Here is a 140,304-nt window from a genome sequence, read left to right as displayed (position 1 = left end):
CAGTAGTGGTAATCCCTTTTGTACATGATTTGTATGTAATATTTTTAATGATGTTATATGATGAACTAAGCTTGATATATGAGATGTTGACCCAACTGGAGCATTTGATGAGGGTTTCAGTAAAGGGTTTTATGTATACAGTTTTAGTGCATGCACAGGTCAAGTTTAGTATATGAAAAGTTTAAAATTTTTATAAAAATGTATGATCATGTATGAAATTTACCAGTTATACAGGATGTATGTTAGGCTTGCTACAGGTTCGGCGACCTTAAGTCAGATCTGAATACTAGCGCCGGTAGCGTTCCAGTTCACGGGTCGTTACAGTATTCATATTTATTTGACATATTTTCATATTAAATAAAATTTAATAAAGTAGTTAATTAAAATATATATCAACAAAATTTTATAACGTAATTCTGAAATTAAATGTATAAATCTTTATATTTTTTAAAAAATAAATATATAAACATATTTCAATATGAGCCGATCATAAAAATTTAGAATTATTTCAATAATTATACTAAAAATATAGAGTTATTTCGCTCTCAATAAAATTAGCAATATTTATTAGATGACTTTTGAAATTAGTTTTAATTTAACAAAACAGTTGATTAAAAATATAACATGAATAAATTTTTTAAGAATAATTATTATTATGCTCGATAATATATTTTAATTAATGAAAATATTCTTACAATTTAAAAATATATTAAAATACATTTATATTTTTATTCTGTGGATTAAAAAATATATTTATTAATTTTTTCATTAATTTATTAGTTAAAATCACTAATTAAATAATTTTTTTAATTTTAAAATTACATTAAAATATTATTATATTTTTAATTTATTAACTAAAAAATATATTTTATTAATTTCTATCTATTTTTGTTATTAATTTATTAGTCAACAATATAAAAAAATTTACACCTAAATTGACTTTCTATTAAATAATTCACCCACTATTCATCAGTCTCATTAATCAGATTGTGATTATCTGTATTATTAATATTTTATTATTAATTGTAAATCTTTATTTTTGAGAGAAATATAAGAAGGAATGGAAAAGAATATAAAAACATATTAAAAAGGATAGATGTCAAATTTTATTTGATGAATAGAGTAATTGGAGTAAAAAAATTTTAAAAATAAGTCCAATTAAGACTCTATATTTTTATTTTAGAGTCATCTAAATTTAATTTATTTTTTTTTATCAATTTAGTCCATGTATTTTTATTTAAAAGCCAAATAAGTTATGACTTTGATATAATATTTTTTTAATAATAAAATGTTATTTTTTAATTTAAACTTACTATTTTAATTAATATGAAAATATTTCAAAAATGCATAGTGATAGTAAATAATTTTAAAAATTATAAAAATGAAATTCTATTAATAAAAATAATATTTTAATATCAAAAATCGTATTTTATTATTAAAAAATATTATTATTTTATGACTGAATTTATTTTATCTTTTAAGTAAAAATATATAGACTTAATTGGCAAATAAATAATAATAAATCGGATTTATACATATTTTTTTAAGAGTATAAGAATTTAATTTAATTTATATATAAAAAAATTATTTTTAATTAATAAATTAAAAATACAATAATAAAAACTAATAAATATCTTTCTTAATTAAGACAATACAAATATAATGGCATTTTAATGTAATTTTAAAATTATATGATATTTTAATTATTTAAAATAAATTTAATAGTTAAAATAAATAGAAATTATTAAGTATTTTTTAGTTAGCGGAATGAAAGTATAAGAGTATTTTTAATATAATTTTAAAATTACAGTAATTATTTGATTTTTGTAATATGATTTTAAAATACAATATATAAAAATATATTAATTATATTATTAAAATAAAATAATAAATAATTCAGATAAAAAGCAAGTACTATTCATAAATTATTATTTGTAATATATAATTCTCTAAATTTTAATTTAGGTAACATAATAGTTTTTTTCACATATTCTTTTTTACTCTCTTTTTATGTGCTATCGTTTATAACGCTTTTTACTCTTTATTTAAATGCAAGGAGAAATTAAAGAGGATAAATAAAGAAAAAATAATAATTTTATTTAAAATTTATTTATTAAATAAAGGTATGAGAAATAATTATTATGTCCTCACAAACTAAGAAATAGAGGCATTAAAAAAAATCAAAATAATACTATTAGTTCTATTTTTATCATTTTTCTCCTTATTTCTCTAATTTACTCTCTTTTATTTGATATCTAAATAATAGAATACAGAAAAATAACAAAAATAAATTTCTCTCAATCCAAAAAATACATTAAAATAAGGGCACTTTCTTTCTCCCAACGCTATCACACTTTGTTTTTTTGTTTTTAAAATCTCTTTCTCAATCACTCTCTTTACACACTCTACTTTTTTTTTTTATCCCTTACGCAATAGTGAAAAAAAACAAAAAAGTACAAGGAAAAGAAGAGGGTTGCAAACAATTACAACAAATCTTCTTTATAATATGTGGTCTTGAATCCATTAAATCTTAAAAGGAGAATCATTTAATCTAGGAAATAAAGAATTTCATGACCGCCAATTACAAGCTCTGATTCGTGGTGAGGTTTGGGAGCGGGAGAGGGATGGATTGATAAGATGACGCTACTCCAATAATAGATTAGTTTTGGAAAGCAGTTTCTTCCATCATTAAGTTTTGAGTCCTGAAATGTCTGAAAATTGGCAGTGCAAGAATTTGGAAAATCACAAGCAGTTCTCAAGACTGAATAACAAGCAAATTTTACTACTGAATATGAAGAGGAAATTACATCTTAAAACCCTAGTAAAAACCAACCACCAACAGGAAGTTGAGGTCCAAAGGGATCTACTCGTATTCTTCCGGGTACTCTGCCTCCTCATCCTCATACCCTTCTTCATCCGCTGTTGCATCTTGGTATTGCTGATACTCTGAAACCAAATCATTCATGTTGCTCTCAGCTTCTGTGAACTCCATCTCATCCATTCCTTCCCCTGTGTACCAATGCAAGAAAGCCTTCCTCCGGAACATGGCTGTGAATTGCTCACTCACACGCCTAAACATCTCCTGTATGGATGTCGAATTCCCAATAAATGTGGCTGCCATCTTAAGTCCTGTCGGTGGAATATCACAAACAGTTGATTTCACATTGTTCGGAATCCACTCCACAAAGTAGGAAGAGTTCTTGTTCTGCACATTCAGCATCTGCTCATCAACTTCCTTTGTACTCATCTTGCCCCGGAACATGGCTGAGGCCGTCAGATATCGACCATGTCTTGGGTCAGCTGCGCACATCATGTTCTTTGCATCCCACATTTGCTGAGTGAGCTCAGGAACAGTTAGAGCCCGGTACTGCTGTGACCCACGCGATGTAAGAGGGGAAAAACCCACCATGAAGAAGTGAAGACGAGGGAATGGAATGAGGTTCACCGCAAGCTTTCTCAGATCTGAGTTCAACTGTCCAGGGAACCTCAAGCAGCATGTGACTCCAGACATGGTTGCAGAGATCAGGTGATTCAAGTCACCGACTGCCCAAAACAATCAAAAGTATGATGAGATTTGGAAACTTGAAAGAGGAAACAATTGCCCAAAAAGAACCCCCAAAAAAAGTTAGAGATGAGCTTACAGCTGGGAGTGGTGAGCTTCAGTGTCCGGAAGCAAATGTCATACAAGGCCTCATTGTCAAGAACCATGCACTCATCTGCATTTTCCACAAGCTGATGGACAGATAAAGTGGCATTGTAAGGCTCCACAACTGTGTCAGAGACCTTTGGAGATGGGAATACGGAGAAAGTCATCATCATCCTATCTGGGTACTCTTCCCTAATCTTGGAAATCAAGAGCGTTCCCATTCCAGATCCAGTACCACCTCCCAGAGAATGGCACACCTGGAACCCTGTTCATAATCAAACAAAAAAAAAACCATTATAAAGCCATCAAATCACAAACTGATGACAGAAAATCACTAAGCCATAGGAGTCGTACCTTGCAAGCAATCACAGTTCTCAGCCTCCTTTCGAACCACATCAAGAACAGAATCAATAAGCTCGGCACCTTCAGTGTAATGGCCTTTCGCCCAGTTATTACCAGCACCAGACTGGCCGAAGACAAAGTTATCAGGCCTGAAAATCTGACCATAAGTCCCAGATCTGATGCTGTCCATGGTACCAGGTTCCAAATCCATGAGAACAGCACGAGGGACAAAACGGCCGCAACTAGCCTCATTGTAGTAGACGTTGATTCTCTCAAGTTGAAGATCTGAGTCGCCTTGGTAGCGACCAGTGGAGTCTATGCCGTGCTCCGCGCAGACAACTTCCCAGAACTTGGCTCCGATTTGGTTGCCGCATTGGCCCCCTTGGACGTGAAGGATCTCACGCATTTTTGCTGGGATAGTTGATAAAGGGGAGAGCTTTGAATTTTAGCGAGAGTAATAGAGAGTGAGAAAGCGATAGGGTTGAAATGAAATGGGGGAGGAGGGACGAGAGAAGCGGAAGGGAAGTTTTATAGAGTTGTTAAATAAACAAACCCCCATAATATATCATAATAATTTGTGTTTTGTTTTTTCCTATTTAATATATTATAATTATAATTTGAATGTAAGGGGCAAATCGCAACGGTTAAAAAGTAAAGGTGTTAAAAATTTTTAAAATTCAAATTCTGTGATACAGCTGGAAGCAACCAAGCAGCCGGTTGTTTTCCAGTACTTTTGACTGTTTGAGAATTGAGCACGGCGTCGTTATACACTATTTCCCATGACAGCCTGACTCATTACTGACACGTCTACCTGTCCGAAATTATATTTTAAATATTTTCTATTTAAAAAAAAAAAATTATTATTATTAAACTTAGGCTCTATATTTTCCAAATCTTATTAATCGCTAAATAAAATAAAACTGTAATAAACGGAGGGAGTATATTATTATTATTATTATTATTATAGATGCTTAACAAAAACAAATAGGACCTTTCGGAGCTAACATACATAAAATTATTATTTGAAATGAAAACCATAAGAACCATCTAAGCATTGCAAACCTCGATAGAACCTTCAATTCGATTCATAGCCACCTCAACATTCCAACTGTCGCATAATTGGAATGCATCACAGCCAATTCGAACTACAGGGAAGACCACAACTATGCCCGCTGTCGTTGTAGAGGAAAAGACCCACACCACTCTTCACTTCACAGGACAATCAAATCAATGTTGAAACTGGACTTGAATAGGAATAAGAGAGAACCTTTTTCGGGGAATTTGATACTTGGAATATAAGAAGAAAACCAGATTCAAAGATATATCAAGTAATTGATTCACCTTCCTCAAGAACAGCGGAAGATTGAGCAACATCAGTAGAAGATGCTTTGCTGTTTCTTTCGGAACACTTCAAAAGCAATAAAAGTTCAAATGCAATAAGAGCTACTAGAACAAAGATATTTTCTTAACAAAACTAATCCGATTACGGAAGTTCTTTTATTTGCGCGCTTCTACAAAAATCCTCTTTCTCTTTCTTTTTATTTTTGTTTTTGAGTGAGTTCAAGTTCTAATTCTTCCACATACGATTGCATCTACACGTTCCCATGCTTTAGTTTTACAATAAAAGTAAGCAAGACACTTTCAAAGACTACAAGGTTTTCGTCCCTAACAAATATTGTTTACTAAGAAAAAGCACCCAAGAGGATGAGGATGAGGCATATGCAACTTCAACAGATTCTACAAGCACACTAAATAATCATTCATTCAAATGCCTAAATCTTGTCATAATTATTTTTAACTATAATCAAATAATCAGAGCTCAAACGAGCAGATATATGCCAGGCCATGATGCATCGAAAAGGTAAACTTTTTAAAATGACCTTAAAAAATGATAAAAGAGTTGCCAGTGGCATATCCATAACACAATTCTGCCTACAAGATATCACAAAAGAGCATATGTACCTCACTTTACAGGATAAATAAAGAAAATTCAAATTCTCTCCCACTCCCACCCTTTTAATCTTGTCATATTTTAGCCTGTTTAGAGAAAATAATAGCAACTTTTTTCCATTGTCAGTGGATTATTTTCAAATTTCTGTGAGCCTGTTTACGGCACAAAATGGTCTATTGGTTCTTTGCATCTACTGAGATTTCTACAACATGGCCATCTTTCACACAGCCATTGGTTCAACCAAAACTAGATAAGACCAGACAGATCCACTTAAAACGGAAAACAAAAAGTTAAATTGTTGCTGAAGATTATTCAAGGGGAAAAGGGAGTGGAGAGTTTTAGACGTGGGAGAACTTGCACAAACGTTTGAACCTTTTATTGCTAGGCCAAAAAAAGCCCAAACGGGTTTTTTATACAAAAAAAGTGGAGAAAAAAATTGTTATTGGGGTTGGGATTTGAAAAGTTTTTGTGAAAGTAGGGTGTTTTATGCCAGGTGGCAAAATAATACCCCACCTGCGGAAGACCCTGCCGTTAGTTACTCCTGCGTAAGGGAAATCTATTTTTGCCAGCCATCAATCAAGCCCATCTGACGCTGTTAGGTTTGTTTTTATTTTTTTATTTTTTACATTTCATTATTATTATTATTATTATAATATACATTTTATAATAAAAATTGTAAGATTTCTTAATTATATTGTTTATAATTTTAATATTTTTTATTGTAAAATCATTATTTAAAATACAAATTATGATAATAATATAATATAAACATTATGATGACTAATTGAACTACTGTTTTGAATTTACTCGAGAATTTAATCAAGCAAAATGACCTGCAAATTAAACATTATCAAATGAGGAAAAGTTAAAAATAAAGAACATAAAATTAACCCAATTTTAAAATTCAGTCATTATTCAAATATTGATATAGTTTGGTAATAAACATATAATTTTGTTATATCTTTGTTTGCAATTTAATAATGTATATAATAATATAGTCCATTGAATTTCAAGTGAAAAATTCACAGCATAACAGCAGGGCCACAATACCAAGTGGTTTGCATTTTCTGAATAATTTTTATATAGCATCATCAAAAGTAGGATGTGAACGTCAATTATCTGAATCTCTAAATATTTTGAAATATTGGTAGTGAATGTTTAGAATCTAACTATCTGCGTCTAATATCAATTATTATTTGAACTATATATTATTTACAGAGTTATTACTTAAAATTAAAATAACTAAATAATATTATTTAGAATATTACAAAACTATTGTATTAATAAATATGAGAAAGACTACTGCATTAAGCTTACTCAATTTTCTGTATAATAATAAGGCTAGTGTACTGACTACCAAATTATGCAAAACTTTCTTGTATAATAAAAAAATAAATACTATTTTAATTATTTTCTTATAAATACATAATAAAAATAAAACCTTCCGCGATAATTGTTTTTTCCCTCCACTTTTTTTATCTAACAGGCCAGAACCACCACAGAAAACATTAAGAATTTATTATATACATTGATAGAGTCGGATAAAATTGAAATTGAAGTTCCTAATATATAATATATTTCACAAAAATAAAACTAATTTTGCATTCAGAACATAATAAATTGTTATTTTGAAATAGATGCAAAAAATTAACCACCAAAAAATCCAAAACATCTCAAAACTACCTTAGAAGGAATAGAAAACATGGGAAAAAATATATATATATTATAGGGTAAAATACCGAGAAAACCCCTATCTAGGGTTTTCAATAATGTACATTTTGACATATTGTTTCAAATTTGACAATCTAATCCCTATTAGCATGATAAAATTTTTTATTTGTCTTGTATAATACAGTTATTTAGATAAAAAAAAGTACAATTAAATTTTTAAAATTTTTAGTCTAATTTAGTATAAAATAGCTCAGCTCTTTTTGAGATTATAAAGTGTTTTACATTTAAAATTTCATGTGGTTTATTGTAAACCATAATACACTAAAATACAATGTCTAATCCTATAATCCATTATCCTTCATTATGAACTGAAGTACTTGATTCAGAAACTGCAGCAAAAAGAGTACACTACTTACAATTTCATGGGGAGTTCTAATAATTTATCCTAAATTGTACTGCATATGGAACTGTTGCTTAGGTGACCAAAAGATAATTATAGGCACACAAACACAACATGGACCCAACAAAGCCTATTCACAAGAGTTTGAAGAGAAGATTTATGTGTGCATGTTATTCTCCTCATGCATCTTCTTGAACATGAGGCGAACAATTCTTAGTTGAAAGACATTCTCTATTCTCAGGTTATCAACCACATTATTCCAGTTTTTTATATGTCATATGCTTAATGCAGCTAATTTGCAGATTACATCCATGTGTATAATGAAAACCAATAAACAAATAATCACTGTTCATTACCGATTCATATACACTCATCCCTTATAGAGGGAGCATGACTACTTTCCTCGTAATAGTATTATCCTTACCTAGAAAAATATCAAATCATCTTCATTGACAAGTAAGATTTCAACCAAAAACATAAACCACTTGCACCAATAACCAGGGGACTACGAAATGAAATATTTCCCAACATGTCCTTGATTTGAACCAAAAAATACAAATACTAACTATTATATATAATGTAGTTCTTCTCCTCTGCAGTTCTGAATTCTGTTCGAATTGATAAGATTCCTACTCGAGGGAGAGTGCATTGGAAGTTGACTAAATATATATTTGCATTCCTACTCAGAGAGCATAATTATGAAAACATAATAAAGGATTACTCAGGATGAGTTTTTAGGGGATGTTTGCATATAGATATCTTACCTTTCTATAGAATATAGAATTGAAAAATTAAAATGTAGCCATATTTTAGTCCTTTTCCTTTTTCTTCCCCCCATTTTCTTTCTCCTACATATAATTCTTAATCTTAATATGGTAGCACAGATAGGTTAAAATTGGTGCTAGAAAATTTGTTTTTTTTTTATTTTTTTTATTTATGTAGGAAATTACAAGATTCCATGCTCCAATTAAGGGGTGCCATAAAAAGTTATTCCTATTTAGCATAGAACATGCTTTCCTAAATAGATAGTATAATTTATTTTCACATTTCTAGTTTCATTTTTGTTGGAGAATCTCTTAAATTAAGATATCATGCTTTGGGTCTTCAATTATAAAAAGGAAAGCTTATATATTTGAATATAGAACATAATTAAAATAAAGATGCAGCTTTTTGAGGTTTTAATTTTTATATCCACAAATGAAGGCTATTGTAACCAAATCACGCAAGTATTCTCATGTTATTTTCTTCTTTCTCCTTTGTTCTTCTTGTTTTAACATGGTGTTAGAGTCTTAGATTCCTTAGGGCTTCAGGCACTGCTCACTAGTAATGTTCATTAGTATGTACATGTATATTGCTTATTGGTACTATCGCAGGCACATTTCACATGCATTGTTCACATCTAAGTTTGTTTGTTTGATTGATTGGTGCATTTTATGCAATGTTATAGTTGTTTTGCATTGTTATTTTCTTGTCGGCATTGCTTTTGGTGAGCTACTTTGAGTTGATGTTTCCTTGCCAATATTGCATTTGCATAGAAACTTTGCATTGATGTTGCCTTGCAAGCAATGTCTTTGGAAAGGACTTTGTGTTGATGTTTTCTCATCGCTTCTTGAGAAGGTAGTTTTCTGAAGTTGTTTTGCAGTGCTTTGGGTGAGTGCCTTTGTACAAATGCTTTTAAATAGTTGCAAGCTATTGCAAGGAAGTTTTCTGGCTTTACACAAAATCTCATTGAGGAGTTTTGAAATTACAGTGTTACGGAAATTTGTTCCTGTTTAGTATAGAATTTGCATTCCTAAATAGATTGAATCATTTATATTTATAACTTTATGTTAGGGAGAATTGATAATATTCCTAGTTAGTAAGAGAATCCCTTAATTTAGTATCATGTAGTTAGTCATCCATTATAAATAGGGAACTTTTTGTATTATGCGTATATAACATTTTCTTTTATAAAAAAGAAGATACCCTTTGAGGTTGTGTGTCCATAGATAAAGGCTCTCGAGCTGAACAATATAAATAACCTCACATTATTTTCTACCAATTTTTATCCTCACTTTAACAATTTCTTCCCCCATTTCCAGTTCTTTGTTTCAATTGTAGAATGCTTCAGTTGCTACTTATTCGAGTCTCTTTTTTGTGCTTGGTTTTAATCATTGGTTGAACGCTCTATATGCTGAAATGCCTACTGTCATAAGTCACTTTTTTAGAGTGATTTTTTTGTCCCAATGCCTCTTCTATGAGAAAGCCTAGCTAACGGTAACCCTCCCTCCAAAATAGGTCATTGGAAGACCAGCACATAAGCCTCCACGCTAGTTCTATGCTTTGGTTGCAGTCCCACCCTTCAGTGTGGGTTGACTTCATCATCTCCAACTTTTCTGGAATCACCGCCTCTAATAATGTTTGAAGTCATTTTCAAGGTGTATAGTGAAACAGCCCTTGTTTGACTGACTTCTATAGTTTAGTGGTACTCTTGTTATTATCGTGTGTTTCAACTTGGGACAGGCGTTATTGGTGATTTTGTGACCTCCCGTTTGCCTTAGTGAAGGTGTTCTGGAAGTGAAGTATTGTAAATAACCTCACATTTGTGCAATCAATCGAGTTGCTTTCTGGTTTAGTGCCTCTTTGAAGGTGTTCTTGAAGTTGGAGATTATGTGCTGGAAGGGGTGGCTTAAATAAAAATCTCAGGAAAGGAAAGTGTTAGAATTGATGAGATTCCAGCTTTAAGGAGGAGTGCGACAAAAAGTTGAGTAGTTGCTTGTCTTCCTAATCACTATAGAATAATTTTAGGGATTAATTAGAGTAAAATTTGAAGTAATAGGGTGAGTCCTAGAGGATATTTTCCAAAGCCACATGACAACTAAAACTAACAAAACTGCACCCGTATACCTCTGAGGGAAAAAAAACATAAAACAATATCCAGACAGGAGAGTCGCTGTCTCAACAGATGATTCCAACAGAGAATGTTCAGGAATAAAAACAACAAACCTGGACAACATAATGAACAAGCAGGGTTTGAAGTCCAGAATTTGCATCCACCGTTCAAATAGGCTGGCCATAGCTTCAAGTAAAGCCCCAGTTTTGCAATATGTATAGATGACAAAGAAGATGATGAAGCATAAGAAACATTAACAATCATAATAGCAAACTGCAACCAAAAGTCCATTTTAAAAGCAAGCAATAACCATTCTCTTGTGCTGAACTACTCGATGTTTTTTAAAGTAGAACCTCTACGAATATATCCAGCATGCATTTGCTACTTGTGTAGGTTTACATCAAGTCAAGCTGTGCCAACAATATATATGGGTTTTGTTAGGCTATAAGAGTAGAAGTTCGGTTAGTTCACCTCATAGTAATGTAGTTGGTCCTTAGGTTTGAAGCACCTTAAGTTTCATCCTAGTCCAAGTGATGTTCACTGCATATCATTCCTGTAAAAGTGATGCTCCTTTCTTTTATTTTCCAAAATTTGTCATTTCTATTTATTTCAAATAGGAAAAATTATTATTTAGCCCCTATATTATGAGAAAAATTATTAGTTGATCACTCAATTTTAAAAAATACATTAAAGCGTCCCTTATATTTTAAAAAGTCTACTAATTAGTTAGTAACATTAATTTTAGCTATTAAGTATTTTACTATTTAGTCCTTATGGTTTGAAAAACACATAAATTAGTACTCAGTTAATTAAAAAATTTATTAATTAGCCCCTCCCGTGGTTACCTAAATCGTGGTACTTTCAAGTTATGGTACCATTCCGACAATAAAGAAATATAGGATATGTAGGGGATAGGCTTAATATGTACACATTAATTCAGCTAGTAGTATTTTTAGTTAGTGAAGCAATTTAATTTAGGTTATGTAAATTTCGTTAATGCAATATAATATAATGTTTACATAATTAAATAGTTGATAACATTTATAGTTTCTGAAAATATTTTAAAATTTAACTAACAAAATAGTAATTTACACTCCCAAATTAACATTGCTACCTATTCCACTAACATTTAAATCTACTATGTGTCTTGTCTCACTTAAAGTATTTTTAAAAAATGTATTTTATTCATTTTACTTTTCCTTTTTTATAGCCCTTCATCTTTTTATTTCTTGTTGGAACCTCTATTTTATTGACTCAAATCGTGTCTCCCAATGACTTGGGACCAAAAGTATCGCATTTCAGCACTAAGTACTCAGAATGCTGTTCGAAGGAAGGTTGAGAGAATCCAATAACTATGATCTCTCCATATTGAGGGTATTTTAGACTTTTTTTGCAATATTTAACAACTAAAACTAATCGAAAGACTAATTTATAAACTTTTTAAGATATCAAATGACGTTTTAATATATTTTTCAAAATTAAGGAACCAACTAATGATTTCTTTATAATATAGAGACTGAATAGTAAATTTTCCTTTCAAATACTAGTTGATTATTTATAATTATTTATGCATAGGTATTATCACTGTTTATATTATATTTTATTTAAAACTAATAATGTAATTAATATCATTATTATAAAGAATAAAATATAACTATTACAATAAATTATTCCTCCATTTCATAATTTTTACCCACCTTACTTTTTCACACATATTAAGAATTACTAGTTATTTTAGTTAGAAAACAAATAATTCTATTAACTTTCCACCCATCTTTTATAAAAAAAAAAAATCATACATTAAGATTTAATTAAAACAATAAAATCATTATTAATATTATTAAGTGGAAAATATATTTGAGTATAATTAGAGCATAATTTTTTATGGACATCAATAAATTTACCATATATGCATATACATGGTCTTTTTTTTACACCTTTATAACAATGTAAACTCTACATTTCTCAATAGATTTTCACCTTCTTAAAATATACTTTATGTCCAACTTCTACATTTTATTAGTTAAAGTTCTTTAAGAAAAATGTAAAATTATTTTATTGACAATTGAAGTAATAATTTCCAATGTGCATGATGGTATACATTAAAAAACAGCATGCATCAGAATTAAAAATTATAATTGTTGCATCAGTTATGGTTAATAGGACTCAAATTCCACTAAATAATAAAAAAGCATTAAGATCCGATCAAAAATTCAGTTAACATTATACAAGCATCCCATTCAGTAACCCAAATATTATTGCAATTACTGATTTTGACAGCCAATTCAATTTCACAGAAAAGAATATTTTGGAATACAACATTTGATGTCCTTGTATATGAAATGTTTTCCAACGTTTATGTTTATATATTGTGCACGTTTGAGTATACCTATCTAAATGGGCTTCACAGGATCCTGTATTGCCTATTTTCAGGTTTACATATTGAAAAATCATGATTACATATCTCACTATATCAATTTAAACCAACTATAGAGTAGCAGTCATTATCAGACAGCTCTTAAAGGATTCAGATGGACTTGATTCTTTTAGACGCAATATTACATTTGTGCCTGAAATTGTCAGGAAGTCATCTGAGCACTGGAATAGAAAATGAAAGTAGCTTCAGAAAGTTTACGGTCATTTGTAAGGCTCTAATGATTTATCATTGAAAACTTTTCTTCTAACTAGTAGCCAACCAATTTTTACTAAATGAGTTTATATTTCTTCATGTAACACAGTGGAGACAGCAGATCCCAATTGTCCTACAAAACCATAATCCTAATTGACTAAATATCTTTTCTTGCAGGCTACGATGATCTTTGTTTGATGTCAGCCGAACCAAATTTGTAGGGATATCTGATGAATCTCAAAAATTAGGCCCCATAATAACACAATGCCCATACTCTCTTTCACAATACCCACAACCACAATCTAGTGCTCAATGGTTAAAGCTTTATCTGGAGGAACTAATTCTTCCTATTCTCGAGTATCCAACTGGAAAAATAAAAAATTACAGGCACATAAAAACCTAAAGGCCCTGAAGTTGTATGCAAGTTAATTGTTCATGTTTAACTCAACAATGTTTTTTAGCAGAATAACACTTACATTTGAACCAAATGTTATAACGTAGACCTCCCCTTCAGTAATTTCATTAGACTAGTAATCTAGTGCCTCGCTTCATGTTTGGCAAATTATTTGTATTTCTCAAATGATAAGGCAGTTAAAACATTGCAAAATTAATCTGAAATAAAAACATCCTAAGAACTCTAATTGCTAATTAAGAGATGAGAAGAAGAGCAAAAGTATGCTAAACAAATATTTGTTATGTACAAATTGGCAAGTTGGAACTTTTCTAAAAGGAATGTTTCAAGTGCTCTAAGCCTCTCAAAGTTTCCAGCAATCACAAAAGGCCATCGCAGTATAATTTCAGCTATAGAATACTTGGATCACAAAAGCAGCAACATATTCAAAAAAATTCCAACAATGACAAAGCAAAATTCAAGAACATCAATGGCAATGATCAAAAAAATCACTACTTACATCTGCATATTGAACTCAACATTACCATATCTAAAAAAGATGACCGTGTAAACCTTTCCGCTGAACTTTCAGTCTTTTTGTTGTCTGCTTCGTCGTAAAAAGACAGGTCGAATTGAAAAAATCTATTATGAAAAAATTTCACCAAAAATGGGGAAAAAAAGAAGAAATCAACACTAACAGATTTAATGAGAACTAACAGCACTATCTAATACCTCATATTAATATATTATGAAAAAATCAACAGAATTATAGCTTTAGCAATGATGCTACGGAAAATCAATATAACAAGAGACCAGATAAGAATTTCCAGGAGTCATGGACGTATGGAAAATTCCGATAGCATAGACAACCAATTTTATTCCTCTACTCGACTTATGAACTACATCAGATGTTCAAGAGTTGGTAGCTGATACGCAACTAGCACAGAAAGTCAGTGCTAGCCACCTGATATTTTTTATAGCCTTCTACAACATCCAACCTAGAAACTGGACCTTAAAGCTCAACTTTCAACAGCTACAACTTTCAAAATGCAGCCAAAAGCATAACTCTTTAGAGCAGGCATAACATGAATGAGAAATATCACATATGCTTCAAAAGCCTGTCAATGATATCTACTTCAAATTCTCTCATCAGTTTGCAGAACTGGCATATACATCTCCTCAAATAATAGAAGCTATCTAATATAATCTTATCTAGCATCTGCCTATAAACCCTAAACCTCAAATCAAATTCCTATTAATTTATAAGTACAAAGCCATCATTAAGCCCCTCAATTGGGTTAATATCACTCATCATCCCTAACTTAGATCTTGTATCACTAATATCACTTAACTTTAATTTGTATTATAAAACTCCCTATACTTTAATTTCAGTATCATTAAAGTCCTTATGACCTGCTACCGGTTTACAGATCAACTGATGTCTAGATTTCCATCACTATTCCTAAACTTGAAAAAATTTATCACAATAGTACCTCACATTTAATTTGCATAACAAAAATTTTCAAATTTCTATTTAACTTCTTTATTTAGATTTTTATAAAAATATTCATTATAGATTATAATTAATGTAATTTTTTTTTTCAAAATATTATAGTTAGATTAAAATTAAAATTTATATTTATTTATTTTTATGATGGTATTATATATTTTTGTATCTTTTAATTGTATACATATTATTTTAATATAAAAATTCAATTTTATTTTATTTTAATTACATATAAATACTACTTAATGGTTGATTTTCTTTTTTTCTTTTTTATTTATGTAACATAATATGGTTAATAAAAATCTACATTAGTGTCTATCTATATAATATCAACCTATATAAATGTAATTAAAATAAAGTAAAATTAGATTTTTTTTAACATTAAAATCACATCTATAAAATTAAAAAATAAAAATATATAATAACATCCTAAAAATAAATTATAAAATTTTTGGTTATAAACTCGAATGAATAGAAAATAAATAAATATAAATTTTGATTTTCAAATAACATCCATAAAATTAAAAAATAAGAAATAAATAATGGCATCCAAAAATCAAACTATGAAATTTTTAGTTATAAACTCAAGTGAATAGAAAATAAATAAATAAAAATTTTAATTTTAATCTAACCAGACATTTTTAAACAAAATTACATGATTATAATTTAAATTTTATTTTATGATTATTTTTACAAAAATTTCAAAGAAAATTGAGCTGAATTGAAATTTAGAAAATTTTTATTATACAAATTAAAGTTGAGGGATGACTGTGATCCATTCCTCTAAATTTAGGGACAACGAGTGAAATTTATACATAAATTGACCTATAAACCCATGATAACCCATGATAGGGACTTTAATAATGCTCAAATTAAAATTATGCAGTTTTATGATATAAATTAAAGTTAAGGGACATTACTAATACCACCTCCTAAAATAAGGGACAATGAGTGAAATTAGCTACCCTCAATTTATTAAGAATTAAAATGGAAAATCTCATGTAAAAACATTTGGCAGCAACAACTGCAAAGCATTAAAGACCATTATTCTCCTTAAAATGTATCAAAAATCTCTATTATTTTTTCCTCATATGAGAAATCAATTAGAAACTTTAACATTGTCGAAGGAAACAAATTAACAATTGGATCAAACATGTAAATTCAAGTGTCATTAAATCTGACAACAGATATTATGAAGCACTCTATTGTAGTTCCATTCTCACTGCCAAGAATGAATCTTCCTAGACAACTTAATAAAAATAACAAAGACAAACATGTAAAGAAGGGCTTAAGTTATCTTCAAATTTCCATTTGAAATACATTGAAGGGAGCATGAAGTTTGGTTGGACAAAACCACCTTCAAATTTGATACAAATATATCACTATCTATGGAAAAGAAGTGAAAAGGCGTTCTGTATACTACTTTCAAAGATTAAAAGTTGTCTAACACTTCAATATTTGGAGGTTCAATTAGGTGCAACACAAAAAACTATCTAATTCCTAAAAATTTTTAGTACCAAAAAAATTCCTCATCTTCAGACAAGGAGATAAAACATGGCATGCATGTTGCAATGTCTTTGTAAAAGCGCTAAAAACAAGCAACCAGTGCACTTTCGATGCTAGAAGTCACAACTTTTGAAGTTGACATGAATACTTGGTACAAATGCTTGTTTAATAGAGTTAAGTTGTTATAACAACACAATTAACTTAACAATTTATGACATCACAAGGATTAAGGCACTATATAAAATATCAATAACAAAATGCAATATAAAAACTAAGGTAAGCACCACATGCACAATGAAACAAAACCTGGCTAGCCAACACTAACATCATCAATAAATATCCCAGTTCGATATAAAAACTTCAAAATGAAAAACCAACAAACTTAACTGCCACTGAAATTCAGGTCGGAAAACCACCTCCTTTAACAGGGCAACAACCTGAAAGGACAGGACTAGCAAAACCACCCAGAAAGCAGACAAATGGAGGGTCCAGTCACCTACGCCCCAAGTTCAAAACTATACCAAAGCGAAAAAAAATCAACCCTGAGAGTAGCAGTCCACTCAGGTGATTCACATTGCAAGATGACACCCCAACTTAATTCTTATTTCCACGGCCCTCAAAACTGGCATTCCTTGACTTGCTTGCATCATCAAGTGAGGAATGATCACTGGGGGCTCTACAAAAAAAAAAAAAAAAAAAAAAAAGCAAACAGTAGTGTAACAGAATATTCTTCCAAATCTCAAAATCTGAATAAATGGCCTATAACAATGCAACAATAAGTCCCATGATCACTTACAATTTCTGCTTTTTGGCGTTCTGCTTGATTGTCAAAACCATATCCATAGCCATCTTTTGATGCTCCCTCGTTTGTGAATGTGTGTCTAAGCCTTCAACTGTTTCACAGTCAAATTTACAAATGCGACACCATCCCATGCTAGATGCCTTCCTCCTCCTCGAACTATCAAAAGATTCTAAGTCACCCTGCAAGTACATAGAATGACAAGAGGAGCATTCAAGGAAAAGAACAAGAATAAAAAAGAAAATAAAAAATATTAACAATAAAATTCACTTCATATATGAAGATTTTATGCAGAACATGAACTATCAAATATTGTAACAAATTAAAATTAGGAACATAGTACTTAACTGGATAGTTTCCACCATCCCCAGGAATTCCTTTGAGGGAAAAGCTGCTCCTAAATCCAGGCTCACCAAGTCGGGGATGAAAGAAATTCCCTGATCCAGGCAATTCTCCCATCCTTGCAGGACCAGGGAACGCACCAAAACCAAAACGCTCTCCCATACGCATATGACCAGGCAAGTTATTAGGATCTAAATGTTCACCCCTCCTAGAATGGTTAGGAAATCCATCTTGACCAGGACCCTCAAACTCACCCCTGTGTAAATGGCCAGGAAAAACTGGAAACCTATTAACATGAAATGAATCACCAAACCGATGTGATTCCCTGCCAGCAATATCATCAAATCCAGGAAAGGCCCCAAATCCATGTGAGGTTACACCAGGGTAATCCCTACCTGGACTTCTAGGGGCCAAACCATCCATATAACGACGACCATATCTAGGAACTGGTCCAAAAAGATCTTGTGGAGTTGGAGCAGCATCTGGCTGTCTGCCCGCTGTATTGTCATGAAAACCAATTGGTCTTTCTCCCATATCATTGGGATGCATTACACCATCGTGATGATAAGGAGGAAAAAACCTTGAAGGGGCAGAGCCACCAAGAGGTTTCAATTTCATCCCAGAATCATAATTCATAGCATGCAGTCCCTTCTCGGGGGTTTTCAGTGGGAAATCCATGCCAAAACTATGAGGTAGCCTATCAAGAGGTCTTGAAGGGGGCAAGTGATTCCCATATTCTTTAATTGAATCAGCATCCAAATGAGAAGACCTAGGGAAATGCTTGGCATCTTTTTCAAACTCAGCACGATCAACAATTCGCGATGGATCTTGTGGAAATGAATTCATATGATCATCTGGCAAAGGCTTGATTCGATCATCCCGCAATCCAAGCACCGAGGAGTCTGGCCCTGGGGCACCATTCATTCTCAATGCACCAGCTTGTTGCCCAAGTGGATCTATTCTTCTGCCATCCATATAATTGGGCCTCTGATTTGGAAACATGTCAGACTCATGGCCATACGATGCAGTTCGTTCACCTGGCAAAGTGTGTCCATGTCCTTGCGTACCATAATGACTAGGACCCCTCCCAAAGATTGAAGTAGAACCGAGGCCTGAAATGCCAGCAGGAGAGATTTCAGCACTGAGAGACTGATTGTAAAGAGGTTGCTGAGGATGTTCAGGGAGTGGATTCAAAGGTTGTCCAGGATGAGGCATATGTCCAGAATCCAAAGGCCTAGATGGAGCAGATGGATGCCCAGGTAATTGCATGTGGTGTGGGGGTCCAGGAGGAGGTACTTGTAACAATGGGGACCCAACAGGCCGTTGTTGGAGGACAGAAGGTCCATGAGAAATGGGAACCAAATGAGAGGGCTGCACCAAGCCCTCACCTTGCAACTGACTGTGCAAAGCAAAGCCTCCAGAACGTTGAGGAGTCACATTCCTGTCCTTTTGTGATTTCATACCACGGTCTTCAAAGTGTTCACCTTCATGCAGTGGAGGAGTTTTCAACTGAGGCCTGCCCTTCATTTCGTTGTCCTCCAACACAGAATGTTCAAATCTTCTGTGGTCAGTATTAGAAACATCTTTCTGTTCATCAATGGCCTCTTTAGGTTCTTTCTTCACCTGCTTAATCGATAACTCTCCATTCTCCCCTCCAAGATCCTGGATTTCCTCCCTGGACTTCCTTTCATCAACCGCTAACTTCAAAATGCTTTCAGATTTTACAGTTTTTACCTCACCTGCATCAGCCCCAACTCTAGAAGCAACAGCCAAATCATTTGGATCCCTTTTAACACTTTCATGAGTAGATTCAGCTTCTGAACTTTTCTCAATAATATGATCCCCTGGTCGCTCAGACATTGGTCTTGTAGTAGCCCCAGACTGTTGTTCAGAAAACAATTGATCTTGGTTGTTGGTCCTCAAGGTGTTTCCAGACTGTCCTGCATCAACCTGCATTGGCCTGACCGGCATGCTGGAAGACAAGTGTGGATGTGGCTGAGTTGGCACTCCATGAGGTGGCACCATAGGTCTTCCCAGATTTTGGCCTTGATAAGGTTGCGTGCCATGTGGTAATGAAACATTGTGATGTGGCTGTGGGTAGGCATGAGAAGGCTGCTGGAATGATGGCAATGGCCCCAGGGGACGTAATTGAGACTGCAGTTGTTGCTGTATGTAAGCACCTTGCTGAGGCACTTGATTCTGAACTGGCCCCAGTGCTTGTCCAGAAGACGGCTGTTGCTGCATATACTGCTGATGAACTGGTTGCTGAACTGACTGCATAACAGGGCGTTGATGAGGAAGTCCAGGATGGTGAACCTGGGGATGCACTGGTGGCTGTTGTGCAGGAGCAACATTAGGGACCTGACCAGGTGAAGGTAATAATCCTGGTTGCTGAGGGTTTTGAATTGGACCATGAGCTTGTGGTGGCCGCAACACAGGAGGTTGTTGAGGAAACTGACTCTGCATTTGGGCAAGATGTGATTGTGGTTGAGGCCCACCTTGAGGATACAAATGAGCAGGATGTTGCGGACCTCCCAGCTGCATTTGCTGTTGAGGCTGTGGTTGCGGATAAGAGTTATGGCCTGTAACTGCATTGGCAGATGAATATTGTGGCTGAGGCTGCAGATAAGGAGGATTCACTGGCAGGTTTGGTTGAGAAGTGAAGGGCTGTGGATGAGGCTGTACATGTTGAGCTTGAGCATGTGTTTGTGGCATACCTTGAGGTTGAGGTTGAGGTTGAGGTTGAGGTTGAGGTTGTGCTTGTGCTTGTGCTTGTGCTTGTGCTTGTGCCTGTGGTTGAGGAACAGGATACTGGGGATGGAGTTGAGGATGAGCCTGTGCTTGAACTTGTGGCGGTGGATGCTGCACCTGTGAATGGGGCTGCGGATATTGAGGCATTTGTATGTGCTGTGGATGATGGTGAACAGGATGGGTTTGTGGGTGCAGCTGAGACTGAGGTTGCTGTTGGCCATGGGGTGGTGGGTGTATCTGTGATTGTGTTTGAGACTGTGGCTGAGCTGTAGTGTGAGTTTGTTGCTGCGGATTGACTTGTGGCTGGTTCGCAGGTGGTGCAGTAGCAGGCAGCTGAACATGTGGATATGGCTGCGGTTGTGTTTGCAATTGCGCCTGAGGTTGAACTTGGGTTTGGGGGAGTTGAGGCTGCTGCATATAAACCTGAGGTTGTTGGTATTGTGGAACTGCTTGCTGTTGATAAGGGTAGTATTGCTGATAAGGATCATATCCCAGGTATTGCTGGTAGTATTGTTGATATTGTTGTTGCTGTTGATACCACTGTTCTGCTGAGGGCACAGTACCCTGTGCGACAGACTGGGGCTGTGCAGTTTGGTTGGCCTGCTGATTGGGATCTTGTCCAGGCAATGTGGATGCTGCGGTTTGAGAAGCCTGGGCTTGAGTGGCAGTATTTCCTGTCTGATCACCAACAGGAGCTGTCCCTGTGGTTGTGGCATCCTGAGCAGCATCAGATTGAGCTTGAGTTTGCACACCCTGTCATCGAAAGTACAAGTTAAACCAACCAACCAACCAAGAATACAAGCACAAATGAAAATTCCAGTTCAAGAAATTATATTCTTAGACTCACAGGACAATTTTGTGCATGTTCCTGCACCTGACGATGCACAATTTGAATTCCACACCTGTTACACACAACAGGAGAATTACCGAAGGCACATCCAGAACAATGAGAAGTACAATCAGACAAAGGACCCTGCCACGTGCATCCACTCCTATGGTATAGACAATGAACTGTTATTTTGCCGATGGTTTCAGCAAGACCTTTGTTTGATTCAGTAAGAAGCTGCAATTAACAGTTATCCAAAAAAATTGTATCAGCAAGTTAGCAAAAATAATCATATAAGCACATTCAACACCATCATATCATAGTGGTTGGGACTACATAACCTTGGAATCTTCTTCTCTCACCAAGTAGCCATCATAAGGGCAAGCACGGGTAGTGCTCACAATATATGTTAAGCATGGCTTACAGTAAAGGTGAGTGCATTGAGACTGTAAAGCTTCATTTGGATAGACTAACAGACGACAAACAGGACAGAAGTACTCTCCAGCCAGGGATTGAATGTTCAGTATGCACTCATTATCAAAACCCATGGTTCAGTAGAATCTCCCTGCAAGTCACAGTGAGAATCAGTGTCCAACCTAACAATATGGATAATGTAAATTTGCAAAAAGTCCACTAACCCATACATTGCATTCTCACAAAAACATCAATTAGGTCCCGCATATTCACAAATAAATTGCAAAATAAAGAATCAAGTAATGGTTCCAATAAAATTGATATTAAAAATAAAAATATAAGAATAAAAACCGCACTCGTATCTATACATACTTGAACCTCTGCAATTTATAGTAAGAAAGTCGAGCTGGGGCTGTTAAGATTAATTAATACACACATTTAAAAATGCAAAAATGAACAACTAAATCTCATCAACCACAGAACATGAACATGTTTAAACTATTCATCATAAAATCTGCATCCACTGTATGTAAAATAACCTAATTAAGCTATGACCCACAGTAAGTTCCAATTCAACATCCGCCTTTCCGGGCATCCAAACGAGTCCCTTCAAATAGTAACGGAAAATTTTGCCTCGCCCTACAAAACACATGTAAATTATTTTATTTTAAAAAAAAAAAGGAGCTTTAGGGTTTAAAATTCAAGGATGACACAGCAGTTGCTGTTTGTGTGAGAAATCGTGTGTGTTTATTGAGCGCACATCGAATACATTGATCGAAGAGAGAAAGAGATAAAAAGAAAGGTTTTAAAGAGCAAAGATATAATAGAAAACCCAAAAAAAACTGCAATTCCCCATCCATCTTTCCCCGCAGCCAGACGAATCCCTTAAAATAATAACTCAGGGAAGGGGAAAAAAAGACGCTGTGCAATCGCATACCTGAAACCCCAGAACTCGCTAAACCTACAAGTAATTTTTCTTTTTCTGAAGAAAGAAAAAGGAGATAGGTGTTTAAATTTTAAAGATCAACGCAGCAAAAGCTATTATGGGTGTGAGTGAGTGGCCATATGTAAATCGAAGACATTGATCGGCAAGAGAGAGAAGCAGAACAAAAGATTCTATATAAAGTGAAGAAAAGATTCTAAGATTGCTACAGAAAGAAACGACCAACCTGAGAGAGATGAGGAGGAAGAGAGAGGTCCAAACAGGACTATGGAGGGAGGAAAAGGTGAAGTGGAGGGTTTTATAGATGGAGGGCAGTGGAATAGAAATGCTAAAAATCTGCGTTTAGGCCCTCGTGTGATTCTTTTCTTGCATGTTAACCCCACCCCCCCCCCCCCCCTCCCCCACACACACTCTCTCCCTCTCCGAGGCAAAGAAGAGAATACAAAATTCCTCTAGACAAGCAATTACATCTGAATAAATCGTCTGAAAGAAAATATAAAATGTCTTAAACAAGTAATTATATCTAAATGAACTGTCTAAAAAAAATATAAAGTTAGGTCTCAAAAATTCTAAATAATTTAATATAATGGCCATTAGAATGAAATTTTTATAAATATAAAAATTAAAAGAAAAAGCTACAGAATCATGAAATAAAAAGATTTTTCAAATCTAGTAATATTATTTCCTTAAATTGATAATTTCAAAAAATTGTTCATACTATACTCATGGTATGCCGGTGGTCGAGCAAACACGCCCTCATCGTTCAATCGTTCAGGATATCTCTCTTTTTAAGGAGGCAGCGGGATTCGACTTTCTCTAGAAGTAGATATTACGAAATGAAGTTGATCATGGATTATTAATAAGTCTGTGCTCTCCCATCATCTAGTGATTCAGGACATCTCTTTTCAAGAAAGGTGTGGGGATTCAATTTTCTTTAGGGGTAGGTATTATAAGATGAAGTCGTTCAGGACATCTCTCTTTTTAAGGAGAAGCGAGATCCGACTTCCTCTAGGGATAGATATTACGAAATGAAGTTGATCGTAGATTATTAATAAGTCTGCGCCCCCATCGTCTGGTGGTTCAGGACATTTCTCTTCTCAAGGAGGCGGTGGGGATTCGACTTCCTCTAGGGTAAGTATTAAGAAAGGAAGTTGATAATGAATTATTAATAAGTCTGAAATTGATTCCTTTTGGGTCGATGCCCAAGCAAGCAATGGGGATGGACTGTAAATTCGTTGGCAATATGTTTATGTTGGTTCAAATCCAGCTCGGCCCAATAATTCACTGATCCGCCCTGAAATGATATAATTTTTTTTCTCTCGAAATATTTGATAAAAAATTTAAAATTTAAATTTGGAATGTAGATAATTATATTTGAATAAATTAGAATATAGAGTTCTTTTCGAACAATCAATTATATACGAAATTCATATATTACATGTAAATTTCGTCTCAAACAAGTAGTTATATCTAAGTAAACTATTTAAAAAGATAATATCAAGATAGTCTGAAATATAAGATTACATTTGAATAAATTGTCTAATATATCTAAGTAAACTATCTAAAAAAATAATATAAAGATATTCTCAGATATACAATTACATTTGAATAAATTGTCTTAAGAGATAATAAGAAATTTATCTCAAGAATAAGCAATTACTTAATTAAAGTAAGCCAAATAAAAATTATGAACTAAAAAAGACATATCATTTATGATTCCTTGTATATTAAGGGGCCATAGAACCCTTGCAACATGCAATAAGTATAGATAAGTTGCTTTCTATTATAATTGGGAGATTTACAATTTAATATCTGGATATTATCATTATTAACAAGTCAGTTGTAACGCCCCGGAAATCCGGACCGCTACCGGCGCTAGGATCCGGGTCGACTTAAGGCCGCCGGGACCCGTAGCAAGCCTGACATATAACCTGTAAACCTGTATAATCCCATACATGATCAACAACATGCATAAAAATTAAAACTTTCCTTTATACATACTGTCATCAACTAACTCAACCTGTGCAACCTATTCTAAGGATAAGGGATGAAGACGTACCGAAGACAGCTTTCAGGACCAGATATGGGCATTTTGAGTTCCTTGTGATGCCGTTTGGGCTGACCAACGCCCCTGCAACATTCATGGATCTCATGAACAGAGTATTCAGTCAGTATCTGGATCCTAGCGCCGGTAACGGGTCGGATTTCCGGGTCGTTACATCAGTTCCTGCAATTTTAAAAATTTATTAAAACATTATTATTTTTTCTTTTCGTCAACGAAATAGCCCTTTCGTTCTCTTTTCCATTTAAAATAGATAAAAGATAAGGGATAAAATTTTTAAAATTCAATTTTACCCTCAAATAAAATTTCTAATTTAGTCATTGGATATTGCTATTATTAACAAGTCAGTCCCCATATTTTCAGAAATCTATTAAAATGTTCTTATCGTTTCTCATATCAATTAAAATATCCTTATCTTTTTTATATCTATTAAAATATCCTTATTTTGTTTATATATATATATTAAAATGTCTTTATCTTTTTTTATATCTATTAAAATGTCATTATCTTTTTTTATATCTATTAAAATGTTATTATCGTTTTTTTTCATCAACGAAATAGTCCTCCTCCTCCTTAAAGAAAGAAGAAAAAGAAGAAGAAGATGATGATGATGAAGGAGAAGAAAAAGGAGGAGAAGAAGGAGAAGAAGAAGATGATGATGATAAGAAGAAGAAAAAGAAAAAGATGAAGAAGAATCTCCTCTTCCTTCGAGAAGAATAATAAAAAGAAAAATCAAAAAAGAATCAAAGAAGAAGAAGAGAAAGAAGAACCAAAGAAGAAGAAGAGGAGGAAGAAGAAGAAGAAGGAGGAGGAGGAAAAAAATTGGGTAATTTGGTCTTTTATTATATTTTTAACGCTAAAAATAGACGGAAGGTCTATTTTATTGATGGAGAGAAAAGACAAAAATATTTTAATAGGTTTTTAAAAGTGCAGGGACTGACTTGTTAATAATAATAATATTCAGAGACTAAATTATAAATCTCCCATTATAATTTTGAAAAAATAACTAAATTATAAATCTCCCATTATAATTTTGAAAAAATAACTCTATTCTTTGTTGGTAATAAGGTTTTCATGCAAGCAATGCTTTTTAAGAGTGAGGGGTTCAGTCTGTTAGCTTGACTATGGAATATAGTGAGGTAATAGGTATAGTTTGAGTAATTTTCTTTTTCAATTTTAATTAATCCAAAAAAGTGTATAATATACTCTACTTGAAAGTGAGATCTTCTTTTAAATATTAGCGTTTTATTTATCATGCACATACTCACGGGAATAATAATTTTTTCCCTTAATAAGTTTTTTTTTTTTTTTGTCAGAAAGGTAAATGTTTAATTGTATTCTAAAAAGCCATTAACATGGCGAACCTGGAACAAAGTGGTGCTGAAAGGCACGGTTACATCTGAAATTTAAGTCCTTTAAGAACTTTTTGCTAAGATTGTGAGCTAGCTGATTAGCAGATCTTTTAACAAAAAGAAACAACAGTTTCTAAAAAAGAGAGCCAAAAAAGCAATATCATTAACAGTTGCATGAATGGAGAGGGGTGGTTTCTGCCCAAGCAAGCATTAATGACAGTAACAGAATTTCCTTTAAACTGACAGTTCATCCAACCTCTATTCTTGCCAAGAATTAAAACTTCCCTACAAGCAAGTCCTTCCAGCGTAAGGGGATCAGAGCAAGAATCCCAAAGACGACAAGACCAGTCTAAAATATGCCCAAGGTGGTTTCTAGCAACAACACAATAGAGCCTCTTCTACCAGCAATATCAGTAGCAGCATCAAAATTAATTTTCACTAAGTTGAGAGGAGGTGGATTCCAAGTAGGCACTGAAGAAGATAGATCAGAAATTTGCAGATTGGAACTTGAATTTAACTCGGCAGAATTAGCCTCGTTAAAGTCCTCTTGATGTTTAGTAGCCGCGGAGATTACATCATAAAAAGGTAGGCTGGTTTTGTTGAAGACCGCAAAGTTTCTGTCTTTTCATAGGTGCCAAAGAATAAAACAAGCTGTTTGAGGAAGATGCTCCCTGTCCTGACTGCTTGAAACATGATGCTGTAAGGCCAACCAACAGTCTTTAAAATTTGAACTGTGTAGCAGGGATGAACAAAGTCTAAGAGGCAAGTGCACCCAAATGGATACAGCAATATGCTGACACTGAAGTGACACATTGAAGGATCCAACTGATCCATTTAGGATGGAAACCAAGACAATCCATCATGCGTTTAAGGAAATCCCATTCCACACATTCATAGACCTTGCTGACATCTAACTTGACAGTCTTACCATTATTAGAACCTCTCTTCCGAAGCTTTAAACTATGCATAACCTCATGACTGATCTTGGATGAAGGCATTCTGTTCTACGTCCACAATTAAGTCCATAAACGGTCGCAACCTATTAACCAAAACCTTTGCAATTATTTTGTAAAAAACATTACAAAGGCCGATAGGCCAGAGATCACCTATACAAGACACTTGCTTACCTTGCGGAATGAGGGAGAAAATTGTATGGTTGGCATTAGGTAGCATTCTTCCTCCTTCAAAAAAATGTCAAATAGCAGAACTGGTCTCATGGCCAATAACATCCCAGTATTTTTGGAAAAAGAGGGCTGTTAAACTGTCCTCACCAGGAGCCTTCAAAGGATACATGCTAAAGACAGCTTGTTTGATTTCTGCTGCACAAAAAGGAAGTGTCAACTTTGCATTCATGTCATTTGTAACCTTGCAAGGGAGTCCCTCTGTAAGGGATTGTAGGTCAGATGGACCATACGAAGTGTAGATATTGGAGAAGTATTGTTCAACAATCACTTAAATATCTTTTAGCTCTGATTTCCATTCTCCCTGTGCATTATAAAGCCCCCATATGCTATTTGTTACTGACCCAAGGAGCTCACCCAAGTCCAACTGGCCACCATCAGGGGCGATATATGCTGGAAATTGGCTAGTGAAGCCTTGACGGGCTGAGTTGCCAAAATCAGATGTGGGTTGCCTAACTCGGATTGGCCAGTAGGCCTACGGACGGATTGGCTGGCAGGGTGGAAGGCCTGCCAGGCGGAACGGATAGGCGGGAGAAATTTGCTGGGCAAAATCAGCCAGCAGTAGCTGACCTGGCAACAGACAGCTCGGGAGTCCCATGGGCCTACCAAGGATATGCTTGGATGTCCCGTAGGCCAACCAGGAATGAGCTGGGAAGTCTCGTAGGCCAACCACGGATAAACCTAGATGCGCCGTAGGCCAACCAAGGAGGGAGACTGCATGACCCGTAGGCCTGCCAAAGGGAAACTTGGATACCTGGCAGAGCTGGTTGTCGCAGGGAGGCACACTCAGCGGAGTTGGCTTGGGCAGTAGGATTGCTGGCCCACGGAACCTCGGCAAGGCAGACACCCCGATTGGCCAATAGGCGAGATAGCGCCAGACTCCATGGCTGGCCAGCGAATTGACAGAATTGGCAGCCCACAGGCCTGTGACCTCGCCGAGCGCCCAAGGCACAGGGGAAAGATGTGCAGATCATGCCCCAACACGTCCCAGACCCGTGGCAGGCCAACCAGGCGAAAATGGCAGAAGCTTGGAGAGTTCTCCAGAGAATTCTGGAACCTCCTGGATCAGTCCAGCAACTCCCAGTTTCAAGGCAGAAGGGACAAGTGGCAGCCTCTGATTGGTCCAATTAATCCAATGGCTAGGAATTTTTCTTATTTTCTCAAATTTTCCGAACCATTAGATGAGGAGGTGGGGGAACACTATAAATACCCCCTCCCCCTGTTGGATTTGTACAAATTGTGCAAGTGAATTGTGAGTGAGTGTGTGCTATAAAGAGTGCCCTTGTAATTCTGTTCTTATAGCAATACAAAGCAAGCTTCCCTTTTCAATCTTCTGCAATCACTCTACTTCCTTCTTTGCTTGTTACTTGTGTTCATTAGCCAAATACTTCCAAGGGTGCTGTGCACTCTGCTGAGTTCAACCTACTATAGGTGAACTGCTGCTGGTAAGAAGGCTGACTTAGCCCAGAGGAGTGGTCTAAGTGCCGCACGTGGCCTTGGAGAGACGAAATCATTGAGTCTTTTGGCAAGGAACGTGACAAGTGGTATCAGAGCAGTTGGAAGTGAGCATGGCAGATCCAGTTGAGCAATCTGTCCATGGTGGCCAAGCTGGTGGCGAGGAGCAGCCCGCTGTGGTCTCTCAACCTGCTGGACGCAAGAAGGGGACCAGGGGTAAGTCTCGTGAACCCTCTCGCACTGTTAGTGAGTTGGGAGATGTGGAGACTAGGCTGGCCAAGGTAGAGCTGAAGCTCGTGGATGGCGAGGAGAAGTTCGAGGAAATAGACTTGCACTTGGAAGAACTCACAACGGCTGCTAATGAGTTCCGGGAGGAGGTGCAAACTGCCTTGAACGGTGCCATCGATAGGCTGGCTAGTGATAATGAGACAACCCGCCACAGCCTGGGGGAGGAAATTGCCACGCTGAAGGAAGAAAATCAGTTCTTGCGGGAAGAACTGGATAGAGTGCTAGGCAGAGTAAGGGAAGTAGTGGATGAGCTAGCATTGTTGAAGAGAGCCGTGGCACAAGGCAACGTTGCTAGCCTGTCCATGTCCGTAGGGATGGCAGCCACTCCACAGCGGATGGAGGTGCCAAAACCTGCCCCTTTCAAAGGCTCCAGAAATGCTAAGGAGATAGACAACTTCTTGTGGAGCATGGAGCAATTCTTTAGAGCCATGGGGATCACTGATGAAGGTGTCAAGGTGGACAGTGCATCCCTATATTTGGCCGACACTGCCATGGTGTGGTGGAGGAGGCACTATGCTGACATAGAAAAAGGCCTCTGCACGGTGGCTACTTGGAGTGATTTCAAGAAAGAGTTGAAGAAGCAATTTTACCCTGAAAATGCTGCTTCGGAGGCAAGAGCCAAGCTGCGTAGGTTGACCCAACGGGGGAGTATTCGAGACTATGTCAAGGAATTCTCTGAGGTAATTCTTGAGATCCCTGACTACCCTGATAATGAAGCCTTGTTTGCTTTCTTGGATGGCTTGCAGCATTGGGCAAAGCTGGAAGTCCAAAGAAGGGGAGCTCAAGACTTGGCCATAGCAATTGCCATTGCTGAGTCTTTGGTGGAATTTAGAAAGCAGCCCGACAAAGGCAAGGCCAAGATTATCAAGGGCAAGGGACCTACTGAAGCTAGCCCCAGGCCAAGTGACAGCCAAAAGAGTGGCAAGAAGAAGGAGAATACTTTCAGATTCAAGAAGCCTGAGTATTCCTCCAACAAGAATCCAGCAGCCCGGTTGCCCATGAAATGCTTCCTTTGTGAAGGCCCTCACCGTGCTAGAGACTGTCCAAAGAGAAATAAGCTCTCTGCCATGGTTGAGGACAAGGAAGGCAGCAGCAAAAAGACTGATGAGGCAAGCATGGGATCACTCCAATTGGCAACTATAAGCAAGCAGGAGCCACCCAAGGAGAGGAAAGGTCAGCTCTATGTTAACATAAAAATGGGGGACAACAAGGTGTGTGCCTTGGTCGACACTAGTGCTTCCAACAATTTTCTTAGGCTGGAGGATGCAAATCGGATGGGAGTGAGTTATGAACCCACTCTGGCATGGTTGAAGGCAGTCAACTCCAAGCCCAATATGGTCCATGGTGTGGCAAGGGATGTCAAGGTACAAATAGGTGAGTAGCTTGGGACTCTTGACTTCACTATTGTAATTATGGATGATTATCCTTGTGTTTTGGGGATGGAATTTATGGACAAGGTAAAAGCAATCCCCATTCCCTTTGCTGACTCCATGTGCATTGTGGAGAATGGGAACATTTGCACCATTCCTCTAGCACGGGGAAAGTCTAGCCATAGTCAGTCACTCTTGGCTATGCAACTAAACAAGGGAGTCAGGAGAAAGGAGCCAACCTACCTTGTCTCCTTGAAGGAGAAGGACGAAGTGAAGACTGGTGCCATACCCGTGGAGGTGCTGGATGTCTTAGAGGAGTCCAAGGAGCTGATGCCACTCGAATTGCCTAAGAAACTGCCACCAAGGAGGGAGGTGGATCATGCTATAGAGTTGGAGCCTGGTGCCAAACCACCTTCGGGTGTGCCATATAGGCTTGCACCCCCAGAATTGGAGGAGCTGAGGAGGCAGCTTAATGAGCTCCTGGATGCTGGTTTTATCCAACCGTCCAAATCGCCCTATGGAGCTCCTGTCCTATTTCAAAAGAAGAAAGACGGCTCGTTGTGAATGTGTGTGGACTATCGGGCTCTAAATAAAATCACTGTGAAAAACAAGTACCCAATCCCATTGCCTGCGGACCTCTTCGACAGGCTTGGCGGTGCACACTGGTTCACCAAGCTGGATTTGAGATCGGGCTATTGGCAGGTCCGCATTGCTGAGGGAGATGAACACAAGACGGCTTGTGTAACGAGGTATGGATCCTATGAGTTTCTTGTGATGCCTTTTGGCCTCACTAATGTACCTGCCACATTCTGCACTCTCATGAATAAAGTGCTCTACCCCTTCCTTGATAAATTTGTAGTAGTGTACTTGGATGATATTGTTATCTATAGCAATACACTACAAGAGCATGATGAGCATTTGAGGCAAGTCTTCAAGGTGCTAAAAGAAAATGAATTGTATGTCAAGAAGGAGAAGTGCCTCTTTGCACAAAGGGAGGTACCCTTCCTTGGTCACATAGTGGGAGAAGGCAAGGTAAGGATGGATCGAAGCAAAATCAAAGCCATTAATGAATGGCAGCCTCCAAAGAAAGTGACGGAGTTACGATCTTTCCTCGGACTAGCTAACTATTATCGGAGATTCATTAAAGGCTACTTTTCCATTGCTGCCCCACTAACTGATCTACTGAAGAAGAACAACCAGTGGGATTGGGACGATAGGTGTCAAAGGGCCTTTGACGGCCTGAAGCAAGCCATGACTAAAGAACCAGTGCTTGCCCTGCCCGATTTCTCCAAACCATTCGAAGTCCAAACTGATGCCTCTGACTATGCCATAGGTGGGGTGCTGATACAAGAAGGCCACCCAGTTGCTTATGAAAGCCGAAAGCTAAACGACACCGAGAGGCGCTATACGGTCTAAGAGAAAGAAATGACTATTGTAGTGCACTGCTTGAGGATGTGGAGGCATTATCTTTTGGGATCTAAATTTTTGGTGAGGACAGACAATGTAGCTACCAGCTATTTTCTGACCCAGAAAAAGCTGACACCAAAGCAAGCTCGGTGGCAAGCCTTCCTGGGAGAGTTTTATTTTATGATGGAATACAAGCCCAGCCGTGCGAATCTTATGGCTGATGCTCTATCCAGGAAAGCGGAATTGGCAGCCACAAGCGTGCCCACATTACAGCTGGACGAGCGGACAAAAGAAGGCATGAAGCATGATAAGCACTCGCAGGAGTTGCTGGATTGGGCCCGGCTTGGCAGAGTGCGCAAATATGTCGTCGATGGGGAGCTGCTGAAGACAGAATCAGGCTGTCTATATGTTCCTGACTGGGGAGACTTGCACAAGGATATCATTAGAGAGTGTCATGACTCTCTATGGGCTGGACACCCTGGTATAAACCGCACCAGGGCATTGGTGGAGCGAGCCTACTCCTGGCCTCGACTGAAGCATGACGTGGAGGCCTATATGAGAACTTGCCTGGTGTGCCAGCAAGACAAGGGCGAGCAGAGGAAGCCCGCTGGCCTGTTGGAGCCCCTGCCCATTCCAGAAAAGCCGTGGGAGTCGATTTCCATGGACTTCATTGTAGGGCTCCCAAAGGTGGATGGATGTGGAAATATTATGGTGGTTGTGGACAGGTTTAGCAAGTATGCCACCTTTATCCCTGTCCCTGATAAGTTTAATGCTGAAGATGCTGCCCGGTTGTTCTTTCGATATGTTGTAAAGTATTGGGGCATACCTCGGTCAATTATGAGTGACCGTGACATACGGTTCACGGGGAAATTTTGGACCGAGTTGTTCAAACTGCTGGGCACGGAGCTGAACTTTTCCACCTCTTTCTATCCACAAACCGACGGGCAGACAGAAAGAGTCAATGCCTTGCTGGAGATGTATTTGAGGCACTTTGTTAGTGCCAATCAGAAAGATTGGGTGCAGCTCCTTGATGTAGCTCAATTCTCCTATAATCTGCAAAAATCTGAAGCCATTGGAGCTAGCCCGTTTGAAATTGCCACGGAGAGACAACCTCTCACCCCTCACACAGTTGCCACAAGCTATGGAGGGAGGAGCCCAGGTGCATACAAGCTGGCTAAGGGATGGCAGGAGAAAAGAGAAATTGCTAAAGAATACCTTAGCAAGGCATCGAAGAAGATGAAAAAGTGGGTTGATGCTTCAAGGAGGCATGTGGAGTTTAAGGAGGGAGACTTAGTGATGGTCAAACTCCTTCCACATTTGCTGAGGAATTATGAAAAAGTCCATAAAGTGCTTCTTCGAAGGTATGAGGGCCCCTTCCCGATTGAGAAACAGGTTGGAAATGTGGCATATCGAGTAAAATTGCTTGAGCATATTGAAGCTCATCCTGTGTTCCAAGTGAGCATGCTGAAACCTTTCCATAAGGATAAAGGTGAGCCGAGTAGAGGGGTATCTCACCGGGCACCAGCTGCTATTGGCAAGAGCTATGCCAAACAAGTGAAGGAAATTGTGTCTCATCGGGTAGTGCCAAGGAGAGCCAACCATCCAAGTTACAAGGAGTACTTGGTACGATGGAAGGGCCTGTCCGATGCTAAAGCAACTTGGGAGCATGAGCTCAACTTATGGGAAAGAGAGGATGAGGTGCTAGCCTACTAGCAAGGGGCGACGAGGGCGTCGCCACATTAGCTAGAGGAGAATGTTACTGACCCAAGGAGCTCCCCCAAGTCCAACTGGCTGAATGGGCCAACTGGCCACCATCAGGGGCGATATATGCTGGAAATTGGCTGGTGAAGCCTTGACGGGCTGAGTTGCCAAAATCAGATGTGGGTTGCCTAACTCGGATTGGCCAGTAGGCCTACGGACGGATTGGCTGGCAGGGTGGAAGGCCTGCCAGGCGGAATGTAACACCCATTCATGCATGAAGAAATGAGATGATGCTATTTCCTACTCATTTCTAAGCTCACCTTTGATTTTCAAGCTTGGTGCATATGGAACCCTAAACTTTTCTTCTTCAATTCTTTCACTATATGGCTGTTCCTTTAGCTCTTAATCTTAGGATGAATTTTGGTTAAAGGAAGAAGTTGTTTTGGTAAGGTTTTGGCTTGGCTTTGGTGGTGGAAGGAAGACAAAACAAAGCTTTGGTCTTCTATGGTGTGAGCTACGGCAATTGTGTGATGGAGAAGATGAAAATCCCTTTTTCACTTTGCTTTATCATTTCTCCTTTCCTTAGTTAGGTGACACATGGAAAGTAAATCTAAATTTTTATGTTTTAACTTTCCATATTTATACTTTGACCTACTAAACTCTTTCCAATGTTTCAATTTAGTTTTTAAACTTTCAATAATCATAGATTGACCTACTAAACTATACATATAGCCTTTAGAAGCCCTTTTCACTTAAACAAGCATGACGGATATAAACAAGCACCTCAAGCAAGCACGTCGGGAAACCCTAAGCACCTCCCGAAAGTGACTCGTTCCCGACTCGCTAATCACACTGTCTGCTTTATTTCTGGATATGTCCGTTTCTTTATTTAAGTTTTCTATGATTCAGTTATTAGCAGATTAGAGTTAAGCTAGCACCTCCCCTAATGCCCCTTACTCTAGGAATGAAATAGCCTCACGATGGCACTACTCTACCTATGGGTTTGAGGATGTTACAACTCTTCCCCTCTTAAGAAATTTCGACCTCGAAATTTTACCTGCTGTGAATAGCTGGGGATATTGTTGCTTCATCACTTCTTCACTTTCCCATGTAGCTTCTTCTGCCTTATGATCTCTCCACAACACTTTCACTAAGGGAATCTTCTTATTTCTTAACTCTTTCATTTCCCTTGCTAAAATTTTCACTGGTTCCTCTTCATAAGTTAGGTCAGATTGTACATCAATGGTTTCAGCTGGAATGACATGTGAAGGATCAGATCTGTATCGTCTTAACATGGATACATGGAAGACATTGTGTATTCTGTCTAACTCTGGAGGTAAAGCTATTCTGTCTAACTCTGGAGGTAAAGCTAGCCTATAGGCTACTGGACCCACACGCTCAACTATTTCATATGGACCAATAAACCGAGGGCTTAGCTTACCTTTCTTGCCAAATCTTAGCACTTTCTTCCACGGAGAAACTTTCAAAAACACTTTATCCCCAATAGCAAATTCTATATCTTTTCTTTTCAAATCTGCATATGATTTTTGCCTATCTGTTGCAGCTTTCAATCTTTCTTTGATAATCGTCACTTTCTCCTCAGTCTGTCTTATCAACTCTGGACCTACAAGTTTAGCTTCACTGAGTTCTGTCCAGCACAATGGGGTTCTACATTTTCTGCCGTACAATGCTTCATAAGGGGCCATCTTAATACTAGCCTGATAACTGTTGTTGTAAGCAAATTCCACTAGTGGGAGATATCTTTCCCAGCTTCCTTCAAATTCAAGTACACAACTTCTGAGCATATCTTCCAAAACTTGAATTACTCTCTCTGACTGGCCATCTGTTTGAGGATGAAAAGCTGTACTAAAATTCAATCTTGTCCCTAAAGCTTCATGTAGTTTTGTCCAAAATCTGGATGTGAATCTTGGGTCTCTGTCTGATATGATAGAGATAGGGACACCATGTAGTCTCACAATTTCATCAATGTACACTTCTGCATACTTTTCCAATGTATAATCCATTCTGATTGGCAAGAAATGCGCTGATTTAGTTAACTTATCAACTATTACCCATATGGCATCTTTCTTCCTTGGTGTGAGTGGCAATCCTGTCACAAAATCCATGGTAATTCTATCCCATTTCCATTCTGGTATAGCGATAGGCTGCAATAACCCTGATGGAACCTGATGCTCTGCTTTTACCCGTTGACATGTCAAACATTTTGTTACAAATTCAGCTATATCTCTTTTCATACCTGGCCACCAATAGTGCATCTTCAGATCTTGATACATCTTAGTGCTACCTGGATGCATAACATATGGACTATTGTGTGCCTCTGTAAGAATACTCTGTTTCAACTCTCCAATGTTAGGTACACATACTCTGTTACCATAGTACAAGTAACCATCATCACTTATCACATGCTTCTGCTTCTTCCCCTCTTGTACTTGTCTAGTCCATAAGGCTATCTCTGTATCTTCTTTCTGTGCTTCTTTAATTTGTTGCAGTAAGTTGGGTCTAACTTTCAATTCTGCTACGATAGCTCCATCCTCTGCTATAGTCAACTGCGCATTCATTGCTCTTAATGCAAATAAGGATTTCCTGCTGAGTGCATCTGCTACCAGATTAGCTTTGCCTGGGTGATAATCTATAATGCAATCATAATCTTTCAGTAACTCCATCCATCTTCTCTGTCTCAGGTTTAGCTCCTTTTGTGTGGGCAAGTATTTCAGGCTTTTATGATCTGTATAGATGTAACATTTCTCACCATATAAGTAATGTCTCCATATCTTTAGTGCAAAAACTATGGCCGCCAACTCTAGATCATGGGTAGGATAGTTCTTCTCGTGTGGCTTCAATTGTCTGGAAGCATAGGCAATCACTTTACCTTCTTGCATCAAAACACATCCAAGTCCATTGTGAGAAGCATCACTGTATATCACAAATTCCTTGCCAGAAACAGGTTGTGTAAGTATAGGTGCTTCAGTGAGCATAGTCTTCAATCTATCAAAGCTTGCTTGACATCTATCATCCCAAACATACTTAACATCCTTATGTAGCAATTTAGTCAATGGAGCTGCTATAAGTGAAAACCCTTTCACAAACCGTCTGTAGTACCCAGCTAGACCCAAGAAACTTCTGACCTCTGCAACATTCTTTGGTGGCTTCCATTCCAGAACAGCATTTATCTTCTGAGGATCTACCCTGATTCCCTCTGCTGATACAACATGTCCCAAAAATGCTATTTCATTGAGCCAAAAATCACATTTACTGAACTTGGCATAAAGTTGCTTTTCTCTCAGAGTCTGCAATACTACCCTTAGATGTCTGTCATGGTCTTCCCTAGTTTTAGAGTATACCAGAATATCATCAATAAATACCACAACAAATTGGTCTAAATATGGATGGAAGATACTGTTCATTAGATCCATGAATGATGCAGGTGCATTTGTTAACCCAAATGGCATAACTAAAAACTCATAATGTCCATATCGTGTCCGGAATGCAGTCTTAGGCACATCTGCCCCTTTAACTCTCAACTGATGGTAACCCGATCTCAAATCTATTTTAGAGAAAATGCTGGCCCCTTTCAACTGATCAAACAAATCATCTATTCTGGGCAGTGGATATTTATTCTTTATAGTTACCTTATTCAACTGTCTGTAATCAATGCACAATCGAAGAGATCCATCTTTCTTTTTTACAAACAACACTGGTGCACCCCATGGTGAAACACTAGGTCGAATAAAACCCTTATCAAGTAACTCTTGTAACTGTATTTTCAACTCTTTCAATTCTGTAGGAGTCATTCTGTAAGGAGCAATTGAAATAGGTGCGGTGCCTGGCACAACTTCTATAGCAAAATCCACTTCCCTTTCCGGAGGTAACCCTGGCAACTCTTCAGGAAATACATCTGGAAAATGACATACTGTGGGTAGGTTTGACACATTAGGCCCTTCCTTCTTAGTTTCAGTTACACTAGCCAGATAGGCTGTACAGCCTTTTCTAATCAACCTCCTAGCTGTAGTGGCAGATATGACATTAGAGAGGTAATCTGACCTCTCGCCCACAACTATAACCTCAGAACCCTCTAATGTTTTGAGTGTAACTCGTTTTAACTTACAGTCAACTATGACATGATGTCTAGACAACCAATCCATACCCAAAATCACATCAAACTCTCTAAAAGGTAACTCTATCAAGTCACCTAAAAAGGTATGACCTTGCACACATATAGGACAATCTCTATAAACTCTATTCACAATCACAAGATGTCCTAAGGGATTGGTCACTGCTATGTCATGTTCTAAGTGTTCTACTTGCATTCCCTTCTCATTACTGATGGGTATGCTGATGTATGAATGTGTGGAACCAGGATCAATTAATGCATAAACATATTTGCCAAAGATAGAAAATTTACCAGCAATAACATCTGGTTTGTCCTGGTCTTCCTTTGCACGAATGGCATATGCTCTGGCAGGTGCTCTAGTGTCTGGTCTATCTACTGTCTCTGATACTCTGTGACTCTGAGCACTGCTAGATTCACCTCTACCTCTACCTCTGCCTCTAGACCCTGTCGGCAAAGATCTCTCTGTCTGTATAGGCTGCACTGACTGGCCTCTAGGACAATCCCTCATAAAGTGGTCTGAGCTTCCACATAAGTAGCAAGCCCCAGTCAATCTCCGACATACTCCACCATGTCTCCTGCCACAATGCTCACATACTGGTGGCAACCCTCTGCCTGGTCCTCATGTACTGGATACTGAGGTAGTCTGCTGTCCAGACCTTACTACTGAACTCTGCCCAGGTCTCTGAATCTGCCTAGGTGGTCCTCTCTGCCTTGTCTGCTGAAATTCCCTCTGTCTTTTACTACTTGTCTGAGATGCAGAGGATTGTCCCTAATACTGGTTCTGACTCCTCTTCTGCTGCCCTTTCTGCCTTCTACTTTGCTCTTCTTCTTTAATTCGCTCCAGGCTGTGGGCCGTCTCTACTAAAACTGAAAGTTCCCTGAGATGCATAGCTGTGAGGTACATCCTGATATCAGCATGTAATCCTTGCTCAAAGCGTTTACATCTTTCTTCCTCTGTAGGAACTATCTCTGTGGCATACTTACTAAGTCTGACAAATTCTCGCTCGTACTCAGTTACTGTAAGCCTGCCCTGTCTGAGGTATAAGAACTCCCTCCTTCTCTCCTCTATATATAAGGCCCCAACATACTTCTTCTTAAACTCTGACAAAAAGAATTCCCAAGTCTGGCGCTCTGGTCGAACCATCTGTGTTAAAGTTGTCCACCATCGATACGCTTCATCTTTTAGCAATGATACTGCACACATCAAGCTATCTACTGGTGAACACTGTAGCTGCTGTAAAACCCTTTCTGTACTTTCTAACCAGAATTCTGCAGCTGAAGGATCATCTTCCTTTTTACCTCTAAAATCTGTTGCACCATACTTTCTGAGTTTTTCTATTGGAGGCCTAGCTACCACAGGTGGGGGAACCTGGACTGCTACAGGTGGTGGTGGTGGTACCTCTGGTACATTTTGTGTAACCCTCCTAAGCAACTCAGCTATTTGCTGAAATAATGCATCCTGCCCTAGTCCGCCAGCAGCAGCAGGTGGAGGAGTAGCAGCAGGTGCAGCTGCCTCAGAGGGAGCATGACTCTCTACCTCCTCATCTATTGCTCTCTGTGAGTCAGATGACATCTTATAGACGACCTAAACCCAAAAAGAAGAGATTGACATCAGAACCATATCATAGCTGTAACTCATTTTGGCATGTACATATACTATGCATATACACATATATACTATGACCTAGAACCGCCTAAACCATGCTCTGATACCACTAATTGTAACACCCCTTACCCTATCAAAGAGTAGACAGAGCAAGGAATGTCACAAACTATACCTTTTTAGATATATCACAACTAATCAATTACCTTTATCTGTAAATATTAAGTTTTAAGGTAATGCATGAAAATTTCATCAAATAAATGTGAGATTTGAAACCAAAAAGTTAACAGAGTCTCATCTGTTTCATTACTATTTCAAACTGTAGCACATGAAAAACACATGAAAAATTATCAACTGATATTTGACATCTTACTATTCTTTGATTACATAACCTGTACAACTCACTCTATTAAATCTGTACATGCCAAATTATAACTGCACTATGACTCAGAGACTCAAAACAACCAGCTATGATAATGGCCTTGGTATCTGATGTAGACCTCTGATGAACTTCACGTGCCTACGTTATCTACAACCTGCGTGAGGTAAAAACCAACACGCTGAGCTAATGCTCAGTGGGTGATAACAACAAATAACAGAATAAAACAAACAAGCTCACATAAATAGATAATCAAGTAAACAATTACAAGCTAGTAGATGTAAACATGTTAACATTCACCAATAAGTTCACAAAATCAAGTATCAATCTTAATTAAGATCTTAGCCCTTATAACCACATAGTAGGATCGACTAGGTAGATAAGGAGTTATAACGGTAGGCACAGGGTGCCGAACGGTAGGCTCAGAGGCCAAAACTGTGATAGCAGGGCTCTGTGGCCATGCTTATGAGGTACCAGATATGTAACCTCTAATATAGATCATGTATCGGTAGCAGTACTGCGAACTCTGTATGTTTATATGGCATGCCATACCCTTAAGCTAACCTCGACTCCTATTACGTTTACCAGGGCCAAGTATCATTAACTCAATGTATCAATGTAAATCCATGTCATTTGAAGCTATTTGATTTCTTTTTCCAAAGTACATATATCATATGCCAAGGTTTACAATATGGAAAACTCATGGCAAATAGTGCAAAACTTTATTGACTTAGCATTTCAATATAGAAAACTACATTCTGCCATATATTGCATAAACTTTTCAAGCAGTTTAGAGTTACAATTTGACTTCAGTTTCTTCATAAGAAATGTATATTTATGTCTTATCTTTCCAACAAGGTATGGTTCATGAAAATCTGATCATCCTAGCTTAAGTTATGAATTTTTCTTTACAAGCTGCTCAATAAGGTCTTAATCAGTTCAGTATTGGTACTTGTTAATAGTATCACAAAACTTATCAGATTCATACATTTCCATACAAATTCAAGCTTAAATGTCTTCTACAAAGTTTTAGGTATACTTCTTAAGATTCATTTGGCACTGGTCTTAACAAATTTCACTAAGTATGTAATTAGTTATGGTATAATCAATAGACTCTGTTCCGGATGCACTACCACTGTGTCCATTTTAGGTTCACTTGCAATTTTCAGCATTTTAACTACAGATTCAGAATGTTGTCAATTCATGAAAGTTTTAGATATTTGTCTTAGATTTCATTTGGTATATCTTAGGCCTAATTTCAATATATACACAATAAGTTATGAAGTTAGTAACACAAGCTGTCCTGTTACAACCTATTCTGCCAGATTTACACTTTTAGCTCCCATGTTAAAGTTCTTTACTCTAAGCCTTTCAAACATCATTTTAACATTCATATAACATATTTATACAATCAAAGCAACATTTTCAGCAAGTAAAATCAACCTCTAATTTCACTTATTCATGGCAGAATCAAAGGAAAACAGAAAATCATTAAAACACCAAACCTTTCTTGAATTCTTCTTTTCTTTTCCTCTTCTAATCTCTAGCTATCTCCTTTCCCTTTGATGTTCCTTCACCTATGCCAATTTATATCTTAGGGAAGGATTGAATAAATTGTAAATTAAAGCTGTATACTTCAAATTCATGCATGAAGAAATGAGATGATGCTATTTCCTACTCATTTCTAAGCTCACCTTTGATTTTCAAGCTTGGTGCATATGGAACCCTAAACTTTTCTTCTTCAATTCTTTCACTATATGGCTGTTACTTTAGCTCTTAATCTTAGGATGAATTTTGGTTAAAGGAAGAAGTTGTTTTGGTAAGGTTTTGGCTTGGCTTTGGTGGAAGGAAGACAAAACAAAGCTTTGGTCTTCTATGGTGTGAGCTACGGCAATTGTGTGATGGAGAAGATGAAAATCCCTTTTTCACTTTGCTTTATCATTTCTCCTTTCCTTAGTTAGGTGACACATGGAAAGTAAATCTAAATTTTTATGTTTTAACTTTCCATATTTATACTTTGACCTACTAAACTCTTTCCAATGTTTCAATTTAGTTTTTAAACTTTCAATAATCATAGATTGACCTACTAAACTATACATATAGCCTTTAGAAGCCCTTTTCACTTAAACAAGCATGACGGATATAAACAAGCACCTCAAGCAAGCACATTAGGAAACCCTAAGCACCTCTCGAAAGTGACTCGTTCCCGACTCGCTAATCACACTGTCTGCTTTATTTCTGGATATGTCCGTTTCTTTATTTAAGTTTTCTATGATTCAGTTATTAGCAGATTAGAGTTAAGCTAGCACCTCCCCTAATGCCCCTTACTCTAGGAATGAAATAGCCTCACGATGGCACTACTCTACCTATGGGTTTGAGGATGTTACACGGAATGGATAAGCGGGAGAAATCTACAGGGCAAAATCAGCCAGCAGTAGCTGGCCTGGCAACAGGCAGCTCGGGAGTCCCATGGGCCTACCAAGGATATGCTTGGATGTCCCGTAGGCCAACCAGGAATGAGCTGGGAAGTCTCGTAGGCCAACCACAGATAAACCTAGATGCGACGTAGGCCAACCAAGGAGGGAGACTGCATGACCCGTAGGCCTGCCAAAGGGGAACTAGAATACCTGGCAGAGCTGGTTGCCGCAGGGAGGCACACTCGGCGGAGTTGGCTTGGGCAGTAGAATTGCTGGCCCACGGAACCTCGGCAAGGCAGACACCCCGATTGGCCAACAGGCGAGATAGCGCCAGACTCCATGGCTGGCCAGCGAACTGACAGAATTGGCAGCCCACAGGCCTGTGACCTCGCCAAGCGCCCAAGGCACGGGGGAAAGATGTGCAGATCATGCCCCAACACGTCCCAGACCCGTGGCAGGCCAACCAGGCGAAAAATGGCAGAAGCTTGGAGAGTTCTTCAGAGAATTCTGGAACCTCCTGGATCAGTCCAGCAACTCCCAGTTTCAAGGAAGAAGGGACAAGTGGCAGCCTCTGATTGGTCCAATTAATCCAATGGCTAGGAATTTTTTTTATTTTCTCAAATTTTCCCAACCATTAGATGAGGAGGTGGGGGAACACTATAAATACCCCCTCCCCCTGCTGGATTTGTACAGATTGTGCAAGTGAATTGTGAGTGAGTGTGCTGTAAAGAGTGCTCTTGTAATTTTGTTCTTATAGCAATACAAAGCAAGCTTCCCTTTTCAATCTTCTGCAATCACTCTACTTCCTTCTTTGCTTGTTACTTGTGTTCATTGGCCAAATACTTCCAAGGGTGCTGTGCACTCTGCTGAGTTCAACTTACTATAGGTGAACTGCTGCTGGTAAGAAGGCTGACTTAGCCCAGTGGAGTGGTCTAAATACCGCACGTGGCCTTGGAGAGACGAAATCATTGAGTCTTCTGGCAAGGAACGTGACATATTTCTCTTTCGCCTTTGTAAAACATTTGCGTGGAAAAAGGCATAATTGCGATTACCAGATTTCAACCATGCCATCCTTGCTTTTTGCTCCCAAAACACTTTAATTCCTCGTTGCGTGTTTCCACCGCCAATTCTTTTTCTAGCATCCTAATGACATGAAAGCTTTCAACAGGACTTCTTGCTTTAGCTTGAGATAGTGCACATTGTATCTGATTCATATGAAGTTAAGAATTATGATTCCGCTGTCTGCTCCACGCATTCAAGGCATGTCTATACGTCTTGAGTTTAGAGAAGATTTTAAAGAGTGGCGAACCAATGCAATCCTTATTCCAGGCCTCTGATATTACTGAGTGTACATCAGGAGTTGCAACCCATCTAGCATCAAAGTGAAAAAACTTCTTAGCTTTCATCATAGAAGGATTCAGATCCATGAGAATAGGTCGGTGGTCAGAACCAAGATCATCCAAATGCATGATCTGAGTGCCTAGATAAGCAGAAAGCCAGGTATAAGAGGCCATTGAACGATCAAGTCATTCACGTATGTTTTGACTTCCATCCCTACGATTATCCCAAGTGAATATAGAGCCAGAAAAGCCCATGTCCATCAACTTGCACAAGTAAAGAAAACCTCGAAAAGAAGAGGTTTGAGAGTCAGATAAGAGATGTCCACCTGATTTCTCCCAGTTCCATAGACAATAATTAAAGTCAGTGCTATAAGTTTTTAATTAAAGAATTAAAAAAATGTTAAATTACACATTAATTTAATTAAGAAACTAAAGATATGATTTAAAATTATATAACTAAAGATACATTCATATATTTTCCCTTTTCCTTTTCCGAGAAGGTGAATTTCATTGAAGGCACGTAAAGCCGAGATGAATGATACAAAGCCAAAACTGTTGTCACCACAGAAAGGGAATTTCCTTCCATCATCACCTAATTATAATCTCTAGCTTTGGCTAAGGGGATAGCTTCTCAATATGCAAGAGCCTCTAATGTCAATGGGTCCATAATTACATGGAATCTCTTGCAACTCCAGTTCAATAACTGTCCATGAGCATCTCTTGCTATCACTCTAATTAACCTCTTGCTCTTAGATATACTTACAGCATCACCGTAGTTAATTTTAAGGAAACCCTATTACGATGGTGCCAAAGCCTCTTGGATATATTAGGGTTCAATCTATGTGGCAGGGGATTGTCTTATTATGAACAAAATTCTTCCAGATTGAAGAGCGCTAATTTAATATTTCAGCAATGTCCTACTGCTTAATTTATGAACTCAAGTTGGTTCTAAGCCTACTACAAAACCATCAAAATTTGGGGATCTTATTCCTGCTTTGAGTTCTTTAATACTTCTGATAGGTTTATCCAGCAATTCATCGGATTGCTTGCACTGCTGAGAGGGAATCTCCTTCAATTATCACCTGACTATAACCTCTTGCTTTGGCCAAGGAGATATCTTTTCGACATGCAACAGCCTATAATGTCAACTATAATTTCAAGGAATCTCTTACCACCCTAGCTGAGTAACTATCCATGAACATCTCTTGCTATCCGTCCAATTGACCCCTACCTAAGCGTCTTGCAGCTTTTGTTTGAAATGCTTAATTTTGAAAGAATTCTATTTACTAATTTTGAAAGAATTCAAAATAAATAGATTTAATGGCAAAAAAAATCCATACTTTTGATTTTGTTGCGATTATACTCTATATTTTTTTTGCCAATTAAAATTTAATTTTTTAGAATTATTATAATTGTATCTTACATTATTCATGCCGTTCAAAATTAATGGAATTATCACATCATTCATCATATAAATACTGTATCAATAAATTTCAGGATAAAATTTATAATAATTTAAAATTTTAAAATAAAATTACAATAAAACTAAAAATATAGAGTTTTTTTAGTAATTATTTATTTTATTAATAATTTTTTTAAGAAATAGAAAATTGAAACTTAAATTTATAATTTCATATGAATTACATTTTTTTTAACATTTAACTAAGTCATAAACAATCAAATATTTAATTTATATATTATTAATTTTTTTAAAATTCACTCTAAATATTAATATAATTTAAAAAAAAGTGATGGATTAGTATTATAATAGAGAGTTAAAAAATATTTTATTATTTTTAATATTTTTAAACTGAATCATATTAAATATTATTTTTAATTATTTTTTAATAGTTTATAACTATTGTATTTAATAAAGTTATTTTTTTAAATGATTTTTTTTATAAATAGAAATGAATTGAATTCCATTAATAAAATTGAGTTATTTTTTTATAAAAAATGCAAAACAAACAAAGATTTAATGTCAACTGGTTTATAGTTCGAGAATCTCTTACTATGATAAGTATCTATTGCTATCACTCCAATTAACCCTATGATCCTAGATATATTTACCGCATTGTAGTAGTTAATTTTAAGAAAACCCTATTATGATGGTGCCTAAACCTCCTGGCTACATTGAAATTCAGTAGCAGAGAGTTGTCTTGTTATGAACGGAATTCCTCTAAATTGGTTACTATTTTGATTTTATTTTTTTATGTAGATCATATTACCTTTTATAATTTATTAATTATAATTTTTAAAATTAAAATTTTACATCAATAAATTATTTAAGTTTACAATGCATAGTGCATAAATTAGAGATACTTAAATAATAATTAAAATACTTATAATATTCATTATTATACGATAAAAATTATGCACATACATAAAAAATAATAATATTTAAAATTTTATTTTTAATTATTATATATATTATATAATAAATTAATGTGATAATATTTATTTTATATATATTTTATTAGTCATTTACATGCTTTTAATAATAAATAAATATAATTTATCAAATATTTAAAATATAACTATTTAAAATGAAAATTGAAAATTGAAATAATAAAATCTAAAATCTCTTAAATTTATTTAAATACACTTATTATCAAATTAAAACTGTGAGTGCACCTAAGATATAACCATTAAAATTATTAAAATCAGTTATAATTAACTATCTATTATTAATAACAACTATCAATTATATTTAATAGTGAAATCAAATAGATTCCAAGTTAAATGAAAATATTAAATATTGAAAAATTATTGAAAACTCTTAATATAGCATGCTGAGATGATACACAAATTACAATAAATCATTAAAAATTTTAAATCTACATTGAAATTAAAATCAAATCAAATTTATTAAATTTTTAATTTTTAATACTTTATAGTAACATTCTTTATTTGGTATACCAACTCAGCGCATTAAATTAGTATCCAGTAATGTATAATAAGTTGCCTAATTTACTTCCTTATCTTGTAATCCAGATAATTCGCAACTTCTACTCCCAATAATAACCCACTTTGGTTTTTAATTTGATTCAGATATGTGAGGCTTTAATTTAATTTTTAAAAATAAAATTAGGCTAAAAAATTTAGTTATAGATAAGTGAGCAATATTTAATTTAAATTTAAATAATCAATCAAATGAAATTAATTTAAAACTTTATTTCAATTTAATAATATTTTTAATACTATTCGATTTTAAATTTTAAAAAATTTAGTTCAATTTAATAATATTTTTAATACGATTTTAAATTTTAAAAAATTTAATTATTTTACCTCGATTTGATTTTAATTAAAAAAATTAACAAAATTATATCAAACTAATTTGTTAAAATATTATGTCATTTAAAAAAAATAAAATTTTAAATAAAATCAAAATATTTTTAAAATATTAAAAATAACATGTGAAAAATAAAAATTTTATTAAAAAACTAATTGATTAATTAAATTTTATCGATTTGATTCAAATTAATTTTTATATTCAATTCAATAAAAATTAAAATTTCAATTTTCAAAATTTTTATATACAATTCGATTTTGAACTAGTAGTGGCCAACTCCTTGCTGCCTACGATTTTTAGCAAGCACATGGCTATCAAATTTCAACAGATGATTTTAGCTCTTCAATCCTCTTTGACAAAAATAGCAATGGTAATGTGCTTTCGGCCAGCAATATCCGTAACTTGAGGCCCATTTGCAGCTAATAACTGATTAAAATGGACTTGAGCACTCTACCTTCGGCTTTGTTTAGGTCATTAATTACATAAACTCTTGACAAAATTTTATAATCAAATAACCTTCTAATTTAAAAAAAAAATAATAATTAATTTAAAATAAGTGTAAAAATTAAAGTATTATAAAAAAAATTATTGAAGTAACTTTAATAAATAAAATATTATTATATTTTAAATAATTAAAATATATTACATGCTGGTACAATATCCTCAATTGCAATAAATTTTCACCTAATCTCCTCCGATCAAGTCTCTTGCCCACCAAACTTTAGGGGAAGAAGGATATGACCAAATGCTTCCAATTTATGATTCCGCTGCCCCCACAGAAGCCGGTGATCCCTGCAACCCAATCTCCCCGTTACCTTAAGAAACACTGCCTACTCAACTGTAGACTCTGTACATTTGTAGACGTAAAACTCGTCACAAAACTGTGGAGCAAAGATTTACAGGTGTCCATCAAGGAACTAAATGATAGAATCCTATCATAACAACCAGATATCAAGATGATAAGATTAGAGAATAACAGCAATTTACACTGACCAGTTTAATCAAAATCCACACTTTCTCCAGTAGAAAAGATGATGTAAAACAGGGCGGACAGAAAATATAAGAGCGATGTGAGCCACAGAAATCCTTGGAATGAACCCACCAGTTCAACAAAGAAACCTGCCCCAACTGTTCCCACAATGGCTGCTAAAGTCCCAGCAGTATTTGAAATTCCTAAAACAAAGTAGAGAGTTGTTAACCACACTAAACTAAACTTTTTGAGACACCTTCCCATCAGTAGGACTAACCATAAATTGGTGTTAACTGAAAAATTGGATCAGTCTTATTTGGTTGTTTGTCAAATCAATAGGTTACTATTATTCAAAATTTTCAATTTTCGATTTCAGGTAGTTCAGTAACTAACTGAATCGTTCTCAATTTTTTGTTATTTTATAGATTTTACAAAATTTTCCAAATAATAAGAAACATTAGAAAGGCCCAACACATACCCAAATCTGAAAAATTGAACCAAAAACTTCTGTTTTGGCTCGGTTGTGTATCCTATTACAGTTTAGCTTTCATAATTAATGAATTCAGTTTTTTTATTAGTACAGCTTGATATGAAACAACCGAACACTCAGGCCCTATTCACCAATTTTCATAAATCTTTTTCTCCCTCAGTTATCTTGTTTACTGCATCCCCCTTCTCTTTCCACAGAAAAGAAGGGCCCATGAGTTGTTTTCTAAAGTCATCTCATCCCAAAATATTAGATATAGCAAAGCAGATCAGCTCAAAACATATTGCAGTAAATCAAGTGAGATCATTATTTCAAATATGAATTTAGTTGTACCATGTAAAACACCAGTATAATGTGGAGCAATCTCCTGCAAAAAGAGGTAAAGTGCAAAAGATCAGGGAAACATTCAAAATGGAAAAATTATCGCAGCTATAATTCAAAATTCAAAGTTCAAAGCTCTTTAGCACAACTAACCTGAAAGTTCACAAGAAAACCCGAGTGACTAAAAGCTTTCAGTGCAACACCTAAAGTAAGCCATGCAGATGCAGTAGATGGACTTTTTGCAGTAGTCAAAGCAATAAGAGCAATCGCAGGACCAACAAAACCGATTGTCTGCAGAGATAGAAATCCAAGACCTACTGAGCAATTCAAGAAACCAGACATTGATGCATTTAACAACAATAATGATAATAATATTATATAATTTTTTCAAGCTGAAAATAGAAGCAAAAGTCACAATTTTCATGGTGAGCAGAAAATAAAAGATTCAGAAACAATCTTAGTGTGAAAAGTTCCTAAATTTATGACACATTTTTAAAGAGATACGAGTTTGATACCAAAACTTTGCTAAATTACAGCAATAAAATAAGCTATAACTTTTAAGAATCAATTTGCGCTTTGGCTATAACTTTTTAAGAAAACTAATAGAAGTTGATTTTCCCTTTCTTCCAATTTCTTTATATTTAGAATACATATCATGCACATTTACTCCCATGTATCATAAGCAAATAGCACGCTTGCACAAACTAGACCATTACATGTGATCAGAACAGATAGTATTCATATTGATGATATTAAAAGAAAAATACACCTGCATGATCTTGCGAGTCAAAGTGACACTTGTACCACTCCGTATTAACATGTCTGACCACATGCCGCCCAGGAATCCCATGAATGCCATCAAACACCATGGAACAGCACTAAACCAGGCTGCTTGTTTAAGGTCAACATGAAATATCTGCAGTTAATCTCACCATCTTAGCTAATGTATTGTGAAATCGATTTGTGTCAAACCAATGCTGAATGGTGAACCACAATGTTATCCAACTATTGGGTTTTACCGTGTTAAAGTATATAGGCATCCAGGAAAGAATAACAAAAAATCCCTGCAGAAAGTTTCAAATATAATCAGCAACAAACTACAAGGTCAAAATATAGTGTAGTACACTGGACCACACAATGCCTACAACATACCACATAGCACACTCAGGAAATTAGGAGCAAAGATTTCAAATTTAAGTGATGATGCAAATATAGTACCCAGCTATGCATCGAATTTGCGACAATTAGGGACCATGTTGGCATTTTAGACAACAATCGTCTGAATGGTGGGATAACTCTGGCTGGCTTGGGATTATTCTCCACTGGAAAAGATTTCTGCTTCTTGCTCATAATGTACTCCAATTCACATTTTGAAATCTGGGAACTTCGATAAGGAGTACTTGATATTGCAGACAACCAAACCAAAACCCAAAGGAATCCAGAGAGTCCAAAAATTACAAATGGCCCAAAAATGCCACCTTGTGACATGAGAATTGGCGATAGCGTCAGTCCTATTGCACATCCAAGCTGAAAACCAGCCATTGCAATTCCAACGGCCCTGGCACGCTCTGTCTGTGGAAACCATCTAAAAGAAAAAGTTTACAGTTCCTTCAACATTTTATCCTGACCACTTCCTAACTACAAAAGAGAAGTTGTAGAGAGGTGCACGATTTACGTCATCACTATGTCAGCCATTATCAAACAAGATTTAAATCTCATCAATACCTTGCTACCATGTTGTTCATGCAAGGAAGAGCCACACCTTCTGCTACACCAAGCATAGCTCGCATGGCCATTAAAGCCCATAAGGAAGTTTCAGCAGCAAAGGGAGTAAGAAAGGTAGCTAATGACCACAGTGCCACACCCCATCCCATGACTATTTTACCACCATAATAATCAACCAAAGTCCCTCCAGCTATCGGAGAAATTAGATATCCCCAAAGGAAAGAGGACTGCCAAAAATTTCCACCAATCAAACAGGAGTGACAATGATTAAGAGTAGGTAAATCACTACATCACAAGCAAATAGAATCTATAAAATTACTGCACTAGTACGGGAATTAGCATGGCTAACCGAATAGTTCCTTCCAAAGAGGCAGTAATTGTTCCAAAATTCAAAATTGTGTTCTGAGATTGTTTTTTTTTTTTTTTATTTGGAAAAAAGTCAACCCATTTGTTATTCTTATCTAATGACATGAAAATTTTGAAGTTAAAAAATAAAATAAAATAAAAAGTGATAAATAAAATACCACCTGAACAATACCGGAGAAGGATCGGCTCCATCCGTGACTAAGCGACAAGGGAACAATCGCCACAGACATCACTACACGATCCGCATTACAAAGCGCGAGTGCCAAAGCAAGCATAGCAACCACTTTGACCCTCTCCGATGTTATGAACTCCACAAAGCGCGGCGCTTGCGACTCGCTATCATCCCCTAATGAACCGAACGGAGAGTCATCCGAAGAAACCCTAACTCGCGAGAATGATTTTGTACGGAATTCAACTGAGTCATGCCGTAGTTGAACTCCCAGAGAGCTTCGTGGAAAGGAAACTTTTCTGTAGTATTTATTATTCTTAGGTAATTCAGCAAAAGGAGAGGGAAATTGAACCTTTAAAAGATTGAATTTGAGGCTTGCGTGGTTTTGGAACAGAAAAAAGGATTGAATGTTGTTTGGCCGATTAAGAAACATGGAAGAGTTCATCTTTTGAGTACCTCTTGGCTCTTTCTGACTGAATATGGAGCCACCGGATCTTTGTATAAACTAATACTAATATATGCAAATTATTTTTATTAAATGACCCGACTGCCTTGCCAGCTGATGCACAAACGTCAAACGAGGAACTGCACAGAAAACATGAGAAGAGAATCAAACAAAGATTCCATGGCAAAGTGAAGAAAATATTCTAAGATTGCTAGAGAAGGAAACAATCAAACCTGAGAGAGATGAGGAGGAGGAGAGAGGTCCAAACTTCTATGGAGGGAGGAAAAAGTGAGGTGGAGGGTTTTAGAAATGGAGGGCAGTGAGACAGAAACGCCAAAATTCTGCGTTTCCGCACTCGTGTGATTCTCTTCTTGCAGGTTCAGCCCGTTGGCTTTTTCCCTTTTTCTCTTTTTTTCTCTTTTTTTCGTCTCAAAGACGATATTACCATTCAATAAAATGGCTTAGACCTGTACGAGATAAACCCAACCCAGCTATGGCAACGGATGAATATGTTCCACCGAATTTTAATATAAAGGAGGTGATTAATTATAATTGAATTTGGAATAGATTTAAATTTTAAAAAATATTTATTGTGGGTTTGGATGAAATTTTGTTTAATTAAAAAATTTATAAAATATATTTTTTTATTTGAGTATAAAATATACTTTGCTCAAAAATAAAAGTGAGATTTTTTTTTCATATTAGCATTTCGTTTGATATGCATATGCTTACGGGAGTAGCATTTCTTTTCTTATAAATTTCCATATACTATAAATTATTATCATAACAAATTAATTAAAGAATAAAGAAAATATTAAAGTACATACTAATTTAATTAAAAAATTAAAGCTATAATTTAAAATTATATTACTAAAAATATGTTGATTTGTTCATCGAAAAAAAAACGTTGATAACTTGAAAACTTCTCGACTAAGACTCTTCAATTTGTGCGACACTGGTATTATTCTTTAAGAATATAAATAATTAAAAGTAAAATTCAATTCCACGAAAAAAACAATTTAAAAACTTATCTTGTTGAATGAGAATACGCTCTTAAAAATGTAAATTTAAAATGTATTGGGCGTCAAGCTTATTCTCAACAATATGTACAAGAGTACATATTTAAAAAATAAAATAAAAGGCTTAGTTTGCTTTTTTCTTTTTTCTATTCCTTTTTTTTCTTTCTCGCAATCATTCAAACTTATCATTTTAAAGCGATGGTGTAAAAAACATTGTCATTAAAACTGATAAAGACCTCCGTCACTAAAAAATAAAATAAAAAAATACTACTGATCTTTATATTATAAAAAAATTTATCAATTACTTAATTTTTAAAAAATATTAAAATATTATTAAAATTTTAAAAACATATTATAGTTAACAGTAAATACTGAAAAACTATTTAATAAAACCGAAACATTAATTAACAAATTTTTCTAAAATACAAAGATAAAACTGTAAAAATATTTACCGGATAAACATAAGATACAAATATTAATGTCAATTTTAAAATCGATAAACTAAATAATAAATTTTTTAATAACATATAAATTAAATGATAAAATTTCCTTGATTTTAAGTTTAAATTTATTTTCAAAACTTTATTTATTTTATTATTATTATTATTATTATTATTATTATTATTATTATTATATGTAATTTAGATTTCATATACAACTATAAAATTTAAATATTATTGTTAATTTTATTTAATACTAAGAAAATTTTAACAACAAAAAAATTAATTTGAAATCATAAACATATTTAACAAAATATAAAACTACTAAATTCAATTAACTTAATTTTATTTTTAGTATTCTTAAGAAAATGTCAACAATAAGAAAATTAATCATAAACATATTTAACAAAATATAAAACTAATAAATTCAATTAACTTAATTTTATTTTTAGTATTTTAAAGAAAATTTTAACATTAAGAAAATAAGTTTGAAATCATATACATATTTAACAAAATATGAAACTACTAAATTCAGTTAACCTTTTTTTAACAAAATTCACCTAACTTAATTATTTAAAAACCTTTGTGAAATAACGTGGAAGCTTTTATTGACTAAATTAATTCATCGTGTCATAATGAATTAACAAACACTTAGGCATTTGCATATTTTTAATGATTTTTTAGCACATAAATAATTACTAATTCAGACCGATTCAGTGTTAAATCACAGACACGTCAACCAGCCACTGGTTGAAGTAGCTGAACCAAATCGATTTTAAGAGAGTAATCAAATTGAATTAAAGAAATCAATTTAGCTCAATTGTTTAATTCTGAATGCTAATTACAACTCATAGTGACAGAAATTCAAATAAGGGATTTTTTTTAAAGTGTTTGGATAAAAAAAAAATTGTTCAATATATGTTAAAAGAAAAATATTTGTCAAACCAAAATATTTATCTCTCGTGAATCAACTAAGCAATTTAGAAAAAAAAAAAAAAACTAAACAGAAAATTAGAAAATCTAACTGAAAGAAATCAAATCATTCAATTCAGTTTAGTTTTAAGTTATAATGAAAAAAACACACCCCTACTGTCCAAGTTTAACAGCAATGATACAAGGTGACCAATTTATTTCATTTTAGGATAACAGTAAGGGACATCATGACCATTCCCAGATAATATAACATTTACTATTAGGCAAGACGCACAGTTAATGGTGGCAACTGTTTTTATAAAACTTAAAAGAGACCCAAGTTCAATCTCGGTTCTCCTACCCCTTGTAACCAATAGATGTGCAGTTACTAAAAGTGTATTAACCACTATGCTAATTCTACAATGAGGATATAATATTATATTAGCATATGACATAGTATGACAAGCCACTAAAAAGTAGACACGTAGTTCAAATATAACTATTGTTTTAAAAAAATGAATAGTGATTATAACTTTTTGAGGCTCTCCATATATACGTATTTGTCTATAGTTGGATTGTTATTTTTTCATCCTATAGTGAAATAGCTCAAGTATAAGCTAGTTTCTCCATTTATTCAGCTTTTATCCACTTTAAGCTCTAAGCAAACTTGAAATTATATTTTGAACTGGGGCAACAAAGTAAGAAAGTATATTGCAATCAACATTCAACACGCTTATCTCTCTTTTTCTTTTTCTCCATTTAATTCTGTGAAATAAAAAATAAATAAATAAAGCAGTAATGTATACCAAAACAACCAAAGGCCTGATTAGATAATATGTATTTTGCTCTGATATTTCTGGACCTAATCCAATCATTTTTATTTGATCAAGTCAATAATCCATTCTTTCAAAAGCAAATGCAAAAATCAAATCCATCATTCCTAAAATTTGGAACTTCATACCCTGGATAATGTTTCAACAGAACAAATGGATAAAATCCTAGCTGTCGAGAAACAGCAAAGACAGCCATTTTACAGTTCAACGAAATTTAAACAGAAAACAAGTAAATAGATTCCCAACTCTTTCAATTTATGTATCTCATTGTCCAGGCCTCTCCTTTCCAATCTTCTTAAATCTAAACCCAGACCTCTTGGTTATTACATCAATGGTTGATCAACATCTGTTCCGTAAAAGAAAAAGGCTTTCCCTTCCTTTTTTTTTTCTACCAGAAATGGTAAAAATAAATAAATATATTCATTAACTAGACTGTGGCAATAGCACCACCCATACACAAAAGGATTGATATATCTTTTGGTGAGAAGTAGAGAAGCAAACTTTAAGCACAAAACAAAACTACGTAACTCCAGCAAAGTAACCAATCCAGAAGACAAGAAAGGAATTGAAGCAAAGGAGATTAGCTCCAGCAAAGTAACCAATCCAGAAGACAAGAAAGGAATTGAAGCAAAGGAGATTAGCTTGAACTCGAGGAAACAGATGAAGGTTCAACAAAAATTCAAGACCATGATAGACCGAAGGTAAAAGAACGAATGAACCAATCTGTTAACCAGAAAGATAATCCAACAAAAATCTGAAAATATATAACCACAAAATAAGCCAGATTATTTTTCTTCAGCACCAAAAATATGAAAATATTTCTAGAATTACCAGCAAACAAATTCATTCTTTCAGCAACAATTAGAATTTGACATTAACACATCCATCAACAAGAGTCTAAATAATCATTCCTAATGTTATGCTATTCGTTTAAGTGAAATGTGAATTATCTTTTACAAACAGGAAACTCACACTAAGGTACAAGTTATTGTCATGCAACAAGTAATGTTGACGCTATTCCCAAGTAGAAGAATCGAAAGTATTGAGCTGACAAAATCAGCAAGAGTGAAATTATTGGAAAGTTCAGTACAATGTAAAATCTAACAAAAATCCCTCTCACCATGCCGACACAAAAGTTGTAAAACATAAAAAAAAAAAAAAAAAAAAAAAAAAAAAAAAAAGCATAAAGAAAAAGTTAGGGTGTATAGGCAACTCACAAAATCTTGATATTTCCATGACAAGATGTAGTAATGACAACTTAATCAGACCATCCCTTCAGCAACCTTCCAATGTTCAAAGAGTTTAATAATGTGACCAGAGTTGAATGAGTAAATGTAAGTCCATCATATGCTTCCCTCATATTATCCGCCAACACTTGTGTCACTTTTCCTATTTCCATTCTCATATTATCCATCAAAACCTTCCTCAGCTGTAGCAATTATATCATTGTCACTTCCACTGTCTAAACTCTCAAGAATTGGGATAATCCAATTTCCACTTGCTGTACCTCCATCATGTGCTAAAGAAACCAAAGTGTTACTTTCCTTCTTCACTTCCTCTTGAGGTTGCAACTCTCTTGTATTTCGAGAACCAAGTAAGACAAGGTCTAACATTTTCCTCCGAACAATAGAAATAGAGTTTGGTGATATCAAACACCCTTTGACATATGCTTCTCTAAGAAACAAAGTATGTGCACCTCCCTTTGTTGATATGTAGAAAATCCCAGGATGTTTCAAAAGCAATTCTCTCACATTTACTAACATACCAAAATCCTTTCTAAAATGTGCCAATCGTTCAACCTCAACCATCTTCTCCACAGTTAAGCTCAAGAACTCATGAATTATTGCAATTGCCTGCTTCTCATACCGCTCTACCCCTCCACAAGAACGCACCTTAACAGCCTCCTTTGTCTCATAGGGTTTCAAATAAGGAAGCCTTTGCCAATTCTTCATTTTCTCTCTCAACCCTCCCTCAATCTTAAACCCAGTGGGAAAATTAATGGGAAAGGCAAATTTAATCTCAAACTCACTCAACCACTTCTCCTTATATTCCTTCTCTCTCCATTTTTCAATTTCAGCTATTCCCAAATCCTCAGCTCGGTTCACTAGTTCCACAGTTTCCAAATCAACTAACCTAAAATGATCTTTATACTTGCGTAAAATTGAGTCCCTAAAATCTTCTGGCAAACCCAATTCTCTCCTAATCAACCCCAAAGCATGAACGTGAAGAATCCCACTTCTGGACATCAACAACAACTTCTTTACTCTCCTCACGGATTCCAATTCACAGTCCTTAATAATATTCTCTTCTTCACTAATCAAATCACTCAGTTTCTTTGCGATTCTACAACATAGATTTCTCCTAACAGGGTGCTTAAATACCTCAAACACGTGAGGGTATTTCTGGACAAATGCACCCACACTCAAGTTCAATCCGATAATGTTTTTCCATCGGGACATCAATTGTATGGAGACATAAGGGCCGCGTTTTCTGCTGGACATTAGTGCGTGTATTTTGATTATGTTTTTGAGTTTCTTGAGGTCAGTAGTGAGTTTGTCTAGTTTAGAGTCTCTTGTTCGGTTCTCCAAGCGGGTTTGGGCGGTATCTGCAGGTTTTCTCCATCTTTTTTGGACAAATGAATTGAATGGACCAAATGGGATTTCGGGTAAGCTTCTAGTCAATGGAATAGAATGGATTTTGACTTGAAGTATTATTTGAAGGCGAAAAGGTTCAAACAGCATCATATTATTTGATTAAACCCTCACAAAAAGAGATAGTAGTTTATTGATTTGAGTCATCGTATCTACTTGACACCAGCAAATCAACAAAAATACAAATTAGAACGGAAATTAAAGAAATGACAGCAAATAACTTACTTTGGCCAGTTGCCTCCCATCATCACCACCAGCTCTCTCCCTTGCATATCCATTCACTGATCGACTCCCGAAATAGAAACGAAAGGATTAAACTACATGAAGAATTAGACCAAGAAGCGACGCAAGCGAAACCATAGAGAATAATTGCTTTTAAAAACCTTTACATCATCACAGTGAAAGGAGGTTGAGCGATCTAAGCCATGAAAATGGCTTCTTTAACGAATGAGAGGGATTATAATCTGGGCTTTAAGTTAGCCGATTCTGAGCTTAGGTTTTGGATTTGCAGACTCGGAAGTTTAAAATTGGGCACCGCGGTGGAGTTGGGTTAGCTGCAAGCAACGGTGAAACTGAAAATGCCTTGCTTTATGTTTACTCTATTTGCTTCCACGAAAACCGGTTACACCGCGATTAAATTTATATTTTTCTTAGGAATTATTAAAATAAAAAATAAAATAATAATCGTATAATTATTTTAACCTTTTTAATGAAACTATATTCAATTTAGTTGAAAACCAATTTTAATATTTTATAATTATTGTGGTTAAATTTTTAAAAATATAATAATATTTTTTTGAAACTAACTATAATAATAGTTTTAATAAATCTTGGATGTGTTTGTTAATTTTTAAAGATAACATACATAATAATATAAAATTTAAATTAATTTCTTTTATAATATTAATTTCAGTCTATTTAAAAAAATTATTTATAAATTTATTCATAAATTAAAAAATAAGCTGAATTCACAAATTTTAATGAGCTAAACTCATAAATTTTCACAAGTTAAATATTATAAAATTTAAATTTGGCTCATTTATTAAATAAATTTAAAAATTAAAATTAAATTTAACTTATTTAAAAATTAAATCGAACTTATTAATTTTTTATCAAATTGAATTTCGAATAAATCATAAATAATTTAGTTTATTTATATTTTTATTTATATTATTAGATCGCATAAAGAATATTTATAAATTTATAAATTGAGTTATTTGTGATTCATTTAAATTTAGTTTTAAAGATATTTAAAATTCATTTTAAAAAAATATTTGAAATTAACATTGTTTCAGTTTTGGTCGTTAATATTTTATTTGGTGCTAAAAATCGTCAATGTATGTTTATAATGTGTATCAACGCCATTAACAAGAAATCACAAAGACTAGGGTAAGTAATTTCAAAATTGGCCATGCCAAATGTGATTATTGTTTTCCGTTAACAATAGCACTCAATATTTTATTATTTTGTAAATTAAAAACAGATAATAAATTTAAGAAATGTGAATGTGCATCACCTGAAATAATTTAATAATGATTATTTATTGAATTTCCATAATTAATCATAGCTGCAAAGTCTAATTAATTGTTCGGATCGGATGAAGCAGATTAGATGATCTGCAATCATCAGATTCCAAACACTCCGAACTCGGACCGATTCAATCAAAGTGCGGATCCAAAGGCACAGAATTTTCATCCACCTATTCAATAATATTAGAAACTTTCACTTGATGGAAGCTTCCAACTACAAGTCAGAACCGTGGCGCCGTCGTCTCTTCTCTGCAAACCAAGCCAATTTCACACTCTCGCTTTGACCCCATTAAGAACCTTAGGTGGGTCCTCCCACAAATTTCCAGTTCTCCTTCTCTCTCTTTATAATATTCACCAGTTCAAGGCTTAGCAGAAACTCATTTGGGTTCGTGGAAACTGATAAGGTGCAGATTTCTTATAATTTTTTGTAATTCTAATTTCGTGTTTGCTTTTGTTATCTACAGTGTTTAATTGGGTATGCTCCTGTTTTTGATTCAGAGAAATGATACGAAAGAATTGAGCTTCCTTTTCTTGTTTCTTTTTGGTGGAGTCAAGATGGAGTTGTTTTCGCCATTTGGTCTTCGTGTTTGGTCGTGGGCGTCTCTAGTTCTCTTGCTTCTGAATAGTGGATTAGTATTCTCGGATTCCGAATATCTGATTGGGCTTGGAAGCTATGATATTACAGGACCTGCTGCTGATGTTAATATGATGGGTTATGCTAATACTGAGCAGATTGCTTCCGGGATTCACTTTAGGTTGCGGGCTCGGGCTTTTATTGTGGCAGAGCCACAAGGGAACCGAATAGTATTCGTCAATTTGGATGCCTGTATGGCCTCACAGCTTGTGACAATTAAAGTGATTGAGCGATTGAAGGCGAGGTAATTCTCATTTCTGCATATTAGTGTCTTAAGTTCTGTTCTAATCTTCTTTTAGTGCATGATGAGGGTAGAGCTTGTTTGAAAGAATAAATGACTTCATGTCTGAGGTAAATTTAAGAACATGTGAAATCTGAAAGATTGGTTTGGCAGGGGGAAAAAGAAGTGTATAGCTTAGAATGAGCAGGAGTGTGTTTTATTTCCTGCTTTTTGAAACCATCTTGTGAAATGATATTATTTGAAAAAATGGCAGGTATGGGGATCTCTATACTGAAAAGAATGTTGCTATCAGTGGCATTCATACCCATGCTGGTCCAGGGGGCTATCTCCAATACGTCGTGTATATTGTAACATCGTTTGGATTTGTGCGTCAATCATTTGATGTTATTGTAGACGGCATTGAGAAGAGCATAGTACAAGCTCATGAAAATCTCCAGCCAGGATCGATTTTTGTGAATAAGGGTAAGTCAGATTTCCTTTTAACTGTTGGTGCATTATTCTGCTGCTTGTAAAGAGGTCAAGTTTGGTTGTGTGCGGGAATTTAGTCTCTTGTTGAATGTCAGGTCTATGAACTTATTGAAAATTAGAGATCTATTTTGTTGGATGTTTAATTTTTTTTCAAGGATCTTTGTCCTCCAACTTTTATCCTCACATATGGCATAGTGTTCTGTGGAGTTGGGATCAGTGTTGCAATTTATGTTGCATAATGTGCTTGAGTTTTCTTGATTGAGTATGCTTTTTGATTGAAACAACTTTTACTTTAGCAATTTTTTGAAGAGAGGACTTTCTTTGTTAAATCAATATCTCTTGGTCCATGATGTGATGCCAGTGATCCAAAACTTACTTACCATTAATTATCACCTCCTTTATCTTTGAATAGCAGTGAATTGCCACAACTGATACCGATGCACATATTTTATACTCTATATGCCTGACCTTTCTTTTTAAGGTTTGACCATAATCCAGTTATATGGCAAGATAAAGGCTTTCATCTGTGTGCACGTCCAGCACTAAGAAAACGATAACCTTCCACATTTAGAAAATTTAGTCAATTATATATTTAGTTATTTATATTTTTCTCATGACCTTTCTTTTTAAGGTTTGACCATAATATGGTTATATGGCAAGATAAAGGCTTTCATCTGTGCGCACTTCTAGCCTAGGAAAACACTGTCCTTCAACATTTAGGGAATTTAATCAATCATATATTTACTGTTATGTTAATGTTATTTTTTCCCCTTAACAACAGGATGTCAACCGAGAGTTACTCCTCTCATTGTTGTCTTTATTATTCTACATTGTGCCCAATTTTGTATCTGGAATCTATGCTCTTATCGAGACACTTGTTGTTACTTCCTTTTGCTTGTGTTTTGTTTTCCTTCTATTCTTTTCTTTTTCATTCCTCTTGTTATTCAGGGGTCTGGTTTAGATTGTATGGTTTCACATAATCTCATGAAGGCTTTGGCTTGCTACTGTATACTGATAGGAGAGCTGTTAGATGCTGGAGTGAATCGCAGTCCTAGTGCATATCTTAATAACCCTGCAGAAGAGCGTAACAAGTACATGTATGATGTTGACAAAGAAATGACTCTTCTGAAATTTGTTGACGATGAATGGGGTCCAGTTGGTAGCTTCAATTGGTTTACTACTCATGGAACTTCAATGAGTCGTACAAACTCTTTGATAAGTGGGGATAACAAGGGTGCAGCTGCACGATTTATGGAGGACTGGTTTGAAAAGAAAGGTGTTGGCAACTCATATTCCAATGAAAGTGTAGCTGATGGAATCCCTCGAAGAGTCTCAAACATAATTCCACACCTGCCTAGTAATCGTAAGTTGCTCATTTTGCACTTTTATCAAGAAACTGCAATTCAAGTGAGAATTTATGCCCTTGAATCAAGTGTAAGTAACCGAGTTGAGAACATAAGGATAGTTACTTGTGACAAATCGTAGCTTCTGAAAATATTTACCAAAATAAACTTGGATCTGATATCTTATTATCATGTTTTGGTGCTGTTAAACAACTTTAGGATGGAAATTGAACCTGAATGATGTGATATAGCTCCAATTTTGCATCTGGTGCCTATTGAAATATATAGTAGGAGAGAGAAATGTCATCCTTGTTCATTTGTTGGTATTTGTGAATTTGCAGACCATGAGCTCCTAGAGCTTGCTGCATCCTTCCAGTCTTCTCCTGGTAGACCAGCAACCAAGATTCTTAGTGTTGCAAGACGTGTGAGAAGTTCTCTTAGGCAGGCTGAGAAACCTGCATTTGTATCTGCATTTTGTCAATCCAACTGTGGTGATGTTAGTCCTAATGTGCTTGGAGCCTTCTGCATAGACACTGGACTACCTTGTGATTTCAATCACAGTACCTGCAGTGGAAAGAATGAGTTGTGCTATGGCCGAGGACCAGGGTATTTAACCCTCTTCCTTCTAGTGCTTTTGATGGTATAAGATGCCTTTAACCTGCTAATAGCTTGAACTTAACCTGACAGTTATCCTGACGAGTTTGAAAGTACACGCATTATTGGGGAGAGGCAATTCCGAAAAGCTGTGGAACTTTTCAATAAAGCATCTGAGCGAGTAAATGGAAAGGTTGATTATCGTCATACTTTCCTAGATTTCTCCCAGCTTGAAGTGACACTTCCTAAACAAGAGGGAAGTTTTGAAGTAGTAAAAACTTGTCCTGCTGCAATGGGGTTTGCATTTGCTGCAGGAACAACAGATGGACCTGGAGCTTTTGATTTTAAGCAAGGAGATGACAAGGTAATCAGTTATTGTTATCTTAATACATCTCAATCTCAAATTTTATATCTCACAAAGCTTGTAATATTTAATGCTGAATATTCTGCATGATTGTTTTTGTTGTGATATTAATTTTAGGGAAATGCCTTCTGGAGACTGGTCCGTAACTTTCTGAAAGCACCAAATAAGGAACAAATTGATTGTCAGCATCCAAAACCTATCTTACTTGATACAGGTGAAATGAAGCAACCGTATGATTGGGCGGTGAGTTGCATTAATTTTATATATTTGTTGTGTGGCTAGAATGTAGTCAGTAATAAAAATTTCTAAACCAGATGATACTGTAATATGGGTAGATTTACTAGTGACGGTAATTTGATAACTAGTAAGATATTTTTTTTGGTCCAACAAATGTCTTTGTTGGCCTTAAAAGGATTATTTTTTTTCTCAAACAATTTTATTTGTTCATGAATTATTCAGCCTTCAATACTTCCAATCCAGATCCTCAGAGTGGGCCAGCTAGTCATTCTTAGTGTACCTGGAGGTATAAACTTGCATTGTTCCTTTTTCTTTCTTTCCTTACAAGATTGACCATCTGTTGGTTGTCTCTTTGTTACAAATAGACTAAGGTCTGAATTTGGAAGGGATGAAAATTTGCTAATGTTTGATAGCCATAGATTGGAAAACGTGCCAAATTCTGGTTTTACTAACTAGAATTGTTGGCTGGGATGGACTAAACTGGGTCAACCTGAGCACAGTTCATTTTGTGCGATGGAGAAATATGTGAAGTCTTTTGGTGTGAATGCATTTATTTGTTTGTGGTGGGCTGAGCACGAGACATTTTTGTCGGAAAACCAAATCTGACTGTTTTATTATCAATTGTGAACATAAGCATTATATTCTGAACAATATGCTATTAATTGCTTCAAAATAGCCCAGGTTCCTTGCTGAGACCAACCCTGCCTTGGCCAGGCAAACTGACATGCACAGCCATACAAATTGGCAGAACAGTGAAGAGGCAGGTCCCTCCAAATTCTTATCTGCGGATTCTGCACTCCAATGAGTGGACCTGTGTTCACAATAACAATTTTACTAACATTAAACCTCGTAGGAGAAACATGGTTTTTCTGTTTCGACTCTGATTGCAATCAAGTGGTGGATGATATCATTATGTTCTAATTATTATCAACACTTCCTTTGCATCATTATTTGTTTGTTTCACTGATATGCTTCTCAAAGTTCATGAGTTTTACATTTCTTTCAAACAGAATTTACAACAATGGCTGGGAGGCGACTTCGAGATGCTGTGAGGACAGTGCTTACAAGTGGAAATGCAGAATTCAGTAGCAATGTTCATGTTGTTATAGCTGGATTGACTAATACTTATTCACAGTATGTGACCACCTTTGAAGAATACGAAGTGCAGAGATATGAAGTAAGTATATATTTTAGCTAATGAATTTTTTTTTTTTAAAAAAAAAAAAGTCGTATTCAAAACTGAAAAAAATCCCCAAATTTCGTTGTCTTAAAACATGAGTCACATTCAGAAAATTATGGTAGGTTAGGTTGCTTTACTTCCTTGGGAAAACTAGTTTACCAGCTGGTTTCTATAATGGGAGTCCTAGGAGACTGTCAAGTGTCTATACTTAGATACTTAGATTGGCACTGCATGATTTTAAGCAGCATTTAAGTGGATTATGATGGACAATAATTGAGCGACCTAATAAGTGGTCATAATTTTTTGTTTTGGGGCTTCTGCGATATGGTACTTGTTAGCACCATAGTTCATTTTTCTCAGAAAGTGAATTTGACAGGGCGCCTCCACTCTATTCGGTCCACATACTCTCAGTGCGTATATCCAGGAGTTCAAGAAACTTGCTAGTGCCCTTCTTAGTGGACAGACTGTGGAGCCTGGTCCGCAACCACCTGATCTCTTAAATAAGCAAATAAGCTTGCTTCCCCCAGTTGTATTTGATGCAACCCCTCCTGGTGCAAATTTTGGTGATTGCAGTTCTGATGTTCCCGAGAATTCTACCTTCAATAGAGGTGATACAGTAACAGTTGAATTCTGGTCAGCATGCCCTAGGAATGACCTCATGACTGAAGGTACATTTGCCCTCGTGGAGATCCTTGAGGGAAAGGATACTTGGGCTCCAGCTTATGATGATGATGATTTTTGCCTTCGCTTTAAGTGGTCAAGACCTTTCAAACTAAGTGCGCGTAGTCACGCTACCATCGAATGGAGGATCCCACAGTCTGCCACACCTGGTGTCTATAGAATAAGACATTTTGGTGCTGCAAAGAGCCTTCTGGGTTCTGTTCGCCATTTCACTGGCTCATCTAGTGCTTTTGTTGTAGAGTGATAATTTATTCTTATAATATTGGCACGTCTTCTATGGAAGCTATCCTTGTATTTGTCTTGAACATGATATTATTACAGGTGATTAATGGCTAGCGTAGCATGATGTAACACTCGTTTTCAAATTTCAATATTCTATAGTTTCTATGTATTTATCACCTTTAACTAAGCAAGCCCTAAATTCTGCCCTGAGCAACATAAACCGGGATAAATTTGAATTCATCTCCATATCTGGTGTACCGAGGGCATCACCGCTCCCTAGTGTGCAGCCAACTCTCAATCTTTTTTTTGGTTAGATTCACTCATTCAGCGTTTATCTGGTACATGGCTAATTAATGTGAAACATACAGAAAAATGCAATTCGCATCTGGTACGTTCTCTATCTTTGTGCATATTGCCCTACTTACTCTCCAAAAAGATGGCGTGAAATTAGCAATGTGGGAAGCCAGACCCTAACTTTTATCTTCTAGAACGTACAGTGGAACATGCTTAAGTTTGCAATATACATTATTGAGTACGTTTGAAATTGTCTAGGACAAAAATTCAGTAGTGATATTAATTAAAATGCTTCTTTTATCCAGGAAAGAAAATAGTTTAGATAGAAGCAAGAACTGAAAGAAGATACAGTTTATAGTTCTGCACAGGTAGCAGTTTTGTGCTTCCAATTAAACTGAATCATCAACTTCATTAGTGTGAAAACTATATCACCAATCATCATATTTCAGCCTATTAGGGAGTTAAGGGTGATTAATTTTCTCTTTACCGGTGAAAGAAGTGACAAACCTGAAGAAAGCCACAAAGAAGAGTGGACTAATGAACATGCTTAGAAATAGGTTGAATTTCTCACGTATTAAAATGTTAAGATCTTTGCAGTAAAGAAATTCAAGCATTCCACGAACTACAAATTGATTAGGTGTCTACACAGCCAAAGATGACACGTCCTAAGCCTTGAGAACTTTCGGTGTGAATACACTGAACAAGACAAGACTAGCACTGCAAGTAACATCTAAACTTAGGGCTTAGTCTCATCCTCATCTTCTTCTATCTTTGGCGCCAAGTAGAACCTGATGTAACCCATTTCAGCAATCTTGTACTCAACCACAACAGGCAGCTCTGAAGACAAGCTAATTGTAACTGTGTTTGACAATGGGGTCGCCTTAGTGAACGAGTTCATGTACCTCAATGCAAATGTCAATGAAACTGGCTCATTCATTTCTACTATTGTTGCTTCTTCCGGCTGTAAAGATTAGGTTGCCCATATATCAGCATATCCATCTCATGATATCATTGTTTGCAATCAAACAGAACTAGCTATTTCAAAATATCCACTATCAAGAAACTGTGATAAATTATGGCCAGCTCCTTCGACTAATTTACATTTGTAATGATAACAGGATAAAGGTGAATACCTTATCTACTGTTGTATTCTGCCTAACAACAATATTTGCAGTGCCAATATCACCTCTTGTGGAGAACTTTACTCCTTCCTTCGTCACAGAGATCACAACTATGTGCACAAATCAACCAAAAGCTCTAGCAAGTTAGAAGGTACATAATGAAACAAAGAAGCAACACTTAGAGAACCTATAATAAATATGCTTCGACGTACCAGTATCACCAATGCTTGCAAGATCTTTACATATTTTTGCAAACTCAGCTGAAGGCATCCTGACAATAGCATGATATTCTGCTTCAGGAATTCCCAGGTGCTCGCTATCAATGTCCATCAGTTTCATCTCAAAGTCTGAAATCTTGTCTTGTGCTTCAATACATTATCAAAAGAGAAAACAAACAACACAAATATCAGTTTCTTGTCTTGTATAGGAATTACACGCAATAGGCAAGTCAAAAGTATTATTGATCGAGTACAGTGGTAATACTCTGTACCAAAATGCATTCCCAAACATATGGTTTAATACTCTGCATTCCCATACAGTGGTAATACTCTCAAAATTCTGAGCGTTACCATAAGAAACAGTTGCAGGCTGAATTATCATATGGACGTACTAGGGAAACCTCACTGAAATTCTTGATTTTAAAATTCAAAATGTTGACCTCTTCTTGCATTCATAGCATTTAATCTATTCCAAATTTTCTTTTTCTTAGCAGGATCAAGAAGAGCATAAATTCCTTAATTAGCAAAAAACCATGCTAAATCAAACAATTAGAACCTCAATCATGTAGAACTATAATTCAAGAAGACAATAAAAGCAAACTTCTCCCACTTAAAAACATGCGTGCAAAGAAAATGCAGTTTTTTTGCATCCTACACAATCTAACTCTTAAAAACAAACAAGATTGAGAGTAAACTAAAACTGCACACGCACTTGCAACTTCTTTACTATACTTTATTGCTGCTTTTTGGTTCTCTTTTGTGACTGTCTTCAAGAGTGGTTTTTCCTTTTCTCGTAAATCTTCAGTAACAGGGGAAATAATTCTTACACTTTTTTCCTTTATTTTTCAGTAAATGTGTCCACCTTTGGAATTGACCATTATAATTTTGCATGGCACATAATGCAGTTACATGCCGTTAAGATTTTTTTTCCCCAAAAGTAATGAATCCCATTGGACCCACATGAGTGATCCAGACCTAAATTCTTTCATCTCCAATGAAATCACTAAATTCCTCAAAGAAACACATATAACCATCCAAACAAACGACAGTAGACAATACCACAGATCAAACTAAAAGCCAAATAAAACAGCAAAGCCCTGATCCTCATAAACCCTAACTAATCCACCAAAAAGGAGAAAGATAAAAGAACATATAAAGTTGAAATACAACATACTGGGACTTTCAAACATGAAAGTGACGGTGTCGCTGCCATCGTCAGCCTTGATGGTGATGATGTCATCATTTCCAGAGCACTTCAACATCTTGGACATGTTATTGAGATTCATGCCCATGGAAATGTTACGGTCACAGCGATAGTGCTCAAAGCCCTCCGACCTGAGGAGGAGAGCGACCAGAGCGACATGGCTTGAATCCATGGCCTGGAGAGAGAAGCCCGTGGAAGAACAATCGAAGTTGGCATCGTTTACCAAGTCCTTGATTGCCTCAAGCACCTTCTTCAGAAGGGATCCTTGAACCAGCCTCAGCTCTAGCATCCTCTCTCCTCTTACAGGTGTGAGATTAGGGTTAGGTACGGACGGGGTTTGTCTACAGAGAAGCAAAAGAACGACGGAGATAGAGTGTGTGGGCTTTGAGAATTGCCTGAAATGGTTTAAAAAGCAGCGCGTCTTGGATTGGGCGGGATTCCGGAGGAACTGCTCTGGGTTCCCGCCACCACACAGGACACTATTAATGAAGGGAAAAGGATTGTGTAGGGCGATCTGCAATATTTTTATCATGTACCCGTTTTCCAGATGGTAATGGGCCTAATGGATTTTTTTGGGCTAAACGTCCATCAGCTCCAATTCAAACCAGGTTTCTCGAGAGTCATGAACACATGAATTAATAGGACAAATTACAAAATTGTCCATGAATAATGCTATTATTAATAAAGTTAACCTTGTATTTTAAAAAATTAATTCAAAGCCTGTAAGTTTTGATTCAATTAAATAATCTATCCCTTTATTAACTTTTTTTTGGTACAATGATCCCTCTGCTGTATTCAAGAAAAAATATTAAAAGTAGTTTCTGTATAATAATTATCGGATTTTAAATCTAATACAATTTAAATAAAAAAATTAAATTAAATAAACGCGAGCTCTACATAAAAAAATTTCATATAAATTTTGGTCTATCCTTGCAAAGTAAATAAAACTTAAATTAAGTGGGAGTATTCTAAATCAAAAGTCTATTATTTCGTAATATTTAGAATTATGTTCGAGTTGTATATATAAAATTAAATAGTCGTTTAATAACATAAAAATATATAATATATTTATATAAATCAAGAATATAATAACGATCTATAAATGTAAAACGATAGTTACACGCTCAATAAAGAAAACAGAAATAAAAAGAGAAAAAAAAATAAAATCAAACTTATTAAAATTTTTCTGAACTTAAATTTATTTTTAGATCTAAACATCCATGTATAAATAGATTTTTTTAATAGAAAAAAGTGTTTTAATATAGTTTTTAAAAAATAAATGGATGAAATTATTAATAATTATAAATTATTAATTTCATTGCTAAATAGCTAAATTAATAAGCGTATGTATTAATTTTATGATATATTTACATAATTTCAAACAACCATAATTATTGTTTTTTATTTAATAATAAATGAAAAATGAAATTCTTTTAGCAAAAATAAAAAATATATTTTTTTTTATATGCAATAAGTTAAAAATATTAGTCCTCGAAAAAGGTTAAAAATATTAGTGTAGCCTAATTTGACACGGTGTCTGTATGCAACTCACCAACTAAATTTGGATTTCAGTCTCCAATCATTTATTAAAATATATATTTTTTTTTTGACATAGGGTTGGGAGTCCAACAGGAAGTCGAATCTTAGATCGTTCAAGGAATATTTTTAAAATTGCTTATATTTGTTCCGAAAAATACATAATATTTTTTTTTGTAAGCAAAAAAAAATACATAATAATATTGAAAATTTAATAATAATCAAAGATATTTCATGAATATTATAAACGTAAATATAAAATTTATTAGTAATAATTAAACACTAATTAAAAAAAGTAATCAAATCGTTGAATAATGAAATCTATAATAACTTATTAATAAGTACATGTGAATTGCGATGAAGAATCAGAAGCAACTCCTGGTAATGTAATCACAGCAAATCAATGAGCAGTAGAAGACCAGCAAGCAGTGAAAAGCCAGCTACCTTCACACAACCTTCAATGGCTAGCCATTAGCCAATTGAAAGCTGTATCTTCATGACCCTTTTCTTCATAATCACTCTTTCTCTTCTCATTTTGAAACCCTGAATTTATCTCGCTCTCTTTTTCATCTCTTACTCGACTCATTTTATTGCCCAAGTCTCTTCTTCTATCCTCATGGCAGATCTCCAGCCCAAATCTGAGATTTCCTTCGCTGAAGTCTTTCTCTGCAGCGCCTTCGCTGCTTGTTTTGCCGAGGTCTCAACTCTCTTCTTCTTTATATTTCTTACCATTTTTTTTATTTGAATTGAATTTTTAACTTATCTCTTCTGGTGCTTAATGATGACAATGGAATCATAATTTTGGGATTTTTCTCGTTTCCGTTATTGTAGCTGCCTCCTCCTATTAATTTCGTCTTTGATGATCTAAGAGTCTGCTCTCCCAAAGTGTGAAATGCGGTTTGGGGATTTTACGAATGAGAGCTGACCATGATTTTTTGAACGCTTAATGCAACATCTAACTTGATGAGCTCCATTTAAAATGGAATATAGGTCAAATTGTATCGTAGACATAAGTTGATTGAACGTAATTTGGGTAAAAAAACGGAAGTTATTGTTCCATTTTCGTATCTGTTCTTCCCATTTGTTACTGGCGGGCTTCAGCTTTAGTTAACTTCATTTTGTAGTTTTGAGACTCACTAAGATGCCATTATCTTAGTCATTTGATAGTGTAGTTCATAGGTATTACTTAGTAGATTTGAAAGTAGAAAATATAGGCATTGCAGTCTCAGATCTCAACTACTTAACGAGCTCCATTGCAGATGAGTAGTGGCTTTTAGATTAAAATAGCTCTTACGGGGTTTTAATTGCTAGAATAGTTACAATTTGTTTTGATAAAGTGGCTGATTATACTTGCTCAATCTCTTTCATTTTCGTTTTTTCTTTCTCCTGATCTTGTTTGCTATTGTCATATTTTATATCTGTTGTCGGGTTTCACAGTTCTGTACCATTCCTTTGGACACTGCCAAAGTTAGGCTTCAGCTCCAACGCAAAGCTTCTACTGGGGATGGTGTGTTGCCCAAATATAGGGGTTTATTGGGTACTGTGGCTACTATTGCTAGGGAGGAAGGTTTAGCAGCACTTTGGAAAGGCATCACCGCAGGATTACATCGCCAGTTCATATATGGAGGTTTAAGGATTGGATTATATGAACCTGTATGTCTTCAGTATTTTGCATCCATGGATGTCATTAATTGTTGATGGACATTGACATCTTAGCACAAATTGCATGTTGGATAGGTCAAAACAATTTTGGTTGGCAGTGATTTTGTTGGAGATATTCCTTTATACCAGAAGATACTTGCAGCTTTTATAACTGGTGAACACATTTGCAAATTTCTGAATGTTCTCATTTCTGAATTGTGTTAAACAATGATCACTTGTTACTTTCCTTTTTTGTGTCATTAAGTGGATAATGCATAATTATTTTGTCAACTTATTCGAAAAACCTTCACACTTGAACAGGCGCTACAGCAATCGCAGTGGCTAATCCAACTGATCTTGTTAAAGTGCGGTTGCAAGCTGAAGGAAAATCATCAAGCGGTTTACCCAGGCGATATGCTGGAGCTTTAGATGCTTATTTTACTATAGTCAGACAGGTTAGTTTCCTCCAATGCAGTAGTCAGTTTGTTGCTAGTTTTAGTATATTCGCTTAACAGTCAAGAAAAGCCAAACTATTTGGTGTTTTTGAAATTATATCCTATCCTTTCCTTTTCTTTTATTTTTAGCAATTTTATTCTAAATCCTAAGATCAATTATATTTTGTCCAACGGTCAAATTTTAAGTTAAGGGTGCTTATGAATCAGGAAAAAATATTTTTTAAATTGTGGGACCCATCCATAACTTTGATGTGGGTTCTTCAATTTAAAAATATGTTTTCCTGATAGTCAATTGCCCCGTAAGCACACCTAAATTCAATTTTGACCATTGGACAAATAACAACTAACCTCTAAGAAATTGACGAAAATTACTAAAATTAACAGGATGGAACTTTATTGTGGAAACTCGTAAGTGTTTGATTTCATGATCATTGGGCCTAGTATATTTATGCTGTACACTTTTTAAATTAGGAAGGATTAGGTGCCTTGTGGACTGGACTTGGACCCAACGTAGCACGAAATGCTATTATAAATGCTGCTGAACTTGCCAGTTATGATCAAGTGAAACAGGTAAAACCTAGTATTTAGTTTTAAGTTGCAGTTTTATTTATTGTTGTAATGGCCTATGGCGATATAATTGTCCAGTGAAATCCTAATCTTGTTTTATTTTTGCAGACAATTCTGCAAATTCCTGGGTTCATGGACAATGTTTTTACTCATCTCCTAGCTGGTCTCGGTGCAGGGTTTTTTGCAGTCTGTATTGGTTCTCCTATCGATGTGGTAAGTGTCCTTTTGCTTGTGAATCTGGCAAATAAGTCTTATTAGCTAAAAAATAGATTGAAATTGTCTTCATCATTGCTTATAGCCATAATTTCTATTTTTCTATGGGCTTTGTTCTGTTTTCCTAGACCATTCTAAATGACAAGCCTATTGATAGGCATTGTTGTAAACTTATTCAAATAATAATCATTGTACTTGGAATGATAATGAAGCTGATATGATATTTTGCTATTGTTGCAATTGACTTTATTGAGAACTCATGAGTGACCATTGATGTTTATCTGACATTTCAGCCATGTTTGGTTTGCTTTGAAATAGGAAAGGAATGCAACCCTTCGAATAGAAGTGTATTTTTTTTGTTCAGTTCACAAGGAACCAAAATAGTTTATGGTACTTTTACATCTAAATTTTTTTTACTTATATTACAATGCCATCTATTCCCAAGTATATTTTAAATGTTACTATTAAATGCTATTTCTTTATTCCCAAAATAAACTTGGAATATAATTCCTGAAATATAAACATATTTCCATTTTCTTTCCATTTCCAAAATCATCCCAGCATTATCACTGGAGAGTTTGTTGCAGATTCTTTGTATCATTTTGATCATATTTGCAATTCTATTTACTTTTTTATGGATGTCAATACTGGATTGGATGCTGTGCATGTTGTGTTGCAGGTGAAATCTAGAATGATGGGTGACTCATCGTACAAAAGCACTCTTGACTGTTTCATCAAGACACTGAAGAATGAGGTAGCTAACGTTTAACTTGGTCTAAGTTTTCATCTGGGTTCCTTCCATACCCCTTGCTATGCTTACATTCCACTGTGATAAGTTAGATAGCAGTTGAAGATTCAAAGCTGATATTGGAAATTTCTAACTCTTCAATGTTTCTGTAATTTCCAGAAACTATATAGCAAATTGTTTAACCTGCTTTCTCAGTACTAGTTATTATGTGCACGGTTAACTTTGTTTTCCCTAGTAATCTCACTCTCTATTTTTCAAAAGATTTTTGTTTATGCAACTATTCATAGTGGATTGAAGGGTGAACCAATCTAGAATTACATGAGAATATTATTCCACTGAAACCACTACCTTGATTATGTTGATAGTGACTTACAGCCACTATGTGATGCAGGGGTTTTCAGCCTTTTACAAGGGCTTCCTTCCAAATTTTGGTCGTCTGGGATCTTGGAATGTCATTATGTTTTTGACTCTTGAGCAGGTAAGATTTGCAAATGGTCTTTAGCTTTTTGGTGTTATTCATATGTAAATTTTGTGTTTGCTTCATTTTAGCTTCTGTTCAATGGTTTGAATTTTGTGGTTGTATTGCATATTTCTGAGGCTAAAGATACTTGGATTTTCAAAGGGTTAAGAAATGCTTGGCTTTAAAATTTTAGCCTGCTCCTAGAAGCCATCCTGTTACTGCCAAAAATGAGAAGGCTTATTCTTGTTTACTTGGTTATTACAGGTCAAAAGAATATTCACAAGAGTAGTATATTATGATTAGTGATGAGTTTAGCAAGCAAGAAGACGTGCATGCGTTTGGTATTTTGCCTCTTCATCTACTGGAGATTTTTTCCGCCAGAAATAAGGTTCACTGCTTATATTCTTTCCATTTAGTTACAGTGAGAAATGTCTTCATATGTTAGACACAGGCTAGATTCAGTTAAAAGTATCCTTCCACAGGATCACAAGTTTCTGTCTTTTATCTTTCAAATTCAATCAAAAACCAACACTATATACTCGCATGTTCTTTTGAATGATTAAAACCCTATGCTTAAACAAGTAGCAGCATTTCTTGTAATATTGTGCAACACTCGCTCAAATGGATTGCCCTGTATATCTGTAAAGAACTCGGTTAATGGTTGGGTAATTCATTCTCTCAACTCATTTTTATTTGTCCTAGCTGTCTCGTGCTTATGCATAACTCATCATTTTTCTTGATATCCCAGTTTTTTTGTGTTAGTTGTAACATGCATCGTTTCTGTAGTAAGTCCTTGCAAACGTTAAAAATGATTAATGTTCAGAAAGAACTGCATCTCTGGCAATTGCTCCTAGAGGCTATAAATTCATATTCTTCTTTTACACCATTATTTATTGTTTTAAATACGTGGATAGTGGATTGGACTAGTCTGTGTAATTCATTTTGGAGCTATTTAATTTTTTATTCTTCGATTATGTATTGTCGAGTCCTTATCCTCAATGGTGTGCTGTTATGTTTATAAAATAAACTAAAGAATTGAATTGAAGGATTTTTTTTTTCCAAAAAATCAAGGTTTGCATTATATAATTGCTAATTGCAGCAAAGTTCATTGAGGAACGCAAATCTGGCAATTGAAGATACTAAATATACATTTAATGACATAAATAAAAGAGAGAGATACTAGAAAGTAAATATACATATATATAAAAGAGAGAGAGATTCTAGAAAGTATATATATTGAAAAATCACTTTGAAAATTATAGCCCATTGACTTTTGGAATTTCATCTAGAAAGTAATATAATGCGTAGAATACGAGTGTAATTTGTAAATTTATTTTTTCAAATTATCATCGATGAATGTCTTTTTGTTTCATTGTTAAATAATTTATGACCTTAGTGTAGTTACTTGAAGAATAAGAACCAAGTAAATGAAATCTTGAATCTAAACTGCCATAGTTTCAAGCAATAATCATACTCCTTGACTGAAGCACAAATAAACTAGAGGCTTTAAAAGTCTTGAACATAAAGACAAACTTGACGGATGCATAATATGTTCGATATAGCCCTAGGGATTCTGATACTAGGACTCGAATCACATTTCCAACAAAACAACCTATGTTTATCATAATACATTATAGCCCAGATAACCGATCATCCCTATTCACTAACAACACTAGCAAATTATTTCTCCCCTAGAATCACTCTCAAGTTCTCTCCAGAGAAGGTAAGTTCCTCAGCTACCCTTTATATCCTACAGCACGGAATTACAATCATCACGTCCTGGGCACTAGATAAACCCTCGCCTTGATAACTGATCCGTTTCCAAGCTTGAACCCAGGACTGACGGGAAACCCTACAATCTGACCAGCTGGAGTTCCGCCACTCGAAAATTTCACTACACTCTCCATATATTGCGGATGAAGCTCAGCTCCTCTACTTGCCTCAAACTGACTTGGTGCAGGGTCGAGTGAGAATGCCAGCAAGTGAAGCAACCAAATAGCTTTCGCTAGCCCCAAGAACTCGCCATAAAACTGACTCCTTGGATGGCTACCAGCTAATACTTGCTGGCGTTGCTCCAAGTTTCCGAACAATGACTCCTCCATTTTTGGATGAACAATGGCAACATACTTCCTGAAGCAGAATTTGCCGAAGTGACAAGTTGGCAGGATTCCAAGAAGCTCAATAGGGTCCATGGCCTTCATGTCGCGATACTGAGTGAAGCAGTCACGGCGGAACTGGTCTGGGTTTAGAAGTGAGGATAGGCTGCCGTCCATATAGAAGGTCTCGTGGTCGAAGCCCTGGAAGAGTTTTCGAGAAATGTAAGACTCCAGAGCATACTTGGCGTGGTGGGTTACAATGGTGGAGGCGATGGCAGTAGCGTGGTTGTTGGTAGCGTTATTTTCAGTGGTGGCTGCAGCTGCTTCAATGGAGCGGACAGCAGCAGCAATGTCCCAGTGGGCAGCGCGCATGAGGGACAAGAGAAGAGATGTGAAGGACTTTGAGGTCTCTTTCACCTGGTTCATCGTTGCTTCAAAAAGATCTGGCGCAGGTGCTGCAGCAACTGTTACAAGTAATTGAATTATAGATGTATCCCAATTATTTTCCAAAGAAACCTTTTTACTCAAGTCCATAATATTCATTTCGAATATACAGCAAATCCATGGAAGTCGAAGAAAGTACCTTGAGCAACTTGACTGCAGCTGACTTTCCTCTTTGACTGAGATCTCCCTTTCTTTCCATTTCCATTGCTCAGGCTGGTACTAAGGGTCTTCAGCTTACCCTTCAAATTCTCCACCTCCACTTCCCTCGACTTCACCTCCCTCTTCAGCTCCTCCACCGCAGCCTCGTACGGCGCCACCACCTCTCTCAACATCCCCACTCCGTCGCCACCGTCATTTCTCTTTCTCCCTTCATAGCCACCAATACTAACGCGCCTCCTAAACCTCTCTCTTAATACACCTAGCCTCCTTAGCTCTCCCACTACTGCCACGTCAGCAACCCTCATCCTCTCCGGGTCCCACGGACAATGCGCCTCTTGTAAACTCACATATGCTCTCTTCATCGCCGAGACAGAATCGAAAGCCTCATTAATTAGCATCTCCATCTCCATTACTCTCTCAATAGCCACCATTCCGCCCTTGTTCTTCTCCTGATCCCAAGCTCTAAAACTCCCTTTCTTCTCTCCCACCTCCTCCTCCACATCCACCTTCTCTCCTTCCTCAAATTCCTCCCGCTCGTCAGTCTCATACTCGTACACTTCTCTCTCGTCCCTCGCTAGATTCCCAGAATCATGCCTGCCGGCGGCGAGTGGGTGCAGCAAACAGGAAGCTGCCACTCGTTGGATTAGGTCGGAGAAATTCGATACCTTGTTTGCCATTTCTCCTTTATTCTTTGGCTTCACCTCTCCGCGGCTGCAAAATTCACAAAAAAAAAAAAAAAAAGTGACAGGTAGAGCAGGATAATGATACCGTTTAACATAAAATACACTAACTTGATGATTTAATCGTATGGAGAGGTCAGACCTGGGAATGTAATCAGATCGGAGATTCAATCTTGAAGGCTTGACGACTACTGGATCTCTATCGAAAGGAAAAGTGTAAAACAAGCCAAGGTCGTTGCCTTCAGTCTCGAGTTCACTCCGGTGGCCCTGTTGCTTCTTCTTCTTCTTCTTCCTGGTGTACCGGAAAATGGGTATCAGTCATCAGTCACCAGTCACTTGCGAAGGTATGTTGCGTTCACCGGTGAGCAGGTTACCGCTAGATTCAGTGAAATCATTGGAGTTTGTGTATAGTGGAGAAGAGAGCGTGTGTGTGTTTGCAGGTTGGAATATCTATAATCTATTCAGACGAGTACTTTAGATCGAAACTCGCTGTCAGGATCATACACGTGTGTGAAACGAGTTGCAAATTTACGAGAATGCCCCCATAGATGATAAAACACAGGTTCTTTGATTTGGAAAATTGATGCCTAGTTAATGCTTGTCACGTGGATGGAGGATTGTCGTCAACGTCGACTTTCCAACTTTGATCCACATATTAAAAGAACAAAAAAATTACCCGCAAATTAGGTTTTTTTTTTTTTTTTAAAGATAAGTTGATTATATTTAAAGCAACAAACAGGTTCAGCCCCATGCAAGTAAATCTTTAGTTAGATTTGTAGTAAGATGGTTATAAATCCTATTTTTGTATTGTAATTAGTATCATTGTAAATATTATTTTGCACTCTATTTTCTTTTATAAAAAACAAAAGGCTAAATACATTCAACCGTAAAAGTCCATTTCAAAAGCTCTTGTACAACCGTCACTCAAGATCCACCACCGTTTTAAAGCTCTTTGTCAAAGCTCCTCCACCTCGAGTTACCTTTGCTCCAACTCCTCTCTTTCCATCGCTCAATTTTGTAACATTTCTCGGGACAATGATTTCGACCGTTAATGTCAGTCTGCTATGTTACTTCTATTTCGATATTTCCATTTAGAAAATTGATAGGATAATGCGGAAAGATCAACAAAGCAAGGATAGAGTTCAAAATATTGGCCGCCGGTAATTATGATGAAATAGATTGGTTGGATAGTATTTAATGAATTTTCTTTTCTGGGTTGTTGTAATGTTGTACAAATCTTTATTATCCACCCGTACCGTATGGACATGGAGAAGAAATGAGGTGTGCTGAAGAAGAGGAGAGAGGGAGAGTGATATTAAATGAATAAAGGAAATTATCATTTTTATTCATATATTTTTTAAAAATACTAGGTTATATTAGTCATTTAATATAATGGTAAGAAAAATATTTTCACTTATTATCAAACATAAGAAGAAAATTTTATTTTTCTCCCATGATTGATTTGTATTTGATTTCCACCTTACGTTTTCTTTCCTTCAATCCAAGTATAGGGTAAGATCTCACCAATCAAAATATAATGATACTGACAATAATTTTATGCAACTTTTTTTAAGAAAAGAAACAGATTAATTACGAGTAAAAAACAAAAAAGAAATTAACAGCAGAATTACTTAAAGCTCTTGCAAATAAAGAAGAGTGAACAAAAACATAGTTATGATATATACGATTACCTGGAATTGTTAGAGTGCATGGAACACAGCAACATACTGGAGAGCATGGTATTTTCAGCAGATCGAGGCGAGGCGAGAGAGATAGATTGATAACTATTATTTCTGATGAGATGATGTAGAAATGAACGTGCATTTTATATGCAAATGTATGACATCTCATGTTCATTTACCAACAAGACAAAAGCAAGACGTTCCCATTTGGTAAGGATATCATCCACCTAGCTACAATTTTCTATTTTCTCTTCATCACTTTACTCACTAGCTACTAGCTGCTAGCTGCATGCTACTCATTCTCGTTCGCTGGATTTGGACTCCAACTTCAATTTCTTGTAAATTTCCCTCAGATCTATTAAAATATATATATAAATTCTTTGTACTATATTTTCCTTATATTAATTTCAAGTTACCAACGGATTAGAAATCTCAACATTTCTTTTGTATTTTAATTAATTAATTTTCATAATTATGTTAAGGGTTAATAATCTCGTAAATGCTTATAATAATAATAATAATAATAATAATAATAATAATGCTTAGAGTAAGGAGATAGAGTACGTAAGTTAATTACTTATTATTAATTATTTATTGATGCGACTGAGATTAGTTTGATAATGTGATTAGAATGGAGTTTTTATTATAATTGGCTAGAACTATGATTAACTACAACCTGTAAGAAAGAAAGCGTAAGGTGGCGGTAAGTGTTCACGGCAGCCACTCGGACGTTCAAATTAATATCTCGAAATGCGAGATAATTGTAATGTTTAGAATTGAAGAGCAATTGTGTAAGAAAATAGTGTATCTTTGCATTTGTAATCTTTTCCTTTTATATTGTAAGGAGATGTAGATATAATATTTCCTGAAAATCCGGCGATGATGTGATCGGTTACTTGATAATGGACATCACCATCTAATGGGTTGGTGATCTCACAATCATAGGCAAAATGGGAATGTGCTTGGTAATGATAACTCTGTGCCAAGACTCTGCCTATCAGGAGAGAACGAGCCTCAATAATAGTCCAGATGTTAAAGTATCTGGGTCTCCCTTTCCCGTAGCAGGACGGTGTCTCCTACTTGTCAGATCCTTACCACGAGATTCCTATTTTGTGGTGATAACTCATAACTTATTTTGAGCGGATATTATGTAATATTAGAGGTCCTCCGTTAGTTTTCGACTCTTTAAGTTCGATGGTAACCGTTTGCCTTTTCGGCTTAGAACACGTAACGTGATCTCGATGGTGAGCGTCGTTTCACTTGCCCATGGTCACCTTATTTTCTATTTCGCATTCAAAGTTTTGTCGACTATTTCACTATATAAAAATTATTCTTTTTTCTTTTTGGTTCATGACAATTTCTGATGGGAGAAAGGAGTGGAGGCTCTTCTTCTTCTGTTCTTGAGAGTAACTAAATTTGTGTTGAGGATATTATTATGGTCTTTGAAGAGCAACTGAAGTCAGGTCTTCCTGAAGGTGCAAGCACACTGTTTAGCTCTATGCACTGGTTGAGGACTGCAACCAGCCCGACTATAATAGCTTTTCAGTGTCGCGACCCCTGAAGGGTTGGATTGTGCGAGATTAATTTCGAGGGTAAGGCCAATAAGGTAATTGGGGAGACAGCTCTTCTCATGGCCTTTCAGATTGGTAGATTTTGATGTAATAGAGACTTTTGATGCCATATAGACTTTATTCAAATTCCTTTCTTGACTCCTTATAATCTCTTGTAATGGAAATATATGTTTCGTATACTTTTGTGTGCTTTCTTTATTACCACCATTTTTGTTAAACGAAGGGGGCTAAAGCGTTTCTTTTTTAATGTTTGTTTAGTCATAAAATAGTTAAAAAATAGAATTAATACCTGAGCCTATGGCCTACCGTCCTTTCCTCGTAAAACACCTTGGGGGGATTTGTTAATAATGATCTTTCACTCGATCCAATTCTTTGTTTGACGCCTTCTTCCTTTGTCTTTTCGGGAGTTGGTATATCCGCCTTTTCGACTATCTACCACAAATGACTCAATTAATGGGGCCAACACCCAAATCCGTGGTCCGGCAAGAGTCGCCTCATGGCCTGACCTGACAAAAATTGCCTTGTGATCTTACCTAGTGAGACCAATGCCCGAATGACCTAGCAAAAACTGCCTTATGACCTTACTTAGTGGGACCAACCCCCAAATAGCCTGGCAAAAATTGCTTTATGGCCCTATTTAGTGAAACCGACAGCTGAATGGCTTAGCGAAAACTAACTTATGGCCTAGCCTAGCAAAAACTGTCTTATGGCCTGGCCTGGTAAAATTTGTCTTATGGTCTCGCTTAGTGGAACCAACGCTCGAATGGCCTAGCAAAAATTGTCTTATTTCCTTGCGTGGAGAAAATTACCTTATGGCCTTGCTTAGAGGGACCAATACTCAAATGGCTATGGCCTAGTTTAGCCTCTCTTTGAGAGAGACACTCCCCTCGTTTCTTGTTACTGAATAACACCACATGTGAAAAATACCTTATTAATTTGTTATTGATAAAACTTTCTCAGATTATAGATGTTCTAAGAATGGGGAATGACTTTACCATTTAACTTGGTTGGCTTGACCATAGGTGAATAACTTTCGAGATCCTGAATGGTCCTTTCCAATTCTAGCTCAACTTATTAGTCCCTGCATTGCCACCCGCTACATCTGTTCTTTTAAGGACTAGATCTTCTACGTTAAAGGCGTGTTGCCTAACCTTACTGTTAAACATACATGACATCTTGTTTCTATAAATTACCATTTTAATTATGGCATTTTCCTGTAAGAATTCTCCTTGATCTAAATTGAAATGCATTTCTTTAGGATTTCCTGATATTTCAAGGTATTATGTCTTGAAGCTGCCAACTTGGATTTCCACAGAATGATTGCCTCGGCCTCATATACAAGAGAAAATAGCGTTTCTCCTGCAGCTGTCCTCGGGGTGGTTCTATATGTCCATAGTATGTGGGGTAACTCTTCGGGCCAGTTACCCTTGGCTTAGTCGAGCCTTTTCTTTATACCCTGTAGGATGGTCCTGTTAGTTACCTCTGCCATACCATTGGTCTGGGGGTGATAGGTTGAGCTGAACCTTAATTCAACTTTTCATTTCTCATAGAAGTCTTTGAACTTGGAACTTGCAAATTGAGTTCCATTATTGGTTATTATTATTTTTGGTATTTCAAATTGAGTGAATATATTTTTACTGACGAAGAAAATTACTTGTTGGGTGGTGATGAACTGTACTACCTCAGCCTCTGTCCACTTGCTGAAATGATTTACTACCATGATTATGAACTTTCTTGACTCGATTGCCTTAGAGAACCAAGGATATCTATCTCCCACTGAAAGAAAGGTCAGGGATGCATTTCTCCTAGGATCCTTAAGATGTTTGCATGTACTTGGCATCTTTGACACTTCTGGACAAGCTGCTCCACGTCTTTTATTATCATTGACCAGTAATATCCTTATCTAAATACTTTTCGAGTGATTGTTCGCGCTCTTTCGTGGCTCCCATAATCACCTTCATGGATATCCCTTAAGATTTTTTGTCCTTCCTCCTCGGTAACACACCATAGCCATGGATGTATTGAGGACCTCCTGTACAATCAGCCATCAATTAGTGCATATTTAGAAGACTTTCTTATTACCTGTTTGGCTGATAATTCATCGGCTAAAAGCTTATCTTGTGTCAAGAATTTGTATACTGGCATCATCCATGATTCCCCTTCTTTTATGGGAAAAGACTCTTCCACTACCATTGCTGGAGTATGCAATTCTTCAAATTGAAATAGTTGGGTCAAATGTTGTTCACCCACCACTGCCATATTGGCTAGAATATCTGCCTCTTTTTTATTACCTCTTGCCACCTGGAAAAGTTGGTAGATGCTTTGCCCATCTTTAATCCTATCCATTAGGGACCGAACATTCTCCTCGTATTTGATAAGATTCGATTCTCGGACTATGAATTATCTCCGACATTGATTAACAACTAATTGTGAGTTACTAAAAATAATAGATTTTTGTATACCTAATTCCTTGACGATTCTTAGGGCCATTATTACAGCCTTGTATTCAACTACATTATTAGTGGCATTAAAGGCAAGTTTGGCTGCTTATCGAAACTTTATCTCTGTCTAAGATTGCAATAAGATCTCAATTCCTAAAACCTTGATCTTACAAGCTCTATCTGCCTAAACTTTACATTCCTCTGTGTTCTCCTCTAAGGACCCTGAAGGTTCTAACGGCGGAGTCATCTCTGCAACAAAGTCAGCTAGCACCCAGCCTTTCATAGTCTTTCTTGGGACATACCTGATATCTTAGACCGATAATATTACCGTCTAAGCGGATAACCACCCTGACAACTCCAGCTTGTGTAGAACTTTCCGCAAAAGGCAATCTGTTCTGACTTCTATGGTATGTGACTCGAAGTATGGTAACAACTTTGTGACTAATATTAGAACTGTGAATGCTAACTTTTCAAGCGGAGGGTAGTTCAACTCTGCCCCCTTCAATACCTAGTTGGCATAGTATACTGGGCTTTGCTCCCTCTTGTTTTCATAAACAAGTACTGAGCAAATTATTTCTTTTGTCACATACAAGTATAGAAATGAAACTCCGCCTTCAACAGGCAGGCTTAATAGTAGAGGGGATGATAAGAATGTTTTTAAACTTTCAAATGCCTCTCCACACTCTTTTTCCAATTCAAACTTGCATTTACCTTTTAAGACCTTGAAGAACAGGAGACACCTTCTGGCTGAATATGATATGAAATGACCCAGGGTGGTGACCTGCCCACCCTTTGTACCTCATTAATGGTTTTGGGTGTTTTCATATTTTGGATGGCACTGATCTTTTCAAGGTTTGCCTCTGTGCCTCTTTTTGAGATTAGATATCCTAGGAACTTTCTAACTTTTACTCCGAAGGTACACTTTTCAAGATTCAACTTCATGCTTGTCTTATCCAGGACGTCAAAAACTTTTCGGATATCTTCTTGATGGTTTCCAAGGATTGACTTTTTACCACCATGTTATCCATATACACCTCCACTGTTGATCCTACCATTTCCTTAAAGATTCTTGATACTAGCCTTTGTATGTCGCTCTTGCGTTTTTCAATCCAAAAGGCATTATTTTATAGTAATAAACTCCTTCATCTATTATGAACGCAGTTTTTTCTGCATCTTTGATATCCATCATGATTTGATGGTGCCCTAAAATGGCATCAAGGAAGGAGACCATTGCATGCCCTGAGGTCGAGTCCACTAATCTGTCAATAAACGGTAATGGGTAGTGATCTTTTGGACATGCTTTATTTAAATCAGTAAATTTCATGCACATTCTCTAATTTCCGTTAGCTTTCTTTACTAGGACCGCATTGACTAGTCATGTGGGATAATGGAACTCCTTTATCAATCCTGCACTTAGAAGCTTACCAACCTCTTCTTTGATCACCTGTTGCCTCTCTGGTGCAAACTTCTTTTTCTTTTTGTTGGACTGGTTTGATGGTCTTATCAATAGATAACTTATGGGTGATGAGAGCCAAGTCTACCCTATCACATTTCCTATCACATCTTTTGGAGACCAAGCGAAAGTGGTTACTCAGCTCTTCAGTAACTCTATTAATCGAACCTTCGTTTTTTTGGTTAATGCAGTGCCAAACCGCACTTTTTACTCCTTTCCTACTCGAACCTCCTCTACCGGATCTGCAGATTCCGATTTTATGTGAGATTTCAGCTTTTTCAACAAATCGATGGGCATGGTTGTTTTTCTCAAGCTTTATGTAGAGTGTCCATAATTTTCTTTGGTTAATCTCGAACTGCCTCGAACCATTGCTATTTCCCCCGAGAGCTGGAAGTTTAATACATATAACATTCATATTAATAATGATGTTGTGGAAGTTCAGGACCGGATGACTGAGTATCACATTGTATGTAAATGGGATGTCTACCACTGCAAACGCTGCATACACTTCTCGCGTATATTTTTCATCCTCAAGTACCAAGGAAAGGTTGATAGTGCCCAGCACTACCACAGTCTATCTCCTAACCCTACCAAGGGGTAGGAGACTCTGATAAGATTTTTATATCCAAGTCTAACTTGTTAAAAACATTTAAGATAAAAAAGGTTAACAGAACTACCAGTTTCCACCAGTATCCTCCTTACCTCATATCAATTTAGGAGGATTCTAACAACCAGTGGGTCGTTTTGGAAGAATTTGATCGCCTTGTCTACGGGCCGACCTTACCTCTTGCCTGGTCCATGGTTCTTGATGGATAAATAGGACATCTTATGCTACCTACTTATTTTTTTTCTTTATCCTTGTCAGGTCCTCCGGTGATGACATATACAATTCCAACCATTTTTAAGAATATGAAAAAAAGTTCCTTCTTTAAAGAGAAAAAGAGAACAAAGGCCTGGCGTAAATCCAAATGATCAGAGAGAATCCAATGGATTTCCTGACAAAAGAACTAAATGATATTGCTGAGATTAGTTTGATAACGTAGCCGTAATGGAGCTTTTACTGTGATTGGCTAGAATTATAATTAGCTAGACCATACAAGAAAGAAAGTGTGAGACAGTAATGGGTGCCCACGGCAGTCACTCTGACGCCCAAGTTAGTATCTCGAAGGGCGAGAGAATTATAATACTTAGAATTCAAGAGCAATTATATAAGAAAATAACGTAATTTTATTTTTGTGATCGTTTCCCTTTTATACCGTAAAAATATGAAGATAAATATAACATTTTTTGAGAATCCGGTAATGATGTGGGCAGTTATTTCATAATGAATATTGCTAATTTGAGTTGGTGATCCCACGATCAAAGCGGAATGAGAATGTGTTTAATAACGAAAATCTGTGACAAGATTTGATTTGACGATAGTATGAATGTTAAAGTGTTTAAGTCTCCATTTCTTGTAATGGAATAGTATCCGACACTTATGATATATTTGCCACGTGACTCTTATTTTGCGTTTTAGGTGAATATTATATAACATTATTTATTATAATTTATATTATGTGAAAATAAAATTTTAAATTATTATACTTTATTATTTATTATTATTTAAGAATTAAATAAGTTTAATTTATTTTTTATTAATTAAATTTTATATTTTTATTAAAAATTAAATAAACTCTCATCTAATATATTATTATTTTAATAATAATATATAAAATATTATTTTAAAAACTTGTTATATTTAAAATTTCATTTCATAATTTTATAAATTATTTATAATATCTATGTATTTTATAAAATTATTATGTTAATTAAAATATTAAATTTTTGATAGTTTAAATTATAAAAAATATATTTTATTACTAAAAATAATATTTTATTATATTAAAATTTATTTGACTCTAAGAATCTTAAACTTATTTCGTGAAATTATCGTAACAGCTAGCGAGATTTTGCAACCTAATATGGCCAAGGCTAAAAAGATATGAAAACATCAAAACGTGGTTCTCCACTACTACCACTAGCTTTGCTTACAATCTTATAAATATGTAATGGCCAAATACCACGACAGCTTCGCTGTAATTGTGTTCCCATTCTCCTGTAAGTTTCTTAGGAGATATTTTTCTTATCAACCAAAGCTCCTACCATTTGTAATTGCATTCATTTTTTTTATATACCTAAAATTAAGATCCTTCATATATATTCAATCAATGGATCGATTGCATTTCATCTTAATTAAAGATCAAATAGAATGATTTCACATGCTATTCACTTACATAAATTCCACATAAATATATTATATTTATTGAATATTAAAGTGTTATTTGATTTCAATTTATTTAATTTATAACTTAAAATTGAATGAATAAATAGGATGAAAATAAAATTAAGCAATTAAAATTATGATGTACAAAAGCTTTGGCCTTGCTTTTATTCATACAAGTTGAGGAGTGCCTATTCTTTTTTTAGTAGGTGTCCGTCCTTGGACATGCCATTGTCGTCCGTGTTTTGGCTCATGCTTTTGGGAGGGCATCCTTGATTTGAAGTTAAAGCGGCATTTTTTACTTTTAGGTAGGGAGGCTGAAATTGACGCGTTGGTCTCCGAGGATCGTCAAATTTTTATCGATTGCAAAATGTTACCAATTATTTAAAATTTTATGTACAGTAATTAATATCATATTATTCTAATCGATCAATAATTAAATTTTGAAAGAAAATTATTATAATTGGTATATGTATAGAACAATTTAAAACAATGATATTAAAAAAAAAAACTGACTTTAGATATTTTTTTGTCAAAGAACTTTGTATGATATTTTTTAGGACCCTTTATCGGGGAAAAAGTTCATTCTTTGTTTCTTATAAATAGATTAAAGTTTCTAAGTCCAGAACTCTTTTTTTTATTTTGAAAAAAAAAAAAAAACCAGCCCAAGAAAATCCTAAACTGAAGCTCCTTTAACATGACTCCCATTTGGGCCGATTCCGCCACCTCCCATCATTATCGACCGAGTAGCACTGAGAATGAGGCCGGAAGATCAGATAAGCTGCATGCGAAGCATCCAGGGTTTTTCCATTTGGGCCGATTCACGTGGCCGAAAAAATAAAAATAAAAATAAGAACCATTCATCAGCAGCCTGACCCATACGACATCAACAAAGGCTTAAGGGCTTCATTAATATTTATTTGAAATCTTGCCATCCATTTACGGGTCAGCATTCGGTCAGTTCGGTTTAAAATCGAATTGAATCGAATAAATTAAAAATTAAAATTTTAATATTTATAAAAATCAAATCGAATTGATTTTAATTAAAAACCGAACCGAATTGGTCTGATTCGATTTGATTCGATTCGATTTAATCGATTTTAATTTTTAATATTTTTTTTATTTTTTACACTTTATTTTTAATATTTTAAAATTTAATTAAAATATTTTAATTTTAATATAATTTAATTTCTCTGTATTATTGAAAAAATATATTATTATCACTAATCGATTTGATTTAATTTTTTTAATTTTTTTTAATCAAAATCCAACCAAACTTAAATAATTAAAATTTTTAAAATTAAAAATTAAATTAAATGAAAATGTATAAAAAGTTAAACTAAATTTTCATATTAATTTAATTCTATCAAATTTTTCAATTTGACGGCTTACCCTACATCCATCTCCCTACATCCATCTACCACGCCAGGCACATTAAACACACACCAAACAAATGGATAAGATTGCCTAGATATTTTTCTGCAAACAGTGTCAGAAAGATATTTTATTTTTTGGGTCCCAAAGTCAGAAATATCAGAGAGATGACAAAGGAAAGCCCACTCTCGCTTTATAGACCCAGTTGCCAAGTCTCTTTTTGCGACTACAGCAAGAGGAAAAGGAAAAATGGAGTGGCATAGGAGGCCAAACAGGAGTGACATTCATTTATCGGCAGAGCAGGAGGCCAAAATTCAAGAGGAAACTAGAGAACATTTTGATGGATTGGCTCCAAAGCGCCACACTAAACCTCAACGCAGTGAGTTTTCTGCTCAATATGTGGATGCTTTCCCCTTCCCCGTTTCTCTTCCTAACCACTCTTCCATCCCTGAGCTTCTTGAGTTTCAACGTCTCCAAACTGATCCTCAGGTTTGTCCGCTTCTCTATTTTACTTTTTCTTCTAAAAAAAAAAACTTGCGTTTGCCGGGAGTCGAACCCGGGTCTATTGCTTGGAAGGCAATTATCCTAACCGTTGGACTACAAACGCTAGTTGATGAATGTATCCAATTTGTCTTATATATTTTGCAGAAGCTAGTTTACAATGGTGAAGGCCGAGTTAGCGAGGAGTTTGTGGCGACAGAGTACTACGAAGATCTCAACTGCGTTGACAAGCAGCATCACACGGTATTTTTCTTTCCCATAGTCTCCCTTCTTTTGATAAAAATTGTGGCCAATGTCGTCTGTTAAGTTCAAATCATTAGATCTACTTCTAGATGATGGGAATGTTTGCCTTTCTTCATGTCTATATGTGAATATCTGAAATTATGTTGAAATGCAAAAGCAGTTGTGTTTGTTTAAAGACGGGATTTTTCTGATGGTTTGCTCATTTCAGACAGGAACAGGGTTCATCAAAATGGAGAATGCAAATGGAAAATGCTTCTGCTTAGCACCAGATCCGGTATCCCTCTGCCATCCCTCTTGCAGAGGAAATCCAGCAACTAATGAATGGATTCCAGCTGCTGACGATACTGTACACTCGCATGCTTGCTTCTTTACGTAGTAGGTAGAGTTTTTACGTTGGGGTCAAATTAATCTGATCTTCTTGTTTTCAGGTCACTTTTGCTTCAGACAAGCCCAGAAGGAGTGACAATTGAAATGCAGGATGACTGGGATGCGATGTCTTCAAGTTAAGAGCTAGCTACGTATTCCAAATGCTGTGTACCTTACCTCTTATTGTCACTATGTGACAAAGAGGGCTTGTCTACTATTGCTAAGTGTGGTTATAATTGCAATGTAACTTAACTTTGGATGCTGATGATATTTGAAAGTTAAATCTAGCTTTCTGAATAAGCCAGTTTTTAATATTTCGGTTACATTTGTTTCATGAATATATTTTTATATTTTTTAATTTTTAAAATATTTAAAAAATTTAATTAAAAAAATATTTTTTTAATTTAAAAAAAAAACAAGCTTTTTAAAAAAATACTTTTTCATCTTAAGATTTTTATTAAAATTTTTATAAATAAATTTATTAACAAATTTTATTTTTTAAATTACAATAAAATAATTAAAAAAATGAAAAATAAATATTAAAAATATTTTCATTATTTTATTTTTAATATTTTTAAAAATATATTTTTTTATGTGATCCAAACTAGTAGTCGGTTATTCGCCAAATAATGAAAAATAAATTATTTTTATTTTTAATATTTTTAAAAATAAAAATATTCATACTCTAATTACTTTGAAAATACAATAGATATTTCTCTATAAATATGTCCTGATTTGTGTAAAAAAATTTAATTTAGGTATTAAATGATTTTTTTTTTGGAAAGAGAGATACTAAATGATGCTTAAATAGTATTAAATGTATAATAGTAGTCTACTAAACCAATTAAACTAATTTTATTAAGAAAAAACAACTTAATTGCTCGAGTTAATCCACATTAATTGTTTATATAATTTGTAAATATATATTTTACTATATTATTTTTTTTTAAATTTATTAAAATAAATTTTTGACCTTTAAAAACATAAAAGATAAATTAAATTATATTTAATTTAATTAATTTTATAATGTTTATTAGAGTTTTAATATTCTTATTTTTTAATGTCCCCTAACAATTACACATCTATAATACGTGTAATTTAAATAAATGTTTCTAAATATAAAAAAAGTTATTGACAATTTTTTTTAAAATATAAATATTTATTAAAAAGACTATAAAAAGCCCAAACTTACATAAGAAATTTAGAACTTAAGTAGGAGAAGCATCAGCAGCAGCAGTATACAAATCTTTTAAGGCTAAAAAATAAAAATTTCAAGTAACCTCAAATCTTAAATACCCAAACTCAAATTACTCGGTTCTTAATTCGGTCAAAACAACTTTAATTGCGTTGTTTTTTTCATCTAAACACTGATTATCATGATTAGCGGAAATTGAATAGAGGCAATTATTTCTCATAAACAAGTCGAAAAAGCAAAAAAAATAGAGAGTATATGATGCGGAACCCCAGCCTATTAGATACTGAAACGACACATACCCTAGTAAAAAGAACTTAATTCAGAAAATAATTCCTCAATCTAAAGCACCCTTAATTAACATGCAATTAAGAACACTTATAATGGATTGATTTTAAGAGCAGCAATAATAAGAAACATATAAGTTAGTATCAAATCTTATTCGTGATGCAATGTCAATAACCAAAATCTCTCTTAAGCTCTCAAAGAAGAATCGCATAAAGTAATTGTATTGAATAATTGATAATCTGTGTCTACAATAGAAAAAGAGATGTTTTATATAGTCTAAATTAAGACTCATGATCTTTGCCACTTTCCACTACTATACATGGACCCATGATCTTTGACACTTCCCACAACTATGCATAGACTCATGATCTATGCCACTATCCACTACTAGATAACTACCCACTACTGTTTAACTACCCACTACCAAATAACTACCCACTACTGGTTAACTACCAACTACTAAATGACTACCCACTATAAATACAAAATTTGAATTGTCAATAAGGACACATTTGGCTTAATTGGCTTGGAATGACCAGATTGTTCTTCAACTTCAAAATGAACTTGCAAAGTTTCAACATATTCCTTCATGAATCCTTGAAGTGCTTCCTTCAACCTCTTGGATCTCAGCCTTGTAATTGGTCCTTGAGGCAATGCTAACTCATCATTTTTGGTGTTGTTGGTCGTGCTTACATCATCCCCTCCCTCTTGAAAAGGATTCGTCCTCGAATCTGTACCAAAATCAAAAGGAGACAAATCAGAAACATTAAAGGTAGCACTTACACCAAACTCACCTGGCAGATCAATTATGTATGCATTGTTATTGATCCGTTTCAGCACTTGATATGGTCCATCCCCTCGTGCATCGAGTTTTGATTTCCTTTGAGTTGGAAACCTTTCCTTTCGCATATGGATCCAAACCCAATCACCTGGTTTGAATACAACTTTCTTGCGACCCTTATTGGCCTGTTTCTCATATATGCTGTTACGCTTCTCAATATGCTCACGCGCTTTCACGTGTATTGATTTAACCATTTCAGCCTTCGCTTTTCCATCTAAATTAGACAACTCGTTCAAAGGTAAAGACATTAAATCTAGTACAGTTAATGGATTAAAACCATACACAACCTCAAAAGGTGAATAACCAGTAGAAGAATGGACTGCTCGATTATAAGCAAATTCAACATATGGCAAACCTTCTTCCCAAGTTTTCAAGTTCCTACCCACAATAGCACGAAGCATAGTTCCTAAAGTCCTATTAACAACTTCAGTTTGGCCATCTGTTTGTGGATGACAAGTAGTAGAAAATAAAAGTTTAGTACCCAATTTCCCCCACAAAACACGCTAGAAATGACTAAGGAATTTAGAATCTCTATCAGAAACAATAGTTCTAGGTATACCATGCAAACGGACTACTTCCCTGAAAAACAAATCAGCTATGTTCGTTGCATCATCAATTTTATGACATGGAATAAAATGTGCCATCTTGCTAAAGCGATCTACAACAACAAACATTGAATCTCTACCTCTTTTTGTCCTAGGTAAACCTATCACAAAATCCATAGATATATCAGTCCAAGGTTCAGTAGGTACAGGCAAAGGAGTATACAACCCATGTGGTAAGGACTTAGATTTAGCCTGTTTACATGCAAAGTATTGAGCACAAATTTTCTCTACATATTTTCGCATGTTAGGCCAATAAAAGAGTTCATTCAACATGTCTAAAGTCTTTTGCACACCAAAATGTCCCATTAATCCTCCTGAATGTGATTCTCTAACAAGCAACTCACGCACTGAACAATTAGGTATGCCTATTTGTTTCCCCCTAAAAAGAAACCCATCATGCAAATAAAACTTTTTAAATGCCCCATGTTCACATGCCTTAAATACATCAGAAAAATCAGTATCATTCTCATACATATCTTTCAAATGCTCAAATCCTAACAACTTAGAACTAAGCATGGAAGTCAATGCATAACGTCTAGATAATGCATCGGCAATCACATTCTCTTTACCTTGCTTGTATTTAATCACATAAGGAAAGATTTCGAGATATTCAACCCACTTACCATGCCGCTTGTTCAGCTTCCCTTGTCCCTTCAAGTGTTTGAGAGACTGATGGTCGGTATGAATCACAAACTCATTAGGTAGCAAGTAGTGTTCCCAAACTTCAAGAGCCCTAATCAGTGCATAGAACTCTTTGTCATAGGTGGAATAGTTCAATTGTGCACCACCTAACTTCTCACTAAAATATGCTATGGGTCGGCCTTCCTGCATAAGAACAGCACCAATACCAATCCCAGAAGCATCACATTCAATTTCAAAGGTTTTAGAAAAATCAGGTAACTTTAAAACAGGAGCGGTAGTAAGTTTTTCTTTCAATGTGTTAAATGCAAGTTCCTGTTCTTTACCCCACTTAAACCCAACAGCCTTTTTAATAATCTCATTTAAAGGTGCAGCAATAGTGCTGAAATCTCTAACAAACCTCCTATAGAAGCTTGCTAATCCATGAAAGGATCTCACCTCATTAGCATTCTTAGGTGTAGGCCATTCTTGGATAGCCTTAACCTTTTCAGTATCTACCTCAACTCCACGTGAACTAATAATAAATCCTAGGAATATGACACTATCAGTACAAAATGTGCATTTCTTAAGATTAGCATACAGTTCATGTTCACGCAACTTCTGTAAAACAAGTTCAACATGCCTAATGTGGTCATCCATGTTTCGGCTATAAATCAATATATCATCAAAATACACAACCACAAACTTACCTAGTTAATCACGCAAAACATGGTTCATCAATCTCATAAATGTGCTAGGTGCATTAGTTAAGCCAAAAGGCATGACTAACCATTCATATAAATCATATTTTGTCTTAAAGGCAGTTTTCCACTCATCACCTAACTTCATCCTAATTTAATGATAACCGCTTTTCAAATCAATTTTTGTAAATAAAACAGCACCACATAATCCTTCAAGCATATCATCTAATCTAGGAATAGGATGACAATACTTTACAGTGATTTTGTTGATCGCACGACAATCAACACACATGCGCATTGTTCCATCTTTTTTTAGAACCAACAAAACAGGTACTGCGCATGGACTAAGGCTCTCCCTGATATGTCCCTTAGCTAGCAACTCATCAACTTGCTTTTGCAATTCCTTCGTCTCCTCAGGATTGCTACGGTAAGCTGGACGGTTTGGAATCTGAGCTCCAGGAACAAAATCGATTTGATGTTCTATTCCCCTAATGGGTGGCAACCCAGATGGCACCTCCTCAGGAAATACATCCGCAAACTCCTGCAATAACTTAGAAAAAGAACTAGGCAATTCAACAGTAGGGTTAGTCTCAATCATAAAATTAGAACTAAAACGCAATATAATCAAAGCTCTCTTCCCTAAGTATGCTTTCTTCAGCTCTCTCTCTTTACAATAAAAGGAAGACTTGCTGAATTCTTCACTCTTCTCACTCAGCTCTCCTTTTACCTCCACACTCACTAACGTTTTCTCTCCTGCACATCTCTCATTTTTATCCTTTCCCGTGCAGTCACTCTCCTTTGGGCCATTCGAAACTTTCATTTTACTGCTGGCCTCTTTTCCCTCATTCTTTTTACTTGTCTCACCTCCCTTACCCAATTTAGCAGATTATTGTAATTTCACTTGATCTGCATATACATCTTTAGGAGATAATGGTACAAGTATATGTTTTACACCGAGGAACGTAAAAGAAAACCTATTACTATACCCATCATGAATGACACGCCTATCAAATTGCCATGGTCTACCTAACAAAATATGTCCAGCCTGCATGGGTACAATATCACAAGTAACCTCATCTACATATTTGCCAATAGAAAATGACACTTTACATTGCTTGGTTACCTTTGCCTCGCCGCTATCATTCAACCACTAAAGTCTGTAAGGATTAGGGTGTTTAATAGTTTCTAGTCCTAATTTATCAACTAAAATAGTACTAGCACAATTAACTTGACTACTCGAATCTATTATCATGCTACAGACTTTACCACCTACCAAACAACGAGTGTGAAAGATGTTTTCAAGCTGTTCAAGTCCCTCTTCTTTAATAGAAACATTTAAAGTACGCAATATCACTAAGGACTCTCCTTGAACAGGATACTCTTCTATCTCTACATCAGAACAATCTTCTAAAGGTGGTACTTCATCAGAATCAGAATCACTTTCGGAGACTATCTCATCTCCCCTCACTATCATAGCACGTTTATTAGCACACTCATTGGCATAATGCTCATGCCCTTTACATTTAAAGCACTGAATATCTCTAGTTCTATTTGATTTAGGGGCTGATTCATTTTTACCATGAGAGTTGGATGTTTCTTTGGAAGGTAACATGCCTTTTTGAGTTGAAGACTTATCAAACCTTTTAGGATCAGGCTTGGTGTTCCATTTGGAACCCCATTTGCTGTTGGAGTTTTGAGCAGCCCTGTTGCTCCCCCATCTATTTCGACCTCTGTGTCTTTCCACCTTAATTGCAATGTTCACCAAGTCTTCCAAATCAACATATGGTTGTAAATCAACCACATCAGCAATCTCCTTATTAAGACCACCAAAGAAACGAGCCATAGTCTGGTCTTCCTCCTCCACTATGTTTGCTTTGATCAGGAGCAACTCCATCTCCTTATAATACTCATCAACAGATTTTGATCATTGGATTAGTCTTTGCAACTGATGATGGAGATCTTTATGGTAATAAGTAGGCACATATTTCTTCCTCATTATTCGCTTCATCTCATCCCAACTAGCAATGGGTAACTCTCCATTCCTTCTCCTAGATTTCACAAGCTCATCCCACCATATTAGTGCATAATCTAAAAACTCAAGGGCAGCAAGTTTTACCTTTTTATCGTCGGAATAGTTTTGACAGTTAAAAACCATCTCCACTTTACGCTCCCACTCTAAATAGGCATCAACATCAGCCTTACCATTGAAGTTTGGAATCTTCATCTTTATGGAGTTCATACTGTTATCTACATATGGTACACGATCATTGAACCTTCTGGCTCTGACAGGGGCTGATTGTGCCTCATTTTCCTCTTCATAGGATGGATTGTGTGTATCGTCATCCCTCTGAATGGACTTGCCCTTTGAAGATCTAAGGTTGTCCTCAAGGTTATCCATTCTCGAATTTAGCTTCTGAAAGCTATCCATGAAAGCTTTATATATATCTTTAAGATCAAATGTAGGGTCAGAAGTATCACCAGTATTATGCCCAGACATTATAGAAAAAATTCACAATTCTCTCAACTCACGTGTTTAATTTTCAAGCACTCACTTGGTATCTCAAAAGTGCACTTCAGAATAAAGACTCAATATGTAATACCCGGCTAGACTCCGGTATCAGAATTCCTACCGTCCGGTGGAATCTCGGATGCCGAAGACCTCTAGAAGGGTAAAACCATGTTTTCATGAAATGTTTTAATGTTTTTGATGATTTTAAGTAAAGAGGAAATGAGTTCTTGAATAAAAACACCCTTGGAAGAAACTCAGGTTCGGCCGCCGAAACTCAGAGTTCGGCCGCCGAATATGCATGCATTTCGGGTGAGCCTTAGGCCCCCGAAGGCATAAGTGAGGAAAGTCCAGGTTCGGCCGCTGAACATGACATGCATGCGGAGGCACGTTCGGCCCCTGAACGTGGCCTGGCCAGCCACTATAAAAGGGTCCCTTAGCCGAAAACGGGCGAGCTTTTCTCCCCATTGTCGGCCAAGGTGAGTTCTCTGCCGTCCCTCACCAATCTTGAGTCTTTTCCTTCAGATCTTTCAAGATTTTCACAAGTTTTTGCTTTCCTTTGAAGATTTTCAAGTTTTGAGCAAGTTTTGGACTTGGAGGCCCAAGGAGCTAAATCTCTCCCAACTCCAAGTTAGATCGCCTCTACTCTCGATCTTCAAGAGGTAAGAGTCGATCTCTAGCTTACATTATGTTTTAAGTAAGTTTTATGAAGATCTTTGGGGTAGAATGCATGTTTAGCTTATAGTTAGGTTTTTGAGTTTATGTTATGTTTTGAGCAATGTATGTTGGATTTGTGTTGCTTGATGTGTTGTAGTTGGGGTTTAAGGTAGTTTGAGACCCCTAGGAGCTTGTATGCGTGTTTTGGTTGGGCAAAATGCATGATGGCATGAGTTTGAGGCATTTGTGCATGTTTGAACCAAGTTTCTGCCCTTCGAGAGAAACCAGGTTCGGCAGCCGAAAGGACTTTCGGCCGCCGAACCCTCTTGTGGAGGCAGCCTTCGGCTGCCGAAGCTTGCCCCCGAAAGGAGACTTTCGTCTCTGTCTGGGAGTTTCGGCCGCCGAAAGTGCCGCCGAACATGCATGAGTTTCGCCTCTGTCTGGGAGTTTCAGCCGCCGAAGGTGCCGCCGAACCTGCCTGACTTTCGGCTCTGGAGGGACTTTCGGCCGCCGAACCTGCCGCCGAAAGTGCCCTGTCCAGCCTTCTTTTACATATTTTGCATGATTGTTTCATGATGTTTTAGGGGGTTTTTGGGGAGTAGTTTAGAGTTATGTTCATGTATGGTTGGTCCCTCATTTGAGTCCACCTGTGTAGGTTCGGACCCGAGGAACCGAGGACCCCAGCAGTGAGTTCAGCTGCTTCTGAGTCAGTAGAGCTTCAGCTAGAGGTGAGTGGAATAACTCTTATGCTTTTAAATAAATAAACCCGTTTTAGCATGATTCACGCATCATGAATGCTATGAGATATTTTAGGTTGTTTGCATTAGAAATCACGAATATGTTGCATTGCATAATATGTTGATGATGTGGATGAATGTTGAATGATCCTTTAGTCCTCGTATGTTATGATATGATGATGATACGGTACGAAAGACCAGTGAGGCCCATTCTACGCCCCTGGCACTATGTAAGAGAAAGACCAGTGAGGCCCATTCTACGCCCCTGGCATTATGGAATGTTATGTCATGCTATGTTATGATTATGTAAGAGAAAGACCAGTGAGGCCCATTCTACGCCCCTGGCACAGTTGGACCATGTAGAGGACTATCGGTGACAAATTCATCCTTGATGTGATTAGCTGTGATGTGATGCATTTCATGTTATTATATGTTTTAAATGTTTTATTATTCTGCTCACTAGGCTCTTGTAGCTCACCCCTCTCCCTTAATCCCCAGGCTTGCAGGTACAGGGTAGACCAGGAGGTCAGCAAGAGTAATGAAGTCTTATGCATGTAATAGCTAGAATGTGGACATGACAAATTGTAGAAAGATGTAATGTAAAAGTACAGTATAGATATATTGTGAAATGATGTTTAAGGATGTTAGAAGTGTGCTTGACCATAATATATTGTAATCACTTTTTAATACATGATCTTAGATGTCTTTTACTGCTTATGTAAACCAACTCAACACATGTTATGCCACCCATTGGGGGCATTGATGAGGTCCCACAGAGGGGTCAATGTTTATAATTATGGCTATGTTCAGTGCATGCACAGGTTGAGTTTGGTGTATGAGAAAATGAATGAAAGAAAAGTTTTAATTTTTATGTATGTTGTTGATCATGTATGGGATTAATAAGGTTCACAGGATGTATGTTAGGCTTGCTACGGGTCCCGGCGGCCTTAAGTCGACCCGGATCCTAGCGCCGGTAGCGGTCCGATTTTCGGGTCGTTACACAATAAGCCAAGCTTGTATGATTCAAATAATAAGGAAAGCAAGGAAAGACCTAAGAAGAAAAGATAGGAAACAACACTAGATGCAAACTGACCAAAATGAACAAATAGATTGATTTAGCACACAAAAGTTAAATTTCGTGTACTAAGTGTAATTAGATGTTCAACAATGTGCAATTTGTCAAACTAAATGTAAGGAACCAACAGACAGAAAGACACCAAATTGACCAACTAAGAATCAAAAATTGACAAGACGGATGTGCTTAACACGAAGTTTTCCCTAAGCATGCAATCCTAGGTTAACTGATATTAATATTGACTCAACAAAAACAATTCAAAGCAAGCAAACAAAATAGACACTTAAAACAGTAAGTATTAAGTACAACTGTTTTGTGAAAATACTACCCAAATTTGCCCTAAACCTACCCCAAACATGTATTTCGAATTCCAAGCCCAGAAATATGTTCAAGGTATATGAAATATGATTTATATCAGTAGATATCAATCAGAATGAAGTTTGAACAAATGACCCAAAGTGGCAGAAATTCTTTTTTTTTTTCTTCTTGTTTTGGTATTTTTTTTTTATATGGACAGAAGTAAAACACTGGAAATACTATTCTAAGAGTATTATAATAGCAGCATATGAATTAGGGCAGAAAGCATAAACCAAATCACTAAAGATAGTAATTCCGCCTAAACAAGAATTTAGGGTAAAATTTGATTTGAACAACAACCAAACAATGTATTTGACTCTAATAGGTATCCCAAACCAGATTTCCAAAGTGATATATTCAGCCAATAATGGACAAAATTGAATGCAAAGACGCAAAGGATAGTTAAGAAATTATTACTAAGCCTAGCTTTGATACCAATTGATGCGGAACCCCAGCCTATTAGAGACTGAAACGACACATACCCTAGTAAAAAGAACTTAATTCAGAAAATAATTCCCCAATCTAAAGCACCCTTAATTAACATGCAATTAATAACACTTATAATGAATTGATTTTAAGAGCTGCAAGAATAAGAAACATACAAGTTAATATCAAACCTTATTCGTGATGCAATGTCAAGAACCAAGATCTCTCTTAAGCTCTCAAAGAAGAATCGCATAAAGCAATTGTATTGAATAATTGATAATCTGTGTCTACAATAGAAAAAGAGATGCTTTATATAGCCTAAATTAAGACCCATGATCTTTGCCACTTCCCACTACTATACATGGACTCATGATCTTTGTCACTTCCCACAACTATGCATGGACCCATGATCTGTGCCACTATCCACTACTAGATAACTACCCACTACTGTTTAACTACCCACTACCAAATAACTACCCACTACTGGTTAACTACCAACTACTAAATGACTACCCACTATAAATACAAAATTTGAATTGTCAATAAGGACACATTTGGCCTAATTGACTTGGAATGACCAGATTGTTCTTCAACTTCAAAATGAACTTGCAAAGCTTCAACATATTCCTTCATGCATCCTTGAAGTGCTTTCTTCAACCTCTTGGATCTCAGCCTTGTAATTGGTCATTGAGGCTATGCTAGCTCATCATTTTTGGTGTTGAAGCTTTGGAGGGATATTACATCAGTATACATTAATCAAAATTTACAAAAGTCAATAAAACTTAAGGTGGATAGAAGAATAATAAAGATTTAACGTTTTAAGCTCATACATGACGTTGGATCGATTGAAGACGATAAATCGAATATCTAAAAAAGAAAAAACTAATTTTTCATGATCAAATTAGATCATTATTTTCATAACTAAGAAAGAGTCATAAGATTATTACCACCATTTCCATAACTAAGAAAGAGTCATAAGATTATTACTACAAATAAGCAATGAAAGGGAGGTGCATTCAAGATTCTATTTTATTGAATCACTATTTTCTTTCACCATATTCAATCTTGAAAAATATAGAGATGCACAACCAAAGAAAATAAAAGAAAACAAATAAGATTAGGTAAGTCGCAAAGCAAAATTTTCATTCAGTAAGCGCGGTTCACCTAAAAAGTATAGAACTAATAAATCATGTAAACTTTCACCTAGACGAAAAGGGAGATAATTCACATCTTGATGAGAGAAAAAAATTACTCATACTTAAAAAAAATAAAAATAACTGTGAAAATCAGCATAAATAAAATCTCATATTCAAAAAAAATAAAAATAGCTGTGAAAATCAGCGTAAATAAGATCTCATGCCTTGAAAAGGAAAGAGGGATGATGGAAAGAAAAGCTCTCTCGAAAAGAGAGTGAGAGATCCAACACAATTAGGGATGTAAACGGGTAGAGTACCCGTGAAAATTAAACTATCCGAACCCGAACCCGATTTATATTAGTAATATCCGAATCCGTTCCGAATCCGATTAAAAATTAATTTAAATTATCCAAATCCGTTCCAAACCCGATTATTATTATCCGAATAAAAACCAAACCTGTTTAATCTTATATATTTTAATTAATAATTTATATAAAAAATATTTTTCATTAATAATTTTCATTTAAAAAATCTAATATTTCTAAAGAATATTTAAATTTAAATTTTTAAATAAAAATATATAAAAAAATTTATAAATATTATTGTAAAATATATTTTTTATATTAAATTAATTATTTATATAAACGGGTTCGGGTAGTGGGTACCCTGTACATAAAACCCGAATCCGATCCGAACCCGCAACGGATATTATTTTTAAAATCCGAACCCGTCCCAAACCCAATTATAACTATCCAAATCCGTTCTATTAGGGTTCGGTCGGATCGGGTATCCGAAAATACCTGATCCGTTGCCATCCCTAAACACAATTCCTAACATTAATAATATAAATATTTACACTATATACAGTATTAATATTTATACAGTGTTAATATTTATACTTTCTATACCATTAGTCTCGACTAAATAGTGCACTAATAATATTTGTATACTTTAATTCCTCTCGTATTATAAAAAATTAAACTTTATAATAATTATACTAATGTTTTTGTATAATCAAACACTAAAATGATTTTGGGGCCTTAGTACGTAAATATCTTTTTTTTTAAAAAAAAAAAAATCGGGTATAACGGCATCGTATTGAATAAAAAGACAAACCCGTAAAATAACTCGATCCCCATGCGTAATCCTTCTATCCCCTCTCGACTCCCAAACTGGGAGCTCGCTAAAAAATAGTAACCCTAATTCCCTAATTTCTTCCTCCCCCAAATAATTAAGCTCTCATTTCTCAACCTATCCGAAGCATCTGGGAGTCAGCTGAAGCCTAACTAATACATTAGAACTTCCAGTTCGAATTCGGATAAATTACAGGTATCTAAGTTTCTCAATAATGTTCTTGTTGCTTTTTGGAATCTGTTCATGTTTAGCACTACTCATAATCCTTGAATCTAGTTTTTTTTTTCTCCGCATGATTTTCGTATAGATGTATATATTTTTGGTTCTTATTTCAGCATATGTTCCGATATCTTGATGGTTTGATTTTATCCCCTTTTTCCTGATTTTGAAATATATGACATTCCCAAATCATATTCTAATACGACTTCCTCTCTCACGTCGTCTTTGACGGACTCCTTATTGAACGAAGAAGACGCCTCACTTGTTCCATCCGTTTCTGTACTCCCTCACTCTCAGGCTCTCCCACTTGCGATTGATACCGCTCTCTTGGTCGCCCGGTGTTGCTCCGCCCCGTTACCATCAGATTTCATGTTTGTCTCTAAGCTCTCTTGGCATTAATTCTCATATTGTCATATTCGATTCTCATCCTCTATCTCACTTTAGTCTCGAAATCTGCGTCTCCCTCGTTCTGGCGAGAAAGTTTACTTTTTGATTCTTATTGAGATCGTTTTAGAATTATTAATTTGGATGTTTCTGTTATTTAAATTCTATCTACTGAATAAATACATTTGATTTTCATGTAGCTAGTCTAGCGCATTGTATTGTCAACGGAGAACAATCAACCCATAACTGAAAATAATACCCAAATGCAGTTCAGTTCTGATTGATTTTCTAATGATTTTGTTTTGGTTACTTTAAGTTTGCTTGATTCAGAATGAAGCAAACCAAACCAACTGATTTACACCCCTAATCCTGGGTCTCTGCTGTATGGAGGGATATTACATATAACATAAATCAAAGTTCTCAGTCTTTTTAGATTGTGAGGCTTGTCATATTGAAGGTGAGTACAATTACTGAACCTATGGATGCTGATAAGCAGAATCACATTCTTGCTGTAACTTGCAAGAAATCTAGAAAATTAAGATGAAGTTCATTCTTGATTCAGTGTACTAACTTCACTTTTCCTCCAGTAATGAACGACCTTTTGAGCTTCCAAAAGTCTCAAAAGGTCAAGTGGTTGGTCCTAAATGAAAAAATTTTTTAACAGCTGTGTTCAAATTGGATAGCAACCATCTGCTGTACTCTGTTCTGTGACAGGAATACGCATATTGAAGAGTCGACGTAAGTTGGGGCTGAAGAGGAAATGGCACACAGATTGTTAAGAGATCTTGAAGCAGATGGTTGGGAGCGCTCTGATTTTCCTATCATCTGTGAGTCTTGCCTTGGCGACAATCCTTATGTTCGTATGGTATGTGTGACCCTTCTTATAGCAAGCTTCAAAGTATTTTCTGTTTTAGCATGTTGTCATAGTGAAGTTCTGTTATATTCTTGTTGTGATTGTAATTGTATGCATTGGGATGTAGACCAGAGCTGAATTTGATAAGGAATGCAAGATATGTACACGGCCATTTACAGTTTTTAGGTGGAGGCCTGGTCGGGATGCAAGGTTTAAGAAGTCAGAGATTTGCCAAACATGCAGTAAATTGAAAAATGTTTGTCAAGTCTGTCTTTTGGATCTAGAATATGGGTTGCCAGTTCAGGTTCGAGATACTGCACTGAGTATCAATTCCAATGATGCCATTCCAAAGAGTGATGTCAACAGGGAGTACTTTGCTGAGGAGCATGATCGAAGGGTAAGATCATTTATATTATGAAGCTTAGTTTAGTATTAGTTTAGCCTCCTACTGTTGAGCATGTGCTTTTTTTTTTTTTTCTTTTTTGGGAATATGGCACATTTTAAGCTTCTTAAAGTTAATAGCGTTGGCATTAGCTGTTGGTCGATGAAATACAAGTAAATTATATGCTTTCTGGTGTATATTAATGTACTCTTGACATCTTGTGATTAAGTTAGCATGTTGATATGGCAGTATCTATTCAAGTTATTAATTTCTGTTATTAGGGTGATACCATTTCTCAACATTTTTTGTCATCTTCTATAATTTTGTGTCTTCCTATGTTGTATAGTTATCACGCTTTCTTTATTTCATTCAACCATTCCATAGGTAGAAAACAATATTCCTCGCTTGTGGAATTTGTATTCCACGAGGTTTGGAAATATAAATAAATATGCACATTCAAAATTTCTGCCTAAATGTGAAACCAGGGAGTAGGATTTCACAAACCAAACCGAGCTTCCATGTAATATTGTGCATTGTTGGTTTGCTTCATTCTTGTATATCTGTTCAAAATTTATGGAGACTCATTGTCAATTGACTTTGAATTATGGAGAGATCTGTGCACAGACTGTTCTAGTTTGCTTCAGATGATAATTATTACCTTAACCCACCATGTTTTATGTGTAGATTCTGACACCTTTTTTGACTGTTGCATAATGCAGGCCAGAGCTGGTATAGATTATGAATCTTCATATGGAAAGGCACGGCCAAATGATACTATTCTAAAGCTTCAGAGAACAACACCATACTACAAAAGGAACCGAGCACATGTTTGTAGTTTCTATGTACGAGGTGAATGCACACGAGGTGCTGAGTGTCCTTATAGACATGAGATGCCAGTAACTGGGGAGCTATCACAGCAAAACATAAAAGATCGTTATTATGGGTAACTGCAGTTGGTTAATTTCTTTTCTTTGTTATGACTATCTCCTCTGCTAGTTCTTGCTTCAACTTTTTCCTTTTCCTTTTCCTTCACCTTTTTCTTGCTAAAAACTTGCTTGAAGTTTAGTTGTTCCCAATCAATGATACGTTACTCCACCATCCGTCACATAAGTTGGAATATAATTTTCATTAAATTGTGGATGCTTGTTGTTATGATTGGCCCTATCTCTGCTAATTCTTGCTTCAACTTTTTCCTTTTCCTTTTCCTTAGCCTTTTTCTTGCTAAAAACTTGCTTGAAGTTTTGTTTTTCCCAATCAATTATACGTTACTCCACCATCCGTCGTATAAGTTGGAATATAATTTTCATTAAATTGTGGATGCTTGTTGTTTTATTGATTTTATTTGGGGTAAAGTTTTGAAATGATGGCTTGTAAACTGTTAGTTCTTGTGGTGTTAAAAGGGCACAACACAGTAATCTCCTAGTTACCTTAGCATGCAGACATGCAAGTAACTTTTGAACCTTCAGAATTTATTTTAACCTCTGTATAATTCTTCAGTTTTCTTTCTATGTTTCTGCAGTGTGAATGACCCGGTGGCATTAAAGCTACTTAACAAGGCTGGTGAAATGCCTTCCCTGGAGCCACCTGAGGATGAAAGCATTAAAACCCTCTATGTGGGTGGGCTTGATGCAAGGATTACAGAGCAGGATCTGAGGGATAACTTTTATGCTCATGGTGAGATCGAATCCATTAAAATGGTGCCTCAACGAGCAATTGCATTTGTAACCTACACAACCAGAGAAGGTGCTGAGAAGGCTGCAGAAGAGCTCTCCAATAAGCTAGTTATCAAGGGTCTGAGGCTGAAGCTAATGTGGGGAAGACCCCAAGCACCAAAACCTGAGTCTGAAGCTTCAGAAGAAGCAAGGCAACAGGCATTGATGGCTCATGGTGGGATGTTGCCTAGGGCAGTTATATCTCAGCAGCAGAATCAAATACACCCGCCTGGAACTCAGGCCCAACCTCCACCAATGCACTATTTCAATATTCCACCACCACCTCAGCAGGAAAGGACCTTTTATCCATCAATGGATCCTCAAAGAATGGGTGCTCTTCTTCCATCCCAAGATGGAGCTTCCAGTGGACCATCAGGGTCTGGGGAGAACAAAAATGCACTGGAGAGGCAGCAAGGGCAGCACTACCCTTATCAGGGTATGCCACTGCCACACGGGCAATATCACCAACAACTTTATCCTGCATATGGGTATGTGCCGCCATTGCCACCTTATCAGCAGTATCCTCCATCATATCACTCTGCTGTTCCCCCGCCACAGGCTCCGCAAGCCACCCAGCTGCACCAGCATTCTGTCCCACCGCCAAGGACTGCACCTCCAGCATCTGCAAGCGCTGGACCCACTCCTCCAGGTTCTGGAGCGTCAACTTCGTCAAATCCCTGAAGCTTGATATTTGATTGAATGGTGTTATATTTTTGCAAGTTCTCACATTATTCTCTTGCTTTTTTGGATTGAAATGTCTTCTTGCTTGTATTTTTGGTTGTACCAGTATTCAACATGCACCATAATATTAGTTATTTCTTAGTGATGCGCTTCCATGTATGAAGTTATAGATCATTCTATACGATCAGGAGGCTTGAAGTGTCGCATTAATAATTGTAATTCAATGGCTAGCTTATGCGAGTGTTCCTTTCCTTTCATATTTTTTGAACTGCCTTTCCTTTCATCTATAGTCCGCTATATTTTGCATTGGTATATGATTAAAGTAGTCTTTTATTAATAAGCAGCTTTGCATAAATGCCAACCGTAACTGATTCGGTCCAGTGATATTTTCTTTTTTAATTTTTTGAGAAAATCTCAATTTGTTATCAGTTTTATTTAATTGCTTTAATTTTACTAATCTCCATCATTTCTTCTGAATGTATTACTCTTGGATCGATTTAGATATAATAATATATGATGTTTTTGTTTGCTTTAAAAAAAAAAAAATGAAGTAATTGATTTTTGTGACAATATTAAGCTATCCTGGTTAGCATTGCTAAAAATGTTAAACCAATTTCTCATATCAATGTTAAGGAACTTTGGATGAGTAGATTGGGCTGCATGCAAGTGCCGGTGGATCTTGAGCTGCAGTCAAAAATCCATTTTTTTCATCCGTCGTGGTTCTGCTTTGGGTGTGCGGTGCTGTGATTGCAATCAACCGGGTATCAAGGTTCGGGTCAAGTACCCGTGTTTTCTAGGGTTGGTCTTTTTGGATCCAATAATTAGTTGGGCATGGGTTTTTATAAGTTGATTTCTGTTTTGAAGCTTTTGGGCTCAATTATATGTAAAGCCTCTAGACTCTGATTGTACCCAATTCTTTATAATGAAATACCTTATCCTTGACAAAAAAAAAAAAAAAAAAAAAATCCCAATTATCACTCAAATATATGAATTAACTAAAATTAACAAAATTGATGTGTTTTTAAAAAATAATTAACCCTTCATTAATTTCATTTTAAAAAAAATCGAATAAATTTTTACAAAATTATATACAGAATTTAATTTTTTGTAATGAAAATTTTTTAAATTAAAAAATTGAATTTTTTTAAATAAGAGAATTATTAAAAAAAATAAATCTAATTAAATCTTTACAGAATTTTTTATTCTAAACAGAAGATGATCATAGTATATATTAGAGAGTTTTCATTAAAAATGTTCAATCTACTAATTAACTTTTTAATCAACATCAAATAAAAAAAGTCATCTAGGTTCAATGAATGCAGACGTTTCACTTGGCCCAAATGAAATACAGAATATCCTCTTTACAATGGGTACGAAAAATTATAGGGTATTACATGTACCATTGTTGTATCACAAACATGAGTCTTTTAAATTAATAATATATCTTTATTTTCTGAACTAAAACAGAATTATATGTCTTTATACATAAAAACCTGTTAATTAATTACTACATTTTTTATAAAAAAAAAATTCATCTACTCATCTGACTTTTATTAGTTTATCATATGTAAAATTGCCTTCATAATATAACAGTAATTTCTCCAAGTGCACAAGGGCCAAAATTGAGTAACTTTTGGATCCATCATCTGCTACGTACTGATTGCAAGGGGCGTAAGATCTAATTACGATTTCATCAGGCCAACTCAATATACACCAACTGTTCCAAATTGACCTGCAAGGATTACTTGCAGTAGCAGCCTACAAGTAGCTGCCTAATTTTAAGGTTAACGAATCTGCATTCTTCTTCTTCTTCTTCTTCAAATCTTCACAAAAACACATTGTGTCATCAAAGTTCCTAAATAATGAAACCGTCGTAAATCATTTCATAGAAAAATAAAACAGATTATTCTGAAGGGCAATAATTTCGCTTAAAATGAACATGTAGCGAGACACAGATGCATGGCATCTGGTTTATTGATGTTCCACTTAATGCTGATTTTGACACAAGCATGGTTCCTTTCCCTTGACATTTCACTAATTCCTTCCAGCTCGATCATACTCTACTATAATCATATATATAGAATGATGAGTACAGATAGTAGGACTTATGGTACTCGGCAACCCTCAATGTTCCATATCTCCTTTGCATATTGAGCAATTGTGCGGTCACTACTGAATTTTCCACTGCCAGCCGCGCTTAATATGGACATTTTCAGCCATCTCTTGCTATCCCTGCAACCAAAATTCGGTGTTTTCTAAAGGTCAATCACAAATCAATAAATTTATAAGTCAAATGTATACTGTAGATTTTTTATATAAATTCTCTCGTATAAGATCATAGCAAATAAAGTTATGGCCGAGTTCTCTATCCAGGCAGGCTCAGGTGGATCAGCTGTGACTTGATATGTCAAATAACAAACTGGAGAAGAATAATAATGATTTTAAGTGCTCGTCAAAGAATGTCTTTTTGTTCAGGAGGCTGCTTGATATGTTCTCAACGCATATAGTTTCGTAGCAATGAAGAAACGTCAAACTCAAACCCAGGGTCTCAATATCTTACTTGTAAGCTTCATCTACTCTTTTCTGAGCGTCCAAATAGCTTGGGAAGTCATGCCCAACAAGAAAATAATCACCACGGCCATAGCCAGAATTACCCTCCAGAGAATCAAGAAGTGGATTGTAATCGTAGCTTCCAAATACCCCACTTCTTATGAACTGCTTGGCCTCTTCAAATCGATGATCTGGTTTGAACTGTGTATCACCAGCGGGTTAATATTAGACAACGAAACAGGATCCCAGCTTCATTGGTAGCATAAAAAAGACTAACTAGACAACAGGAAAGGCAGGGAGATTATTTGAAGCAACACAAGAAAATTTATGCAGGAAGAAATACAATGCTCTATTCAGACCGTTATTCATAGAGCTAAATTGTAAAATTAAGTTCCAGCAAAACAGTGCAGAGGCTACTTTCTGGTTACAAATCATTTAAGGAAAGCCCATTGAAAGATATATACATTAGAAATATTACATAAATTTATGTAATGGGCAAGCTTGCATGCTATCAGCCAGTACTTTGTGTCATAGTTAATTTAGTCTTTAATTATTTGGAATTCCTTCCCTTGCCCTATCAACAATTTTGAATATAGCAAAGTTCTGTTCTAGCTCCATGTTCCAATTAGTTTCATCATAGATCACCTGGAATTTCATGGAAATCATAAACAGCAGTTATAAGTGAAGTGAATGTTGACAAAGTACAAACTACTTACCAAACCATTCTCTCTTTCCTTCCGAAGTCTAGGGACCTGGTCTGCTGTTGCTCCAAAGAGAAAGAAATTTTCCTCTCCTATTTCCTCCCTAATTTCCACATTAGCCCCATCCAGTGTTCCTATTATAAGGCAACCATTAAGTGCAAATTTCATGTTGCTTGTGCCGCTTGCCTCCATGCCTGCAGTACTGATATGCTGTGATAGTTCACTTCCTGGAATAAGCATCTCTGCCACAGATACGTTGTAATTTGGAACAAATACCACCTGAAATGTCAGAAATTTATTAGTGGACAAGCCTTCGTATGCCATAAACATGGAAAATTTGGACACATGTACCAGTGAACTTGTGCAACATATCTACCCCGCCATCACATTTCCCACACCAGAAGTTGCAACACAAAAGGTAAATGAAACGGATATTAAAAAAAAATAAATAAATAAAAGGAATCGGTTCATGCAAGTTCTAAAATTTCATGAAGCACATATCTCCAGATGTCCTCTTTCCTTAAAGGGTTCAGATTCCTTTTTCAAGTGACACTTTAGATCATAGAAAGTTCTAATACTAAAAAGAAATATACTACCATTCCATATTAAAAAAAGGGTGTCCAAGTGAATTATATCAGAAAAAGTAGATTGACAACAAAAGTATAAGGTTTGACTTTTGACAAACATAGATTTCAGGAATGCACCCCACAAAATTGGCATTCAGACTACAGAACATAACCACCCCTGTTACACACATAGAAATGTTATTGCCATTTGGATTATAAGATTTCTCTAGGTTACTTTTTCAACTAGCACTTTAGATCATAAAAGGTTCTAATACTAAAAAGAAAAGTTCTACCCTTCCATATTAAAAGAAAAAAGGTGTCCGAGCAAATTATATCACGAAAAGCAGATTGACAACAAGATTATAAGGCTTTGACAAACATGAATTTCAGGAATCAACAAACAAATTTGGCAATCAGACTAGAGAACATAACCAGCCATGTTATATACATAGAAGTATTAGCTAGATCAGTGGCCTTCAGTTTTCTTCAATTTTTCATTACAAGGAATCAAGTTTTCCTGAATTATTGAAGGCTTGCCTTAGGGCTCTGAGAGTCTGAAACCCATTTATTTACATTAACAAGTGATTCTGAGGCCTAAATTTGAAGCTTGTTCAACAAATGAGCACAGTAAACAACAAAGTGATCAAGTAATTTAAGCTCATGATTATAAATTTGTAAACAGGCACATTAATATCTTGATTACTACTCGGTTGAAAATAACATGAATAAGAAGTTCTAACTTGAAAGGACGATTTCTACTGGAGTTTCAATTTCAGACCAACATATAAAACAATTTATCCATAATCAACAACTCGTTTAAGCTTATTTGCTAGCAATTGTTCGATGAATGAGCCAAGTATGAGATAGTCTAGGTTCTCTTATTCCCACAATTATGGTAAAACACCACATGTTCTAAAAAATTCTATGTAGTTGATTACCTTCAAATAACTATTCACTTCAGGATCACTGTTGACAACTGCACCGACATCATTTACCAGTTTCACTATTCTCTTAGCATTTGTATATGTAGCAAATGCCTTCCCTCCAATCATAACAGTGCGTGGAGTTGTATTCTTCCTCTCTTCAGCACTCATCTCCTGTCACAATCCATTGATAGGAAGCCAAAAGTAGCCAGTAAGTCATGCCACATCAAATTATTTAGTATTAAGCACACAACCTCTTGCAAAAAAATGTCTATAAAGCTTTGCCCCACCTTCCTTCCCCCCCTCTTCGCCCTGCTTGCGCCCTTTCTTTTGTGACACAGACACACACATACAAATTCTAAGACCAAAGTAATTAATCATCTAACTGATGAAGAAATTTCACCCAAAATTAGATTGTTGATTTTAAGAACCTATGGTATCAGTGCCTAAAATTTAGAAGAAACTACCGTAAATAAATAATTTTGATCTTGTTCTGTTTTTACATTCATGACGTATAATTTTGAAGATAGAGAATTAAAACTGAAATAGATGAATGTGGCAGACTTGATCCAGGTTGGTATGGATACAACATCTTAAGTTGCTAGAACGAGTGAGCAATAAAAGAAGCAGTATGAACAGTTGTTCCATGCTAATGTGCTGGTTCATTGAGTAACAAACACCAACTTCTAAAACAATTTCAAACATGGAAAAGGGATGTCTATGTACCTTCAGTTTCTTGTACCTATAGACTGCACCCAAAATATTCAGAAGCTGTCTTTTATATTCATGGATCCGCTTGACTTGTATGTCAAATAAACTATTTGGATCAATGCTTACACCTGTCACTCGCAGAATGTACTGAGCCAAACGTTGCTTATTAGCCATCTTGGCAGAGCCCCATGCAGTTTGGAACTCTGCATTGTCCGCAAACTATTCAAGAAAACGTTAGTAGTTAATAATTACTGTAACCAGCTTCATATTGAAGAGTTCACACACACATTTCACTCTGTATCTATAGCTACCCACCTTTTGAAGACCTGCAAGTAGGTCAAGATTGGTAATCCACTGATCAGTTTTTAACCATTTTGTAATTATGTTACTGAGCTCAGGGCTGCAAAAACGGAGCCAACGGCGAGGTGTAATTCCGTTGGTTTTATTTTGGAACTTTTTTGGCCATATAGACACATAATCTGCAAATAACTCGGACTTCAAGATATCACTGTGTAACTGAGCTACACCATTCACCTGCAAAATGATGACAACAGTATATGACAACTTTCAAATGAAGCCTTTTCGTAAACAATGAAATTCTTGGGGCCTTAACCATAAGATAGGACAAATGTCTCCCTACAAACAAACTAATGAAGTAAGAGGCTGGGCTTCACATGAAGCCCATTTTGGTTTAAACAAGAAGCCTGGGAGCTTCAACAAATTAGAGGAGAAACTTGGGAGAATTATATTTAATGGGAACAGAGCAACATTTCAGTCATAATAGCAGTCCCCAGGACAAAATTTTAAGTAATGCAGACCAGCAATTTGAATTGTAACCAACCACATTTTTTTATTTTCTATCTGCTGGAAGGAATAATAACTTGCCTCTTGGTTTAAGTTTACATCTATAGTGATGAAAATCTTATCAGGTTACCATCACGATTTTGAGCCTAAGACAGCTAATGGAGACAGTCATATCACTGTCTTTAGATTCCAGACAATGGGCTTACCGTATGTGAAGAAACCACACACAAATTTGCCATCCGAACAACTGGCTTTTGTGGATTATTATCCAATATGCACATGCTGGGAAGCTTACCCTCAAGATCAGTTCGACTGCCGCGTATCATTGCAATGAACTGCAAAATTTTCACACCTTTATATGCAGACTATAACATCACAACTGTAGATGTATGTGGAATAACAGAAAAAGGCTAGGGCATATACCCTCTTATCTATTTCTTCTATGATTTCCATGTGGCGTGGCAGGAGCTTCCGCATCACAGTTTGTGACCACTTCTCCAATGCTTCAGGAAGGACTGTGTGATTTGTATAAGCAATGGTCCTGGTTCAATTATTAAAAAATTCAACATTCACTAGACCTCAACAGAAATATGCACGATAAGACATGGCAAAAAGCCAGAACAAGAAGGGTTGTAGGAGAAAAGCACAAGTCCTAGAATCACAAAAAAGGCACCTTGTTATCACGTCCCAAGCTTCATCCCATCCAAGTCCTTCATCATCCATTAGTATTCGCATCAGCTCAGGAATTGCCAGGGTAGGATGAGTATCATTCAGTTGTACTGCAACCTTGCTGGGAAATTCAGACCATTTCCATGACCCTTTCCCAGTTCTCCTCTCCTTAAATCTCATAATAATATCCTACAATTTGTCCCAAAATTAGGGTGAACTGAGTGAAAACTAGCCTGACAAGCTAACAACTCTAAATGCAATACTAAATCCTGAAGAAACATGGGTCTATAATTATTGTCCCATATGGACTTCCAACAAAGCAGCCCCAGCCTGGGATCAGCTTAGAATGAAAGGCAAGCCTATCTAGTTTTTGTGTTTGCTTTGGAAACTTCTAGGGCTGCAGGAGGAGAAAAAGCATACATGGGTATGTCATTCTATTTAGGGTAAGATAAAATGGGTGGGGACAAGACTGGTCTCAAGGCAATTGGTCAATCGACAACTACAATTATTTAGATTGAACAAGCAGCTTATCCTGGAATGAATAGCATGGAATAGGGGGAAAAAAAATGCTTCTGCCAAAAATGTGGAAAATCAAAATAAGTCCACGAAAGTGCAAAAATTCTCTTGGAACAGGAGGCAGAGGTAATTAGTGGCTTAAGAAATAATGAGAGCCACTTGGTAGATGAGTTGCCCCTAGCATCATCAACTGGCAATTGGTGGGTCTTATTCAGTTAATAAAATAATTTGCTTGGCAAGGTTTTTTGGTGAATGAAATAATATACTTAGAAAAAGTTCTTTAGTTTCCATGATGCCAAATAAAGGCCAATTTCCATAAACAAATGTTTTGAGTTTCTAGTGCCTGATTGACCACTTGGTCTGATATTGATATGCCCTCAAATGGACACCTATACATTTCACAGGTAAACATTCTGTACAAGAATAATCTAGTCAAGTATCACCATTTTGCAAGGGATTTGACAGAGATTAGATGCCTAAACATACATGAAACTGAAAAAGCCAAGTCAAAGTAGTAATACAAGAAGTATAAAGAATAAGCTAGTTTCCTACTTGAAGTGATGCACTACAAAGAAAGAATTGTTGCTTCAGCCGCAAAAGCTTTCCTTCTTCTGTTGCATCCCCGGGATAAAGAACAGCACATATCTGCATATACATAATTTATATAAGCATACTTCAGGAATACATAAGAAACTCCATGCAGTAGTGAATGCTTTATCAAATAGCAAAGGTAGCATCATGGCACAAATCAATACTTTATCAAATGTCAAACGTAGCATCATGGCACAAATCTTTTATGAGTACCTTTCGATAAGCAAAAACTGACAATCTTTCCTAATTCTAACATGACATCTGGAAACCAACCTGCTGAGCTCGAGAATGCAGCTGCGCAGCAGATTCATACTGTCCATCATTAAATTGAAAAAGATTGAAGTCCTCAGCAGAAGCTCTTGCTTCCCAGAGGCGAAGATTAATAGTATTCTTGGTTTTATATCCTGGAATTGGAACATCATAAGCCAGAGCTTGGACAATCTCCCCACCAACCCACTTTCGGCTGTATATACAAGACGGAAATATTTTGCATTAAATTTCTGTAAGAAAATTAAAAATAATATGAACACAAGAAAGGAAAATTAAAAATAATATGAACACAAGAAAGGAAAAGGTGAGTATCCCTTCATATATGAAGGATTTGAGACCAGCATACAACAGTGCAGCGATATGGTTAATTTAATAGATTTAGAATTAACACTTACGATCCATCAGGATTAACCTGAACATGACCGAAGAATCTGACAGGAAATACTACATCATGCCTGACAACTTCCCAAGGACTGAACTTCTGCAAAAGTCCAGTCAAAATCAAACATCAATTTTTCACATGATGTTAAGAAATAGTTTGAAGAGAGATCAGACCTCAAGCCAGTCCTCAGCAATTTCTTCCTGACCCTCCTTGGTGATCCGCTGCTTAAACAGCCCATATCTATACCTCAGACCATATCCCCATGCAGGCAAATCCAGTGTTGCCATAGAGTCTAGAAAGCATGAAGCAAGTCTCCCTAAACCACCATTTCCAAGTGCTGCATCTTTCTCCTACAAACAACCATTTCTAATAATCAAGAAAATAAACCGACGAAGTTCTTCCATAAAAAGTCACAGTTTATTAGTTTGACAGCTAACTGGATGTATATTATTAGAGACTACGAAATAAGAATGGATCTCTATTTATTTGAATGATAGCAACTACATTCCAAGGTGCCAAAATATTAAAAAGGCAGCAAAAGGAGAAAACCGTTTGAACATTCAACAATTTTAAAAGTACAGTTCACGAGGACGAGATTTAACAAATAAGAAATCAGGTTTAACCTTTTATTTTCATTTTTTGGATAAGTAGTTCTCGACCAGCTATTCATGCTGATGTAATTAATAACACGACCCAAAATTCACATGATTAGAATCTGCTGATGAACAAAAGCTTAACTTAGGCAAACAATTAAGAGAAAAAGAGAAGTACAAGCAGTTTAGTTCCATGAAATGGACTACATGAATATACGCCCTTGAAATCAAGCCTATGCATAAAGAATGTGATAATATGATTACCTGCTCAATTATTTCTTCAAGTTTATGTCCCAAATTATTTAAAGCATCAGCATATGCTCCCTGAATGTCCAGGTTTCCAATTGCATTGGTCAAAGCCCGTCCTTGAAGATATTCCATTGATAAGTAGTAGGTCTGCTTTGGATCAACTTTGTGATAATGAAGATATGTTTCATTCCATTGCTGCAGAGATCAAGAGATAAATATAAAAATCACCCCCAAACTTTGTTAAAAAACACAAGCTTCCAAAACCATGCAATCAAGTTTTCCAAACTATGCATAATGCTTGTACGTTTCTTTCCAACATTTTCTGAAGAAGTTTTACACTGGTCGCAAATTGCAATTCTTAAATGAACAACAGCACACAGATAGCCGAGTACTATGGAAAATAACATATTACAACAAATTTATCCTCCTACAGTTACATTATATTAATATCAATTGAGCTCTTCTTTCTTTACAATATATATTTATATATATACACTAATTCAACTGAAACCCTCCATAGAAGCAAATATAATTCAACCATGAAATAACTATGATTTGGAAATGAGAGCATGCTTAAAAAAAAATCTACAGCATGGAAAAATATCTTTTGAAAGGTAAATATTCGTCCACATAACAGTAACACTTTCGTGAGAGCAGTTCCAAATACCTCACTGTCAATAAAACTATAGAGTAAAATAAGAAATAACTAAACGAACAACACCACATGAAAAAGTAACGAAAATTAATAGTAGCTCTTCAATAATTGAAGTTTTCAAATATCAATACTTGTATAAGCCGATCGCGAACGCTCTCTGCAGTGGCATAGAAAGCTTGCTCCGGCTCGAACTTGGAAGGGGAGAAATGAGGGCTGTATTGTGCATGGTAACTAATATTGGATGCAATCTTTAAAGGGTCTTCAGCCAAAGGGTTCGCAGCTGCCGGAATCTTAGAAAAAACAGCCGAAACAGTAGCACTAGTGCCATTGGTTGCTTCTTCAGTTGCCATTGCTGATCTCCCAATAATTCCTTGAAAACAAAAGAAATTAGAATTGAATCTACAACAATAATAAGGTGGAAAACAGAGCAAAGAGATGTTACTAGGAGAGGAAGTACTTGTTTAGCTCACGCAGAAGTATCGAACGCCACTACTCTTTTTCGGGATACTAATAAGCAATCAATCACTAATGATAGAGAAAAGCGAAATGAAAGGAGACGGGAAAGAGGGAAATTATCTATCAGATGAGCAAGTGGGACAAAAGGAGTGAGGAATAATAAAAAGCGAACGGAAGATACTTGCAGAAACGTCCAAGAGAGGAGTTTGCGGTTCACGAAGGGAAAAAGACAAAAAGGAAGAGAGAAAGGAGAAAAATATCAGAGATAGGAGAGAAGTGACAGGGGATTGGACATGGCGAGGGAGAAGAGACGGAATCACATGAGCAGAGCTCAGCTGAGTAAGAGGTGGACAATTAGACATGGAGACATTTGGCTTCGTCTGCATTTTTGTTGGAAAAGAGAGCAGGTAGCACGTGGCGCTATTCAATGAAAGCTCACGCAACGAGAGGGCTCGGCCCCCGGATCTTGAATGTTTTAATTTTGTAATATTTTTCCTTTTTTAAGACATAGTTTATTTGTTTATAAATTTAATTTTTTATGAGATAAAATATTTTAATAGTCCGATATGGATTATATATAGGATGAATTTGAAGTACATAATTAATTTTTGAAACCATAAAAAGATAAATATATAATGAAGAAATGTAATCCGAAAATATAAGAAAAAAATACGGAGGTATGGCTTTTTTTTTTTTTGAAATGTCAAATAAAAAAAGAGATAATTCAAAAATAATAATTAAATAAACATTAATTTCACCTGCATCATCTAACAGGATTTTTATTAATGGACAAGTACCTAATACATGTTCAATCCCGTGACCATTTCATAGGTGATTTGGGACATCATCGATAGCAGACAACTAGTTGTCTCTCATACATAAGAACAGGCCATATGAAGATTTGACAAGTTCCTATAATATTAGTGGCTACATGTTATGGATTTCTCCCATGTAATTCAAGAACGTGACTGATCTTCGAAAGAGCTGGATTTCTCCCATGTTATGAGAATGTGATACCTGTGTACGCATGAAGATAGTAATTGCATCAGCTACATCAATCAATCAATTGCAATGTCCACACCTTAGCAATCTCTAGTCCATCTCCTAATGTCACTGCATTACCAAAGATGCCATTTCAATTTGAATTAGTGAGTCGAGAAGATTTTTTTATTAAAAAATTTTAATGTTGTAAATATTAAAAAATTATTAAAATTTAAAAATTACAAAAAAATTTAATTTATAAAACTATCTTTTAATCCCCTTTTCCAATGCCAGTGTAGAGTAGTGGTGTAATGGAGGTTTTCTCCTTTGTCTCGTGTGTTGATTTCTAGAGGCTGGTCCTCTGTGTCGGCGACGAGGAGATGAGGCCGTTGGCTCTTCTTCTTTGTAGGGCTTGCTGCTGTTGGGCTGGGATTTAGGCCTCATTATGGGCTTGGTTAGGGTTATAATGTTATAATTCTAGTTGAGCTCAGACTTCGGACTGTTATTTCACTTCACTAATGAAGGAAATATTTCTAGAAAAAAAAGAAAAAAAAGTAAAAGTAAAAATAAAAAAAAAACAAAAAAAAAAACCAGTGATGTCAATGAACGATTCCCTGGGTCTAAAAGCTTTGCAACTTCCGAGTTATTTTTCAGTCACTAAGATTACGACATCGTTTTTCTCACCTAAGCTAAATCCTCCGCCTCTTCAACAGTTCACCCTTCTCGGTAGCTCTCTCTTTCTCTTTCAGGCCTATCGCCATATTATCGTTCTCATTTTCCGATCATATCTCTATCAGGTGACTAACTCGACTCTATCTTTCTTTTTGAAATTATATTTTGATTTCTTGATGTTTCTTTTATGTTGATTGAATTTTACTTTAATTAAGCTGGAGGAGGATATAGATTTTTCATATTTGATATTTCAATATTGCTTTTGATTGAATCCACCGCTAATTTCCTGTGACCTTAAAAAGATGCTTTGGTGAAAAGCTTGAGGGTAAGAGCAGCTTCAAACCGCATGCTTTGTTCCTTTGCAGCGCGATTCTGAGAATTCTATTCTCAGTGAGGTAATGGTGCCCATCTCACTTGAAATTTTATTTTTCTTTGAACTTCATTAAGATTTTTATTTCATGGAAAAATACGCATTTCCCTGCTTTTGCGTGTTGGTGATAGGATTATTTCAATTTCCTCATGGGTTGGAAAGATATAACTATTTTACTATTCATAAAAATGATATTGGCAATTCTAATGCAATTGTGATACTAATTTCATATATTGGAATTGCTTGCTAAGAATAATAGAGATGACATACGCTACATTAAGTTTAATTTTAGTAGTAATTTGACAGTGGATAGCTTTAATTTTCATGTGTCCATTTTAGATTTTATTTGTTTAGTTGGAAGCAAATAACATCTGAAAGAAATTAATCAATGACATCATTTCTTTTGCTACCGTCGTGTGCCTTATTTGGAAGTTGATTCATGGTTGGTTAAACATTATTTAGTTTTGGATAATCATGGTATTTTATTCTAGCTAGTATGATATAGATGATGACACAACTATGGTTTATTAGTCTTGATAAGAACCTAGTTCTTTTTGTGTGATATTGTCATGTAAAAAAGTATTATTAAATGTTATTGATTATTATAATATTTTTTAACAAGTTTTTTAATTATTTAACTTTCATCAACAATCATGCATTTTACAATAGGCAAGTATGGCTGTAACTTCTATTATTGTTTTTATTTTTTCATTTTGTTGTCTTTGATGATTTCAGTAAGAATTCTTGAGTGTTGAAAAACACCAGCATGTTTTAGAAGAGCTAGCATGGAAGATCAATATTCTGTTAGTAGTCCTAGAAGAATCCTTAGTTTGTCAAAGAGGAAGAGGGCAACTGTATACTTTCAAGACCCTGATGACAAGGGTTCTGGCTTTGGAGTGGCTGGAGAGCATGGACTAAAAACTTCTGAAGTTTATGGTTTTGTAGGTTCCATTACAACTATTGTTGCTACAGGTTCATATCTTTTAATATCTCCTTTTCACGCATCATATAGAAGCTGCTGTTGTCTGAAATCTGAATTCCTACAAAAACTGTGAATTTCTTTAATGGAACAGTCAACCTTTGCAAAATGCTTTCTTTATCATTACTCTCTGTAGTTGATAAAGTTTATAAATATGTTACCATAACTTGTTTCAGTCACATCTTATGTTAAAAAATTATTTGTATTTATTCTTAATTTGTATGGGGAATATTGTGTTTTTGCATTATTAAGATTGTATTATAGTCATTATATATTTTCTAGTATTTCGCTCAAGTATTTACTTAAAGATTAACTTAAAGATTAAGCAGCTATATTAATTTCATGTTGATTTCAATTGTTCTGCCTGAGCAGTTATTTTCTTGGTATGGGCATACGTTCCTGAACCTCTTTTGCACTCAATTGGGGTCTTTTACTATCCCAGCAGGTCAGTGGATTGCATACCATCCATTGATATTAGTTCTTTTAATTTTTCCTCTGCCAAAATCACCATAGAGCAAAGATAAAAATAGCTGGAATGCTTTAAAGCCATTTCATTGGCTTACTCTTAACTTGTTGCCAACGCTTCTTAGGTATTGGGCATTGGCCGTCCCAACTTATGCTATGGTTACAGTAGTACTAGCACTTGCATTTTATCTTGGCCTCAACTTCTTGTCAACCCCTCACCCGACTTCCTCGAGTACAATTTTTGGTAAGCTTGCTCATTGTATATATTCCTTAATTTTAAGAAATTCATAAAGGTTAAATCAATGATATAAAGGCTTTCACTGAATCAGTGATGTTGGTATAACATTTGCTGTACTTTTATTAACACCCATATTATTGGTGGATGTAATATCATCCTGTGCTTGTATTTTGCAGATGACTTCAGCAGGGAACCTGCTGATTCTGTTCCTTTGACAGAGGGGGATGATCAGCCCATAGAACCCATATCCGATATCAGTATTAATAAAATTAATAGTCTCATGTTCAAGAACGTAAAATGACAGATCTACCCCTGGATGAGGCTGCTCCGCCTTATTGATGCTTGTCTTCTTCCAGTTTGTAATGAAATTTGAAATCGAAGAATAGATCATTGTCAAACAAGAGAAGAAGAAATCATTACTTTTGTTGCTTCTTGAAGCGACAATAGACCACAATCATTTTGATCTTTTGTTGCTCTACTGGCCTTTTATTAATATTTAATATAAAGTAGATTTGAATTTGTGTTGCCTTTCTAAAAAAACTACGATTTATGTGATTTTGTAAATATTCAAACATGCATGGCATGTAATTTTATAGTTCTGAACATCTAATTATGATATACTTTATCAACACATAATGTTTTATCATTTATATTAAAATAAAAATATGTATGAATAAAATTGATTTTATTTATATGTTTATTGCGCATCAGTTGCGATAGCATTGTATTGGTTTCATTTAACAGAATGTGTTGAATGCGTTTGATAAAATGCTGGACTTCTTTTTTCTTGGCAATTTAGTTCAATGATGCTTGCTTATAACTGTCGTCACAGATTAATGTTGATGGGAAAGATGATCCTACTGAATGTATATAGTGAAGTACGAATCTATAGATAAACATTTAATATAATTGCGTCTTCCCTACATAAAATTCATAAACAATAGGTAAAACTTATTGTTGATAGTTTTGACTACAAGACGTTATTAAGTTAGAAGCAATACACTAATTCATTAGTTTGCATGAAATAAAAAGCGTACTACGCAGTAATTAAAGGGGAAACTCGATCGTCTTATGTACATATAAAAAAGCTCCTTTTTTTTTAAAAAAAAAAAAAAAAAAAAAAAAAAAACACTGTAAGAGGCATTACAAATAGACCTAATTAGGTGTCAAGGCCTAAATCTAATGAGCTGAACTTGTTGGTGTGAATAAAAGAAGAGTTAGCATGTGATAGAGATGGATATATATACAGTAGTTGGAAAGCATGCATGAAGGCAATGGTCAGATGCTCAGTGGTTGGAGACGATCGCTTGGAAGCATGGTGATGAGAGGGATTTGGGTCCTGAAATCTATTTGAAATGAAATCAGAACAAACATCATTTTGTGATGATGCTTTAGAACCAATTATCTAGAAGAAATTAAGATATTGCAGTAGCAATCAAGTAACAGCAATTAGCGGCCGTGTCATTAATGTTCCACAAAGTGGAATTACCTAAGTGAAGAGGTTAGATGGAGGTGTTACCCACCCTAATACTTTCCTCCCTAGCAAATTCCATGATAACCATTTCTCAACCAGACTTGGACTTTTTCTTTCATATGTATCTTTCATCTACCATCATCTTCCAAAACGATTTCATCTAAAAACTTCAACTTTTCTATCTTTTACCATCTTTCATTTTAATAATTAATTAATTAAACCCTCAAAAATATTGACATATGGTCATTACAAGAATGCTAAAATTATTGGCAAAAATTTTTGCTATAAAAATATAAAAAATTTTACTATAAATTTATGATATAAAATTGTAGTAATAATATTTTACAATAAAATTGTGTTTGATACTGAAACAATAGTTACTGGCTATAACAAATATTTTAGCAGCAATTATTTATATTTTTATTAATATTAATTTTTATAGCAATAAAATTAAGCTTATATAAATAAATATGATTATCTTTTTCTATATTGGTCCGACAAAATCATCAGCATTTGTGTTGTTGAGAACTATCTCTGTGTCACCATTTTGGTTGGATAGCACTCATTTTGAAGTTTGACCAAAATTTGAAGTAACTTTATATGAAAAAGTTGTCGCAGTTTGCGAGATTGCATCTTATGCTTTCTGCAAGGAAGATGATGACGATGTTAAGGATTGCAATGGTAATAATGGATTGTTAGGGTTTGATTTCACTCTAGGGCTTATTATATACCAGAAATTAGGGCTTGAAGATTGGTTTAAGCAGTAGCTTCAATTGATTTCAAAATTTTAAGGTACCAAAATTTTTGAATTTTATCAAACTATGTTGGTCAGCATTAGGAATAACGTTGCTTGATCTTACTTTCACACACACTAGTTCTTTGTATCAAATTTAATTCTTGCACAGAAAATTTTAAGGCCTTTTTTTTTTTTTGATGATGGGAAACTTTGGTAAAACCTAAGAAGTTGAAGTTGTGAAATAATTGAGCTTAGCTCTAGTTAATTTGGGGGTGAGATTTAAAAATAAATTTATAATTTTAGCATATTAGTGTGTACGCGAATACCTATTAATTAGATTTGAAATGTGAACAAATATTTTCCAATAATTATTAAAAAAAAAAAAAAGGAAAACAGCACAGAAGTGAGCTAAATGCTAATTCTTGCCTTTGACCTTAAAAAAATGTGAAAAGAAAAGGAAAAAAAAAAAAAGCTAAATGCAATAGCTTGCAATTTTACTTTTTGGGTTAATTCCTAGATGGGGATCGGGTGTACTTCACCCAATACGGTTGGACCAAACCCAGTTGCTGACCACCTGGACCTAGTCAATTCAAAAATAGGCATCAGGACAGGAGGATCAACTACATAGCTTCGCTTCAAAAATGTCTTTAGTTGATAGATAATTTTGTGTAATACACAAGAAATCACTTTTATTTTCTTTATAATGTTTCATTCCCTATCCCACAAGGAGAGCTTTTCCTTCAAGTATTCTTGCTTCTACCTAATCGCCTAAAACGACATGGCAGCAAAAACTATGCCTTTATAAGGTACGTTGGTCGTGCATTTGTTTGTGCACCAAATAAAAACAATAAAAAAGGATTTGCTTCTGCGGGAGAAAGAAAAATTACCAAAGGCAAGAGGAGGATGGAGATAACACAATGGATTCGGCTTCTAGTTCTGGTGGCCTGCCTGCAGCTTTTTCCTGCTCCGGTGAAGTGCATGGTTAGACACTACAAGTTCAATGTGAGTACAGTTCTTCTTCTTCTTCTTTGTTTCATAAAACCCAGCATGCAGCAAGGCATGCAATCGAGCTTCACCCACAAGTTACGATATAGGTGCAAAAAAGAGTTATAATAATAGCATTTCTTGTTTAAGTGATTAGCAAAATCCACTGATGCAAGAAAATTTCAATTATTAGCTGTCTTTCATGACAACTTAACTGGCCTATATATTCTCGATTTCTTGTCCATTTAATCATTTTTTTTTCCTTTTTTTTAAAAAAAATATATCTCTGGCTTTTTATTACTAATAATTTCTTTTTCTTCACTTGTTCATTTCTGGATGTTTATCACGAAAAGCTTTCAATTGAAATGACTAAGCAACACCCCTAAATTAAACTTGTACATCTTCCCTGCTTTGTTTCTTTCATGCAAGCTACCAAAATTACTGATGGAAAAAAAAATGGGATTTTTTTTATCTGAAAAATAAGGAATTCAAAAATATTTTAGTCAATGAAAATGAAGTCTATGCCTAAAATAAGTAGATATTAAAGTCTGTTGATTACAGTAACTTTTCTTCAACCTGTATGGTAATTTTTGACGTGGAAGTTTCAGACTTGAAGATTTTTTTTAAAAAAAGGACAACACAAACCATATTAATTTTTAGTTATTTTGATTTACTAGTCTTGCATATTACAATATCCGTTGTTCATATTAATTAATTATTTTTTATATTATATTTTTATTAATTTTATATATTATTAATATTGAATAATCAATTATATTAAATTTTTTATTATTATAATATAAAATTATATATGAGTAAAATTAAATAGAAATATTATAATGAATATGATTAGGTGGAGTCGTCTAATTATTGAGATTTTAATTAATTAAAGTTCCTTTTGTGGCCAATATATATATATTAATGCAGGTGGTGATGAAAAACACAAGCAGATTATGTTCAAGTAAGCCAATTGTTACTGTGAATGGGAAGTTCCCTGGACCCACTCTAGTTGCCAGAGAGGATGACACTGTGCTTGTGAAGGTGGTCAACCATGTCAAATACAATGTTAGCATCCATTGGTGGGTCCTCTCTCATGTAATTTATTATTATTACTATTCAGCATTCTTCTTCTTCGTGTTTAGCTACTAGCTAATACCAAATTAGAATTAATTTTTGGGATGATTAACATGAGAAAACATTGATTCTCAATTCTAGGCATGGGATTAGACAATTGAGAACTGGGTGGGCAGATGGTCCAGCATATATAACACAGTGCCCAATCCAGCCAGGACAGAACTTTGTGTACAATTTTACCATTACTGGTCAAAGGGGCACCCTGTGGTGGCATGCACATATCCTCTGGCTCAGAGCCACTGTCCATGGTGCCATCGTTATCTTGCCCAAGCGTGGAGTTCCCTATCCATTTCCCACACCTCATAAGGAAGAGATCATTATTCTAGGTGAAATAATTATTTACAACTATAAATTTAAGACTACAAGAAAATGCAATTCTTGGAAAACAAAATTATAACTATAAATTTAATGACTTTTTTTGGACTTGTAGGTGAATGGTGGAAATCAGACGTTGAAGCTGTGATCAATGAAGCTATGAAGTCTGGGTTGGCACCGAATGTTTCAGATGCTCACATCATCAATGGCCATCCAGGACCTGTCCCATCTTGCCCTTCACAAGGTTTTTTTTTTTTAAAAAAAAAAAAAATCCTACCTATAGTCTTACAACAAATAGTGCATATTGTAGAAATATTTTTTATTAGGATTTTGAAATTTCTTAATCCTGATTTTGCCTGAATTGTAGGAGGATTTACCTTACCAGTGCAATCTAGCAAAACTTACATGCTTCGGATCATCAACGCTGCACTTAATGAAGAGCTTTTCTTTAAGATTGCTGGCCACCAACTCACAGTTGTTGAAGTTGATGCTGCCTATGTGAAACCTTTCAAAACTGACACAATCCTTATAGCCCCAGGCCAAACCACTAACGTTCTTTTAACCGCAGATCGCAGCTCCGGCAAGTACCTAGTTGCAGCCTCCCCCTTCATGGATGCTCCCATTGCTGTAGACAACGTAACCGCCATTGCCACCTTACATTATTCAGGTACCCTTTCTAATGCAGCCACCACCCTCACAGTCCCACCACCTCAAAATGCCACCCCAATAGCAACAAACTTCAGTAATGCTCTACGTAGTCTGAACTCAAAAAAGTATCCTGCTAAAGTCCCATTGAAGATTGATCATTCTCTTTTCTTCACTGTTGGGCTTGGAGTGAACCCTTGCTCTACTTGTGTAAATGGTAGCCGAGTTGTGGCGGATATTAATAACGTAACCTTCGTTATGCCAAAAATTTCTCTACTTCAAGCCCATTTCTTCAATATTAGTGGAGTTTTCACTGAGGATTTCCCTGGCAACCCACCGATTCCATATAACTATACAGGGACACAACCAACCAACTTTCAAACCATGAATGGGACAAAGGTTTATAGACTTGCTTACAAGTCAACAGTGCAGCTAGTTTTACAAGATACTGGGATGATTGCCCCAGAAAACCACCCAGTCCATTTGCATGGCTTCAATTTCTTTCAAGTTGGGAGAGGAATAGGTAACTTCAATCCCAAGAAAGACCCAAAAAACTTCAATCTTGTTGATCCTGTGGAGAGGAACACTATTGGGGTTCCTTCTGGTGGATGGACAGCTATAAGATTCACAGCAGATAATCCAGGTAGACAGTTTCATTTACATTTTGGGATAATTAAATTTCCAGACTAGGATTTAGACCAATTAAAGATGGTATTGATCTACTTTTGTATTTGTAGGGGTGTGGTTCATGCACTGCCATTTGGAAGTTCATACAACATGGGGATTAAAGATGGCATTTGTTGTTGATAATGGAAAAGGCCCCAACGAATCTCTACTGCCTCCTCCTCCTGATCTACCCAAGTGTTAGAGAATTCAAGTGATAAGCACACAGATTTTCTTTTAATTCAGGGCAGTAGCGATGATGGAGTTCTCAAGAAGAGAATGATAATAAAGTGTGAAAAGTTACTGAGCGGTTTTAATGCTGAATATAATAAGCAAGAGTTCTTCGCACAAGCTCAAAAAACGAAGTTGTTGCATGCACCGGCCCGATTATAGAAATCAAATAAAACCCAGGATTTTCTGCTTCTTCTTCTTCTTCCTTGTTTTTGGCACTGCAGTTTGCTCTCCAAATGATATGTATATTTTAGGGGATTGATTTGATTTTATATACTGCTGATCTTGAAATTCCAAAGTCCCAAATCGAATTTCATTATTTGTTTGATGGATTCCTTTCTCCCAAAACACTGAATATATATATATATATATGACAAGAGCAACCATTTTCCATTCAGATTTTTCTCAAAATTTTTTAAGCAATATATGTTTCGAGAGATTAATTAATCTTATTATCTTTATCAGCAGTCCTGATTGAATATTTTTATTTTTATTTTTTTGAAATTGTAATGACATTATCAAGTTTTTATAATCTGTTTATTTATAACCCTCTTGAGAAGATATTTTTACTCCTCTTCTCGTTATATTGAGAAACTCAGTTAAATTAATTTTATTTATTTTGAATTTTAATAACATTAATAATTTCTTTTTAATTTAATTTTCATTGAAGTAACAACTCAATATTTTATATTCTGAAAATTATAATTTAAATATTTATCGGTAATTTTATAAATGTGGGATAGTTTAAAAAAAATTAAATATATATATTTGAAAAGTTAAAAAACAAAGGAAGAGAGCAATGGAGTAGTGAAAGGCAATCTACCTTTATGCTCCGTTTGGACAATTTTAAGGGAGGGGAAGGAAAATAAATGAGGGAAAATATTTTTATTTTATTCTCTTTATTTTCTATTTTGGTATTTGGATAAGCAGAGAAAAGAAAAATAATATTTATTTTTTATAAAAAATAATTTCATTTTTTTCAATACAAAATTTCTACTCTTTTATCATTTTCCTTTTAATTTGGAGAGAAAATAAGTTGAGAAAAATAAAAGTATTTTTTTCTTTTTATTTTTTTCTCTTTTCTCAAATAACGTAAAGTGAAAATCTCTCTTATTTTTCACTATTTATTTTTCTTTCCTTTTATTTTATTTATATTTAAATAAGAGTTAAAAATGATATAAACTAAGGACAGTTATAAGAAAAAAAAAATTTTTATGCAAGTTTCTTTCTGTGATCCTTTTGTAATTCGATACTCTCTTCTTTTTCTCTTCCTTAAACCTAATTTCTTCTTTTCTCTTTTTCATTAAAGACGATTTGCGTCAATTGACTATCGATAAAAAAAAGAAGATGTTGTTATCCCTATTAAGAGTTCTAGAGATATTCCGATCGTCATTTATGATTTCTGTATAATGGAAATATTTCTCATATACAATCTAATCAAATTTCAGAATATGTAGGCCTCTTTGGCAGATTTACAGCGGCAATCCTTGGACATTTATTGCATTGAAAGATTTGATTTCTAGTTACTAAGCCGGACATTTTATTTTTAATGGAAACAAAAACTCTTAGTTATCGTATAATATTTTTTCATAATTTTTTATATTTTAATGATTGCTTCTCAGTTAATAAACAAGAATTAGGATGAGACCTTTCGTTAATGTGGAAGAGTCATGGGTCTGTTTCTGTGGTTAGCTTTTCTTTAAATTTTCTTGATTCGGTTATTTCGGAAGGTAATGTATAATGGAGGTTTACTAGTTATTATGGATTTTTGAAATCACAACGACGACGTCAGTTTTGGAATCTTATTTGAGTTTTATTTCGTAGAAACTCTTTTCCGTAATTTTGTTCGAAAGATTTTAATAATTTATGCTCAAGAGATGAAAAAGAATGAGAAGTATCTTTGCCAAATTATTTTATGCAGGGATTTAGATAGATACTGTAACGCCCCGAAAATCGGACCGCTACCGGCGCTAGGATCCGGGTCGACTTAAGGCCGCCGGGACCCGTAGCAAGCCTGACATATAACCTGTAAACCTGTATAATCCCATACATGATCAACAACATGCATAAAAATTAAAACTTTTCTTCATACATACTCTCATCAACTAACTCAACCTGTGCATACTCTGATCATATACATAACATAGTCCCACTGTGGGATCTCATCAAGCCTTAAAGGCAAAGCAACCTGTGTTGAGTTAGTTTACATAAACATCATAACATAAGATCATGTATATACAAAAGGGATTAACAATATACTACGGTCAAGCACAACTCTATCCTCAATAACCTCATTACATAACATACTGAATATTTTTACATTTCATCATAATACAATTGTCATGTCCACAAACTAACTATTACATACATATGCCTTATCCTCTTCTTGCCTTCTCTATCTATCCCGTACCTGCAAACCTGGGGGTTAGGGGAGAGGGGTGAGCTAGATGCCCAGTGAGTAGAACTGTAAAAAGAATATTTAAAACATGCTATCATGAAATGCGTCACTGCACAAACAAATCACACCACGGATGGACTGATTCAAAAATCCCTCAACTCCATGCCCGGCCCTATTATGGGCACCACAGGACTTCGTATTGCCCGGCCCTATTATGGGCACCACAGGACTTCGTACTCGGAGTTATTGCCCGGCCCTATTATGGGCACCACAGGTCTTCGTATTGCCCGGCCCTATTATGGGCACCACAGGACTTCGTATATAGAAGGCTAATGAATCATCCTAATGTCCATCCACTATCATCTATCACAACAATACAATGCGGCATAGTCGTGAATTCTAATGCAAACAACCTATAATATGATCATGATGCATGAAGCATGATAAAAGCATTTCATTTGTTAATTTAAAAGGTTAAGCTTAGTTCCACTCACCTCTGGCTGACTCTGACAAACTCTGTAGCAGCTGGCTCACTGCTGGGGTCCTTGGTTCCTCGGGTCCGAACCTACACAGGTGGACTCCAATGAGGGACCAAACATACATAAACATAACTCTAATATATTCCCCAAAAACCCCCTAAAACATCCTGAAAATATCACATAGAGATATGCATGAAGTGGCTGAACAGGGCACTTTCGGCGGCACCTTCGGCGGCCGAAAGTCCTGGACAGAGACGGAACTCAGGTAGGTTCGGCGGCACCTTCGGCGGCCGAAAGTCCCAGACAGAGACGAAAGTCTCTTTTCGGGGGCAACTTCGGCAGCCGAAAGGCCTGCCTCCCCAGCCATGTTCGGCGGCCGAAAGTGCCTTCGGCTGCCGAACCTGGTTTCTGCCAAACGGGCAGAAACTTGGTTCACATGAACCTCCTGCCTCCCAAATCCACAAATCATGCATAAACTTCACTTAAAACATGCATACAAGATCCTAGGGGCCTCAAACAAGCATATACCCCAACTACAACACTTCAAGCATACTCAAAACATGCCACATTGTTCATAAATCACATAAAACCTAACATTTGCTTAAAAACTCATACAACCCTATACATGCCATTCTACCCCATAAAATCACTTAAAACTTACTTAAAACACATGAGGAGCTTAAGATCGGCTCTTACCTCTTGAAGATCGAGAGGGAGACGACCTAAACTTGGAGATCCATGAAAATGAGCTCCTGAGTTCCCAAAGCTCCAAAACTTGGTTTAACAGTTCAAAACCTTCAATGTGAGTTTAAAACTCAAGGAAAATGGAAGAGATTTGGAGGAAGAACACTAGATTTGCAAAGGGAAGGTCGGAAGCTTGCTGTGGCTGAAAATGGGAGAAAACCTCGCCCATTTCGGCTAAGGGTCCCTTTTATAGGTGGCTGGCCAGGCCACGTTCGGGGGCCGAATGTGCCTCCGCATCCATGCAAATGTTCGGCGGCCGAACTTGACTTTCGGCGGCCGAACCTGAACTTCCCTAACTCATGCTTTCGGGGGCCTAACGTGCCTCCAAAACGCATGCATGTTCGGCGGCCGAACTTGACTTTCGGCGGCCGAACCTGAGTTTTCCTCCAATGCTATTTTCATGCAAAAACTCATTTAGTTTCATACTTAAAACTATTAAAACATGAAAACATTTTTATAAAAACATGGTTTTTCCCTTCTAGAGATCTCCGACATCCGAGATTCCACCGGACGGTAGGAATTCCGATACCGGAGTCTAGCCGGGTATTACATTCTCCCCCCCTTAAGAACATTCGTCCCCGAATGTTCCTCAACTAGCACACATAGCATGGCGAAGAGCAGTGGGGGAGGCGACCTAATTCCCAGAGGAAGGAATTGGGCCAAATCCACTCGGGCTAGGGCGGGCCGTAATGGCTCCCCCGAGGGACAAATTCTGCCAGGAACCCGTGAGGGTGAATGGATGTTAAGAGCTGTTCACGACGCCAGTGGAAAGCCCGAGGTGGCAAAGAGGCCAGGCGAGGGATAGCCCTGGGCCGTGAGCGGTAACAGTGCCGGACCCAGAGGAAGGCCGGGCTGTTACAGATACTTAAGAAGTATTTTTTTCAAATTATGTTATACAGAGATTTGATTTTGAACGATTGTAAATTTTTGTTAGACTCTAGAATTGATATTTCTGTTAAATAGATTTATCGTAATATTACTCTAACTGTTCATACTTTGATTAAAAAATTTATCACATATAATTGTTTCTTTATTTAGAATAATATCACTATTTATTTAATAAAATTTTATTAATATAATCAGAAATTTTGATTTAAAAAGAATTAAAAAAAATTGACATCTGACTATTGATATACCCTAGTTCATATCAATTCTAGGCTTCTAACACAGAATCTTGGTAATAGATTAAAGCTACCTAAAAACTACTGAAAATATATAAATATAAATATAAAAATAGAAAGGAATTAATGGTTGAGTACTATATTACCCATATTGTGTTACTGAGTAAATTGGATAAAAAAAAATGGCAGAGAGAATAAAAGAGTGAAAAAAAGGTTGGTGAGCTTCAATGAGTTGGGATAAGTACACTACTTTTGTGTTGAATGAAATTTGTCGGTTACTGGAAATGAGAGTCAGTGGGTACCCAATTATAGCCCATTTCTAAAATAAAGCTTCGCCCTTTTGCACTTGTCCTGGGAGTTGGCCAGTTGGGCCTCTGTTTGTTTTTGTTTTTCCTAAAATCACCTTTTGTGTTGTCTCATTCGGGCAATCCATCAGGGGCAAATCCGGCACATTATTAATATATATTCATTTAAAGGTTCTGTTGTGACGATTACTGAGGAAGGCGGTTTACGGTGGAAGGGAATCTCCATCGGATTGTTCTCCCTTCCATTCCGTTTTCCCTTTAAAAAAAAAAAAAACTATTTTAAACAATTTTAAAATTATTATTTAATTGAAAAATCTCTCTTAGACCAATATTAATAAAACAGTATAAAGATAACAAAGCAGTTAATGTTGTTTGTATATGTAGTTAATTTAGAAAAAGAAAGTGGGTCGGGAGAGGAACGAGGACAAATCCAGTGGAGCAGTTGGTCACATCAGAAGTGGACCGCTTCCTCTTTGGTGGTATTGGTTGAGGTCGATATCAGGGAGCCTGGAACGTGCTATTAACGCACCACCGTGTTCCCATCCCCTTTGATTTGGCCGTGATCAACACTCGCTTGGATTGAGAATGAGAATAGTATTTATTCTCCTACTCAATTCCACTAACCAACATTAGTGAAAAAGGCAGGAGGGAGAGATGTGAAAGGTGGTGGTTGGCTTGGCTGGCTGATGCCCAGATATGGGAGGCTGCCCAATAAGAAGTGTTTTAACCGTGTGAGAGTTTCATTTGATTTTACTATTTGATGATCTGAACCGTTTTTTGGCGGCTTCCTATAACAGAGAGTAACAAGAAAAGAACCTGTGAGGAAGATGGTTGCGAGAATTTAAAAACAGTAGTACTATAAAATTTTTGTTACTTGTTTTCTAATAAATGTAAGAAATTATAAAGAATAGAGATAGGGACCGTGTAGTTTTTACATAGTTGCTCCAACTCTCCAATCACAGCCCAACACCTTCAATCTCTCTGTTGAAGATTTTAGCAAAAAGCTTAGATTCATTCCTTGGAGCTAGGTCCCTTTGCTTTTGAGCTTCTTAACTAGTGTTGTTGTCTCTCTCATTTCATCGCAGTGGTGCATATATATGTCCTTTTTCTCCCTCTTTTCTTCCTTGCTCAGAGCTGAAGTAATAAGGAAGAAAGCTGAGAGAGCTTTTCTCAGCTTTTTTTCGCTTCTCCAACTTCCTCGCAGAATCGCTTTAACCTGTTTTCCCACCTGGGTTTTCCATTTCCACCTAGTCTTCCCTTTCTTGAAGTTTTAGCTTCTCTCTTGTTTCGTTTCTCTTTATTTCCTACTCCTGCTTGGATACATCGAAGAGCTTGACGCTGCAAAGAAAAGCTTTACTCTTAGTTTTCACTTTGCACCAACAAGCTTTCCTCTTTTCAAATCTTTGGCTTCTTCTGTCCCGGTTCCTATGAAATTGTTTCTGATTTGCTTCCCATGGAGGTTTAACTGGGTACCGATCTCAGTAGGGGTTCTAGGGTTCCATCCTGGAATATTTTGATAGTATTTTTTTGGTATTATTGGTAATGGTTTTTACTAAATTTAATTTGTTGGATAGTTGGGTCTTTTTTAGATTCCTCAGGGGTATGACTGCACCACGAAAAAAGCTATTCTGATTCCTCTCTAATGCTTCCTGATTTAACACTGATATTTTTGCGGTGAAAACTCCACCTCTCTGCATTTTCTACCTGGGTTCTTTTTCCTTTTCCTTTTCCTCTTTCCCCAAATATAACACCTCTAGCTCAATTTTCCATCAAAGAATTGCCTATTTGTTCCAATTCTCTGGCATGCTATTATAGTTTTGCCTCGTAATTGGATGGAATGAAGTGGGAAATGGAAGTTCTTTCACCTGCGTCGTATCATTCAAGCACAAATTGGCTAATAGAAGAGAGCAAGAGCGCCAAATGGACTCCAGCGGAGAACAAGATTTTTGAGAATGCTCTTGCAGTCTACGATAAGGACACACCTGATAGATGGCATAGAGTTGCTGCTATGCTCCCTGGGAAAACTGTAGGCGATGTCATAAAGCAGTACAGGGAATTAGAAGTTGATGTTAGCAATATAGAGGCAGGGCTCATTCCAATTCCTGGATACAGAACCTCTCCCTTCACATTGGATTGGTCTAGCAGTAATAGCTATGATGGGTTCAAACAATCTTATGCTGGTGGGAAGAGACCTTCTTTTGGTCGGACTGCTGATCAGGAGAGAAAGAAAGGAGTTCCATGGACAGAGGAGGAGCACAAGTAAGTTTCTGTTCGCATAAATATATGTCGGTGCTCTTTGTTCTTAGACTATTATCATTTTTCCCCATGTCCAGTTGCACCAAGTTTCTGTTTAAATGTTTAAGTTTTTTCTTTCAAATCTTGTTTTCTCTTGATTAAGGATGGGGAATATGGTGGATAGCTGTTGTGCTTACTACTGGTTTTGTGTAGAGAGAATATGATCTTATTTTAGAATTTAATCTGGAAGAGAGCATAATTGCAGATTTGCAGTAAGATTCTTTTTATTATTTCTTCTGTTCATTTGGCCTGTGGACATGTTTTTGGCAGCTGACAGAACTTCGTTTTAAATTCTAATGGTTTTACATGTGCAAATTCCTTATAAAATTCTACATTTGCTAGCTATAATGTTAATAATCATATTGTCCATCAACCACAAGTCATAACAGTTCAATTTGCTGCAGGCTGTTCCTGATGGGCTTGAAGAAGTATGGCAAAGGAGACTGGAGAAACATATCCCGTAATTTTGTGGTAACAAGAACACCAACACAAGTGGCTAGTCATGCACAGAAGTATTTTATCAGGCAGCTGTCAGGAGGAAAAGATAAGAGAAGAGCTAGCATCCATGACATAACAACTGTCAACCTTAACGACATGAGAACTCATTCACCTGACTGTAAAAGACCACCTTCACCTGATCAATCTACTGTGCTTTCTCAGCAGTCCAATGCTGTTGCCATGCCCAGAACACATTTTCAATGGAATGAACACAATACTGGAGCAACCATGGCTTTCAATGCAACACATGGGAATGTGTTCATGCCTTCTCCTTATGGAATTAACCCATATGGGCTTAAAATGCAAGCTCACAATCTGCACAGAGGTGCTGTTCGTGAATCTTGCTTCGGACCACAAATAGCTTTTCAGATGCAATCTGCACAGCACTACCCTTATGGATGAGAGTACTGCAATGGTTTTGATTTCTTCAATGCCGCCTCTTTTTTTAGTTTCACTGGAATAGCTCTGTCTGCGCTCTTTTTTTCCATTTTAACCCTTTTCTTTTCTTTATCCTTTACTCTTTCTTTTCCCTTTTTTTCTGGGGTCTGTGTATATATATGTCATTAAGAATTCGAGTTTAGTCTATAGTTGGTACTTGAGCTTGGAGGACAAAGGATTTTTTTTCTGGCATTTGATTTTCTGAATTACGAAACTGAGAGGCTAGACCATCCTATCGATTTATAGAGTGTGAACGTGTTCAATGGACATTATTGTTGTAAATGATTCTGAAGTGAGACTAGGCTTCACAGTTGCCTGCCTGCCCCATGATCTGATATCTTAAGATGGTTCCTCCAAGATAAGATCAGAAGAATGCAAATGAGATTTGCATGCATCAATAAGATATACAACCTTATGGAATTCCAAGGCTGCACGAATAAGCATCTTCGGTTATAAATTAAAACCATATTTTTCTATGTGTTTTCTGTAGGTGTTGATGCATAATAAGATCATGAATTCTATTAGCATATTGTTAGTCATATATAATCTGTTAAATTTATCACCTAATCTTATTAATTTTCTGCTTCTATTTTCTTTTTTTTTCCTTCCATTTCAGCTGTACAGTCCATCCATTTCAGCATTAAGAAAACATATATCCTGAACTTGCTGCAAGAAGAAAACTAAGATTATGAATTGGTAGCAGTGGTTTTTGGAAGACCTATTGTGTGGTTCTGCAATATGCACCGGAGAAGTCCAAGCGTTTAGAACCAACTCATGCCCTTAATGTCCATTGCTATAAGATTTAAAGTTGAACAAGTAAGCTAAATGTTTAAATGATATTGGCCGATTACAAAGCAACTTTTAAGTTGGATTCCATGGTGATAATTGCCTGCTTTAGTATCTAAACCTTTTTAGACCATTTCACTAATCACATTGTCACACCCAAAATGGCCTAGTTGATGGTACTGACCTTCAAACCATAGTAGAGGCTGACTCTACAGTCCACTAAACCAAGCATCACATTCTTCAATTCTTTTTCCCTTTTTCTTTTGATTATTTGTTTGTATTTTAAGGTGTTTTGAAGTCTCCTAGAAATGAGAACATCCCTTTCAGGGTTATAAATTATTGATTAAATTAGCATAACATAGTACTTAGCAGGATTCAGACATGCTTACACATGTAATTAATTAATCAATTTGATTAGTGGGTTACCTTAACAATGCCTTGGTGGCAAGATTGTTGCACTTAGCTCAAGAATGTTTGAAGTCCATGAAAAAGCAACATTGTATTGTGATTCTCATTGTACGGCTCCAACAAACTCTGTTAATAATAAAGATTCACTATTATCTATATCAGAAGTTTCAATTATGAGCCCATATTAGGAGACACACCATCTTTGCTTTTCACTAGGTGAAAAAGAGTACTTATCTGCCATTTCTTAATCATTTCAGGTCTCTTTGTCTTAAAAAAAAAAAAAAAAAAAATCCTCCAATGGGCATAGAGATTCTCTTTTATTACAGAGAATTTTTATTGACCATAGGTATTTCTTCAGTCTTTCAGGAAAAAATGAAAAAGAAAAGCAAAAACTTCTTCCTCTTGATTAAGTGCTGCGTTGAACTAATGGTTTAGGTTCTAATAAGACAAATTAACCATAATGATTTACCAATTTACCGTCATAAAGATCAATGAAGCAGCTGATTTTGTTTCAGATCAAGTTTTTGTTTTGCTCTGAAGCCACTCAAAATTCTTCATCACCAATCAAGAATGATTCATCATCTTACATAAAACAAAGTAGCAATGATTATTAATAAGTTACTAATGACAGTAACACAATATATAATTAAAAGCAACCCATAACACTAAAACCAAAAATTTTTTTAAAATAAAGTCGGAGATGCCAAGTGGTACTAACTCTCATTTGGAAGACATAGAGCGTGTGAATATCACATAAGATGATGCAAAGTGAAGGTGCTAAAAATACAAATGTTAGCATCAAATCAAAGAAGAGGACAAATGGTAAAAAAAACAAAACTCAAAAAGTTAAGTTGTGTTGTTGCTTTCTGATTCACTGTTGTGTTGGCTGTATTGTTTAATTTCAGAGAAGAAACTTTCATAAAAAGTCCCCACTAACCACCCCCTATCATTGGCATATGCCATATTCATTCCCCCCAATTAAGCAAGGAGCACAGAACAGCATTTAAAAAAAAAAAAAAAGAAATAGGGGCTTTTCAGCAATAAGGTCATTTCAACTTTTCAACAAGCTTTCTTTTTTTTTTTTTTTTTTTTTTTTTCCTGCAGGTAAATGACAAAAGTAGCTACCATCTTTCTGCAACTTGTATACGGAAGTGTCTCGTTCACTTTCTGGTTATCCTGTTGCCTCCTTAGTTTCCTAACCTATTCTGATTCCTCTCTTAGAATCGTCGTCTCAGCAAAAATGCTATACTTTTATATTCAGTGAAGCATTATTTTGTAGTTACACGAAAAAAAAGAAAGAAAGAAAGAAAGAAAGTTTAGTGAGATTGCATGCTGAAGCACTTTCGGTAGGCTCCTCTGCTTCACTGGACCACTGATGCCTAGGAATAATTACTTATTTTCCACAGCAAAGAAAAAATGAGCAATTGGAACAGAAGATGAATCAATCAATCCCAAAATTATTCATACCCCTTCAATTTGGGGGCATATTTGGAGAAGAGAAAACGGTATAATAAAAGGGCGCATACCATGATCAATAATACTGGTTGGGAATCTGATGCTGCAATTGTTTGTCTTGTGAACTTGTTTATCTTTTCATTATTGACAGATGTAAGGGGTTGTGTAGTGACAGTATCCTATGCGTCTTTGCGCCCATCTCACATACACAATTGATCATTGCCAGCTTGACTAACTACCAACTTAAGTTGATTATCTCTTTTCAACTAACCATGAAACCAGTTGGACAACAAACCAATACTGGCCCTATATTAAGTTGACATGATCACCCCGAATGGACGTGTCATTGCTAAAATAATCACACATTTTTAGTGTATGAAAAAGAGATGAATGAATAAAGTATCCACAAAAATCAATACCCATTACATCTGATTAAAATTAAACTACTCCATTTGCTGCCATAGTTTATTGGACAAACTAGGACCTTCGCCTGTTGGGCCAAGGCCGGCCTTAACTTCAAATAGCTGATTGTAATTTTCTTTTTAGTTTTAATCTGTTAAGCAACATTTTACAATCTTAAATTTTGTTATAACTAATTTTAACTACATGATATAAATTACTGAATCTCAAACAAAATATTAAAAATTAAATCATATCATAATTTACAAATTTTATTATCATTAATTAAATATAAAACAGTAAATGAAATAATTCCATGGAAGTACAAGGCTATTTAATAATAACAATTTTAGAACCCTCTTCAAGTAAATGGAAAATTGGGCTCCAAAAAAAAGAAAACTGATTTATTACCCTAAGGAATTAATTGCAGTTATGCTAATTAAGGAACATTCAAAAGCAAGCAATATAACTATGACAATGGCAATGACTTTTCCTCTAAATTTTCTTCTGTTTCCTTCTTATAACACCTCTTCCACAGCCAATGTTTCTTCCATACTTTTTCATTCATTTCATCAATTGGGATTCCTTTTGTTTCAGGCAGCAAGAAAATGGCAAAGAGGCCCATCACAACTATCCAAGCAGCGAAGAAGAAGAAGATCCCAGATCGCATATGGCAAAGCATTGAGAGAAATGTTTGAGCTATCAGAAATGTACATAACATGTTCATGCTTACTGCAAAGAAAAACCCTGCACTTCGAGTCTCTAATGGGAAGATTTCACTGGGAATTAGCCATCCCAATGGACCCCATGACCATGCAAATCCTGACACGAATACACAGATCAAGATGAGCACAACCATGGCTGAATGCTTTGGCATTACGTTTGTTGCTTTCAAATGCTTTGCAAGAGTTGCTCCCATTACAGACTACAAAAAACAAATCCATAAATCAGAGTTCGTAATCTAATGTCAAACACTTGATCTTTGGCTGGTCTTATCTTCAAAGTCATGAGATTTTACCTGAGCAATAAGCATTTGAATAACAGCTTCTATGAGCAGCGTCCTTCTTCCAATTCTGTCAACTGTAAAAATTGCAATCAGTGTAGCTGCCACATTGATAGAATCAGTGACTACAGCTGATAATAGCGACGCGTCGCCTCCCAATCCCATAGTCTGAAACAGAACTGGAGCATAAAACATGACCACATTGATGCCTGTGAACTGCTGAAAGATTTGAAGAATTGTGCCACAGAAGAGTTGTGGCCAACTGGACCTTTTCGTTATGAGATTTCTGAAGGGACTTTTAACTTGTTTAGCTAGCTCAATGGCATTCAAAATTTCTAAATATTCTTTATCAACATTATCAACACCTCTAATCTTTCTTAGTACTTCTAAACCCTTTTCAATCTTTCCCCGCTCTATAAGGCTCGTGGGGGTCTCCGAGATGAGAATAGAGCCAAGCAAGAGGATTACAGCAGGGCCTGCAGCTCCACCTAGTGAAATTCTCCAACCATATGGATGTAAATTTGAAGTAAAATAGTTAATGATATTGGCTATCAGAATCCCTATTGTTATAAGCAACTGAAAACATATGTTAAGGCCTCCTCTGTACTTGGCAGGCGCAATTTCTGATATGAACAATGGCACTGCCTGCATTGATTCGCATTTTCTCATCAGAACTTGTACAGAAGGCAAAAAATGCTAAAAGAAACAAACGCTTATCAAGCAGTTTTGAATTGTATACCTGGTTTCCAAATCCAACTCCGGCACCTAGACAAAGCCTTCCAGCAATCAACATGCCAAGGTTCTGTGCGACAGCATTCAAGATGGCTCCAACAAGAAAGAAGATTGAGGCAACTTGGATGGTGGGTTTGCGGCCCCATAGCTTGCAGAAGAAAGAGGCTGCAAAGCTAGATAAAATGGCTGCAAGGTAGAGTGAAGAAGTAAAGAGCTGAAGATATTTGTTATCATATTTGCAGTAGTTGTCTTCTCTTGCTCTGTGCTTCTTGACATAAACAAGTGGAAAGAACTTCTCCAGGAAATCATCCATTGAAGTTACTCCACCTGGGAACATAAAAGAACACAGCAGTGAATAATTTATCAAACACTGATGCTCAATTGAGCATAACCAGGACAGAAAATGATTATATAGTACCAGAAATGCCAATATCATAGCCAAACATGAGACCCCCAAATGCTGCAATGATGCTGCAAACAAGGACCTGCGATGTTAGCTTGGCAGGGAAGTCTTTACCACTGCAGGATTCCACCATGATTCCAGGCATTGTTTCAGTTCTGTGATCAGTGAACTATCAAGTTAAACACTTAATTTAGTTCACTGTTTAATAAGCCTGATGAATTTTCAGCTCCTATTATATAATATAGTTATTGCCATTTGGCAAGATAAAAATCTCAAACTTTAAGATTTTCAACATCACTCTGATTTCCTAAAATCTCTCTTTGCTAGTTATCCCAACTTTTCTGGATATATCCACCTCGGCATTGACTGTTGAAAGTGTAAACTTATCTAATACATGATTAGTAGTTAAACAACACAATCAAAATCTAATATGAGTAATCGGAGGGAGCTTGAGAGGATATATATGATAGAAAATTCAAGAAAAAGATATAAATTTTAATATAGCTTTATGTTTCTGGACAGACTATAGATATCTAACTACTCGTTTATATTATTTTATATAATAATATAAAATTATTTTATAAAATAATATATTTTTTGTATGAATCTATCATGAGAGGAGTAAAATATTTTCTCCTTTATATTTAATTTTTAAACTTAAAACTATTAATTGATGGATAATAGATCATGATATTTTATTTTATTTTTTGAGATTCAAAATAATATAAAAAAAACTATTAATTAAATATGCAACCTATAATTATAGCCCGTGAAAGTAGATAGAAAGAGAATAATGAAAGAGATAGAGTTTTGAAATATTATAACTACTATTTTACTTTTTATTATACTCAATTATTTATATCTATTTATTTTTTGCATAACTTATTGAAATTGAATAAAATTTTAATTTTATTTTATGCCATTAATTCTTTAATTTTATTTTATATTTTATTGCAATTAATATTTTTTATAATAATTTTTATTCATTATATATATTTATTCTAGGGTAATTTACGATTTAGTCCCTGGGTATTGCCATTATTAACAAGTCAGTCCCTGTATTTTCAGAAACCTATTAAAACATCCTTATATTTTCTCTCCGTCAACGAAATAGTCCTTCTGTCTATTTTTGCCGTTAAAAATATAATAAAAGATTAAATTACCCCCAATTATTTTTCTTCCTTTTGCTTCTTCTTCTTCTGCTTCTTCTCCTTTTTCTTCTTCAGCTTCTGTTTTTTCTCCTTCTTCTGCTTCTTCTCCTTTTTCTTCTTTTGCTTCTTTTT

General features: G+C 35.6%; 15 protein-coding genes, 2 long non-coding RNA genes and 1 other non-coding gene across 35 annotated transcripts; 7 read left to right on the top strand and 11 right to left on the bottom strand.

The window, feature by feature from the left end:
- Positions 1–2,755: 2,755 nt before the first annotated feature.
- LOC110609248 (tubulin beta-2 chain) lies at positions 2,756–4,812 on the bottom strand. Its single transcript, XM_021748698.2, has 3 exons — positions 4,001–4,812; positions 3,642–3,911; positions 2,756–3,543 (listed from the first exon to the last, which is right to left on the bottom strand). Exons 1-3 carry the CDS (start codon positions 4,392–4,394, stop codon positions 2,864–2,866), a joined length of 1,344 nt encoding a protein of 447 aa, XP_021604390.1. The 5' UTR covers positions 4,395–4,812; the 3' UTR covers positions 2,756–2,863.
- Positions 4,813–5,050: 238 nt separating this feature from the next.
- On the bottom strand, positions 5,051–23,372 carry LOC110609246 (mediator of RNA polymerase II transcription subunit 12). Of its 9 annotated transcripts, none has more exons than XR_006350011.1 (9): positions 23,217–23,355; positions 22,587–22,686; positions 21,975–22,198; positions 21,655–21,870; positions 18,063–21,560; positions 17,712–17,896; positions 17,303–17,591; positions 14,423–14,544; positions 5,051–11,068 (listed from the first exon to the last, which is right to left on the bottom strand). XR_006350011.1 is itself a non-coding variant. In XM_043954153.1 (7 exons), the coding sequence occupies exons 3-7, from the start codon at positions 22,179–22,181 to the stop codon at positions 17,510–17,512; spliced, it is 4,188 nt and encodes a 1,395-aa protein (XP_043810088.1). In that variant the 5' UTR covers positions 22,182–22,198; positions 22,587–22,686; positions 23,217–23,355; the 3' UTR covers positions 17,211–17,509. The 9 variants fall into 9 exon arrangements, 1 of the variants encoding a protein (XP_043810088.1); XR_006350012.1 differs by having other exon boundaries at positions 5,051–11,058; XR_006350013.1 differs by having other exon boundaries at positions 14,448–14,544.
- A 16,510-nt stretch (positions 23,373–39,882) lies between these two features.
- LOC122722114 lies at positions 39,883–41,458 on the bottom strand. Its single transcript, XR_006348963.1, has 2 exons — positions 41,426–41,458; positions 39,883–40,077 (listed from the first exon to the last, which is right to left on the bottom strand). It is a non-coding gene; the product is annotated as an uncharacterized LOC122722114 (long non-coding RNA).
- Positions 41,459–47,563: 6,105 nt separating this feature from the next.
- On the bottom strand, positions 47,564–51,912 carry LOC110609250 (probable anion transporter 4, chloroplastic). Of its 4 annotated transcripts, none has more exons than XM_043954177.1 (10): positions 51,686–51,902; positions 51,000–51,592; positions 50,473–50,699; positions 49,966–50,332; positions 49,767–49,811; positions 49,517–49,663; positions 48,901–49,038; positions 48,760–48,793; positions 47,963–48,142; positions 47,564–47,850 (listed from the first exon to the last, which is right to left on the bottom strand). In XM_043954177.1, exons 2-9 carry the CDS (start codon positions 51,450–51,452, stop codon positions 47,967–47,969), a joined length of 1,587 nt encoding a protein of 528 aa, XP_043810112.1. In that variant the 5' UTR covers positions 51,453–51,592; positions 51,686–51,902; the 3' UTR covers positions 47,564–47,850; positions 47,963–47,966. The 4 variants fall into 4 exon arrangements, 3 of the variants coding, with proteins under 3 accessions (XP_043810112.1, XP_043810113.1, XP_021604393.1); XM_043954178.1 differs by having other exon boundaries at positions 47,564–47,816; XR_006350024.1 differs by lacking the exon at positions 47,564–47,850 and having other exon boundaries at positions 48,034–48,142; positions 48,901–49,061; positions 51,686–51,912.
- A 2,828-nt stretch (positions 51,913–54,740) lies between these two features.
- On the bottom strand, positions 54,741–57,909 carry LOC110609251 (protein ROOT PRIMORDIUM DEFECTIVE 1). The gene is made up of 2 exons (XM_043954146.1): positions 57,697–57,909; positions 54,741–57,588 (listed from the first exon to the last, which is right to left on the bottom strand). Exon 2 carries the CDS (start codon positions 57,398–57,400, stop codon positions 56,063–56,065), a length of 1,338 nt encoding a protein of 445 aa, XP_043810081.1. The 5' UTR covers positions 57,401–57,588; positions 57,697–57,909; the 3' UTR covers positions 54,741–56,062.
- Positions 57,910–58,946: 1,037 nt separating this feature from the next.
- Positions 58,947–64,969, top strand: LOC110609247 (neutral ceramidase 1). The gene is made up of 10 exons (XM_021748693.2): positions 58,947–59,240; positions 59,335–59,714; positions 59,965–60,173; positions 61,198–61,542; positions 61,864–62,128; positions 62,210–62,480; positions 62,598–62,723; positions 62,940–63,003; positions 63,728–63,894; positions 64,274–64,969. The coding sequence occupies exons 2-10, from the start codon at positions 59,392–59,394 to the stop codon at positions 64,820–64,822; spliced, it is 2,319 nt and encodes a 772-aa protein (XP_021604385.1). The 5' UTR covers positions 58,947–59,240; positions 59,335–59,391; the 3' UTR covers positions 64,823–64,969.
- A 655-nt stretch (positions 64,970–65,624) lies between these two features.
- LOC110606618 (proliferating cell nuclear antigen) lies at positions 65,625–68,184 on the bottom strand. The gene is made up of 4 exons (XM_021745513.2): positions 67,608–68,184; positions 66,428–66,580; positions 66,228–66,325; positions 65,625–66,055 (listed from the first exon to the last, which is right to left on the bottom strand). The coding sequence occupies exons 1-4, from the start codon at positions 68,167–68,169 to the stop codon at positions 65,831–65,833; spliced, it is 1,038 nt and encodes a 345-aa protein (XP_021601205.2). The 5' UTR covers positions 68,170–68,184; the 3' UTR covers positions 65,625–65,830.
- Positions 68,185–69,531: 1,347 nt separating this feature from the next.
- LOC110606536 (mitochondrial uncoupling protein 2) lies at positions 69,532–73,958 on the top strand. Of its 2 annotated transcripts, XM_021745389.2 has the most exons (9): positions 69,532–69,870; positions 70,611–70,826; positions 70,911–70,989; positions 71,136–71,269; positions 71,741–71,839; positions 71,945–72,049; positions 72,729–72,803; positions 73,189–73,275; positions 73,522–73,958. In XM_021745389.2, exons 1-9 carry the CDS (start codon positions 69,790–69,792, stop codon positions 73,558–73,560), a joined length of 915 nt encoding a protein of 304 aa, XP_021601081.1. In that variant the 5' UTR covers positions 69,532–69,789; the 3' UTR covers positions 73,561–73,958. The 2 variants fall into 2 exon arrangements, with proteins under 2 accessions (XP_021601081.1, XP_021601089.1); XM_021745397.2 differs by lacking the exons at positions 73,189–73,275; positions 73,522–73,958 and having other exon boundaries at positions 72,368–72,735.
- A 781-nt stretch (positions 73,959–74,739) lies between these two features.
- On the bottom strand, positions 74,740–77,100 carry LOC110609426 (protein GRAVITROPIC IN THE LIGHT 1). Of its 2 annotated transcripts, none has more exons than XM_021748993.2 (3): positions 76,748–77,100; positions 75,937–76,667; positions 74,740–75,817 (listed from the first exon to the last, which is right to left on the bottom strand). In XM_021748993.2, exons 2-3 carry the CDS (start codon positions 76,631–76,633, stop codon positions 75,030–75,032), a joined length of 1,485 nt encoding a protein of 494 aa, XP_021604685.1. In that variant the 5' UTR covers positions 76,634–76,667; positions 76,748–77,100; the 3' UTR covers positions 74,740–75,029. The 2 variants fall into 2 exon arrangements, with proteins under 2 accessions (XP_021604685.1, XP_021604684.2); XM_021748992.2 differs by having other exon boundaries at positions 76,779–77,094.
- Positions 77,101–87,596: 10,496 nt separating this feature from the next.
- On the top strand, positions 87,597–88,853 carry LOC110606385. Its single transcript, XM_021745174.1, has 4 exons — positions 87,597–87,909; positions 88,069–88,164; positions 88,373–88,510; positions 88,593–88,853. Exons 1-4 carry the CDS (start codon positions 87,670–87,672, stop codon positions 88,632–88,634), a joined length of 516 nt encoding a protein of 171 aa, XP_021600866.1. The 5' UTR covers positions 87,597–87,669; the 3' UTR covers positions 88,635–88,853.
- On the bottom strand, positions 87,956–88,027 carry TRNAG-UCC. Its single transcript has one exon. It is a non-coding gene; the product is annotated as a tRNA-Gly (tRNA).
- An 11,951-nt stretch (positions 88,854–100,804) lies between the features above and the next one.
- Positions 100,805–105,291, top strand: LOC110609151 (zinc finger CCCH domain-containing protein 49). Of its 4 annotated transcripts, none has more exons than XM_021748517.2 (6): positions 100,805–100,998; positions 101,607–101,863; positions 102,121–102,271; positions 102,387–102,656; positions 103,361–103,584; positions 104,161–105,291. In XM_021748517.2, exons 3-6 carry the CDS (start codon positions 102,167–102,169, stop codon positions 105,032–105,034), a joined length of 1,473 nt encoding a protein of 490 aa, XP_021604209.1. In that variant the 5' UTR covers positions 100,805–100,998; positions 101,607–101,863; positions 102,121–102,166; the 3' UTR covers positions 105,035–105,291. The 4 variants fall into 4 exon arrangements, with proteins under 4 accessions (XP_021604209.1, XP_021604208.1, XP_021604207.1 ...); XM_021748516.2 differs by lacking the exon at positions 101,607–101,863 and adding an exon at positions 101,276–101,393; XM_021748515.2 differs by lacking the exon at positions 101,607–101,863 and adding an exon at positions 101,273–101,393.
- Positions 105,292–106,691: 1,400 nt separating this feature from the next.
- LOC110608690 (alpha-glucan phosphorylase, H isozyme) lies at positions 106,692–116,031 on the bottom strand. 2 transcript variants are annotated; one of them, XM_043954145.1, is made up of 16 exons: positions 115,657–116,031; positions 115,346–115,584; positions 114,575–114,754; positions 113,891–114,067; positions 113,731–113,816; positions 113,339–113,528; positions 113,027–113,119; positions 111,963–112,147; positions 111,713–111,830; positions 111,496–111,624; positions 110,801–111,019; positions 110,501–110,704; positions 109,790–109,948; positions 108,301–108,564; positions 107,595–107,785; positions 106,692–107,266 (listed from the first exon to the last, which is right to left on the bottom strand). In XM_043954145.1, exons 2-16 carry the CDS (start codon positions 115,562–115,564, stop codon positions 107,140–107,142), a joined length of 2,541 nt encoding a protein of 846 aa, XP_043810080.1. In that variant the 5' UTR covers positions 115,565–115,584; positions 115,657–116,031; the 3' UTR covers positions 106,692–107,139. The 2 variants fall into 2 exon arrangements, with proteins under 2 accessions (XP_043810080.1, XP_021603657.1); XM_021747965.2 differs by having other exon boundaries at positions 115,672–116,026.
- Positions 116,032–117,226: 1,195 nt separating this feature from the next.
- On the top strand, positions 117,227–120,004 carry LOC110607595 (phosphatidylinositol N-acetylglucosaminyltransferase subunit P). The gene is made up of 6 exons (XM_021746743.2): positions 117,227–117,448; positions 117,626–117,718; positions 118,429–118,665; positions 119,045–119,117; positions 119,263–119,381; positions 119,552–120,004. Exons 3-6 carry the CDS (start codon positions 118,479–118,481, stop codon positions 119,674–119,676), a joined length of 504 nt encoding a protein of 167 aa, XP_021602435.1. The 5' UTR covers positions 117,227–117,448; positions 117,626–117,718; positions 118,429–118,478; the 3' UTR covers positions 119,677–120,004.
- Positions 120,005–122,358: 2,354 nt separating this feature from the next.
- On the top strand, positions 122,359–125,889 carry LOC110608534 (laccase-4). Its single transcript, XM_021747781.2, has 6 exons — positions 122,359–122,587; positions 123,497–123,648; positions 123,785–124,029; positions 124,134–124,262; positions 124,386–125,306; positions 125,401–125,889. The coding sequence occupies exons 1-6, from the start codon at positions 122,489–122,491 to the stop codon at positions 125,529–125,531; spliced, it is 1,677 nt and encodes a 558-aa protein (XP_021603473.1). The 5' UTR covers positions 122,359–122,488; the 3' UTR covers positions 125,532–125,889.
- A 5,593-nt stretch (positions 125,890–131,482) lies between these two features.
- LOC110609421 (transcription factor DIVARICATA) lies at positions 131,483–134,010 on the top strand. Its single transcript, XM_021748982.2, has 2 exons — positions 131,483–132,863; positions 133,304–134,010. Exons 1-2 carry the CDS (start codon positions 132,442–132,444, stop codon positions 133,797–133,799), a joined length of 918 nt encoding a protein of 305 aa, XP_021604674.1. The 5' UTR covers positions 131,483–132,441; the 3' UTR covers positions 133,800–134,010.
- A 2,117-nt stretch (positions 134,011–136,127) lies between these two features.
- Positions 136,128–136,818, bottom strand: LOC110602703. Its single transcript, XR_002486015.2, has 2 exons — positions 136,556–136,818; positions 136,128–136,421 (listed from the first exon to the last, which is right to left on the bottom strand). It is a non-coding gene; the product is annotated as an uncharacterized LOC110602703 (long non-coding RNA).
- Positions 136,819–137,187: 369 nt separating this feature from the next.
- LOC110608598 (sugar transport protein 8) lies at positions 137,188–139,444 on the bottom strand. The gene is made up of 4 exons (XM_021747865.2): positions 139,037–139,444; positions 138,626–138,945; positions 137,902–138,531; positions 137,188–137,808 (listed from the first exon to the last, which is right to left on the bottom strand). Exons 1-4 carry the CDS (start codon positions 139,164–139,166, stop codon positions 137,353–137,355), a joined length of 1,536 nt encoding a protein of 511 aa, XP_021603557.1. The 5' UTR covers positions 139,167–139,444; the 3' UTR covers positions 137,188–137,352.
- Positions 139,445–140,304: the final 860 nt, after the last annotated feature.

This window comes from Manihot esculenta, chromosome 2 (assembly GCF_001659605.2).
Source record: "Manihot esculenta cultivar AM560-2 chromosome 2, M.esculenta_v8, whole genome shotgun sequence".
Classification (NCBI taxonomy): Eukaryota; Viridiplantae; Streptophyta; class Magnoliopsida; order Malpighiales; family Euphorbiaceae; genus Manihot; species Manihot esculenta.
Note: the sequence above shows the minus strand (reverse complement) of the source record. Positions and strands in the feature narration are given on the sequence as shown.

Coding starts and splice junctions, on each gene's coding strand:
- LOC110609248 (XM_021748698.2), bottom strand. CDS start 4,394: ATGCGTGAGATCCTTCACGTCCAAGGGGGCCAATGCGGCAACCAAATC. Junction 3,912..4,000: donor GAACTGTGATTGCTTGCAAG/GTACGACTCCTA, acceptor GATTATGAACAG/GGTTCCAGGTGTGCCATTCT. Junction 3,544..3,641: donor GAAGCTCACCACTCCCAGCT/GTAAGCTCATCT, acceptor TGTTTTGGGCAG/TCGGTGACTTGAATCACCTG.
- LOC110609246 (XM_043954153.1), bottom strand. CDS start 22,181: ATGGGTTTTGATAATGAGTGCATACTGAACATTCAATCCCTGGCTGGA. Junction 21,561..21,654: donor AACATGCACAAAATTGTCCT/GTGAGTCTAAGA, acceptor TTTCGATGACAG/GGTGTGCAAACTCAAGCTCA. Junction 17,592..17,711: donor AACGCCAAAAAGCAGAAATT/GTAAGTGATCAT, acceptor TTTTTTTTGTAG/AGCCCCCAGTGATCATTCCT.
- LOC110609250 (XM_043954177.1), bottom strand. CDS start 51,452: ATGAACTCTTCCATGTTTCTTAATCGGCCAAACAACATTCAATCCTTT. Junction 50,333..50,472: donor ATGAACAACATGGTAGCAAG/GTATTGATGAGA, acceptor TTTTTCTTTTAG/ATGGTTTCCACAGACAGAGC. Junction 48,794..48,900: donor GTTTTCTTGTGAACTTTCAG/GTTAGTTGTGCT, acceptor CTCTTTTTGCAG/GAGATTGCTCCACATTATAC.
- LOC110609251 (XM_043954146.1), bottom strand. CDS start 57,400: ATGATGCTGTTTGAACCTTTTCGCCTTCAAATAATACTTCAAGTCAAA.
- LOC110609247 (XM_021748693.2), top strand. CDS start 59,392: ATGGAGTTGTTTTCGCCATTTGGTCTTCGTGTTTGGTCGTGGGCGTCT. Junction 61,543..61,863: donor TCCACACCTGCCTAGTAATC/GTAAGTTGCTCA, acceptor GTGAATTTGCAG/ACCATGAGCTCCTAGAGCTT. Junction 62,129..62,209: donor TGCTATGGCCGAGGACCAGG/GTATTTAACCCT, acceptor TTAACCTGACAG/TTATCCTGACGAGTTTGAAA.
- LOC110606618 (XM_021745513.2), bottom strand. CDS start 68,169: ATGATAAAAATATTGCAGATCGCCCTACACAATCCTTTTCCCTTCATT. Junction 66,581..67,607: donor TTTCATGTTTGAAAGTCCCA/GTATGTTGTATT, acceptor AATGTATTGAAG/CACAAGACAAGATTTCAGAC. Junction 66,056..66,227: donor AGAATACAACAGTAGATAAG/GTATTCACCTTT, acceptor TAATCTTTACAG/CCGGAAGAAGCAACAATAGT.
- LOC110606536 (XM_021745389.2), top strand. CDS start 69,790: ATGGCAGATCTCCAGCCCAAATCTGAGATTTCCTTCGCTGAAGTCTTT. Junction 71,840..71,944: donor GTTATGATCAAGTGAAACAG/GTAAAACCTAGT, acceptor TTATTTTTGCAG/ACAATTCTGCAAATTCCTGG. Junction 73,276..73,521: donor TGTTTTTGACTCTTGAGCAG/GTAAGATTTGCA, acceptor TGGTTATTACAG/GTCAAAAGAATATTCACAAG.
- LOC110609426 (XM_021748993.2), bottom strand. CDS start 76,633: ATGGCAAACAAGGTATCGAATTTCTCCGACCTAATCCAACGAGTGGCA. Junction 75,818..75,936: donor CTGCAGTCAAGTTGCTCAAG/GTACTTTCTTCG, acceptor TACTTGTAACAG/TTGCTGCAGCACCTGCGCCA.
- LOC110606385 (XM_021745174.1), top strand. CDS start 87,670: ATGGAGTGGCATAGGAGGCCAAACAGGAGTGACATTCATTTATCGGCA. Junction 88,165..88,372: donor TTGACAAGCAGCATCACACG/GTATTTTTCTTT, acceptor TGCTCATTTCAG/ACAGGAACAGGGTTCATCAA. Junction 88,511..88,592: donor TTCCAGCTGCTGACGATACT/GTACACTCGCAT, acceptor TCTTGTTTTCAG/GTCACTTTTGCTTCAGACAA.
- LOC110609151 (XM_021748514.2), top strand. CDS start 102,167: ATGGCACACAGATTGTTAAGAGATCTTGAAGCAGATGGTTGGGAGCGC. Junction 102,657..103,360: donor CTGAGGAGCATGATCGAAGG/GTAAGATCATTT, acceptor TGCATAATGCAG/GCCAGAGCTGGTATAGATTA. Junction 103,585..104,160: donor ATAAAAGATCGTTATTATGG/GTAACTGCAGTT, acceptor ATGTTTCTGCAG/TGTGAATGACCCGGTGGCAT.
- LOC110608690 (XM_043954145.1), bottom strand. CDS start 115,564: ATGGCAACTGAAGAAGCAACCAATGGCACTAGTGCTACTGTTTCGGCT. Junction 111,020..111,495: donor GTGTGGTTTCTTCACATACG/GTAAGCCCATTG, acceptor ATCATTTTGCAG/GTGAATGGTGTAGCTCAGTT. Junction 107,267..107,594: donor AGAGTAGATGAAGCTTACAA/GTAAGATATTGA, acceptor TTTTGGTTGCAG/GGATAGCAAGAGATGGCTGA.
- LOC110607595 (XM_021746743.2), top strand. CDS start 118,479: ATGGAAGATCAATATTCTGTTAGTAGTCCTAGAAGAATCCTTAGTTTG. Junction 118,666..119,044: donor TACAACTATTGTTGCTACAG/GTTCATATCTTT, acceptor CTGCCTGAGCAG/TTATTTTCTTGGTATGGGCA. Junction 119,382..119,551: donor TTCCTCGAGTACAATTTTTG/GTAAGCTTGCTC, acceptor TGTATTTTGCAG/ATGACTTCAGCAGGGAACCT.
- LOC110608534 (XM_021747781.2), top strand. CDS start 122,489: ATGGAGATAACACAATGGATTCGGCTTCTAGTTCTGGTGGCCTGCCTG. Junction 122,588..123,496: donor TTAGACACTACAAGTTCAAT/GTGAGTACAGTT, acceptor ATATTAATGCAG/GTGGTGATGAAAAACACAAG. Junction 123,649..123,784: donor TACAATGTTAGCATCCATTG/GTGGGTCCTCTC, acceptor TCTCAATTCTAG/GCATGGGATTAGACAATTGA.
- LOC110609421 (XM_021748982.2), top strand. CDS start 132,442: ATGAAGTGGGAAATGGAAGTTCTTTCACCTGCGTCGTATCATTCAAGC. Junction 132,864..133,303: donor TGGACAGAGGAGGAGCACAA/GTAAGTTTCTGT, acceptor AATTTGCTGCAG/GCTGTTCCTGATGGGCTTGA.
- LOC110608598 (XM_021747865.2), bottom strand. CDS start 139,166: ATGCCTGGAATCATGGTGGAATCCTGCAGTGGTAAAGACTTCCCTGCC. Junction 138,532..138,625: donor GAGTTGGATTTGGAAACCAG/GTATACAATTCA, acceptor GAATCAATGCAG/GCAGTGCCATTGTTCATATC. Junction 137,809..137,901: donor TTCAAATGCTTATTGCTCAG/GTAAAATCTCAT, acceptor TGTTTTTTGTAG/TCTGTAATGGGAGCAACTCT.